At 34.9% G+C, this 118,108-nt stretch overlaps 1 protein-coding gene across 2 annotated transcripts; it reads right to left on the reverse strand.

Annotated features, from left to right (window-relative positions):
• Positions 1-1,873: 1,873 nt before the first annotated feature.
• Positions 1,874-87,156, reverse strand: LOC140138050 (LIM/homeobox protein LMX-1.2-like). Of its 2 annotated transcripts, none has more exons than XM_072159892.1 (8): positions 86,716-87,156; positions 86,178-86,283; positions 80,901-81,093; positions 8,762-8,982; positions 7,694-7,803; positions 6,091-6,168; positions 4,073-4,181; positions 1,874-3,731 (listed from the first exon to the last, which is right to left on the reverse strand). In XM_072159892.1, exons 1-8 carry the CDS (start codon positions 86,779-86,781, stop codon positions 3,310-3,312), a joined length of 1,305 nt encoding a protein of 434 aa, XP_072015993.1. In that variant the 5' UTR covers positions 86,782-87,156; the 3' UTR covers positions 1,874-3,309. The 2 variants fall into 2 exon arrangements, with proteins under 2 accessions (XP_072015993.1, XP_072015992.1); XM_072159891.1 differs by lacking the exon at positions 6,091-6,168 and adding an exon at positions 5,944-6,021 and having other exon boundaries at positions 1,878-3,731; positions 86,716-87,154.
• Between the last annotated feature and the right edge of the window lie 30,952 nt (positions 87,157-118,108).

Below are 118,108 nucleotides of genomic sequence, written 5' to 3' on the forward strand. Positions count from 1 at the left end.
TAAAATCCATACACCCCCTATGGAAGACATGATCTTAATCTCCCACACATGGAGTATGAATTATTCCATTTGAAATCCCCCTGTGTGGAAGATTAAGGTAATATCTTCTATAGGGGGTGTATAGATTTCAACTATAATAGCCCATTTAAAGAGTTGGTTAGGTTTTATAACAAGTTACCCTGCCCATGAGTTGCGCTTTATTCCCGCAGTATATACGATTCTCAAAATAATCAGAAAGTGTTTAGCATGAGTGACATACCAGATTCGAAAGTTGCATTGAAGAGCTTGGATGCAAAACACAATGAATGCCAATTGAGATATTGATGTTCATTGTGGTATGTATAGAAGCAGTCAAGTTAGCTCAATCGATAAGGCGTTCGACTATGGTACGAGAGGTTGCGGGTTCGAACCCTGGCGGTGCCTAGTACGCTCTCGCGGATATCAATGGGATACTTGTATACTTGGTCGATACTCTTAATTTCTTAGAGCAGGTACATGTAGCTAAATGCTAATCGGATAATGGTGTTTGTGGCTTTTTGCATCTGAACTCTTTGTTTTTGTTTTAAGGTTGGTCTTAACCCTGGAATTATGGAAACTTTCAGGCTTCATAACTGCTAAATTATTAGTCTAAAGAATATAAAAGTATACATTTTTAGACTGGAAATGACTTGCTGAATTCATCTGTGAGGTCCAATTTGGGCCAAAATGCTCATTTTTGGAGAAAATCCCAATTTTTTTTTTAAATTTTGACCAACTTTGAGAAATTGGCACCAAAAATGGTCAAAAAATGCAAAATTTTCAAAAAAATCATAAAAAAGCCTGATTTTCGCCCAAATTTCAAATATTTTTGGTGAAGTTGGTCAAAATTCAAAAAAATGACAAACGGCTCCTAGATATTTGTATCTAGTTTTTAAAAATTCATAAACAAAATTTTTTGGCCAAACAATTTTTTTCTTTACGTTGCACGAAAAAATTTGGGCCAAAAAAAAACGTTTATTGGGATTTTCTCCAAATATGTGTACATCCATATCAAAAGGATGCACTTGTCAGCTGCTACATGTGTCTCATTTCACATAATAACTAGGAACAAATACTAGACTAATCTCAATTGGAGGTCACTTCCAATAATTACCAAAGTCTCATGGTTAAAGAATGTTCTCTGTATTCCTAAATCATGTGACTTGGGGATGATTTGAAGTGACCTCCACTTGAGATGAGTCTGGTATTTATTCCTAGTTATTATGTGAAATGAGACACATGTAGCGGCCGACAAGTGCATCCTTTTCATATGGATGTACACATACGAGCATTTTGGCCCAAATTGGACTTCACAGATGAATTCATCAAGTCATTTCCATTCTAAAAATGTATACTTTTATATTCTTTAGACTAATAATTTAGCAGTTATGAGGCCCAAAAGTTTTCATAATTCCAGGGTTCAGACCAACCTTAAAGCAGAGCTTGGGAACTGAAAACCAATTTGGAATGAAGGAGGTTGGCGTACCTGACCATAAAGGAATGTATATTGTTCTGTTTTGGGAATAAAGTGTTTGAGAGAATGCAAGAATATTGTACAATAACAACAACAAATATGGTTTTCTTGCATTCTAAAAATGATATGCAAAGAAGGCAAACATAATTCATGTCCATACTAACATAAATGGAATGTCCACCATATTGAATTGTCACATGTTGGTGCTTTGGGCTATTCCAGTTGAAATTCATACACCCTCTATGGAAGACATGATCTCTCCCACACAGGTCATGTGAATTTCAAATGGGGTTACCTGAATGGGTGATGATCCCATTTGTAATCTACATGTACACCCCCTGTGTGTGAGATAATGTCACATCTTCCGTAGGGGATGTATATATTTGATAAAGTGAGATTAGTCTAGCAAAGATAACCATTTCACACAATTTAGTAAAACTGTAAATATTAGATGATCGTTTTTTTGCAGAAATGGCATGCATTGTTATTGCCACTTGTTGAGTGACAGTGTGTATGATAGCCCACGAAAGACATACATTGCATTTATAGAAATATGTAAGTCTTTTCCCACAGATCAGTTTCACATACGGTACATTATTTCCTTTTTGGTTGACATAATCCCACACCCGCAGAAAGTCTGATGACAATATTCATTATACAGCATCATTCCCTGTTTTAAGTTATTTTTGTAAATGTCAGAAATGTTTAATCATTATCCTTTACCGCAAATCACTGAACATGCCTTATGCCCATATCATACTAAACAATCACAAGGAGTATGACAATTTTTCATTTCATTGCTTGATTGGAAAAACAATTGCTGATATCGCTACCAGTTGACTTGAAGGCAACTTTCTAGCGACATCGTTAGCCACAACTGAACACTGATAGTGTTGTTGATCACTAGCGATTTTGCTGTCACTGGCTGTGACTACAAGTATGATATGGGCATTAGTTTTAGAATATCCTTAGACAAGTTAATATCCTCAGACAATTCATTACCAAAATGATACAAAAATAGGTGCACCCAAAGTAATGATAGGCTTAATCAGCCATTTCGTTTGAGCTATTATGAGGTCATGTGTCATAGGCTCCGTACACATATAGTTTAACATGATTTGAAGAAATTAGTTATTCAAACCCAATATCATTTACATCTGTAAGCTTAACATTAGGTCTCTAGTCCCAATCTCATTTGATCCAGTAGCATTCCACTTTTGAAACACAGAAGTTGCAAGGTCACATACCTCGCACGCTTTTCATTTCCGTAAAAAGTTTTTATATTGATGATGACAAAAATACATTGTCATCAAGATTGCACATAGTATAAAGTCTATAACGTAGCTCTCCTTGTCCTTCTCTTCTATCAAAATATGAAACACACCCAAGCTGTACATTCCAATTGAAATATGCAAGAGGATGACCTCTGACCTTGCAGTGTTCACGCATGAAGAGTACATGGTATTGTACATGTATGTTAGGCCATTACCATGATTATCAGGAACATGTACAGTGTAGTAATAATATCAGCTGTACATGAGGTCAGTGAAGGTCAAGAAACTGCAAAGCTGTCACTAATAGTTTTCTTAGTGTACAGTTTTATTTTGTGTTTTGCCAGTAAATCAGTGTGAAAAGAGCTTACAAAATTGACCAAAGTTTTATAAACAAGTCATTGTGGTTCTTTGAGAATTTCAATGCATGAAAACCTAGTCAGTATGTATGAAGGACAAGAGCGTTTCTGTGAGTGCCAGATTATACGTCATGTGAATTAATAGTGACAGCTTTAGCAGTTATATTCCTTCCTTGTTTGTTCATTATCACTCTACGGCATTGAAGTACGAGTCCTGCATCGAATACAATTTATCAATAGGATTGCTCACATGGTGACCATTATTGTTCAAATTTTCAATCTCGCTATTTGTTACCATAGAGGGCGCATGTGTTGTTGGCATTAAGTTCTCATCCATACTGTCGTCCATATGAGAAGGCGGTCCGTCAGCGAGGAACATTTGATCGGGATGATACATGGGCTGGTTTGGGGGCATACCTTGAATACCTTGTGGTGGAGGCAGTGGTAACATACTTTCTTGTGAATAAGGGGGATCAATTATAGGGGGCATTTGAGCATGCATACTGCTGTTGCTGTTAGGATGCGGGTAGTCCATCTGGTTGCCACCAAGATCTTCAAAGGAGAAGTCATCATCTTCATCATTTTTTGTGCTGTCGGATGTGTTTCCACCTGAAGTAAAAGAAAAATGAATCAACTTGATAAGTATTAAATAACACACTATAATTCAAGACCAAATTAAAAAGACTAGTTTGCATATGACGTCCTGCCAACTAGACCGAAAATGCCGTACTGCGCAGTTCAGCAACCAATCACATTGCACCTAAGAGGAAACTGAAGTACTCAGAGAAAACCAACAATGGACTGGATACAAAATGCTCATAAAGCTCCCTGGGAACAGCCAAGGTTTGAACTAGGGACCTCTGTGGTGTAAACTGAAGACAGAATTTCTGCTATAATCCTTACCCTCCCAGCCCCCCTCATCTGATGAAATAAGTGTCTAATATACTCACTGTCATCTCCTCCTTTCCCTCCTTTGTTTCTCCTTCCATTTCTCTGACCAGATCTTCTCTGTGCTGCTGCTTCTTGTTCAGTCATATTTTTACGAGCTAACTTCTTCATCTGTAAACATGAAGGGATATAACAAACTTGAATAATGACACAAAGATCATGACAAGGTGAGTGGCTTCTTCCTGTATTCTACACAGAGTTAGTCTAGTGTCAGGACTTCATTGAGGAACTATACAGCTTACTGAATAAAGCTGTATTGTCCACCAAGGAAGTCTGGATGATAGGCTAATTCTGTGTGAGAATTACACAACGGAAGAACCAATCGCTACCAGCGTTCAGTCGTGGCTAGTGACGTAGCGACAAATTTGCATTCAAGTCAAATGGTTGCAATTTGACTGACGCTAGGGAATGTAAGCAACTTATCGATCAGATATTGGCAATTGCTTTTCCAAAAATATCAATATGTTCCTTGCTATTGCTTGGTTTGATACCCGGGGTTTGATACAGGCATAACTTTGCTTTTGGTTTTTCTTTCAATATTTGAAAATAATGAAAATAACTTCATCAGGTTTGTCAATAAAACATATATTCCAAAATCTAAAAATTCTTTTGACCAATCTATGATGTTACATACCTCAATGACACTTTCATGCTAATCTTAGTACTTTCTCAAATTGAACAGAACAAAAAAAAGAGGAGACATCTTGATAAGAAAGTGGGGTCCAAAACACTCAACAGAGACAGAGGGAACTACTTTCTTCTGCATATTTATGACCAAGTCCTAAACAACAAGATGGCGCCATCAACAGGTACTCCAACAGAAAGCTAACGATCAGTGGCGGCGCCAGGATTTTTTGGGGGGTATTGGGGGAAAAGTGAATTTCAGGGGAAAAAATTGGCAAATTTTGTGCAAAAATGCCGCAAAAAGTGGAAATTTACATGATTTGGGGTTTTTGCCTCAAAAGTGTGGGGAAAAGGGGGGCAAGAAAAATATTGGGGGGGGCAAGGGGGCATTTGCATACCCCCCCTGTAGCACCGCCAATGCTGATGATGTGTAGGAATTGGTCATTAAAATTGGGAAAGTATTGGCACGAAACTGTCATTGAAGTACATAACATCAAATTTGGCTTTGTACTAAATAATATGGAAATGTATATATAAAATTAGAAGCAATGATCAGAAACAAGTATTTACATAAATTTCAACTTATATTTGATTGTTATTTAGAAATACTTAAAAGTGATGGTGATTATTATATACAATGCAGTGCACATTTTTGAGACTTATAAGGTGTGCTCTTATGTACTTGTGTTTAGTAGATCATTTTGCAGTTGTGCAACCATTTTTCATCAGAGGAATAAGTGTTACAGTGAAAATGTTTATTTATACAAGTAGAAAGAGTGATTAGATAAGAAAGCAGCATACTAATAAATATATTGTATTTGTAATGAGTAAAATAAGTTGATTGAATCAAGGTAAAATGTAAAATGACATTGAATTAAGATGCTTTTTCATTTGAGCTTTCAAACAAATCTGTCAGGCAAAGTAAAATGGATGTGATCATTTATACATAAATATAGTTTGATCATCAAATTGTGAATGAATTTGTCTAAATAGCTAATTAAATGTCTAAGACAATTGAATACTTGAGTATCTTGAGTTTCCATTGTTAATATCATTTTAAGTATTATATATATTTTCATACATTTCCATGCTTCTATAAAACCACAAGCTATAGTCCTGCAAAATCTGACCATATCCTTGAAGAGTGGTATATAAAGAGAGCAGTGCTTCATGCTGGAGTTGAATTCCGTGCTGCTTATGATTTGTGTTCATTTGAATTTATATTTTCTGCAACTATAGGCAGTCTTACCTTCGCTCTTTCGTTCTGGAACCATACTTGCACAACACGCACACTTAAGCCTGTCTCGGCTGCCAAAGTCTCACGGGCCTATAAAGATTCGAATAACAAAAATGCGCACTGTCAACAAAAAATGTTCCTTTGAATGAGGGCGCTTACCTTGGCTCTTTGATTCTGGAACCAGACTTGGACTACGCGCACACTTAAACCTGTCTCAGCTGCCAAAGTCTCACGCACCTACGAAAAAATATGGAACAAAATATGCAGGGGCACATCAGTAGCACATTTTGTCATCCCAATCATTGGAAAATGGTTTGGGGGATTTTTTTTCCTTTTTTTCGTTGGCAAGCATAAGACTGAAATACAGAAATAACCATGGCATTCCAGCAACAAACTGGATATAATTTCCAAGTTGCCATTTCTGGATTTTTCATGTCATTTGCTTTCAAGTTGCCATTTCTGGATTTTCCTTGAAATGTTTTTTTTTTTTCAGTGGCCAGCATAAGACAAGTAAAATTGTGACCAAATTTAGTGTAATTCTGAGAACAAGTAACACTGGGCTATTCCATAAATGATCTTAATCTCCCACACAAGGAGTGTAGATTTCAATGGAGTCACCCATTTGATTTCACACTCCCTGTGTAGAAGATTAAGGTCATATCTTCCATAAGAGTGTATGGACTGCAACTGGAATATCCCACTGTATTACTAGTTCTCACAGAATATTTTGTTTAAATTTGATCACTGGAGGACAAATGAATTAAAAATGCTTGACATCAACATTTCTGACCAATCTTTTTGTCATCTGAACATAAAGTTTGTGTGATATCAGAATTGTGTTTGTGAGTGCTATACCTTCTGCAAAGTGTGGATACTGTGCATAATTTGGTGTAACTTTCATAGTTTGTGTATACATGTACAAATTGTGCAACAGGTCAGTAATGTTGATATCAAGACTTAATACTAAATGCTACCTCATTTCTAACTACAGATCTAATAATGTGTATATAACATTATAAGAATACATGTATATGATTACCCAGCAAACACATTAACATCTTTTTTCTATATGTTTTAAACATGTTTTTGTTGTTGGTCAAAAATTTTTTATAACATTAAATGTTGGGTTATGAAAACATTTTCAAGAAAAAAAACAGCATTTTTAAAATGTTTGATATAAAACCAGAAGTTTAATGGATACAATATTTTGTTGTAGTTCAAATGACAAGTATATCAACGCATTTGCTGTTTTATATTTTACAGAACAAAGCTGTGGATTTGTGATGAAAAAATTAAGCTGCCAAGTGCACTGATATGTGTCATTTGACACCAACCAAACCATATCAGTCATTAACCTCAAAAGAAGAGCTAAAAATGTTTTAATAGTCCTTTAAAAAGTTTAAAATCTCAAAAATAATTGGCTAAACATTTGTAATAATGCTGATTTCCAAAAATGCACTCAAATTTGAACATGAAATTCAGTAAGAAGTTTTTTATAACAGTTTATTTGAAATTTTAATCATCAATACCTGTAGGACTATTATTCAGGTGTGATGCTGTAAAACTTTGCAAGTACAGAGGTTCTTGACATGTTTCCTGGAGCAATTTCACCTCACGAGGAAACACCTTAACAACCACTGACTCACAAAATACACATTCAGACAGTTTCTATATCTCATATCTGAATTCTACTTAGAGCAGCTAATTATGATACAACTTTATTGCAATACATAGTGAAATAGCTTCCGTATGCAATACCTACCTTCCTGCAAGGTTTTGATGACACATCAAATGATGCTTTGAATGCTCGTCTTTGTTGTGTTGTCAGGATTGTTCTCGGTCTTTTGGGGCCTTTCCTGCCATCTTTTGTACCTAAAAGCAGAAAGTAATATTAAGGTAATCATAATATACTTCATTTGGATTAATACAACTAATAGGAGTAAAACATCAGAGAGTTTAGCATAATAAATGGTTTTCTTTGTGATCGCATGGAAGTAAAATCTCTTACTTCCATGGTGATCCTAAACAGCTCTAACTCACAGAGCTTTCAACAGTTATAGTGCCCTCTATTGGAATGTGCTATAGCGCTGATGCAGTTTGTGTGTGGTGTGGTGGTGTCATTGTTTTGTGTGTGGTATTTAAACATTTTCTGTCAAAAATTACATGTGTGTGCAATGTTGAGACAGTTTGAAAAAACATCACATGTAGATAAAATAGTGAAATGATATTAGTATACCGAGTTAAAATTTCATGAAGACCTTATTGTAAGTTCAATCATCTGTTTAAAAATCTTAAGTGACTTGAATGTTTTAATTGAGTAAGACTCTTAACAGCGGGGAGGGCTGTTTATGGATCTTAGTTGAGAATGCAATCCTGTGGAATGTAATGTGGTGACAATAAGCCCTATGTAGGACCTTAAAGGAGCTGTCAGTGATTCCCTAAATCAGCATATCAACAAAATCACATTTACAGAATATTAAAACTTGTAGCTACATGCAATTGAATGGAGCTTCAGAATTAATCACACCGCTGTTTTCTTCCATATTTTTATATGAAAAAACTACCTTAGAATGATAATTTTACGGGTAATTTTATTGACTCTACGTTTAAGCTATTCCTTCAAATGTTAATTTTTTAAACAATTTTGCTAGGATCCACTGATTCAGCCTTTCAGATGACGAAAACAATTTTGTGAGCTTTCCTGTAAGATAAATCTTTGATACTCTTTCAGCAACATTCACTGATTACGATACAATTAAAAATAGATTTCTTTCAAATTTACTGCAAATTCTGCTCCATTTCTGGATTTTAGTGAATAAGTTTAACTTACTTGAATCACCGTCTTCACTTAATGCACTAGCTTCTTTAGTATAGTCTTCTTTGCAGTACAACTGGTTTTCTTTCAATACAAATTCATCTCCTTTCTTAAGTTCTTCATCGCAGACTACACATGTGAAACACTTAAGGTGATATACATTGTTTAGCGCCCTCATGACCAGTTCTGTTGATGGGATGGATTCTAAACAACCACTGCATTTTGTTCCAAATAATCTGCAGAAAATGATAAAAGAAATACATAAATTGTTAAAAATATGCTTACTTTAATCATAGTTTTGATTTTACTATACTTTGATATGGTAAAAATGTTAAAATGTAGCCAAAAAAGTCCAAATTACAGAGAAATATTTAAAAGGGGACTTCTTTTCCATGTCAGGCTTGCCAACATATGTTTGTAACTTGTAAGCAGTGACAGCCATGCACACAGCACTTTTAAGTTCATTCCCCCATCCATCACATCTGTATTCAACCAAAATGAGACACTTGTAGGCTGTAACCTATTTTGAGCTATAACTAAAAACAATGCAGTTTCCTTGTGTCCTTGTATCAAATTTAACACCAAAACTTCCCTGTATCTCTGTAATTGTAAGGCAGATTTGGATGCAATTTTCATCAAAGAATAGCTTGTGAAATGGATAAAGTGATACAAGGAAAACAGGAATTATTTTTTGCCTATCTTATGACTCATTTTTATTGATCATGCCTGGCATATTTATGTTTTACTGATGTGACTGATATAATCAGTGTCCAGTACATTAATATCATGAATTCATATTATATTCCCATGTGTCACATTCACACCTGGTGAAGATCATCTTCATCATCATATAGGTCGTCAATTATTATTTAGTCACAACAACAAAAAAGGTGAAACAACTTTAACTTATTCCCATATGAAGAACAGGTATGCATTAGACAGGTAAACGAGAAAGCGAGAGAAGAAAAAAGCGAGCAATTTTGGAAAAGTAATAAAGAAGCACAAAAAAGTAACACACACCTGAATGTAATATAGATTCTAGAATGAGTGAGGTATGTTATCGCACATAAAAGCCACTCAAGTGAAAAATATGAATTTATTGCGATGTGAACGAAATGCCAATATCGTACATTCTACAAGAGCCTTGGAAAAAAAGGCAAGCAGGTTTATGAATTCACGATGGCTGAGATATAAATTTGCCCTGGCTCATCACAATAGGCCTTATACTGTACTGTACTAAGTATGCAGCAAATGAGAGGTTTATTGTGTACCATTCTCATAATGTTTATTATTAAAATATTTCAATTATCCAAGAACCACTGACCTGATTCCTGGCATGTTTGTACTCAACATGATGCATGATGTATTCTGATTTTTGAATATTTATGAAAATAAACAAACATACAATATTATGAAATAAATTGAATTGTTGACGGTACAAAAAGAGTTAAGCAATAAAAATTGCCTGAACTTATTAAGTATTCCATGCCCGACTCCATAGGTTTACCCTGCCTGCGAGGCATTGGAGAAAAGAAGGATATTATGCGTGTGAGGAAGTTGACAATATATTGCGAGTGCCGTGTGTATGCCCAAAGCTTCGCCGCGCTTATTATGATTTGCGTTTATGAGGTACAGAGTCTCGCTGGAGGAGGCATGCAAGCGGGTATGTCTGTAACCACGCAGAAATTTACTTGTGATATGTTGGTAATATTAAAACTCGGCCTGTCATATAAAAGTATATTGGGTCCCTATGTCATTGCCCATTACAGTATATTAAGCTTAATGTTTAGATGGCGACGATTTTGTGAGCTCAAAATCCACATTACCCGCCTCTATAAATTTGTTTAGTTTTCCTAAGAGAGTTTTGATAATGCTGTTAGAAGTTTGAAAAGCCTGAAAATTTCCATCAAATATTAGCCAAGAATTGTATTTATTTACCCTGAGGAATTAACAATGATAGACCGCGAATATTAAAAACAAATGACAGTTAGCAAATTTTAGGGTCAGAATATGTGTTAACATAATAGCATAGCTGATCCATGATTTATTGTATCAATATTAGAAGAATTTTTCATAACTTTGTTTTTATAACATGTTGAATGTGTTCATAATGTTTATATAGTACCAGGTATTTGGTTGATGTAGTGGAATTTGACGGGTTTGCGGTGATATTTGCTTGGATGATAATTTCTATGATTGTTTGCATAAGTTGTTAAGGAGTTAGGAGCATGAATGAGCAGTTGGATTTGGGATGCATTTTGCTGTTTTACTAATCATGCTAGCATAAGACAATTGGTTTCATGGAGGTTGTCTTTTATTTTTTACATTGAAACCCTTGCCATGGAGGAATGGGCTACTCATGTTGAAATCCATACACCCTATGGAAGGCATGATCCTAATCTCTTGCATAGGGAGTGTAGATTGCAACTGGAGTCGCCCCATTTAGGTAACCCCACTTGAAATTCACCCTCTCTGTGTGGAAGATTAAGGTTAGGTCTTCCATAGAGGGTGTATGGATTTCAACTGGAATTGAAAATAAGTCAATTGTGAAAAAAAGGAAGAAATAAAACTGATTTGTATGTTTAAAAGTTTGTTATTTTCATAGTGACTAACAACTTAACAATGACATAGTACAGCCCTCCAAACCAAAATTGTAATATCTACTATCCTATCCAGCCAGGATTTATTTGGAGGGGATGATTTTGAAAAAGTTAACTTTTTTCCCAAAAGTGGACCTTTCCCCAAAATGTTGGACTTTTTTGACCAAGAAAGCATAAAGAACTTTTTTTTTTTTTTTTTTTGCTTGTTTGCTTGCTAGACTTGCAAATGGGCAAATTTGGACCTTTTTTTGACCGAAAAAGCATAAAATTAGTTTTTTTGATAATAAGTTTGTTGCATAAAAGTAAAGAGCCCCAACAAAATAATGTACACTATAATCATACCACTGTATTTTATTTCATTGCATTTTATTTCATTATGCACCATGTTGGTTATGCAACTCTAGAAAACTTATTCTTCAACTCAAAGGGCATAATAGGAAGTTCAAAACCAGGTTCAACATGCCATTTTTTTCAAAATTTTCATTATTAGCACTTATATATGAACAGGGTTTTGAGTTACAAAGGGTGAAATTGCAAACCTTTGTATACGCATATGTAAAAATAAGCTTTGTATTGTTATAAAACTTATCAATGAAATTCTACATCACAAATTTTATTATGCTTATTTCCAATATTGACTTATTGTAAATCATAATATTGTTGATAAAAAGCACCATATATATGAGAATTTTTCTCATAAAACAAGGTCTCACTCGTGAACTTTTCTGAAAAACACTAAATAAATAATGGAAATGGAATAAATACAAGTGGACAAGGTACCAACCTTGCTGTTATTTACATTTATATGTAGTTGATAATTAGGTCCCAGAGCAACAAGTTTTTATCTTTGGGAAAACAAGCAGCCCTATTTCAGCTTTCATACATATATACAGCTTACACACATGTGCCGTAAGGTGAAATCATCGTAGCATAAACTCCTGTTGTATAGACGAGGTCTCTCGCTTTCGGACGGATCACAACTCCTTTGTACTTATCTCACATTGGTGGTGCCTTTCATCTTATATCCCAGTCTCTTAAGGGCAAAGTTCAGTAATATGTGCATTCATTTGTAAGAATGATTTGACCTTTGTCCTTATCGGCATTTAAACTCATCCCATGACATGCAAAGTCCAGTGAAAAGGGCACTTAGGTGAATATATGTATTTGTGATTTGAACCTTATGAGTGAGGCTAGTTTAGCTTACAGTGTTTCTTTTCAGAAACCCCCCTATTGTATTAACGGCTGTGGCTGCCATGCATTAACTTCGGTCAGTTGAAGTTGAAAAGATCTCGCTTCAAGGGTGTTCAGCCCCGCGACCTTGGCAACCACGTGCGATAACGGATTCCATTGTGATATCTGAAAGAGCCACGCGAGTAGAAACACGTTTAAGTCACTTGGTTGGACATACTGAATAGGCTTTTTTAAGGCTCAGTGATGTTGCGTCAAGTCGTCAAGGAAAACAACTTTTTTTTTATAGTTTTGTATTTTTTTCAGTATTTGTAAAAAGGAAGTGGTCTAAAAGCATAAAAACGTGCAGTAAAGCGTAGATATGAAAATCATCCAGTGTATCAGGGGAGGCAATTAGTGGTACAAAAAGTCAGAGGAAGTTGAAGCAATTAATCCTATTATACAATGGAATATTAACCATGAATCCTAGAGATTTATTCATCTAGAACTGTTAGAGTTATTCTCTCTTTCATCCATTCATAAGACATTTTAAATCCCTAGAGAGGCTTGTTACAATTGTACTAAACTAAACAGAAAAATATTGAGTTGAGGAAAAACTTCTGGTCACTAACAACTCCATTCAAGCAGTTAGATTATTTACTTATGTATTTTGAAATATAAATAAAAGCTAGGAAAGGAGACCCCAAAAATGAATGTACAAATTTCATTTAAGTTTGTAAAGCTGGTGCTAATACCTCCATTTTTTTTATAATTGCTAAAACTTGCAAACTTAAAACTTGCAAACTTAAATGTGACAACCATAATACTGTTGACAAAATTCTCATTTATATAAATCTCTTCCAAAAATATTGGAAGAAACTGTAAAACTGTAATTGGAAGAAAAAGAAAACTTTCAATTTTAAAATCAACTTTTCATTTTGAAATCAAGGTTCAAATAATTGGACACAGTCAATAAACACAGTCTAAGTGTCACCATATTAGCAAGTTTTTGACAGTTGTAACAACATGTGAGAGGTCAAATAGCCTGACGCATGCAGTGGGATGGTCAGATGCATGGTCAAAGAAACTGTCATCTAGGGCACCGTATGTGCAGGGTCTGTATTGTTTGGTTATGTGGACATCAGTTCCATGCAAGGTCAAAAAGGCTGTAAGTGCATAGTAATAACAAAACACTTGCAACCAAAAGTATTGCCTGTCACCTGTCACTCTGCCTTAGAAGAAAGTAACCAATCTCATGCCTTTTGCTTATTGTTTTATACTTCTTGATTGTTGTGAAGAATTTTGTGCAATTTTAGTTATGATATTTAGGTCTGTTTTGGGTTTATTTATTTCAATAGCATTGTTCTAGTGGTGCATTGGTAGACTTTTATATCCCATCACACCCACCCCAACAAACAAACAGAAACACACACACATAAACGTTAAGACCTGGGTTAAACAGGGTTTGAACATGGCCCAGGTCTGCGATACATGTGGTGATATCTAAAGAACTTGACTTCTCAGTTCCTCAGGTTGGTGCGTTTTTTATAACCAATTATTGTAAAAGAAAATACTCTTGCAACATTTTTGCATCAACATCTAATTAAACATCGAGCTCTAAAATATTCCAATGTAAAGTCCCGTGTAGCAATAAAATCAATAAAGATTGTCAACCTGTACAGTGAAATGAATGCAAAATTGCATTGGACCTTCAGTGTAGTTAATTAATAGACAAGTCTTCATGTCTCCCCATTCCACCAGCTACTTACATGAAATTATCAGTACAAAGTCCACTCCCAAGAGGATTTTTTCATCAAAAACCTCATTCTTCAAGCTCCCATTAAGGAAACTTTACAATACAAATACTTGGTAGTAAAAATATATATTTCTCTTTTTGTCAATAATTACTCTATAAATAAAACATTTGCATTTATCTTTCATTGTAACTCCTAAACTGATGAAGCCCAAGTATTTAGTTTATGACCCATTCCCTCGCCGCTTGAATTGCCCACTATTTACCCGTATTCATCCATTCTACAAAGAAATATCCGTATTTGATTTATGCGTAATCACGTTTCCTCCTTTATACATGTGGTCCCGGCCACGCTTGCACTGATCATCCGTCTTAATTAATCGTCGACGGCACGGCAGGATCTGGCTCGCGATGTGCAACATGTGTCTATTGTTGGCAATTGAACACCATGAAATAGCGCACTTGACAGGATGCTGGCATCGGATGAGTTATAATCTAGGCCAGCTCTGGGTTAATTATTACTTCTACCTCTCCTCAGTTTGATTTTTATGATGATAGGGCTTATGATCGTAAAAAATGGGATAAAAATGCAGCCGATGAACAGTGATAATACTGGTAATTGTTTTCTGGGTGAATTGTAAAAGTGCAACTATGTCATAAAAGGGATGACATAGCTGATATCTTTGCATAATTGGTGTTGTGATTTGCATAAACTTTAAATAGTTTTAGATTATTTTTTAAGGTAATGTAATTCAATTATTATAAAGGAAATAAACTTGTTGGTAGTTTTAGGGAATATTTATATGATTTTTAATTAACATGTTGTATTCGAATTCGGGAAGAAGGATTTTCAGAGGCACTTTTCGACTCATAGCAAAACATATTCAATTGATATATTCAAGAATATTTTGATTATAATATTTTGCAGTTACATATAATATAATGAGCTGTCATAAATCAGAGCTTCAGTGAAGTTGAGCTAAAGTGACCGGTTTTGAATGGTTTGTTTTCAAACGTCTAATGGAGGTAATTACATGGCTGATTAACCATCATATTTTGCACCTTTTATGGCATAATATGACCAAATTTTGCCAAGCTTTAAGAAACTTACGCATATTTTGATTTATTGATACGACTAAACCACAAGCATTAGAGTGAATTGAATCAGCGATTGACTATTGTGTAAGATTTTAAAACTAAGATATTGTGGTCAGAGTTGGTTCAAAGGCTTAAATTTATGTAAAGTGTAAAATTCAAGCTATACAATGATACATACATATATATGAATACAATGATAATCATCTTAAGCTGAATGTTGGATTAGAATTATTACCACATAGCAGGTGAAAGTTAAATAACAATGGAAGTTTATACTATTTTATGTGACTATTTAATGCTGTTGAAGACTTGTACATCTAACCTGTGATTCTTCCATAAGATTTTCCATTTACTGTATAAAGTTTTTAGCAGACTACAGAAAGTGAGTTATTCTTCATTTGCTATCTACTGCTGATAGCATACTACTTCATCTGACATCTACTGCTGATAGCATACTACTTCATCTGCTATCTACTGCTGATAGCATACTACTTCATCTACTATCTACTGCTGATAGCATACTACTTCATCTACTATCTACTGCTGATAGCACACTACTTCATCTGCTATCTACTGCTGATAGCATACTACTTCATCTACTATCTACTGCTGATAGCATACTACTTCATCTGCTATCTACTGCTGATAGCATACTACTTCATCTACTATCTACTGCTGATAGCATACTACTTCATCTGCTATCTACTGCTGATAGCATACTACTTCATCTACTATCTACTGCTGATAGTATACTACTTCATCTACTATCTACTGCTGATAGCATACTACTTCATCTACTATCTACTGCTGATAGCATACTACTTCGTCTGCTATCTACTGCTGATAGCATACTACTTCATCTACTATCTACTGCTGATAGCATACTACTTCATCTACTATCTACTGCTGATAGCATACTACTTCATCTACTATCTACTGCTGAGAGCATACTACTTCATCTGCTATCTACTGCTGATAGCATACTACTTCCATCTACTATCTACTGCTGATAGCATACTACTTCGTCTGCTATCTACTGCTGATAGCATACTACTTCATCTGCTATATACCACTGATAGCATACTACTTCATCTACTATCTACTGCTGATGGCATACTACTTCATCTACTATCTACTGCTGATAGATGTACTACTTCATCTGCTATCTACTGCTGATAGCATACTACTTCATCTGCTATCTACTGCTGATAGCATACTACTTCATCTACTATCTACTGCTGATAGCATACTACTTAGTCTGCTATCTACTGCTGATAGCATACTACTTCATCTACTATCTACTGCTGATAGCATACTACTTAGTCTGCTATCTACTGCGGATAGCATACTACTTCATCTACTATCTACTGCTGATAGCATACTACTTCATCTACTATCTACTGCTGAGAGCATACTACTTCATCTGCTATCTACTGCTGATAGCATACTACTTCCATCTACTATCTACTGCTGATAGCATACTACTTCGTCTGCTATCTACTGCTGATAGCATACTACTTCATCTGCTATATACCACTGATAGCATACTACTTCATCTACTATCTACTGCTGATGGCATACTACTTCATCTACTATCTACTGCTGATAGCATACTACTTCATCAACTATCTACTGCTGATAGCATACTACTTCATCAACTATCTACTGCTGATAGCACACTACTTCATCTACTATCTACTGCTGATAGCATACTACTTCCATCTACTATCTACTGCTGATAGCATACTACTTCGTCTGCTATCTACTGCTGATAGCACACTACTTCATCTGCTATATACCACTGATAGCATACTACTTCATCTACTATCTACTGCTGATGGCATACTACTTCATCTACTATCTACTGCTGATAGATGTATTACTTCATCTGCTATCTACTGCTGATAACGGACCACTTCATCTGCTCTCTACCATAAATGAAAACCCCCAATCCTCCAATCTGATACTCCACCACTTCAATTCATAAATATACACCTCAACCCATAATATTTATAGAGAACATACACATGTCTGGTTTCATGATATCCAAGAAAATAATCGAGAAATGATGGATGATCAGATCTAGAGCATGGATTCACTGCTGATCTCAATATTGACATTGGTGCAGAAGGATAACTGTACATTACCTCATTCTTGATTGGTCTTTTATCAAGTCTCTATCACATTGACCTTATTACGTGTACAGGCTAGAAGGACGTACATGACATAGCTGCCTCTTATGAAATATAGACTTAACGCCAATTGTTATAGACAGTGCCATGTATAGACTTGGAAAGGAAGGTATTATATTCCTGAAAATATCATTAAAAACTGACAACGAAACATGGTCTATACCATTATGTACCTGCCCCTCAGCCAAGGTGTCACAAATCAGTGCTTAATGTGTGCAGTTTCCCCTCCCCATAAACCCACTCAGTGAATCATTGCATTATTACATAATGGTGATTGTATCATTTGTGTTTGTTTGTTTGCCTGTTTGTTTATTGGTTGGATCTTGAATTCCTTACTCATTTGCATCCATTTTGAACATATTTTAAATGTTCAAAATATTTTACTTAAGTGGCTGTACTATGGGTAGTTTAAAAACTACACATAGTAAAGCTACTTCACAATCCATAATGTACGATCTTTTATTTCATAATTTTTGGCAATGAAAATAAAAACTTTTAAGCAAAATCGTATATTATGGCTTTATGGATTTGAAATATAATAAAACATAAGACAAAATAAACTGAAGGCAGCCTTTTCTTAACCCACTATTATGTATTGACCTATTGCATGTAATTTGTCATCATAACACGCTAATGCATCTCAAGCTATCACAGAATTTGACTTGTCAAGTTCCTTGTACAAGACTGTTAATCAATAGAAAAGAAGAAATGGGTCTAGAAACATACAGTGTGCGATGGGCTATTCCTGTTGAAATACATACAACTCTTATGGAAGACATAACCTTAATCTTCCACACAGGGAGTGGGAATTTCAAATGGGATTGCCTGAATAGCTACGCATTAGAAATCTACACTCCCTGTGTGGGAGATTAAGGTCATGTCTTCCATAGGGGTGTATGGATTTCAACTGGAATAGCCCTATAGAGATGTGAGAATTAATACGGGAGGAGGTTATTCCTTAATCATGTCAGACATTACTGATAATTTTGGGAACAAAATACCTAGGGTTGGGAGGTAACAATACCGGTGTAATATTATAAGTAGGAGATCATGTTCATGTATAAATTCACAAAATACACCTTCAAATATTTTATTTACATGAAATACATCTTGAACGATTTGGTTTGCTGCATAATTGATTTAGCCACCAAGCTGCAGATAGGGAAACCCTTATCAAGTTATAATTATTATTAGTTTGCATTTAGCCTAAACATGTAACCTTATTGGAACTGATTAAAAAAATGCTGATTTTTAGCATTTTTGATACACACACCCTAAACAGGCACAAATGCACAAGCATGACACTAGAAAATATACCCTTTTGACTTGCCTTTGTAAGTTTGTATGTGTACATAAGTATAATAGCCATACTGAAATACAAGTATCATCTACCCGTTACCACACTCCCACTTCACCTCACCCCCGGACATTGGTCACCAAGACTACAGTATGTTACAATACAAAACATTGTTTAAATAAAAAACAAATAACCCCTGTAGCAGGTTGGTCAAGTGACTTCTGACTAAATGGTAATTAAAAAACTAAGGGTGATTTTGAACTTGTCCTTGGTTTCAAAAATCAATTGACAAGGTGGACCTCACTTTTGCTGTGATTAAAGCAAATGACAATAAACACATGATGGATATGTGGTTTATTGGTTATTGATTACAGATGTCCGTCAATCTCAATAGCAGGCCTATCTTGAAGTTAGAAAAAAGACATAACATAAAAATACTAAAAATAGCTGTGTGCAGTATTGAATTATGGACACAAAGACAATAAAAAAGTGATATTAACAAATCTCATGAATTGTAACAAACATGATTAACTTGGCGTATTAACAGCCATTGTGAAGTTAAGTTCAGATGTCTGCAATATGTTAAAGTTTGATCAACCTGGTATAATGGTGATATTCTCATGAGTTCACATGGGAGATTACACCGAGTTTGCACCACCTTACACAGGTCATGCACTGACTACTGACTGTTAAACATTGTAATTTCTAAATTTAATTAATAGCGTCTTTAGATTAAATTCAGAATTCTGTTCCTTTCAAGGTAGCTTATGTTATGTGAAGGAACCATGATGAGAGTACCACCATCTTTTGGAGAGGATGTAAACCACCAGACCTATATGCAGGGAGCAAACCTGTACAAACATCTTGCAGTCAGTTACTAAAAGAATAGGGATGTAATCCTAACAGTTAGCAAACATACACTCAAAATGCAGACATAACTTGCACCATGGAAGAAAGAGACACTTATCTCTTTCTTCCATGCTTGCACCAATAATTATTGGCTTGCAATCCGGGATGAAGTGAACTAGTCTTGTTCTTGACCTGTATATAATAATGTTCTTTTATATATCTATCTTTTAATCTTGTTTTTATGTTTAATGTTTTACACCACGGACGTGTGGAAGAACAAATATTTTTGAACATGTAACCGTGTATAAATAAAGTGAATGAATGAATGAATGAATGAATGTTCTTATGTTTACTTCAAACAGCAGTTCCTTGTAACTTCTGGAAGCACTGACAGCAGTGAATCAAAATCTTAAGATTTAATAGATCTTGAGGTGGCCACCCCTTTATGGACACTACTCATGAAGCGGAAAAGTTAATTCATGTTAAGTTGTCTTGAATTGAATTATAACACTTGCAATTTTGCTACAAAAATTCATCCACAACTGTAACCATATGAGGGTAAATCTAATTAAAGAAAAATTATCATGCAGTCCATATATGCACGCAAGCCAATAATGGATGATGGAATTAATGAAACAAAAAATATTATATTAATATGCAGGTGATGGTGTGAAATAATTTGATGCTAGATTGAGTGCAGAGATGTGCAGCGTTGTTGGTAGCTGGAATCTTTATTAAATCTGAGTTGGGAAAACAATTGAATTTCAACAAAATTTTTGTTTGTCTTTATGTGATTGCATTGAGGAGAATGGGGGTACACTGTAAAAACAGTGTTTAGATTTGAAACACTTTTCTAAACATTGAATTACACCCCATTTCTAAGCATGTTTAAATCCTAATCACCAATATCAAATTCCAATACTTGCTGCTTTTATTTCCTAAACAGAAGCCATCAAAGTCCTAAACATGTGTAGCAGTTCAACATGTTCAGAAACATGCTACTATAAGTGTTTAAACTTGGTCTAAATGTTGTTTTTACAGTGTAATCATAGAAAATATGATGCTATACATCAATGCTGTGATTACATGAAGGAAAGTTTTCCTGATTTGAACTAATTATGAAATAAATTAATTGTTTTGTAGAGCTGTCAAAGAGTGTAAAAGTGTAAGTTTTTAAAAGTCTTAAATTGCTGTGTTTTAAGGCAATTGGGACTGACCTTTCATGTTAAAATTGAATTTATATCTGTCCCCAGTCCAGACCAGCTCTTGTCAGCTCAGCCCTCTTACATGGCTCTCACAAATTGACATGATAGTTATGAACATATTGAAATTTGTTATTTTCTCCTATTTTTTTATATTCTCATGTACACATTTCACTGACAGCAACAATTAGATTAAATTGTAATTAAAATAGTACTACTGATGAAATTGTCCACTGAATACATTTTGGTCATCATCTGTACAATTCAAACATTTATATTAATTCTGACCATGTCCACATCATGAATCAATCTAAGACCAGAGAAGAAGGGACATTGTATTTTTGTCACAAACCAAATCTTATTAATTTTGTATGTAATAAATTCTCATATTCAAGGATTATTGTGACAAAAAATGTCCGAACATTTGTGAATAGTTGCTTTGTGTTTTTATTTACCAAACCAGACTGAATAAGTTTATTGCGATATGAAAAGATTGAATGTGTGCTTTATTGGTTTATCATGGCCATAATGCATAATATAATTATTACTTGAAAAGTGTAGTTTGATTGAGTAACTGCGGTTCATAAGGCAGTTAACTTCTAGATTTATTGTGATCAGAAATTAAGGAATTGATTTGGTGGATATTCTAAGATCTTCCCTATATATCATAAGTTTAATAAAATCAATTTTTGGCACAAAATTGTGATGTTGAAATTAATTAAATTTGATTTTCTAAAGAAACTCCACAAAATTAATGTTTCATTTAAATCATCAGATTTTATTATAATATTATGTCATATGATTATCTAGAGGAACCAAGTAACTGAAAAAATCGGTATGCTTGAAAAATACCTGTAAGTTCTCTTCGAAAATGTTACATCAACAGAGCAGGCAAAACATTGTTTCTTAAAAAACTAATTACAAATGATAGATAGGGATGGTGCCAAAATGTTATGTCATCAAAGGTTAAATCAATTAAAGTGTTATTTTTTACTGAAATATTATAAAATCAATGTGTGTGAAAAAGTAAAATTAACAATTATATTCTTTGTTTTGTTGTTTTACCCACATATTCATACTGTTATTTTAAACAGTCAACTTAATAAGACACATAACCACATAATTTGTGTGTACCCATTTATAAATTAACCAATTTAATTAACTGTAAAATGTTTTTTGTAACGATGAGAAAAAACATGGAAGTTAAAACATTGCCGTTTAATAAAGACCACCAAAAATTAATCAAACTAGACAGATGCAATCTTTCCCTCAGATACATTTAATAAAACTTCAAATTTTTCTTGTTGTGCCTATAGCTGGAAATATACCTAATTCAGTCCGAGTGTGTTTACTTTTAATAAATCATGACTATGACTTCACCAAGGGGAGTCTCATAGTTTCCAATTGAAGATATGTGTATGCTTGATTTCATGGAAGTCATTTTGATGTATAGAAATTCATAATGAACAGAAAAAATAACACCAAATTTACTGAGCCTTTTCTATCAGAATGTAACATTGACTGCATGGCAAATCAACTTGGGCTCATTATTACTATTTTTCTTCTTTGCAAGGCAGTGATGTCAGTGCAAATTTCATTGGGTGCAGCTTCAAATTGCAAGTGTTCGCTCAAAAGGTGTGTTTAAAGATGACAAATAGATGGTCATATGACACAGCTGATTCCATGCATTAACGTCACTGCCTTCCCAAGAAGAAAAATAGTACAAAGATTTTGATCATTTTGACTAATTTTGCAGTAAATGTGATTTAGTTTTCTTATTTTTTATAAAAAGTATGGCGACATTTCAGTTTAACTTATTAAATCTGGCATATGTATAAGTGTTGATATAATTTGATGAGGATTGGGTGTGAGTACAATATCATGTGGTATACTAACACTTATAACAGGAAGACAGTAGTGACTTGAATGACAAGAGACCTAGGGATTTCAACCACTTCAACAGAGAGCAAAGCAACTCTGTCCCCAACTGTTGCTCCATATATTTATTCCCGCACCAAACCCTCGAGAGTAAACCGCGTAAATCCGACGTCAATCTGTCAGGCATAGCGATCAATATTGTCCTGACATCCGATACTCTATGTACGGCTATAAAGTATGCCCTGCCCAGATGGGCCAGGGACTTTGGACTAGCAACGTCAGGAAAAGGATCATGTTTCGCTGGAATATTCACGATTGGCAGTGCTATGTGGGGGATCCAATGTTTCGCTAGGTCCTCACATGGCGGAGTCCGATTACGAAGGGAGTTGACACAAAAAAAGAGTACATAGGATTGGATTAATTATAGTATCTTCCTGTTCTACCTATGCTAGAATTGTACTACAGGATATTGCCCAGTTTGACTCAGGCTGGCGCTGGTTAGCGCGACAAGTTTTCATATGTGTGTCACGTTAGGGTTGTTCCGCGGGCTATGTAATGTTCAAGTGTTCCCGTCTGCCATAGTTCCCTATACTTTATTTGCATTGTATTGATAGCCTGGAGTTATTGCAGCGGTAGATTTGACCCTATAACTACCTGAAGGATTTTATAGCCATTTGTAATGTTGTCTTCATTGTGTTCATATGAACATGAATGGAATCTAATTGAGTCACAAATTAGTCAACAGATTTAGGTTTATTGTGTAAGAAAAGTTTTCAAATGTGCACACAAACAAAAAAAACACCTTTTTGCTGTAGATATTTTTGTTTTGTTGCAGAAGGAACATTATAGAATTACAGAAAGTTTTTAACTGTAGATGTTTTAGCAAATCCAGACATGGTATTTTTTAACTATTTTTTTTATATGAATAAAGAGAAATATTAGAAAATAAAAGATTGAGGAAGTTGCATTTTCTTGCCTCATTTTTGACAGCGTTAGCTAATTTATGTTTTTGTGAGTGACATTGAAACTTTTGGCTATTCCATCTGGCCATACCCCTGTGGAAGATTTAATAAGAGTCTGCAACTGAGGGAGTATGTATTCAAATGGAATAGCCCCTTTTACCATCTGTACAGTAGTAATTACTAATAAAATACCAAATGTGTAAGTGGGTATAGACCATAGGTCACACCTGCAATTTATATTGTATTTATTAAAATACTTTCTAAGGTTACTTAATTCTTAATTAAATGACTGATATTCACAAAATAATTTGACAATAAATATGAAATAAATCTGTGAAAATGTTCCAATTAAGCAATGAAAGTGTAGAAGTTCAAATCATCAATCATCATAAATAGTTTTTATGTTTCACAGATCCGTTTATGAAGCAGAACATTAATGTTCACAGACACGTACATTGTTATGTTGAAGTAAAAACTTTTCATAGGTTGCACCTGAAATCCAGTTTTTAATTAATTTCACACAATAAAGAAATTGTTAATTTTATGTCATGATTTGTATACCATAATCGTAAATACTAAAGTAGTTTTATGTTTTACAGGTCCATTTTGGCATTTATATTTCACAAGGATGGCAGTTACCTGACCCAGAAACTTTTCATTAGTTGCACCTGAAATCCTGTTTTTAATTAATTTCACATAATAAAGAAGTTATACATTTTATGTTATGTTTATAGGCCCCCATATCATTGGGAAAAAATTAAGAGATAGAAACAAACATGTTCTGTGAATTTCAGGGGGGGTGGGGCAAAATCAACAAATTGTACACAAGATTATCACCAAAATTGAAATTTTGGGGTTTTACAAGGTGGAGCAAGAGATCTGACTGCTAATATGCTAAGTCATAGGAAAAACTCAAATGAAGTGAAATAGAACAGACAAGATATCATTTGAAGGTATGAATTCTACCCAAGGTTTTGTAATGTATTTCATATGACTAATTCATAATATTTTGCTTTCAAAATTTATGCCAGTAAAGAAATAGACACATATTGTTATTAACATCTTAGTACAAAAGAGACAAAGACATGTGTTTTGGAAAAATCCCATGCTTAAGCATTTCTTAATAATATATTTTGGATGAAAAAATTAGAACTCTTCAAGTTAAAGTAATAATGAATTATTTATTGCCTAGTATGTATAGGCATTATGTCTAGAATCTTAATGTGCTTTGTTATAATGCAAACTGAGAAGAAGTCAGGAAAAATTCCATTTTAATAGCGTATGTCTTGGCAAAATACAGAATGCTCATGAATAAACAATCTTAAGCCACAGTATATGTTCTTCTTAACACACTCTAATTATAATGGCCTTGAATATCAATTAATTTAAATGCATTTAAAATTTAATTATTCATAGCAAAAATTGATTGGATGTGGTTACTCAAAGAAAGCACTTTATGAAATTAAAATGAACTTTGACCATTTTAATGCATTGTTTTAGGTTTTAGGATAATACATGTAGGAACAAGTTTCACTACTAAAGTAGCAGTCATAGTTTGAAATTAAAAAAATAATGAAAATGTAATAAATGTGTCTTGTCTTGCTTGCACATTTTCAGAAATTATTTAATATATTTTGTGATGTAGAGTGCATGAGAGATTCCAATATTTACTCCTCCTGTACCCAGTCAGTGTGGGGAAATGCACCCAGTCGAGTGAAAAAATTATGGGGCTACCAACACCCTGACCCCCATTTTTGAAAACCTGTGCACAGCACTGCCTCTACCCCCCCCCCATATGAAAACAACCTGGTCATTAGCGGTAGATGAAATCCCATAAAGGGAGAGATTTGTCTTGTTAGACATGTCAGGGAGTAAAAAATCCACAACAGACATATTCATATAAATTTGGTCCCGATTACATCTGAGAGGGCAGTCTTCTCCACCTCATCCCTCTTCTGATTATGCCCTTTCCTCCCCACCCTCTCCAAAATTGCAGTGCAACCACCAATATTGTGAACCATTTTGCAGCTTTGTATTTTATATATCTCCTACTTAAACAAGCAGGTGCCATTGGTTTGGATATAGAGTTTATCTGTTCACATCTCTAAATGATATCTGTCAGTCTCATCTCCATTCCTTCGTAATGATGTCTCCACAATTGGCAAATCCTCTGCCTGCCTGCCTGCCAGCCTGGTATGATGTGGATGTCAGGTGCCTACAAGTCTGATTTTTCAGAGATGTAATTTTTCTCATAATTTGTATCAACATGAACTTGGCAATGGGGCAGGCTGTTCCATCATAAAATATTTTCAGGTGAAATATGAACTTCAGTTCCTTTAAAATCTTTCTGCCTCTCCGGTCAGCATAAGATTCTCAATAACTACACTCTTGGCACCTCGAAACGACCAAAAAGACATTGTATCCTATCACTAAAGATGCTCCTAAGAAAGCTTCAAGAATCTAAGCCTTGTCTTCATGCATTTTACTTTGACATATGCATTGAGATAATGGATTCTCATGCTATTATGGGGTCTTCCATGTTGACTATGGTAATGAAGTAGCTATATACAAACAATAAAGCGATGATGATGATGCCAATGATGATGTCATATTTTATCAGTTTATGCCAATATGAATTGTTATGACACTGTCTATAAGATATGGTTATATTTTTCGCCCTTCTCAGAAAAATATGATACAATAAAATCCACATTATAGTACTCCAAAAGTGCCAGTTTCTCTTGTGTTTATTAAAATTTTGTCAGGATAAAATGATACAAAAATATGTTTCATTTATTTATATTTATTATTCATTGATGTCTTTGTTTATTCATTTATTTATTTGTCATTTATACTATCTAATTTACACCATTTACTTCCTCCAGTACCCTTTAGGTATACATTAATGGGGGCCTTATATGCAGTGTTCGAATTTGGGAAAAATAAATGGTTGTCCCACGGACAACCAGATTACAATTTCTGGTTGTCCGTCTAAGTTTTTGGTTGTCCGTAGGCCTACAAATGTGACATTTGGCTAGATTTATGGTTGTCCGGCGGACAACCGAATCAATATTTTTGGTTGTCCGGCGACTTTTTTAGTTGTCCCGGGCAACCGGACAACCAAAATTTCGAACGCTGCTTATATGCCTTGCCAATTACTAATGTTTCATTGGTCTGATTTTCATTTTTTATTGTTAAAACAAGTTGCTTAATTTGTTGTGTTAGATTTGAGAGAAAATGTTAGGGAATAAATGTCATGCTTATTAATTCCCACTGCATTGTCATTGAAAACATTACTTAAGAATGAAAAAAATGTTTTAAACAAACACCACTTTTAACCAATTTTAAAAGCATTTTTATATTTCCATGTTACGTTAAAAGCTCTAAAAATGCATTGATTTTGTAAGTGGCACTCTCTTCATCAAACTGAATTGAATGAATGCTCTTAATTTCTTAAAACCTACTGTTAAGGTGGCAATGATTACTTTCAACCTTCCATTTGAACATTTTGCTTGTTTTTAAAAAAATAATTTGATAGAAAACATTTTAACATTTTGCTTTTTTTTTCTTCAAAAAATTATTAATTTAATAAAAAACACAAATTTTTACATGTGTGGAAAATGTGTCATTGAAGATGTTTTAGTATGTCTGCTCATTGTTATCTTTGATTGCGACAACATTTAATGTTGTAATTTTTGTTTGTGGTAATATACTTTCACAAAAAATGTTAGCTTGGACCATACCATTTTTTGTAATAAAAATTGTTCTTTCCTATAAATTCAACTTCATGTGATGTTATAATTTGTAATGAACAAATACCTCATTTTTTCCCAACATCCATAACATTTACCATATCAGTTGTAAAACAATATTGTCATGTTTATGTGATATTAGTAAGATTTGTGTGTTACTTTCTACAAATCTTTATGAATTTTGAGGATAAAATGAAATAACTTTACCAACATGACCAGCCTCACCTTAAAATGTGTTCAATCTAGAACACTGAGTCAAAAAAGATTCTTTATCACCTCAAACATATCTGTGTGTGATTCAACCATACCACTTCCCCAATATGATATTTTATTGAAATGCATATAACCATACTGATGACTGGCTAAATTACATGTGGCATGAAAAGTGCCTTTGCCTCGCCTTGTTAATTAACAAATTCATAGCAATTGTTAAGTTGGCCAGACACGAGGAAGTTAACGATTAAAACCATGCATGCTTTTTTATTATTTTTATGTTGTTACTGTTTGCATCATTTTTCAGAGGATAAGGCTGTGCTTTACCTAATCTTAAGAAATATTGTGACAATTTGACAAATTTGTCCTCACAAGTCAAAATGCATGCAGTATCCGTATAATGAGTATCACAGCAGACACTGTATTGACTAGGCCCTATTCCATTTGAAATCCATGAACCCCCTGTGGAAGACATTTGTATTTAATGATATTCTTAATCTTATTGTTATTTTTTATGTCAAGCATATCTAGGCATTAACAGCAGAAATCTAAGAGATAATGCTGGCAAAATTTCGTCCAGGCACAAGTGACCTGGTAATGTGGGTCGCCGTAGATAGCTGGTCAGAGTATTTTTACAGGACGGCAAGTGTAGCCAACAATCGGGCTTATTACCCTGATCGGAGGCGACTATATAGGCTTACTTTTCCTTTTCAGAGTTTTGGAATTGGACTTTGAGTAAGATCAGAGGAAAGTATTCATGGACTCGTGCATATGTGGTTTATACTGTTCATTAGTTCAATTTCTTGCAGATTATTTCAGTTTTATATGGAATGTGTGATGTGCATATTTCTGGTAGCATTTTGACCTGTCTGTGAAAAGAATAAGACTTTTGGTCTATATTAATGCCAATTTATTTTGTAGGAAATCTTATGAAAATTTTCTTTATTTTCTGTTGGATGGAAACCCATTTTTTCAAACCTAAGTAATCTTATAATGACATGATACCCTAGAGTCAAAGTTCTCTATTTCACATAAGAGACATGTCATAGCAAAGCCATTAGTGTTGGGTAGAGATGCCAATTAAGTGATCTACCTGTCAAGTTGTCATGGTTTTGATCAAATTTGGACAATTATACTAAATCTGATAATGGTTATGAAAATTGTTTGATTGACAGATATATATTTAATGGTAGGCTCCCAGACACAATTGACGAGAGTATTTAGTTCATCATGTGTAACTCTATTTCTTATGTTAAAATGTTATGTGCCTTCCATTTGATAGTTATCAAGTTTGAACAAATACACACTCTATATACACTCCCACCCAGTATACACCACCATACCCACCCCGCCCCACCCATGCACACCTCTACCCGGTCACGCATACAAAGTGATGTTTTGCATATGGTACAAAGCGAGGATAAAAGAGACACATGCATAAAGACCGATATTATGTAAAAGAAATGAAACATCTGTAAAAACCGTATCAGCTCAATGAAAAACACATTGCCAAAATTTCAAATAATTATTTTTCTTCAGGAAAGGACACTTTGTATCTTATCAACCCAACTGTCTTCCCATACCCTACAGCAAATTGTATAAATGCCCTTGTCTGTGCAAAGAAAAAAAACTATCAACTAACACAAGATCTTACTAAAATATATCTACTCAAATTTGAAAAGAAAATTTGGACCATCTTGAAACTAGCACCTGCTCGGAATGAACTAATGACATATTTCACACCACAAGAATAGCCTCCAGAAAAAGATTTAGAAAAGTACGCACCAAATAGAAGAATTATTTATCCAGCTATATGCTGATATAAGAACATAGGATTGAGGTTGTTTATAAAATTCTATAACAAAAAAGTTTAAAATAGTTTTAAGCCAGTTTTGAATTCTACTACAAACGGCCCTATTAATATTTGCATGGTTCCTGGTCATAGATCTAACAATTGGTGGTTGAAAGAGTTGTACTTCGAGTTAATTTATAATGCAAAACATGTAATTATCAAATTTTTAAAATGTAACATTGTAAAGCTTCATGACAAAATCATTCCAATGAATGCAAATATGCCCATTATTTATCAGTGGTTCTTAATAGACCTTTCATATTTTACAGCCTAATAATTCAGTCATTTCTTACTTCAAAGCCTACCACAAAGCATGAATTAATTCTTTTTCAAACTGACAAATATCTTGCACATGGTGAATTTGACACAGCCATACAATCGTACCCTTGAACGCGAAAGAAAGTACACAGCGGGATGGATTTGATGCAGGACGGAGTTGAGTGAGAGAGAGAGGGTGACTAAGTCGTCGTCTCCAGCATATTGTCTCATGCCCTTAGCTACAGCTGTTTGCCTTCTAGCACTAGTTTAAACCTTCCCTATATTCTCAATTCTTACACCATAAAGACTCCATCTACAATATCAGCAAAACTTCCCTCTCTAACTCGCTCTACTATTTTTTTTTACTTCATCGTTTAAAGCCTTGAGGCTTTTGCTGAATTTCTTGTGCTTTTTATGTTGACCTTATAATGTGGTTTATTGTCACTTTATTGTTAGATTAGTGCAGTGGTTAGTTGTGTGGAGGTAACGCCTCCTGGACCAATCACTATATTGAGTTCTTTTTTCTCCTTGTTATTTGCTTTATTTGTGATTTGTCCAGTCTATGCTTCTGGCATACTGTGCCATTTGTTTTTTACTCAGAAGTCAAGTTGCTCAGTAAACAAAATAGAGACATTTTAAAAGTGTAGAACTTTTTAACTCAATGAGTACTGTATCCGCTGATTGGTTACATGAAGGCTATTATGATTTATTGAGCCAATCAGCAACATGGTAAGAATGATGGGATGAAAAGGTTTGAGCTTAAATATTTAGAAGCTGTATATATGACATCATTGACCAATCAGATAGCTCTCCGGGGGTTTTAAAATGTCAAAATGGGATGTCTTGTGATTCAAATATATGTGAACTTTCAAAGTTGTCTTACAAAGAAGCCATCATTTTACACCGGAGTCAAAAAGTAAAACTATTCAAAGGTTTCAAAGTATTTGTATTTTTGAATATATTGAATTTATCTGTGTCCTTGAAAAAAATGCTGAAAAATACAAAACATATTTGAAGAATTATAAGTGGTTTGCAGACGCATTGAAATAAAACCACTCTTCTAAGCTAAACTCGCTCAGTTATAGTTCTGGTCATAGCAATTTCATTTCTGCATCTCCAGTTTGCTGGTTTTCATTATTGCATACGCTTTATTATGAATCTTTCATATATATCGGAACCACTAACTTGCATTGGGACTTACATAAACATAGCATGAATATTGTTGTTTTTCTTTGCTTGGTTTTCGAAGTCAGCATGAAATTTCAGATGAATGAAAAATTGATTTTCATTTTACAAGGAGAGAAAGGTTAGGAATCATATTTTTAGAGGAAAAATGGGATTTGGTTTTCAATATTGGAGTTTTTATAGCAGGCTCATTTTCATCAAAATGTTAAATAAACTTGTGAATATATTAATTTAAAGGTACAGTATTAAGTAAAAATGTATTAATCTGTTTAAAATTTGTATAAATAGGGGATGGAGATTTAATGTAGAACTTTAAATTAAATACCACATTGATTTTTAAAATAATTAATTTTAATGGTTGAAAATACACTTATACATTTAATTGATCATATTTTGAAATATGGGCTAGTATCATAGGTACTTCAGTGTTGGGTATATTTTGTGAGCAATCCCATTTGCCAAATTTAAATTCCACATACCTAATTATTCACAGGCCTTAAATGGATCAACAAATGGGACACAAAGCATTTGCCAATTTTAGTGCAAAATAAATTGCTCACAGACTCAAGTTATAGGCAAAGAAAATTTGAACTATAAGTTTTATATGAATTATCATGTAGCAACAAGTCTGTGCTTTCTACTGAAGATAGCACAAACCAAACTTACAAGTAAGGAGCCAGTTTTTGGGTTGTTGAATCGTTGCTGAGCTGTATCGGCCTTCATTAATATCTACCCGCCCATCCCCGCTATACCACCATTGCACAAAATAAATACAGCAGGCCTAGGGCAAAAAGATTGTTTACACAGTACTATTGCCTCAAGACTATTTAATGTGGTGAATATGGTTAGGTAGGTTTCAATATACCAATCACTGGATTTTGATAAGCTTAGTGAAGTAGCTCTAGAGTTCCTGAATCGCTCATAAGGATGTTTGTACTCAAATCAATGTATTTTTCATGATGATTTCAAATATATCAATGATAGACTGTGATTTTGTTTTGTTTTAGGTTTTTTACAGATTTTATACAAATGAATCATCTTTTTTTTCAGTATCTATATGCACAAGGCTAAGTTGGGCTGGAGGCAATGTAGGCAAGGCCAATGAGTTAGATAGCAACCCTATATGAGGCTATTATATTCTAATCTATCCCATAATCCCCTGTGTCATGTGTCGTCGTAGTTCCCAATCGTATCTTGACCTTCAGCCAATCCGCTAGCGGCAAATATCAATACTGCTGAATACACAATGTTAAAAGCCTGCGCTACCCCTATCCTATAACTGCCTGCCAAACTATGCCGATATTTCAATGTATAATATTTGCTCAATGTTGTCAACTGATCCAGTAAATGGACATTTTCTATCTTTGTTTTCTCTTTTTTTTTTTTTTTTTTGTACTTTCACTTTGTCATCTTTACTCATCTTCTTTCATTGCCTTCAAGTATTGACCCTTTTATTTCTCCACTTTATACTAAATGTCCTCCTTCCTGATCACATTCATTTTCTGTCTATTTGTCTTCCATCCTCCTCCCTCCCTCCATCTTTTCTCCCCATTCTTTCCTCACCCTCTCTCTTGCTGTCCAGCCCCTCTCTCCCTCTCTTATCCCTTTCTATCCTTGTCTATTCCTTTTCTATCTCTCATTCCTTCTCTCTCTTGCTTCTTCCATCTTCTGACTACCCCTGGCCCCTCTTCCCTCTCTCTCTCTCTGTCTTTATCTGTCCATCATTTTCTGTCCTCCCTTTTGTATTTTTCTCATTCTTTGACTCTTTCCATTTTACTGCACATCCATTCATCTCTGCATTTCTTTCTCTCTCCTTCATAAGGCCTCATTATTTCCTCTGCAGCCAAACCCTCAGCAATGTTGTTTGTTCAGTGTTGTTTTTACGATGGCGTCTCAAGAATGACCAAATACAACTACGGTATACATCAGTCATGACTGCATATGATTTCTCTATTTGCTTTTAATATTGATATTTTACAATTGACACAGTTGTAAGCATATTTTGTGAGTGTTTTTACACACATAATGGTCATCAAAATGGCCAAGAACTGGTGCAATATTTTGGTTAGAAAACCATAAAACCAAACATTTTTATAAACCATGACACAATTATAATTTCATGGATAATTAAAGATTGGTGCCAGACTTGGCATCTAATTTGTGGCATATCCTCCTCAATCTGGTACTAGTTACCCCCATTTCATCCTTTATATAATACCCAACCTTCAACCATCACTTCTAGCAGTTAATACATGACATGTGACTTGTAATGTGTGATGTGAAAGCATTCTACGTATTCACCCAAGAACACACTATGTGTGAATTTCTTTCCTTAATACATAAGTCTATAATAGGCTGTAATATTAAGGTAGGGGGATGTTATCTATTTATCTACTAAAGATACCATATGTCATCAAAGTTGATGCTTTCAACTGAAGATAACATTACAGTAATCATCAACATGTAGAGATAGAGTAATTTTTTGATATCTCTGCTATCTACTGAAGATAGCACATGGTTCATTGTTATTGCTAGCTACTGAAGATAAGAGATTTAATTTTAATGTATGTTCTATACACTGATTAAAGATAGCATCACATTCCACAATCAGCATAGTATTAACTGATATTATTTTCTCTTATACAGTTTTCCTATCTATGGATTATAGTATTTCAATGGTAGGCCCTATCTTTATATTATGTGATATCTGCTGAAGATAACACATGTGTAGCAACATTTCACATTTCCTAAAGCCAAAATATCATGAATATCAACAAAATTTTCCTGCCATTTGATGCCTCATATCAAGTTTATTATTCCTTCGTTTGTTTGGGTTTTTGTGTGGGGGGGAGTGTATGTTTGGGTGGGTTTTTTTTTGGGGGTGCATTGTTTGTAATTTTGTTTGTCATCAGTCTCCATTACCAGCATCATCATCAGCATGTAAATGGTTAAGTAGCAATGTCATGGACCTTGATGTTAGTACCATTGTATCTCTCTCTCAATTCATCCAAGCTGGAGCCAGTTACCTCCAGTTCTCCCCCTCCTCAATACCCAGTGCTCCAATCATCACTTAACGCTACAGACTTTTTTCCACCTTCTCTTACCATTACACTACAGCACTAGGCCTGCAAGAAATTTAGCTAGCTGGTGAAGATGGTCTTGGGGATGGTTGGGAACACATAGGCAGATGAATCATCTGATATATGGACTATGAAGACATTGATGGGAATCAAGAATAGCTGTATTGAAAATAGCTGCTTTGTGCGATTTGTAGTTTTTATTACATTGTTCTGTAGCACTTTATGAATGTTATTGGCTATTTATGTGTTTTGTCATGTTATTTCTAAGAATTCATTTTTATCACTAGTTTCATTACTAATTCTCGCCATACTATTGTATATTATTAGCCATGGCTTACTCTCAAGAAATGCAAGCTTAAGATAGGCAGTAGTGACACCACTGTGGGCAAAGAAAAATTGATCCTACCCTTGTTCCTTGCCTCCTTCGTCAAAACAAACAAATCAGGAAAAAAATCCATATCTGGAGCAAACTTACCAAATGTGAGGCATATTTCCAGACCCCATCCCCCTGAAATGCATTTCTCCATCAAAACTGTTGGGCCACTATTGAAGTTCAGTTCAAATATTCTTTGACCCTCCTGTGTCAACTGAACTTTTATCATTTGATGAAATATCATCCTATTGTTTCAACTCAATAATTGTCCTCTTGGCAGCCATAATAAAACATCCTTTTCACACACATCCAAAGAAACTACAGTGCCAAATCTCAAAGGAGCAAGTTTACACTCCCTACAGGCGGACAAACCTACAAACAAACGCGCCAATTACCACAACGTTTTGATTGGCAGATTATGGGAAGCTACATATCCAATTGAACATCATCTGTTAGCAATTTGCTTCTAACTGATACTAAGCGTGGGGTATCAGGGAGCAATTAATGTTCAATTATGGCGATGAATGAGACATGTTATCCAAGGTGCGTTGCTAGTGATGTTTTTCGACACGGCTTTTAGATGCATGAGGCGTTTACGATACCGTGTAATTTGGCATCTTGGGGTCTATGGAATTAAATGATTTTATTCAAGTGTTTGCTATAATTGAATTCATTAGTATTTTGGACTGGTCCTGCATGCTACTAAGACAAAATTTTGACCAAATTTCCCAATAGTATATCTATCGCCTCACACCACATATTTTGTGTGAAGGGGTATAGATTGTAAAAGATTTTGATGTACGTATAGGGTTGTACCCCGGGAGCTGTATAAATGTCCATAAAGTAGCATAGAGCCACGGTTATAGCTTCTTCTACACACTTAAAACTACGGGGGTCAAAAAATGACCCAAGCAGGGTCATTTTGACCCCAGCATAGTTATCAACTAAACACCATACCACTAACGGGGTCATTTTGACCCCATTGGTCGAGGTCATTGCAATGACTACGTATTTGGGTCAAATAGTAACCCCATTGGGGTCAAAATATTACCACATTTCGGGTCAAATGAAATGACCCCTTCAAAAGGGTTGCCTTATTGGGTTACTTAATGACCTCATTTCGGGTCAAATGAAATGACCCATTTGAAAGGGTTGTTTTATAGGGTTACTCAATAACCACATTTAGGGGTTGTTTGGATTTTTTAGTAGGCCTATGGTCATGCTGGTCCCACCAGGACATAAGTGTGTTTCTGCACAGAGAAAGCATTACATAAACAGCAAACTGCAAAATGCATCTGTGTATCACACTCACACACAGTCAGTCATCGCCTATGACAGTTCACGTATTATAAGCTTACATGATATAAGCTTAACAACTGCAGCCAAGACACCAGCCACGACAGCATGAAATTGGAATGAATCTGCGTGCATAGACAAGGGTCTATGCATCCTTGCAGTCTCACTTTTCAACTAACTTTTCATATTCCATCATGCAGACAAGCACACACGACAATCCGCTGAGCTGCACAATCAGAACAAATATGGCGCTGATGTGACCACGTGAGCCGATGCACACCGTGTGTGCAAATAGTTCGAAATGCAAGTCATTATAAAGTTGACAAATTGGGTAACCGGTCAAAAAATGAGTTTTATTTATTAATCAACAAACATTAATTGCAGCTCATGTTTAAACTCATTTATGAATTGAGATTTTCAAAGCGGAAGATTGAAACTGATATCAATGCGCGACGGTATCGGCAAAATGACCACTAAGTTTTTGACCACGTTAAATGTCGTGGCTAAAATGACCTCGTGAATGTGGTCAAATTAAAACAGTACAACCCCTTGAAGGGTCAAAACAACCCCAAACGTGGTCAATTCAAAATGACCACGGAAAATATAACCCCGTAGTTTTTAGTGTGTAATAGCTTTCCAAATTATTTCTTTCCATTTTGGCACATGGAATGATCAAGTAAACTTGATACAAAATACTTAATGGGGAAGAAAATATTCAGATGATAGTCCAGATGATAGTGTGATTGTAAACAAGAGAAATATTCAATATTTACATTGACCCAATTGGCTTATTTTCTAATATATCTGTTATCTGCAAGTCAAAATCATGACATTTTTCTATCCAACAGGGCTATTGTTCATTTAGTGATAAAGCTCAATGGTGGATTCCATTTAATATTCCTTTTGGCTCTGCAGTGAGAAAACCTCTTGCTTGTAATAGGTGGGTACCCCATCTTTAAATTGCCGGTAATTTGAACTGTCAATAATTTAAAATGTGTTCCTCAAACAAAACCTGAGGCTAGCTTGTATTTCACTATTGTAAATATGATAAACTGTTGTACAGTTGATGGTAGACTTGGTCTATTTGGTTTTCTATGCTGAAAATAAATGCAATGAAAAGGCTTGGTGTATAATCTTTTAATGTCAATTTTTCAAAGGTACTTTTGATGCTCAATATATAGCATATATATCCAGACACATATATACAGACACAATTGTTACCAAAATTGAAAGAAGTATGAAATTATGGTATTTATACTATAGTTAAAATTCTGACATCAGAAATCTTCAGCAATGATTACATTTTTATCATGGTGATACTGACCAAAAAGAATTTTATCAATAGTAAAATGTGGCACTGAAATCCATGCATATGCAGTTATCATGAATTTGACTTGATCCATTTTACTGAAATCAATGTCCAACTCCCAATTTTGTTCATTTTTTTGCCCAGCACCTGTTAATTCATTTGCTTGCAGCCATAAATATATCACATTGAGTGAGTTAAACTGTTCTTTTCTCTTACAACTACTACCATACAGAAAAAAGTTACCACGTATCGTTTCCAGCACATATACGTGCCCAGTGTTTTAAGAAGCGTTCAATTCGCTTGTAAGTGTTACACACATAGGTACAAACATAACTCATCGATCACACAGGTTTGGTTTCATAATAGAGATACAAAGATCAATGCCAAAGTATTTGATGTCTTCATGCATTCGAATAAGGCCTGTACATGGTGTAGTAAGAAACCTGTTGAATTGTAGGGCTTATGGGTAGAGAATTGTAATGGAGGCATGCTTAATAGTTACATAATAGTTTTACAGATGTGTACTTGTTCAATAATAGATATATTCAAATTTTTCTAAATTGAAAGCGTGTGTTTGGGTTTTTTTCTAAAAAAGTAGAAACCTATAAACCTCAAATCAAATGTGACCTTTTTCTTCAAATTTGTAACAAAAGTAAGTTCACAAATTCATATTGCATTCAATTCAACTAAGTCACAAGCTTTACCATCTCAACTACATCAAAAAATCTGATTTACTCATCAAAAACTTTCAATATTATGTAATATTAAAACCACATTAAATTTGAACTTTAAAATCCCACCTATTTATCCACTGTATCCACGCTACGCTATTCTACACACATGCCTCAATAGAAAATTAATAACAATTCATAGTACACATTGAATTATACTTCACACAGTATATGAAAATAAAACCCTAGTCACCAAATGATAATAAAACAATTTTCTCCAATTTGCTATGCATTGACGAATCTCAAACCATTGTGAAATTGTTGTCAACCAAGAATTAATTTCACACACATTCTCTCTCCTTCTCCCTATCTCTATCTCTATCTCCCCTTTCTTATTGCGTTGTTAATATTCAATTTTCAATCCAATAACTTGTTGGCTACCAAATAATTTTTAAATTGAATTTCACAAGTCAATCATGGTCAGGAGTCATTGTCATCATCATGTCATAACTGTTGTGTCTGGTCGTTTATCAGTATAACTGAATGTATCTGTATATTATTCCCTATGATTATACTTCCTTTTGTCTTAGTGGGTGGAATCTCTTTTCTACAACTTTTATTGTTAAGTAAAAAGGTGTAACTTCTGGTGAAATTACATTTAGATACCACTTTCTGGTAACATTTTGGTATTTTGTCATGTACAGTTGAACACATACGGGATGAAAGTAATAAAATGCCATGTTGGAAAGTAATTTGTTTTTGACATTCATGTAATAGCAAATGAAAGTAACATTACTTCATGCAGAAGCAGATATGTCTGACATGGATAATTGATATTTTTGACATCACCTTCACTTTCAGTAATAAGTATGCACATTGTTTTTATAATGTAAATTTAACAGTAAAAATTATGAAAGGTGAAAATCTAAATTTTAACCAAAACTCTGCAAATATGGAACAAGTGGATATTGGTAGTTGGCAAACTCTACAATTTTTAGTCAAAAATTGCATGAATTAAGATGTAAACAAATTGTTTAAGTTATTATGGTTCTTTTTTTCTATTTCAGAAATTCAGAGAGTGAAATGTGACTTGAATTGGTCACCCTCAAGCACCATAAAGAGCTTGTCAGATACAACTATCTATCATGACTTAATATATTGTGGCCTGATATAACAACAGAGACATGCCTTCCCCCACGATATTAAGTTTAGTGTGATAATATTGGCAATGACAATACAGGACTAAAACAGTCACAATATTTGCCTGGTATTGTGAAGCAGACAATACATCACTACGCTGTGTTATTTTTTTCTCCCTCCACACGTCACATTCTTGCAATCGTTTCTGACAACTGTTATTGCCACTACTGCAAGTGTAATCCCCAATTGTGCCCTTTCCGTGTCTGTATTATCCCTATACTTGCAACAAACTTTAATATTTCAAACAGCTTTGAGATATGCTATCTACTGAAGACAGCATAGAACACTTTTTATGTGCTATCTACTAAAGATAGCATATAGTGTGTAGTAGTTTTGATTTGCTATCTACTGAAGATAGCATATTATAGTGTGTGTGCTATTTTGTATGTGCTATCTACTGAAGATAGCATATTATAGTGTGTGTGCTATTTTGTATGTGCTATCTACTGAAGATATCATATATTGTGTGCTATTTTGTATGTGCTATCTACTGAAGATAGCATACACTGTGTGCTAGTTTTTATGTGCTATCTACTGATGATAGCATATATTATGTGCTAGTTTTGATTTGCTATCTACTGAAGATAGCATATAGTGTGTGCTAGTTTGTATGTGCTATCTACTGAAGATAGCATAAAGTGTGTGCTAGTTTGGATGTGCTATCTACTGAAGATAGCATATAGTGTGTGCTATTTTGTATGTGCTATCTACTGAAGACAGCATATAGTGTGTGCTAGTTTTGATGTGCTATCTACTGATGATAGCATATAGTGTGTGCTAGTTTTGATGTGCTATCTACTGAAGATAACATAAAAGGTGTGCTAGTTTGGATGTGCTATCTACTGAAGATACGGTAGCACATATTTTGTGGACATTTTTGGACAAGCTTTATGTGCTGTTTTAGGTCTTTTTGGAAGCTTTAATAGTACTTAGAGTGCAAGTTTGATACATATCACTATCAGTGCTTTGGAGTTTCTTGAGTTTTACTAATGCAGTCAACCAGTTAATCACTAAAATATGTTTGTAAGAAATAGCTTACACCAAATTTATAAATGTTGTTGAAATTTGACAATTAATGAATAATATTTTTTCCCACCTTTCTTCCTCACATTTTATGCAACAGAGCAAGCATTATGCAGAAGCAGTTCATTTTCTATTGCTAGAAATATTGGTAGACTTATTCAAATGAATCATGCTTGGATATGGAGGAAAGAGAGAGAAAGGGAGAGAAAATGAGAGAGCAACTGCCATCCATCCATCCATCCATTTATCCAGTGCCTTTAGTATTTACCATTCTACAAACTCTGTGAACTGGAAAATGTGGACATGGACGCTGCCAGAACACAGGAAATGACATTTTGAGAACACACAATGGTTGGGAGTTTTGACGTAGCGCTGCTGAGTTTGGACAAAACTGGGCTGCAAAACATTGGCTATTATTCACCGCGGTATGCCTTGTGATGGAAGAAAAATGACAAGGAGAAAGCAGGAGAAAAAGAAATATTGCCGGTAGGGGGAATAATATATAGCTAGAATGGTGACGATGCGGTGTATGGATGTGTTTACTTTTCCCCGGAAGGGAAATAGCAAGGGGTCATATCGAGGAGCTCTTTCTTTGAAACATGGATACAAAAAAATTGTGAAGTGTAAGAAAGTCTATATAAAGTCTAACTTAGTGAGTATGTTTGAGTAACAATACTGAATGCAACAATGTGAAGAAGTAAAACTGACAGGATGGGTTCTTTATGGTGGGAGTAGGGAAAAAGGGAGACGGAGAAAAAACGGAGAAAGACATCAATGATGCAGGAAATGAAAGATAAAGAAGAAATTAAGAGACAGAGACAGAAAGAGATATTAAAAGATTCGTGAGGAACCAAATCAGAAACGAAAGGGAGAGAAAGAGAGGAGATAAGAGATAAAGATCGTAGGAACAAAAGAACAGAGTGAAGAAAAAGTTGCTTACAAGGGAATAGAAAAGCCCAAGGGAAAAGTACAAAACCAAGTTGAAGTAAATGTCATGGAAAGATGTTCACAACATGCTCTCTTTTTTCAACTCGCACTATAACTGCATGAAAAGTAATACATGACTCTTATTATAGGTGTTCTAGAATTCCAATAGTGCACTGCCAGTTCAACATGTTTATAAAGATTTGTCAAAAATATTGAACTTTTATTTTCACACATTTTGCTGTAAGCTGAGATCCACAAGCCCAGCAGAACCGGGGGAGCAGACTTGGGTAACGTTTAGCTCCATTGCAAATAGCAGCTTTTTTATAAATAGTTATCTAGATTTTTGGTAAATTAATTGACAACAGCGTATGGCAAGCTTGTGAGAGGATGAATATAATACAAAATAATGAGTTAAAGAAATAGTTAGAGCAAGAATAGAAAGAGAAACACAGAGAAATGTAAAGACCACAGAAATAAGAGATGCAGGAAAAAGACAGATACCATAGAATGAAACCTTTGTTTCACAAACTGTTGGAAAGCCTGTGTTTATGTAGGACCTCCTTGTTGACACATCAAATATACTCTCTCTCTCTGTACTAAATATGTACACATCCATCGCATGCCTGGCTTTTGTCTTCACTACGCCTGATCAAAATCAGGTGCAGTACGGTGCCAGGATCCACAACGACGACAACGGCAATGCAATATTAGCACTATTCCAGCACTAGTCTTGTTCTAATATTAGCTTTGTTGTGCTCTTTTTGAAGTTGGCATATACAGGGATGACTAAAATTTTAGAGAATAGAGATCGGTAGAAAGGGGCTATTCTTTTGACGATGTAGGTATTGTTTGGAGACAGGTTTTGTGTGGGAGAGGAACGGTAGATGGAGAGGATGATATTACATAAATTGATAAAGAAAAATACTGAATGGTATTGTGTTGAATTGATAAGTATATCCTTTTATGTACAATTGGTAAAATTTGAGCCTCATATGCACACAATATTATATTGAATAAAATGTACTGCATTATGAGGTATAAACATGCAAAGGCTGTTAACAAATATAACATTCCTTTATCATAAAAAAGTGCATGAGAACTTTCATCGCATTAAATCTAATTCTAAAACAAAATAAGGGCAATTTTTTATCCTGAGAAATATACAAAAAAAGACAATTAACCCTTACCTACCAGTCTTGGTAGGCAAACGCCCATGAGGAAATCCCTCATCATTTTTAAATAGCACTCAGGAACAATTGACATTATATTGATGCATACAATACCTAGTAATGGCCATTTTTTCTTGAAAGCTTTTTACATGCTGCTAGTCTTGACATAATACTAACGCTGCATAAAATTCAGATTCTTTATAAATATCAAAGACATATCTCAAGATCCACTAAACTAATTAGGCATGTTTGTACTCATTTGAATGCATTTTTCACATAGAGTCCATATATTATCATGACATTTTACAATTTAGCATTTTCTTCCAATTTTAGGTACATTTTTATGGACCTAAGTACTAGCGATATTAGGGTTAAGTGATTTCTTCTTAGTTCTTTGCTTAGGAAATACAGTTCAATGGGTTTATAAAAGCATTGTATTTAGGTGAGCTCTGATTGGTTGATGATGAGCTGAAGGTAAATGCGTGTAAAATGTTACAATGGAGCAAGTAAAAGCACTAATGGTATTTTATCGGCAATTTTGCAAACCTTTTTTTTAACAATCTCTGCAGTAAGTAATTTGATGGTATTATGATAGTGAAATGTAGCCAGGATGTGATGTTGTTTAATGTATAACAAGCTAATTGCCATACTGATGCATGAATGTTAGAATTTTTGCAACATTACCCAAAAATATTACATTTTGTTTCGTTCTGCAGAAATGTAGGACATTTGACCGTAGGTGATTCGACTGAGATTTGACATTTTAATATGAATGATAAATTTGATTTGAACTTTGAAGCAGAAAATAGTGTGCCAATATTGTTGATACACAATTTTTTTAAATGTAACCAAGATTTGTTATATTTCATATAATTTGTTATTATATCATGATGATTGCATCATTTTGTTTTATGTAGGTATGTGTTAATTTCAATTGCTACTGAAGAAATTGTTTTTAGGCTTACTCCCTTTTTGCACAAAATCAGCAGAATAACAAAGAAACAAAGAGGATGCTATTGTTGATTAATGCTTCTTTATCGTCTGTCTCATAACCAACAATACTAGACTCAACTAATTAGCATTGGAACAGCTTGTGAATGAATCACAGAACATACATCGATGTGACTTGTTGAAATTATTGATTTCTCTTGCTCTCATCAAATACTAATATTGTCTTATCAAAACTACCCCATTGCATCATGGGAATGATAGAGATAACATTATGTAATTAAAGAGAACTACCAATGTGCGAATGTAATATCGCTGTGTATAGATGATGATCACAAGCATTCAGTGATATAAGTTTGTCCAATTCTACATTATTTTCATCCATATTCAATTCAAATTTGATCCCTTTCAATAAATAATTTCAGAAAATAACTAACATGACAACGAAAAAGCATCGTTTTAATTAATTTTTATAAAATTATTTTCTTTTCAAAGGCACAAACAATGATAATTACATACCGTGGAACATCAGCTTTGAATAACAAAGCCACTTTATAAAATGTCAAAAGTTTCATATGGTATACTTCAGCAACATAAATATTTTTGTGAATACATTTTAGTAAAAAGTTCATAATTTTGTAGAAAATGTAATTAATGAATTCAAGCTGTTTACCAGAAGAAAAAAGCAAAATGAAACAAAACAAGAATTTTAAATGGCAATTAATTTTAAACAAAAAATGTCTGAAAATTTGCACAATTTAAATGATCTCAAAATTAAGTCATTTAGCGACATTATTTTAAAACCAGCTGGGTCTGTTTTGTCAAAATTGGTGCAGTGTTTACGTATCATCACACAGCCAGCAATATCATATCCCTTAATGAAGATTCTGTCACTTCGAATAATGTATTCGTGTAAGCTTAGTTAAATTTGAATCAACTCTATGCTATTGATCCCAAGCTAGATATGGTATGAAGTCAATGACAATAATATTCTATAGTGGTCTCGTTTTTAATATTACCCGAGCCCTATGCATATGTAGTTTCACTCTCTATTATATGTGCAGTAGTCCATGTATATGTCGAGATGTCATAAGCAGGGATGATCAACAAAATTGTGCCAGTGAGGCTCTTTTTATTAAAGATATATTGTAGTGACATACTTGTTTTCCAACATTATGTTTATTCCTATGCTATAACATTGGTCAAAGTACCATATTTGTTTTGCAAGCCACCATTTTCTCCTCTGTCTCGTGCCGTCCGTGTATGATGATAGAATAAGATTAATGTCCTTATATACTGAAGAACCACTGTCCCAAAAATTAGAATTATAGCAGAGGTGTGACACTAAGCAAAGTTGAATCATACTTTTGTTTAGACCAGAGTGTGAGGGATATACAACTGTATATTTGACAATGTCAGAGTTACAGATTTGAAAATTTCTTTGATATTTTGAGACACAGACAGACGAAATCTTCTTGATAACACTATGAGGGCATTTGAGTTAATTGCATCATTTTATGATGTTCATTTGAATTTTCAGTGGTAGGATTGTCATCAACTTGAGCCTGTCTGTTTCAATCTCAATATGGCACTCAATCTCTCAATATGCGATGCTTATTAGCTTCCACTAGGTATCCCAAGAGGTTAAGGGTCAAGAGACACCATTGTTTGCATGACTGACTTCACATCCCCAGGGTGCATGGGTCATACTAGGCAAGATGGACTTTTGTCTCCAAAACTTCATCTATAAGATCTATTCTGGGGAAGTCAAAGTGATGTTATTATCTTCCATGAAAGTTGTAGTTAATTAAAAGCGTTTGGTTGAGTTTTGCACAGTACCGGAAGAAGAAGAAGACTACTCTCAGGTAATATGTTGGCTAAAGTGCATTTAGTTACATTTCCATAGAATTTTTTTTAAATTAGTTTACATTTAACAATTTTTACAGAATTTTGTTCAGTGATATTTCATCAGTCAGGAAAGGAAGTGATTTGTTTAATTTTTTCCAATCAATCAAATTTATTTGATAGTTTTATCTTTTAAAGTTCACAATTTCCTGTATTTGAATTGTCATATCACAGGAACTTATCAATCACGCCAACAACGAACATAAAAACGTTTTTTTCACTCAAAACAGTCAAAATGAGCCCACTTTCCCACTTATCAGACAGTCACGGCCAACTGACTCCTCTAATGCACTCAACGCCCATATCTCCTGCAGTCATTTCGCACAACACCATGCATACTACAATAGCCTGACGTCCCCTGCATACATACACCATCACACACACACACGCTCCTGTCTCCTAGCACACTGATATCACATGGGGGTGAATACGGAATGAGATGCAATAGTCCAACAGTTTTAGTTAGGTTGTTGGGTATAGTGTCAGGTGTTAATTACAGAGCGTTTGTGTTCCGTGTGTCCCAGTGGTACACTTGGTACAAGCTATGCTTGTCAGGACCACTCAGCACCTGTGTATATTTGTATTGCGATGATCGTAGTAGTGATGACATGAATTTTATCACAACTTGGACGCTCTAAATGCTTGAATATGGAGCAATACTATAGAATAATGCACATCAACCCCGACATCAACCCTGAGTTTGAATTAGGGTTAGGCTTTAAGGTTAGGATTAGGTGTTTATGACATTTTGATTTTGAGATAAAGATTTTATGATTTTGATCAGGAATAGTAGTGTCATCTCTTAGTGAACTTAAAATTGACATCCTCTCATAATTGGATCTTGAGTATATTCTGGTATATGTACACTTTGGTGGTGACAAGAAATGTGGCAGGGCCGTAGCAAGCGGGGCGGCCGGGGATGCCATGGCCGCCCCACTTTTTGAGAAATGTGTTATGTTTTTCTTTATATCTTTATTTCAATTCGGGCATATGTTTGTAGTTTGGCCGCCCCACATTTGTGATGGCCGCCCCACATTTTTCAACCTTGCTACGGCACTGAAATGTGGCCCCTCTTTTCGCCATTCACAATGTAAAAGTTTGTAATGATATTGGATTTAAGGCGCTAGAATAATGATAAGATTATCATTGTTTTGCTTTTATAATTTCATTTCCTCATGGCCTTATCATATTATATCATGTTAAGGTTATCGCTAAGGGCAGTTACTTACAATAATGATGATAAAAATAAGACCCAGACACGATTTTTCCCAAGTTTGTACCTGTTTTATATTTAACTTTTTAATCTGATACATCTACGTCTTAATAACTTTTTATATATGTATTTAACACGTTAATGTGATAATGTCATTTTTATCTTGATAAATAGCCCTCTGATAACAAAGCATGAATTTCTCCAACTTCAATCATACTTTTTATTTGACTTCCGGGTATACATACAAATTATACACGTTTTTATGTTTGAGCTGATATAAATGATAACAGTATGTTTCATACATGATTTTAATCTGTTAGTACTTTCTACTTGAATATTTTTAATGTTATCTGAGACATATATTATCTACCATAACAATAATGAGATCAAGATATTGCTGTTATCTGTAGTGGGAAGGGGCCCACTAAATTTTGAGCAAGTGGGCTAACTTAGACCCCCAATAATTTTAGCCTCATTATATATAGATGCCCCTTCCCCACCCGATATTTAAAAAATTTCTAGAGTATATGATCTTATATAGCTTTGTATACATGTAAGTATTTTTGTTTAGGTAACTTCCTTGTATCCTTTTGATTTAGGCTTATTCAGTCCGTATTAGAACACAACAGCATGTGAAGTACTTCTTCCGGTATTCTAATGTTGCATTTGTGTGATGTTTGACCTTAATGTATTTGTTTATCAGGTCTGTGAATTGGCATTTAAAAGAAATTTGTATTTGATTTGTTTGTGATATGTCTGCATAGCAATTGAGTGTCAAAAATGTACTTTCTTTCTTTGGTTATGAGACACATCTTGGGGTTTTTTATGTTGAGACCTTAATAAGGGATTCCTTATGGTACTGGCTTTCTACCTGTCTGTGTGTCTTGCCATTTTGCAATAGGATGTCAGTCTAACTGTCCACGTTTTTAATTGTTCTGCATAATTATATTACCTGCTAAGTCATCTTTTTGTTTCTTTGTTTTTCCTTTAGTCCCACTGTTTATCTGTACTGTGAATTAGCGGCACTATTTAACTATATTAAAGTTTTGTTAGATTATTACCAATCAGTAAGTTTGCTTTAAGGAATGATACAAATTAATCTATGGATTCTATATGCTGACTGTAATAAGCAAATTACTAAAAGTGTTCAGTTGTTAACTCTATGAATACTACCTGCTGATTGGTTACAAGAAGACTATTATGATTTATTGAGCCAATCAGCAGAATTGTAAGAATGGTGATAGGGCTGAAAAAGATTTGGGCTTAAATATTTAGAAGCTGTACTTTAATTGGTCACTAACATGACTATATCACCTAATTACCCAATCAGAAATGCTGTAAGAATGACATTAGTTTTCAGGAGGTTAAAACATGATGACCATCAGCTGAATGAAGTACATTCTGTAGTATAAGCGTAAAACAAGAACATGACTTAGTGTACTATGGATGATAATGACTAGAAGCTGTCATCTGTTGAGAAACAATGAAAGCTTGTTACATGCTTTGGTTCATCTCAATTTGATGTTCTTATCAATCTATGTCATTCAAATATGTTATCAATTCCATTCCATATTTGGTCAATGTGACATTGAAATATAACAGAATAGTCAAAATGCTTTAATAACAGGTTGTTACACATGTTACATATTTATTTATTGAGTATTTTCTCTGCATATACTCTATAATTCAGAATGCCCTACATTTGTGCCACTGAATACTGCTTCCTTACAGAGTCCCTGATTAGTTCGTTATATGTGATATAATCATCAAAATAGAGCTTTTAGATTTTTTATCAATTTTACCCTTAATCCCTTCATTCCTATTGACTATTCTTACCATATCTCTGATTGGCTCAATAAATGACTTAAGCATCTTTATAACCAATCAACATAGTTCTTAGAGGCCGATAATTTGGCTAGTAGTGTGCATCTGGGGTTAATATGCAGTTGTGTTATTTATCAGTAGTCTGTCATTATTTGAAGATCTTTGTTTTGTGTCAATTCCAAATTTACTGATACCCTTAAAATTTCAATATCTAATCAATTGAGTTAACGTGTGTTAAACTTTACTTGAAGTAAAAAAATTTAAAAAACATCCAGGATATCAGAAAAGAACGGATGGTTAGTACACCATTGAATGAACTCGTCATGGCATATATAGAGGTATTGGTTTACATTAGTCATTCAAACACATGTATCATGTACTACAAACCACAACATTTTCCTTCAGAAAAAGAAACAAATTTTAACAAAACCATATGGCACTCCATTCAAAGTCACTGCCTAAAGAACATGTCTTATTCTTTACAAACTGAGAGCCATTCTTGTATTGTATGTTCATTTTATTCCTTGCAGATGTTTTTGATATGGACTTGTGATCACCGGACAAAGTTGATGGTTGAATGACCATCACACTACATATACAAGTGCTGATGGACATTCCATACATGCAAGAATAACAGGCATTGGCTTTTCACAGAAACCGTGTTTTCCATATCAAGTCATGCTTAGCAATTAAACTTGCTACTCTATTCGCTTTAACTAATAGATAAAAGTACTGTTTTAACCTATTTGGGATCTTTTAACATTTTTATTTGAAGAATTTTTAAGTAGTTTGATGTTTTGCAAAGTCACATTATTTGAGGGGTTAGGCAATAAATGGTTAATAGTGATATGTGTGAATATGATGATGCATGTTATTACAGCTATCTACTGTAGATAGCATAATTAGCTTTGAAAAACACAGGAGAAGATTACCACTTAAAGTGGTCATCTCACAATTAAGATGGTCAGATTACAAAATATTGATAAAACATCAGTAAAAGGTTTTTAAAATTAATGTTTTGGTTGCTATTTAGTATGTATAAATATGATTGGTGAATTGTAAATTTTTGCAGATTTTAAAGTTTATGATTTAGAAATGAGGTAAGTCTTGTGGAATAATTCGTTTAGGTTTTAGTGAAATTAAATTACCTTTTACTAAAAGATGTAAAATGTAGTTCTGATTTGACAAATTTGATATATTTTTCATTTATTGCAGTTGAAGAGAGACAGACATATGAAAAGCAGCACACAAAGAAATATTAAGAAACAATCAAAAAGCCAGCAAACAAACATAATGACAGACAGATAGATAAGGAAGAGTGTGTGGGTAAACAGCATTGCTGAGAGCAGGAATGGTTAGTTTCCTTTGTTAATTCCATGTTTGACAGGGATGTGCCACCCAAATGGGTCTGTTTTTTCACAACAAATCCCTGAACAAAGGGGTATGTGTTTCACAGAAAATTCCTAGACATGGGTCCATACTCCATGTTTTGAAAAAATCATTCAAACATGGCAAAAATGGGATAGATTTTTACCAAAAATCCTTATAAATGGGTTCATATTTCGAATAAATCACCTCAAAGAGCACAATTTTTTTTTTTTTTAATGAAAATTAGAGATAGGGTAGGGTTTTGAATCTGGCAGCACACCCCACCAAGGCAAAAAATTGGACAAAGAGGAGCAACTGGTTACCACTTACCTGATGTATGCAGATATCAGAGGCATCAGCAGCAAAGAATATGAAAGGAAATAAAAGGAAAACAATGTTAGCTTAATTAAAGTACAGATAGGGGCCCAGTAAATACAAAAAAATTTACAGAAAGCGTTTAACTGTCAGGTTATATATATAAAGGGTATAAAACATTTTGATAACATTCACAGATATTTTTGTCGTAACTTGCTGCAAAACGTTCTATTCAACGATTCTAGCATTATGTTATTTGAGTGTTGACAAAAGGTTCTGCAAAAATGTTGCCAACTAATATATTACAATAACAGTTTGAAAATGCTTTGTGTTTTGTTTATCATATAAGATGTTTTAAAAATGTTTTCATGACCTTTATATATAATCTGATATTTAAATGGATTTTCAGAGATTTCCATACAAAATATTTTGTCAAACTGCACCACCACAATCAAAATTATATATAGGCCTATATGATTGCAATTTATCATGTGTATTGCATACAACATGTCAATAACCCTCTCTGAAAGTATAAATTGCTGTCTTTGGTATCTACTGCCATTGCCGTACCATGCCAAATTTGACAGCCATGTCATGCGAAAAGAAAAACAGAAGTAATAAAATAACATACAAAATTAATTTTATCATCAGTTTGATGATCAGTAGATTGGTTTTTGCTTTTGCCACTTTCAGTATAGACATTTATGTTTGGTCCACAAAATGCCAAATTCTGAATTTTAATGACTTTTATGGTGTGCTGGTTCAGCAAATTGTTAATAGGCCTAAAATATTGACCAAAACCAACACACATTTATAACACTTATATTACTACTTTTGCCAGGATGTGCCTGGCAAATGTTCAGGCAGAATAAACAATAAGTGGAAATAAGGAAGCTTCAATCTTAATTTGTTTATCAAACTCTATATCATGAACAATTTGACATTGATATCTAAGTGGATACAAAGAAGCAGTCAATCAATTTCAATTGATATTGGTGAAATATGAGTTTTGAAGTAATTTATCTCTGTGTTCACAGAACAGAGTGCCCATCACTCTTTCAACCATTCTGGCATTAGATGAATCTGGTACCAGTTTGTACACCTGAGTGCAAGAGGGTCTAGGTGCACAACACATTGATACCACAAGGATTCGAACCCACAACCTTCAGCCACCTCATGATTATGAATCAAAGTCTGCTCCTCCGTACCCCCCAACTTGGACAAATTCACTCTATTTTTATGTTACAATTTTATAATTGACATAGCAAACTTTTGACATTGTTAGCCTTTGCCATAGCAAACCATCAACACTGGCCCTTATCTACATTTACAGTTTTTAGCAGGTTATATGTGCCCTAGTGCCTCCCATTTCATCTGCACCACATACACCTTTTGCAACTTCCTACATGAATTTCCCTCCAGGTTAGACCATCTTAATTTAATAGTTTTCTCAAAGGCAATGTGTGCATTAATAATTTTTCCCACTTTTTGCACTTTATTCCCACTGGTTTTTTTTTGGTTTTTTTCTTTTCAAAATAATCCACCACACAACAATCTCACTTCTGACGTCAGATATTACAATAGCCTCAATCGTAAATCTCAATAAAATTCTTCATCTTGACTACAGTGAAACCTCCTTGGGAGATAAAAGTTAATCTGTTCCTGGTAAAATAACTCATCCCACAGATAAAAAAAAAACTATAAAAAAAATGCCACATTGCGCATTAGGTTTTCAACTTGGGAAGGGCTTTGATAAATCTATTAAATTAAGATAGCTTTAATGTTTCTAACTTATCCTCTGCTACATATATTCTCAATTATAAGACTAAATACTGTTGCTCTAACAATGGAGATATATCAATTTGGTTTCTAATAAACAGAAAGCAAAATCAAGATTATTCCCAGGTTTTAAAATTGTGTACAACAAGGCAAGCACTTCCTCAAGAAACAACCAGGTCGTGTCAACGATAAGTTAATTACAATATCTTAACATTCAACTAAATGAACATTAGATTAACAAAGTTACTGAGTTTAATGCTAATAATTCAATTTTCTTTCTGTTGAAGTAGCCCTGAAAATTCAATGGGTAGAAAGCATGTTTTATCGCATTTGGCTAAAATTTGCCCTGATTCTACACATTTTAATTTTTTATGGGAATCACGCACATCTGAATATTGTAAAACTCTACATTTTTAACATCATTTAACACATGCATATAAAGGCATATTATATAACTCCCCAGTCCTGATAAATTTGTAAATTGAGCCAGGGATTTTTTGTTCTTTTCTTTGATAAGGGGGTTCTTTGATAAGGGGTGGTGTGGACAATGTGCATAGATGTCCGACAGCTAGAATCAAACCACAATATGTTATAGATCAAATGCTGAGGACACTTCATTATTTACATCTATCTTCCATATCACCTATTAACATTCATTCATAGTCAATTAATTTCATCATTTTAATGTGAACCTCCTCCTATTTCTTCCATTTCATTTCATCTTCCTTCCTATCCTTAACAAATTTTCCTTGTTTCTCTCTCTTTGTGGTCTACCTGTGCAGAGTTTATGAACAATAGTTTGAAATGGACATTTGTTGTTTCATTTAAGAGCTTGTATGTTAAGACTAATGGATGAATCCATTTTGTCTCAATTGTTCTTCAGTTCAGACTAAAAGACATAAAAGGTGATTTAACCCTTCCCACATGGGTGTCGAGTCGAGTATGTCGACTGCAGACGGCAAGCTGCAAATTTTGTTTAAAAATAAAAAAAATGTCAGAATTGTACATTTTTATGACCATATTTGGAATCACCATGAAAGATGCATTAAAAAAAGTATTAACAATCCTAGTTTTAGCTCAGTGGTTCTTGATATTTTGAGAAAATATCTCAAAACTTGGGCTTTTTTATGTTGAATCCTATGGCCAGCACATCAAGCATTAAAACACAGTGGGCAGACCATGTAAACAGTGACTGTACTTACTTTAATGGAGACAATTGTAATGCAATGTGTATGAGTTGATCACAAGCAGCAGAAACATGCTTTAGCCATTCTTCTTTGTCATTCGTTTTGCCATTTCTAATTGACAGATAAGATAAGTAATGGGGGTCCACAATCGTAAGACGGTCGTCAAGAATCTCGCACCTGGTTTTTGAATGGTGCTTGAGGGGTTGGAGAAGCTAGTAGCGGCTCCTTTTTTTGCCGTGTCTTCGTCATCACTTGGTGTGCATGCGTGTGTGAGTATGTGTGCGCGTATGATGGTGTGTATGCTTGCAATGTTTAAAAGCTCATATTTTCTGACTGGCTTGGCTGTGCCATGTTTTTGGCAACTGTACCATGGGGTGAGTGCATTGAACCAAACATCAGAATAACACCATGGTTTTAACCCCATACTCTTAGAAAAAAGGGTTTTAGGGACTCTAGTAAATTGCAAGAACCCCAAAATGGTTCTTTCTGGCCTCCACAGAACCTTATTAATGTATAAAATAGTTCTTTCTTGCCTTTGCAGGACCTTTTTAGTTTTTGTTGAACTATTTTAAGGTTCTACATACAGGACAGCTTAAGAACCTTATTAATTTCTACTTGGAACATTTTTTCTAAGAGTGCATAGTTTTAAGACTTTGTCAGATCATTTTGTAGCAGTGATCAAGGTCCAGTGGTTCTTATGATATTGTAATACTGAATACAACTCTTCATCATTTCACCATTAGTTGCACCATTTGCATTGACTAAGTCAAAATAATTTGTTTTTCAATTCAATTGTATATATAATTAATTATGATATCAACCCATTTTATTGACAGATAACTACAGATTTCCCTATATACCTTGGTGAGGGTCAGTATAAGGGCTCTTTAGTTATTCCACTATTATAAATCACAATTTTCTAAATATTTGTATTTGCTTAAGGGATCTAAAATGAGCGTTTATTGCGTTTTGACAGTATTTTTTGTGGGACATGAGAGCACCTCGGACCTATCGAATTGCATTCTGAATACGAAGCATGTCTTTCTGATATCAAATAATTTTCATTTTTTGAAAATCACAATATAATACAAATTTTATGACAAATTATAAAAATTTGATATTTTTCAAATTTTGATATATAACAGTCCTCGGTAAATTATATAAATCTAATGATATATTCTTAAAGTGTATGTTGCAGGAGGAAAAGCCGACGGTCAATTGAAAATTTTGACCTTTCATATTGAAGATATGGATTTTTTTCCCAAAAAGACCTAATTTTTTTTGGTGTTTTGGGAAAAAATCCATATCTTCAATAATGAAAGGTCAAAATTTTCAATTGATCGTCGGCTTTTCATCCCACCTACATACACTTTAAGTATAAATCATCAGATTTATAAAGTTTACTTCAAGTACTGTTAAATATCAAAATATCAATTTTAATGATTTGCCATAAAATGTGTATTAAATTGCAAATTTCAAAAATCAAAATTATTTGATATCAGAATGACATTCTTCAGATTCAGAATGCAATTCGATATGTCTGATGTGCTCTGATGTCCCAAAATAAATACTGTCCAAACGTTCATACCCCAGCCCTTAACGAAACAAAATTCACATGAATTTATAATTTTGCCCATACAAATATAAACTATTGACAAAAATATAGTAATAACTTGAGCAATTGACATGCGGTAGTAGAAGGAAAAGGCCCACACGCCCATCTTCTGGTCTAGTGAATACTGTACCTTAACATTGATCAGCAGAGAGTGAACGAAGGGAGGCCCTGGTTGCAACTTCGTGTTATGCCTCAAGCTTGGTATTGATTGTGTTAAATGTACCAATAACAATAATACTGCTACGTACATTAAAATCGTCCAATTGATCAAATAAAACTGTAGGCTATATGAGCTGTATTTGCTACATTGGTATAACTAGTATGGGGATTCCCTGCTTATAAGTAAAATTTTTATTTTTGTTACGTTAAAACTGCATATTTGAAGTTTTATTTGTAAGTAAATAAAGCAAGAATTAAATTAAGCACCGTGAAATAATTCCATGTTGATTACAATGTACATTTAAAAGTATGTAAATATTTCTTGTTATTATTTTTTGTACATTTAAAAGTATGTGACCATTTCTTGCTGTTTGAGTCAAAAATTAATGTTGCAAATTATGTTAAATTGATTGAAATAATAAAATATGTGCATATTTTTCTCATTAAAATTAATATTAGCTCAACATATGTTATTAAGCTGTATTCTACACAAGCAAAAGCCAAACTTATGTGTAAAAACAAACTTGCGATAGTATTTATATGTTTTATTTTGAGATGTCAAGATGTGAACAATATCTAGAATGAAGAAATTGACAAATGTCTGTATGGCAGATAGGGTATTGCACTAACTACTAAATATTCGATTTGCATAGGAAAAATCTCTTAACACCTGTAAATTTTTACTTTTACTTAAATCTAGTAAATAGCTACTTCTTCATAAAGATCTTATATAAAATGTACTGTGCTATTACTTCAAGGGGTAACAATACTACTTTACGTTTTAGAAAAAACAAAAGCTTTGTGTTTTCTTTGAAATCTAGAGATAATTATCTTACCATTAACTTTTGAAAAGGTTTGATACTAAAAAATATGTGCACTTTAAAAGTCCATTTTACAAAGTGATAAAGACACTTCACTGAATACAGACAAAAGCAAGCATTTTAAGTTTCTTTTAATGTGAACACAGGATACCACATGTCCGGTTTCCTTCTCTCTTAATCTCTCAGTGCTTGTAAACATGTGTTATTTCAACCATCAGCAATCAAAGAAACCAAACATTGGTTAAATGGACTGTTATGTGTGTATTGTGGTGTTTTCCACACTATTTAAGTGCTTGAGTGTACAGAGCTTTTGATTGGTTAATGAAGTAAGCTTAACTGCTGTCTTCTGTAAAGTAATCAACTGTGTGGTAAAACAATTAAAAGTGTACAAAAACTGGAAGCTTTGTAAGTTTGTATAAGTTTTTGCTGATGTATGTAACTTGAAAGTAACCCATGGTTTGTTTTGTGTTGTGTATAATTTTCCAACACCATCACCTAAAAGATCAGACCGTAATATTTTTCTAAAAATTCTCTTACCACCGTTCTCTTTGCTATAGCTTTATTTTAGCATTCCATATTTGATACTTGCAGCATTTTTGTCTATATAGTTAAGGGATCTTCTTTAAAATTTTACACAGGTGAAGATGTATGGAAAACTTGTTTTCTTCTCAACTGTCACCTCCATGCTCTACTATACTCTAATTAGAACATTAAATTGAGCTACAAAATAATGTTGAGTCAGGTGTCAAGCTCTGGTAATAAAGCTCTTATCACATGTTAGACTCATCAAATATGATATGCCTTATGAGTACACCTCCATCAGCTACAGGCTAGGCTTGGCTTCCAGTATGGCATCACATGATGGTTAAACTGGTGCTAAGAAAAGCTAGTTATGAATGCTTTCAATTGGAAAAAGGTTTTCCGGTTGCAATAAATATTATATAATAGGTTACATTTGAAATGTTTATCCGTGTTGGTTTCATCATTATTATAGCTATCATAACGCCAATGGTGGCAATATCATTGTCATCACCACTACCACCAGCATCATCTTTGCCATCATCATCATCTTCATCATCATCATCATTATCATCATCTTCAATGTTTTCATCATAGTATATAATGATAACATTGCTGATGATGATATTTATAGTCGTCAGTACCACCTCCATCATTGTTGTCATCATCATTATCATCTTCATCATCGCCATCATTATAGTATATATTGATAACATTGATGATGATATTTATAGTCATCAGCACCATCTCCATAATCATCATCATTGTCATCACCATCATCATGATATGAAATTGTTGAAAACTAGGTTTGAATTAGACAAAGTTGAAACATTCCAGTAAAACAAAAACATTTCTTAACTATTAGACAATACTTTAATAGCTAGTCTAATTATTACTGCATTGTCTAGACCGCTTGTTATAAAGGCAACCTCCAACCTATCTGATGTCATCTTCATATACAGTTCAATAATTTGCTATATATAGCTTGATTCCTGTATCTTTTCTATTGATTTATTATGCTATGTTACAATGGTCGTCTTCGCTTGAATATGCATGTACATCGACCCATTATGGTATAGAAACTAAATAAAAATGCTTCTTTTGTTGTATTTTTCCTAATTTTACATCTGGTTGGTAACAGTTTCGTTTTAGTTTCAAGTCTCACTTGTTTTATGGATTTATTGATACCTCTCGAGTTCGTGTATTTGCAGGTATAGGGTGTTAACTTGGTCTCTTGCATGGCACTATAATGATCAGGTTTGTAGCAAATGCTATCTTCAGTAGACAGCATCATGTATTGTTTGTGAACTTTGTGTGCATTGGTATACTAGGGAAAAGCTATCAATAGCGAGTCTTGTAGAGAGTGCTATCTTCAGTAGACAGCATATCATACATGTATTGTTTGTGTATATAGGTACTGGATAAAAGCTTTCGACAGTGAGTCTTGTAGAGAATGCTATCTTCAGTAGACACAGGCATGAGAATTTTCAGTTTAAAAACTGAATTCAGTTTTTTTTATAGTCAAAATTTCCGCAACTTTATTTAATTTCAGCCTGTTTTTGGTACTTTTTGCCCAATTTCACGCGCATTTTCAGTTTTTTCAGTTTTTTTTAGGAAAGTGCAGTCTCATGCCTGTAGACAGCATCATACATTAGCAAGTCTTGTAGCAAATGCTATCTTCAGTAGACAGCATTGTATCATTTGTGCATAGGCAAATGGGTGTAAGCTAGTTATGCTTGTAGCGAGTGCTATCTTCAGTAGACAGCATCGCATAATTTGATAGGTTAGGCACTGGATGAAAGACAAAGTTGCATACAACATAAGCTTTTCAGATTTGTAATCATGATTATGTATATTTTGACATTGTCAAATAAACTGAAGACATAGTCGCCAATGGTGTTTTTTCTTTATTATGTTTGTATGGTAATGGACAGATTCACCATTCAAATTATTGTAGCATGGTGCTTAACTGTTAGATTCACATGATTGGGTCATATTTACTTGATTTATATGATTTGGTCATATTACAAGCCAAATGACCTTAGATTACCAATTTCCACCAGAAATCATCACCCACATTCATTTCTGTACAACGCTGTCACTGACATTTATGGTTATAGATGGATTGTCTGAATAAACCGTAATTCTGAACCAAAGCCCTAATCCTAACCGTAACCTGCAAGCCCTATAACCGTAAACCTCAACATAACCCTAACCCCAATCCAAAACCTAACCCTAACTCTAATCCTCACCCTAACCTAACCTATCCCTAAGACTAACCTTAATCCTAACCTAAAATCCTCCACCACCTTAACTTTAACCATTTCGGACCACCCTTAGGACAAATGGGCCGGCTGTTCTCAGAAGTTCAATGATAACACTTCGCGACTATCTTCAGTAGATAGCACATAATGTATTATGTGCATGGGTAATAGGCCTATATACGCAGAAACCGAGACACCCCGAGTAACCTAATCACAATGTGTGGCTATTTGTAACTGCATGATGACTTTCTCAGATGTGAATGGTATTTATTAATAGTAAAAAATGATGTGGTTTGAATCGGTTAGGCTTTTGAGCTTGTCTCGTGACTGTTCGTTTTGGCTGTATTTGTAATCACAAGCTTGACTCCCCATTTCCATTTTTATTTTTGAAAACCGGACGTATATCGATCATATAGCTTTCAAGCTGTCCATTCACAAATTTTCCATATCTTTAAGTTATTTCTATTATCTCTATACTACTTGAATTGCATCACTGCATTGACCAGTCATCTTGATTTAGGTGACTTCCTCACTTCTATATATTTCATTCATTTTCCAGTGAATAGTTCGCAAAAATGACCATCATACATATCATAACGCGGTGATGATAACACGCGTATGATTTTAAAGAAGAGAGAAAAAGCCAAGCCAAGCTTAACCAAGGTCGGTTTATGGGACGATAAGCGATCACATATGTTCTCATCACACGTTCGAACCTATAGCGTTGATGTTACTGACCCCTAACCACTTTAACTTATCAAAAACTGAAGCATTTCGCTTTTTTGAAAAGTGCCCGTACATGACGTGAACTGGCAAGTAAGTATTATATACTAGAAGGCTTGAGAAGCATTGCATGTTTTTGCCCCAAGGACATTTGTGTACCAGGTTCCAGGCTATCGCCAATTCAATGCTATACAGCCAGTATAATTATTATAAGATAATTGCTTTGTAGTCATAATTATTATGATGTTTCTGACAAAGTTAAGGATATATGTATAAAAACGCAAAATATTACAGTTATATATATAGCCCACTATACAAAATTCAAAATATAAATTTTAATAGGCGCTAATCCTGCAATGATTTTTTTGCTTATTTGAGTATAACTGACGTTGAAATATGTTTATAAGCATAGTTTACCGACGTTATTGATTACTGAAGAATTTTTAAGCTTGATTTTGTTTTAAAAATATGTTTCCCTTTCTTAAAAAAATGAATGAAGAATCGATTGACAGCAAGCAGGAATTTAAAGTTCACCCAAAACTGGTTGATCCCATGCATGTGAGCATCTGTCGCCATTGACAAGTGTTTGCAAAGAACAAGCATGTTTATAACTACCATGAGTGTTGTGTGTAATGAATATTCAAAGCAAAGGGTGATCTCAAACCTTAAAAGGTTTCAATGGGTTGTCTTGTGCGCATTTGTGTCTGTCTGCGCCGGGTGGCAAATTACTACAGAGTGGCTACATGATGTGTATTTTAAATAGCAGGACTATTATCATAGCTACTCGGCACCTGTTGGAATGATACGATAAAACCGGAAGTGATAAAAGTGCATGGGGAAGAATTAGCAACCTTTAAAATGTTTTATACACCTTTCATATTTGTAACCTAGAAAGTGATCTACTAAATTTTCAAGCACATCACAGCTTTGTTAAATGTTATTATGTTTTGTTATATTAAGAAAATAAAGTTGCCATCTACTGAAAATAATAATCAGCTTTACATATTTCGCTATCAAAGAAGTACGAGATGCTATCTTCTGAAGATAGCATTTTTGGAATTATATTAAAGAATACCTGCTGAAAATAGCTAGCTCAAGTTTGTAATCTATCTTGGTAAAGAAAATATGGATGCTATCTACTGAAGATAGCTGCTTGCTACATGCCATTATTAATATATTTCCAGTGGTTGTTGGTGTCTAACTACTAAATAATGATTATATAATATACATGAGTTAATCTTCTTTCATCATGTTCATTCATGTATCATGTGTATTAGGAATTCAGTATAGTGAAAAGAAGAAAAGAATGTGCGGTTTTAGAAACCTGATTTACTGAAACATTTTACGTAAAGCGGGCAACTGTGCTAAACATTTCATATTCGGTACAAATATAAATGTCAATTTAAATTTAACATTTGCGTAAACGTTTTTGCAAGTGTTGTGCTGTGTACAGAAGACAGTTATTATCATAACAAAGATGCCAGTGTAAAGACAAAACGACTGCGTGTTTTGTACGCGTGGGTTTGATTACAAGCACCAAATGTCCTGACAAACTGCCGTGCTATCTACTGAAGATAGCACATTATATTATACCAAAGGGAGTTATATACCACAACTCTGTAGAGATCAGTACGGCTGTTAATTCATTCAAGCATATCGCAACAAAGGTTTAATAAGGTATTTTAATATCCATATAACACGTCATATCATGGCTTGTTTGTTGTCATTTTCTGACACACTATTGATCATTGTTCTAATTATGGTATTTAAAGTACAATGAACTGGAAAAATCGTTAAAATTTTATGACTCTATTTTTTATGCTCCGAATGAGTCGTTTGGTGTATACATATACATTGTGTCAAAGCTGGACATTTAAACTTTTATTTTAGTCAAATGACACGTGCGCTATGATTCAATAATATCCACAGTATTTTGTAATAAACAATAGGCGTTATTAATGAAAAGGTTGATAAAAATGTGTAAATTTTTATTAAAAACCTAAACTGGCGGTGTTATGATATCACTCTCAAAACACCAGACGTGAAAGGTGATGTTAAAAATAATTACATTTGATTTTTAATTTAAACTCCTCTTTGGAAAAATATAGGCCTATTATGTAACGATTGCTAGGAACACAATTAAAGATTTATAAAAACATAATAGCACTAAGGCGTCTTGTTAAATTGCATATTGATGAGGCTATTTGTGAATAATTCTCTCCGTATAGTATAACAAGTCAAGCTTAATAGGGAATTGAAGTTTAATTAAATTACTAGTATAGTTCGGCAACAAATGCTGGAAATTAGCAAGGATATGGTGGTGGACCCCAACCCAGTGTTATAAGCGGGTAGCTAGCCTGCGGACATCCTGTAGTCCCGTGAGGCTGGTCCGTGCCTAGCTTAATTTGCCATTTATCAAACTGTTTAGACGGAAGTCACCGACTTAGTGGCAGATTTCTGCTGTTGGTTTCTTGATTTAGGTTGGGATACATTGAACTTTTTTAGTTTACTTAAAAATATTCATTGTGTTTGCTTGAAAATTAATTTTAAAAAATAAACAAAGTTGCTAAATTTGTGCTTCTCTAGCATACTTTGGGATTTAGGAATTATAAAACAGAAAAAAAAATACAAGCAAGAATGTACGCAAACGTTATCTTTTTGTGAAATAGTTTCTTTTTTATCCGAAAGTTGTTTAACTTGTGCTTACATGCAGAACATAATGTATTGTATTGGCTTCTTCGAGTGTGAAATGATATCATTCATTTGAAAATAACCCTTAAATAAGTACTAGTAAGTTAGATTGCCGTTTTAAAATAGCTTTGCCGGTTTTCCAATTGAACAGGTTAACGATTTCAATTTTGCTCGGCATACCGATATTGGCATAGGCCAATACTATGTTTCAATAAGTGAATTTAAGGGCATAATTTCAAAAGTACCCTTTCCTTTTGCGTGTGCGTTTGTGCGTATTATCAGAATTGATTCTAAAATTGTGTATGTGCAATGTTGCTTGATATTAATTCCAGCATTGTTTCATAATGTTCATATCGATTTAGTCCTCCACAAGACATAAGGGACAAAAAGACTTTTTTATCGTTTTTGAATATGCCTTTTGTTTTATTAGATTTATTTCATGTCGACTTTCCAGAGGATTTGACAAAATTAACATGTAAACAACATCTTGCAAAAAGATATATGCTGGTCAAGATGCGACACCATTTTCTTGGTACAGATAAATAAAACGTTCTACAACACACTAGAACAATTATAATAAAAGTGAACTATATCCGCAATAGATAAAAGCGTATGAAGTAGTGTGGTGTTAACAATAGATATAGCAACTGCAAAACTAATCCATGTTTAGCTGACATTGAAATAGTGTGCTATCAGCAGTAGATAGCAAATTACAAAACTTAACAATATTTAGTTGACACTGACATAATGTGCTATCAGCAGTAGACAGCAAACTACAAAACTAAACAATATTTAGATGACATTGACATAGTGTGCTATCAGCAGTAGATAGTAGCTGACATCGAAATAGTGTGCTATCAGTAGATAGCAAACTACAAAACTAAACAATATTTAGCTGGCACTGACATGCTATCAGCAGTAGATAGTATAGCTGACATCGAAATAGTGTGCTATCAGCAGTAGATAGCAAACTACAAAGCTAAACAATAAAATTAGCGAGAAGGCTATAGTTTGTTGGGCCTTTTTCTCTTGTTCTGATGTTCCCAGCGGGTGTAAAACAATGAGATGGTTAAGTTATATACCGAGTCTTCAACCACACTAGTGCGGGATAAGATCATAACCATGAATGAACCCATTAACAGTGGAAGTTAATTATGTGGTATATACCTAATGTAATCGCTTGATTTGTATTGTTAGCGACAATTAAATGCTTGAAATAAACTTAACAAACACAAAAGCAAGATGTGTATTTAATGCAACATTTATTACTTTTGTCCAACAGAAATAACGTGTGTATTTTCATTTCTAAAACAATGGATGAAGTGACTGAAGTACATGGCTATTGGTATATGAAGTTAAGCGCTAACATTAACCTTCGCCCTGCTAAGGGTGGTTGCATAGAATCCCTTCAGAATTTTTTCACTTGGTTCTCAAAACGCTTTTAAGTAGAAACCCAACAAATGAGTTAATCGTACCATTTTGCGCTCGTTTTAGTGATGTTTCACCCATAACATGCACCTTACATATTATGGATATATGTATAAGCAAAAGGAACAGATATTGAAGATTTCAATTATTATTACAAAATGTTTCAAGAATAAAAACGCAATTTCGGGTCACAAAAGTTCGATAACTGCATGATCACTAGACCGTATACCTATTCGCCTCACATTGCATGTACCCACAGCATTCATAATACTCAATAACAACCCCGAGTATACGCTTGCAACCTGCTAAAAATATTTGCTAATAAAGCTTTTCCTTGTACACGGTGAAGATTGAAACAGTAACATGGAGGGATTTAATAACAGAGTCTTGCAAGACAATATTGGCAAAACTAGCCGAGCAAGTTATACATAGGCTTGAAAGAACAGAGAGTATGCAATATCAAATGCAAGTCGCTATGGTGTTCCGATGACTCAGGGCAATGCTATCTCCATGAGCTAAGTTTGGCAAGCCCACCGTGCATGTTGGCATTCCGTGCTTTCACCCAAGCAAAAAAAGGAAAAAATGGTATGTCTTGGTAGAAACTTAATTAAAAAACAGAGTTGGCTTTCCAGCAAAATTTGAAGTAGTGTCTATTAGAAGGGCTATTTATGTTTATTGCCTTAAGATGGGTAAACAAGCAAACAGTCAATATAAACCGATGCGGGAAGATTTGGAAAGTACAAGCACAGTGTGGCGATTGGAGGTATATATCGAAACAAACACTTAGTAACCAGAGCCTATACCTATGCCCAAATTCGAGTTCGAATGTTCTTTATATACGTCTTCCTTAAACAAATTCACTAACTATATATGATGTGAATAAATGATGTTAAACTGGGCACAAATATATGCTTTTTTCGCGTGGCAGTGACGTCATTGTTTTGACGAACCTTTGACGCACACGTACCAATTTGTCGCCTTTGTTTCCTGCAATGAGAAACTTATGTGAGCCCCATTATATATAGATTTTAACCAAAATTATATACCTGAAACCCACTGTGTATATGGTCAAGTATGAAGATTATATGATGTGTTTTCGTTTGTGTTGTCAAGATACTAAATAACATTTTATAACCGTTTAGAGGCGATACATTTCCTAGCATTGATGACCCAGACCTACCTAATACACTCATGAAGCAAGTATAAAATCAATGTTTTCGGCCACCCGACCACTCCATCAAGTCAGCAATGGACAGTGTCTTTATATTAAATTTCAGTGCTAGCGATTCATCTTGCAATCTTCACTGGCTGGCTACAGTCTGGTTCAATGCACTACGCTAACCTGCCTGAAGCTGGGATTTTTATTAAAAACAGGGAAAACACTGGGCATAAGGAGCTGAATGGCCAGTGCTGTCCCAAGATCTGAACAAACATTGTCTTATGCTGACTACTGAATGGCGAAGATGTTTCAAAGTAAATACCGGTATACAAAGAGAGGTCATTTTTGTCGTTTTTTTGTCATGTTCATAGCACAGTTCCGTACTGTTACATAATTCTTAATTATGTCTGAAATTGTATGAATCATTTCACTTTGAAAAACACGTGTATTTGGTTAGAAATTGGTGAGAGTGAAATATCACGCATCATATTTACTATTTGAAGTTTGAAAATCAATGTAATGCATAACTTATAAATGTTTTATATGTCGTTATTGTAATATAGACACAAGTCACGTATTACTCTAAACTGTACGAGTATCTGAGATATATCTGGACCACATAATTATGGAGGTCCATATTTCAATTTTGCATGATATATGAATGTAAAGTCGTGCACTCTCTTGATCTCACATGTTCTATTTTTATGATGGTCTTTGATCTCAAATTTTTATTATCACTTTAGTTTGTAAGGACGTGAGAAAGCCAGTACAGATTGTACATGCGTTGTATTTTTATATGTCTGTGATTACCTGCTATCTACGGTAGATAGTAATTCTGGTCTACTAATTGGAATTTTTAACTTTATATTGCTATTATATAATGAAATTTCGTTTTCAATAAAGGAGAATAATAAAATGTGCAAGAACAATTTTTAAAATCAGTTTTAAATTGTTAAGTAGTTTGTCGACATTGTTAAGTTATTCCAGCAGTAGACCCGTCGTATTGTGGTAAATGAAATCAGCATTGCTATCTACGGTAGATAGCAATAAAATACATCACTGACACCGACGTTTTAAATAAAATATAATGTTCACTGAACCATGTTATTTGTTTATCTAACTCCCCGTAAACTTAACAAAGTGTTAGATGATTAATTTCAGTTAAATTGGACACAAAAATCAAAACTCATATGCATATACATTTCAGCGTGTAAAGAAAATGTTACGTGTGATAACGGACAGCGAGTATATAGCGGAGTGTTTTTGCATCTTCACGGACCAGGTGAAAAGACGAGAGCGAGGAGCGCCCGGCTGCCTGAGTCAACAACATCCGCTGTAGATGCACCTCAGTATTTTACGCTTAATTTCATCTTCCATTTACTACTACATAATTTTGACATTGACCTTGTTCGAATATTATCTTCTTAAATGGTCATAAAAACCGCAAAAATCTATATGCAAAAATGATCGGCAGTTAAACAAATATTCGAGAGTGAATGCTTGATGGGCTGCGATTTTCCACACAAAAATGGTACTGCTTTCGCTGAACGAACTCAATTTTCATCCTTGAATTATTTCTGCCATTATATTTTTTAAAGAAGTGAAAAAAGACAGCTTGTGGTAATTTTCAAGAAGCATGGTCTCTACTTTCTCTAAGACACCATGCTTTTAAATTTATTTTATTTTCATTTTAGGTCGCCTCCTTTCTTCGTTATTTTAATAGTAACAAGAAATAGGCTCTATGAGTTGTAATAGGGAGAGAAACTTTGTTCATCAGCTTTGAATAATCTACTGATCAAGTGCATTCTGGGAAATATAACCCATCAGGTGCATGATGGGAAGGAAAACGAAGGTCACAGTCACTGCCATATGTTGAGCTGAGGGAGAGGGCTTTTACATTTTGACAGGTTTCAATGCGAGTAAAAACATATTGTAGGGTACATTTATAATACCAGCAGCAACATGAAATAAGAAAAATAGACGCAACATGGGCCATATCTTGACGTGTTGGAAATATCTAAACGCTTTAGGGGTTTATATATAGCATGGGTGTGTGAGCTAAAACCCAACTATTATCACCTAAAAATGCGTGGACGGTTGGTAACCGAATCTCATGGCGTACATCTTTTCCTCTTGTTATCCCGTGATTGGCAGAGGTGTGCCCAAGGCCATCACGGACTAGATTTCCATGACCAAACTTTAAACTTTTTTTGGATAAAACAAAAAAGTAAGTAAATATATGCTACCGTATTGAAGGGATGAGTATAATATAGCATGTGTGTGTAGAGTAGTGTTTTAACAGATGTAAGCAAGTGCAACAACGTGTGTTTGGGAAAGTTGCCCGATGTAAACCATACACAAGCTATTGTTTTCACTTTTTCAGATATAATTTCAACAAGAACCATTTTGTGTCTATCTATTTTGCTTCTGGGGTATGAATATTTTATGTGATTGTATATTCTGGAAATACAAAACGGTTTTTTTGCATACATTATGTAGGCCTAGCTCTACAAGTCTTAAGTTTGCTTGACAAAACAAAATTGACTAGATCGGTTTGCTATATAACATTATCTCAAAAAGTTTTGGGGAAAAAACATGGTCATTATTATATAAGATGCTCCCTGAAAAGTTTCTATTATCCTTTGTTCTTATGTTCATGTACAAAATTTAATTGCAATTTTATATATAGTCTAGATTCCATCCGGGTATACACGTGACATACAGAAACATACAACTAGTAGAGCATGAAATGAGAACTGTTTGGCAAAATCCCGCACTTTTGGTTAAAGTCATAAAAATGGACAAAGATGTATCTTTCAGCTGAATAAAATTAGGATGTGAAACACCGGATTTTGCCATTTTTGTCATCTCAAATGGTGCAAGTTCGTTAAGGAAACTTTGAAAGTATTTCCAACTTTCAAATTCGGGAATCTGTCATTTTACTGACCACTCCAATAAACAGATGCCCTTTGCTAATCTATAAGACATATCGAGCACGGACATCTTATAAAACTAAAAACATCTCCAACTCTTAACCGGGCTATCTCAAGCTGCAGGGCAGGTGTGCATCCGGATCACTCCTTGGCTAAATATAGGTTGCAGGATAGTGGCCATCTAAGACTGGGAAAAAAGGTCAAATAAGTGAAAAAGCTGTAAAAATTCCTGCAATGCCTCGGGCTTGTTTGACCGATATCACTTTCTCTAAAGAGGTCGCGTGTGGAAGCAAAATAAAAACGCGATATCATCTCAGAGTCCTTACAGTTCATTTCTCCCATAACGTCACGCTAACACTTTGTTGATGGTGAAATTGAAGCTTGCGGTTTTAAGATGCCTTCTTGCTAATTTAGGTCAGGTTTATTTAAGTTTTGACTTTGAATGTTATAGAGTTGCAAAATTTGCATAAATTTGACTATTTAGAAAGGTACATTTCTGACGACGCACGCGTTTATTGTTCAAAATAATGACTAACTGAGCTGATATTGAGTGAACCTCTTTTGAAATGATATCTTAAAATGGGCGAGATTCCACAAGATTAACCAATAAACCAGAGAAGAGAAGAATGACTCAAATACAATTGTGCAACCCATTGTTGGTGTGATGTCCAACCACAATCCATAAGCAGTACCCTGGAGCAGGAAAGTTAAGTTCAACTTTCCTGCCTGGAGGAACTTGACCATGTTGACTGACCATTTAACAGCCCCCTTGACATACAAAGTAACAGTTAGATGTGGAACATTTATTTATTACATAAATGTATTAGCCTAATCTGTGAATCTGACATAAGGCTCAATATCAATTAGTGAATAATTTGTGGTTTCTATTTCATGTATTTAGTTAGAGGCTGGGGGTATAATAATATAGTATGATATAGACGTATGGAAATAATAGGCGTGCTATAGGTTCGACTCCCGTATTATGATCAGTTGACGTATGCCTTGATTACGCATCAAATATGCATATTTCAGATTCACCACTTAAAAGTCTGATTGTTGAATCAATTAAAGTTTTGAATTGTTAGATGCCTTTATTACAAGAACAGTCTTGAAGTAATCATTGCCCACGCCACGCGTACGCACGCGTCATCCAATTACCACTAATGATTTACTTCCTCCATGATCTGGTGAAACTCTGTCCACACTCGATGTCTGTATCATCTCTGTTAAATTTAGTAGGTTTTCTCGTTCCGGTTGTTCAATCTTCATTATATGAGTTTATTACCCGTATCGAATCAAAGACCTGCTAGGGATAGATGAGAATGCCACAGCCATGCGACGCGGAACAACTCCGCGCGTCAAATCCTATCGCATCTAACCCTAATGACGAAGATATCAGTACCCGTAAATATCAGGTACCTATACTTGTACACATTCATGCGTGGCATGTCTGTCATTTGACAGAGTTTAATTAGCAGTATAAGGACCTCAAAGATCGGGCACTTATACCAGATGGAATGGATAGGCTTCGGCGAATCTTTAGACATCAACTCAACTCGGGGTTACAGACTCAGTTTACTGTAAAATGAGATAAAATCATGGTCAGCTCAAATTGTCTTAGGCTGTGTCGCGTGACGGGTACATTAATAGTCTAACGCTAGCAGGGGCGGGTAGCTTTTCATTTAGGCTTTGTCTTACACGTGTATAATTAGCATAGCATGGATAAACTTTCGAGTGAAATTGTTTTATGAGGCGAATCAATGTTGAAATTTTAAGTGTCTAAAGTTTATGGTGCATTTTGTACTTCTTATTGCAGAATCAAATTAAAAAGCCACCTGTGCTGCGTGCGATGTGTTCTTCATGTACTTTAGAGGTTTTAAAAGACACGAATGTGTGTCAAAATTAGCCATTTCCAAACGATCAACCTAAAGCATGGTATTCTAATAATATTTGAACCAACATAATTTTCACAGTGTTTATGTGTAATGAACGGAACATCTTTGGATCTTTAAAAAGGCAAAATATGGAAAAAGATAAACAATAGCTGATTTTCTTTTGACGATCAAGTTCAAATCAGTTTTCATTCTACATTTCATTTTATATGCTAATATGTGTCGTGTATAGGTTTCCATATTAATTTGCATAACAAGTTGTGATAGAAAGATAAGCTTATTACAAATCATGAAATTTCATTATTAAGAGATTTGAACACTAATAAACGCGCGATAACAAAATCCAAATCTAGACGCACACGTGTGAGTCAGAGATGTCAATGATTATGATATTACCACTTGGATTCTATATCTTCCGTCACCATTCAAATTGTCTTAAGGTGAGACGGAGGGGAGCATGATCTAGAGGTGTTTGCACTCAAATATTGCGACAGATAAAGCAGACACACAAGAAGAATGGTATGGGTTTAATAATGAAATTTCACAAGGGGTGTCATTTGCGCTTCAGGATTTTTCGCGGGATTAGAAAATGCACAAAACTTTCGTTTTGATATTATTATTGACCTTAACTCAAGAACTACAAGACCTATGGATATTTAAATGCAATTATAGGCTTCTTTGACTCGTTTTCTATAAGATCAAGAAATATGATCAAGAAGTACACTGCCGTTTTGTAGTTAAATTGCTAAAACTTGAAAAATATGGCTCCTGACATCCACCCTTCCTTAAATCTACCAATAACTTGCCATATGAGCTCACTGACTTGCTTGCTTTGTGATGTTATCAAAATACAATACTTTCCAATCCATTAAATGTGATTTCCTTTTAAATGTATTTAACCTGCTTTTTATGAAAAAATAATGTGAACTGTTTATTTGGGAAAAGTGTGTTGTTGATGCATGGATGTAGGAATGGAAAATGACTTCTTGGCGGTCTTTATTCTTGTGACGTGTGCCTTTTGTGAGTGTGTAAAAAAGTCGTATGTGTTTTTGCATTTATTTTTTCATTTATACCTCCAACAAGCTATAAGCTTTGCATAAAAGTTTTTGTCTGGTGAATCTTTGTTTCTTTAAATCTAAATCACGTGATTAAATACCAGGCATATACGAATGACATATGTAACAAAAGGAGGGACTATAACCCACTTAAATATTAAAAAAATTATCAATGCTCATATATGTTTCCTTCCAGCATGTAGGCTAAGGCCCCTAGAGAAGTAATTCATTGGTAGAGTACCAATGGAGCACTCCATGGGTCTTGGGTCGGCATCAAACAATTCTCTGAGGTCTTTGGACTTAGGACCAGACTCTGGTGGGTTAAACCGGTTGTTAAGGAGCTTTAAGGGATCCCAACCGTCCCGCTTACCTCAGAGGTAGATGTAATTAAACCATCATCAGAGATTGGGCACATAAACTAGATGTAATAACTGAGACGAACAACTAAACTCAACTACATGTAAAAAGTGGTTTTCCCAATGTTTGCTAAAATATGGAGGAAGTCAACGCATTTGTGCATCCGAGGTGCGCAGTGATGAGATCGAGAAGAAATATATTTTCAATATTTTAATTGGACCAGTGTATTGTCGCCGACGTTTAATTGAACCAATATTATACTTTTTTATAGTTATCGACGTTGTTGTGAAAATAATTTCGTAAAGATCTCACTCTAGTTCTGAAAGATATCTGAAAGCATGTAGACTTTTGTAACAAGCAATAAACTCAATTGGCGTTTGCATGCCAGGAGTTGTCTTGATTAATCGCCAAACTTACACGACCCGCTACGACATGTCACCCTCAATATACATCACATTATAACTCTATTTATCTTCCGTTTATTCATTCCCTTTAATCTTTACTCCTCTTTGGTAAATATAAATATTGAGCTTGTCGCAACCAAGTAACAACGCAATTCGTTCATCATGGCATCATCCGCTTTACCCAGAGTCTACGTCCTCGACTCCATAGTTAGCAGAGAGAGTCAGAATTTCCTGATTTATCTCATTGCGTCGTATACAAACTGTCCTTGTTAATCACCGTTCATAACATTCACTTCGAGTCCTTGCTAAACACTAATAATCACGGCTTATTAAAACCGCTCTACTGTCGCTGTGGAAATGCAAGAGCTGAGACACTTGACAAAAATCTGCCAAATTTTATTGGGAACAAAAAGACAGGTTTTGGTGCTGAGTGTGATTCTGGTGTCGATTTTCCTGCAGCACGAAAGATGGATGGGTATCTAGGAAAATGAAGGTCTTTTTTATTTAGGATGACGAACAGTTATGAGTTATATTTTTTGAACATTTGGAGCCCTTTTCCTTCTTTTTCTTTCTTCTTTGACATGAATGGGGTTTAGGGATGCGGCTGACAGGTTGAGTAGAAGATCTGATCTGATGAACTGTGGTAAATTCGTTCACTATGACGTATAAGGCTCTATTGATTGACAGTTTTAGTGGATTTCGATCAAAAACTTTTACAAATTTATTTTATTGAAATATTTTAATTTGAAGATAGGAATACCCTTTCAAATAGCTTGGTTAATTTGGTGTAAATAGCATCTAAATGTGCTAAATATATAGCAGTAAACTAAGGTTAAAGCGGACTTTCCTGATTTCCGACACAGTTTTTTAGCAACATAAAATGATTTTCAAAATCGTCATAAAATAACCATTATATTTAATTATCTTTAATCACGTGAATTTACAATTCGCTATAAATCATTTGAAAGTGTGTCGCATTATAATAAAAATGCTTATGGACCAATTATTTTACAGATTTGATATGAAATATTGTCGTTCAAGTGTGACATTATCCCAGCTGTGAGGCCTCACCTGCATGGATCTCATATTGATGAGCTTATCAATCATATAAAGCCTATAGGTTTAAACAGGTGTGTCGAACACGTGCTTTATTATATCCTGTAATATACCGTAAAGATTCGCCCAATGGCGCACACGGGCTCCTTTGCTGAAGGGGAGCTTCCTCCTCTGAAAATTACACCACAGTGGTTTTTACAACAGCATTTTGATCAAAACAACTTCTATATTATTTCTGATTTGTTATACTAGTATATAAAAAAATGATCGTGTTGATATGCTGATGTTGGAGTATAAAATATATCAAGAAACAAACTCTTTAAAGTTGTAACATGTCATGAAATTGTTCTTAAAGTATTAATGTTAAAATATTTATATTTGTTATTTCCTTCTGTTTAGGTAAAATTTACCATTGATTTTATATTCCCCAAATGTTGATTGAAGTTAAGATATTACATTATTCGAAGAATAAAAAGATATCAAAGTTAATAACTACATCTTATTATATAAAATGCCCACAAGTTAACTGAATTTTTATGCCTATACGTTAAGTATTCTTGTATAAAACAAAACCAGTCATTGTTGTATATATCCGCGTTTCAAATTAGAAGCAATACTGGATTGAGAAATATTGCAGACAATTTTCCCACGAAGAATACATTATTATCAATGAATAAATGTAATTGTAGCACAATGGATATATTGTGATCATGTACACGACGAGTCTGTACGCACGTGGTTTATAATTTCATATAATCTTCATGACGGATTAAATTTGGGTAATCATGCATGGAATTATAAAAGTCATTTATACCTTAAATATGAATGATAAAATTTGGGCATTATGTTTCGTTTGATTCATGTCTAAAAGTTAGTTGCATGATCAGTAAGAATTCCCACACAATTTAAACTATCTCTTAGCTTGTCCAACGTTGCACTCTGTGCACTAAAATGTGGGGACAATTAATGCTGTGTACTTCCTTGTCCCTTTCTCTGCTGAACGAGAATCCGTGCATACGCGAGCTGTGCATTCTAGCGATAATGGATGTTAACTCTTTACCTGCAAAAATAGTCTAGTCTACCATAGTAGGTTAGACATAACATGTAGTGTCATTAATTGTCCTTTAAACGATTTTGATTGAATTAGTAGCGATTAATTTGGTATGTATAACAATATTGTATGAAATTACGTTTATTGTCGTTAAATAAATCGTAGAACAACAATGACCATCTCCCGGTTAAAATGATAAACAACGTAAACTTGTTTTTGAATAAGATGGCAATAAGTTACTAGTATATTATTTGCACCAATCTAGGCGTAGAAGAAGTTCATGATTCGGTAAAAAGAAGGGGGAGCGAAAGAGAGAGAGAGAGAGAGAGAGAGTACAATTGATCCTTTGTGTTATAATCCTAACCGTAAGATATGAGCAGATTTTGTTCTAAACTTGGGTGTTTCATTGTATGCATGTCTTAGATGCTTGCAGCACTTTATTCAGCAGTTAAACAGGCTGTTTATGTCCTTAATTTATCAATCAATTCTTAATCAGTACATTTGGTTTGAAAGAAATGTGAAATTTTTGGTGTTGAAATTATTTTAATTATGCAATTTGTGTCCCAAGTCTATACCAATTTCATATTATTTCTTTGCATCTTTTATATTGCAAAGTTTTAATTAAGTTTCTAAAAACTTTTTAGCTCTATAATAAATCATTTTTAAACAAAATTGCTTAAACTATAGTAAAAACGCATATGCATTTTTCTTTCCACAAAATATTCAGTATTTTCATCCATACAATCCGTATACTATGCAAAACATGGTAAATGCTACGGGGAAGAGCCATGAAGAAATTCTATTGATAAAAGCACTACATCGTAGACACGTCTATAGCATCATGTAATGCATCATGTTAAAAGGGCATTTAGGTGCATTCAATTCATTTCAATGGCCTCTAAAATAGGAAATCTAGGCCTTATGATGTCACTTTTTTCACCGACTCTGATAAAAAAAACTGTAAAGGAGATATGTAGGGCTGTGACTACGTGTCTTTTGTCTTGGTCTTGGTTTAAGTACCGCTTTGCAGTCCTTAGTTGTCTCAGGGGCGTATCTCTGTCTCTGTTTTGCGTATTCAGCGTGCGCTTGTCAAAACATTGCGCATCATACGTTATCACATATGTTTTAAATATGAACTTTTCCCCTTTTTTTGCTTAGAGTATTTTACCCTTAGCTAAATCGGGTTGCGTAGAAACGATCGATTGTATAGAAGGCAAAAAAAGAGACCGCGATTTGCCGGGAGTAGTCCCAATGTGTATGTATAGGATTCGCTGTATAGCTAGCTAGGCTAACTGAGACTGCATCTAACCGATGTCCTATCCCAGGCATTCCCGGGAGCCATTTGCCGGAGATTCTCGGCTCTGACACCTGCATCCTATTCTTCAATACCCTCCTCCCTCCAGTTAACCTCCACAGAATTTGCTCTTGGCCATACCAGGCTATCAATGAAAAAAATCTACACAAAAAACGCTCAATGCTCGTCGTTTTTTGAACAAATAAAATTGGGAGGATTGTGTATTGTTAGAAAGAGAACAAAATCAGCGCACGCGACAACAGACCCCGCGAGTTCCCCCCGAAGGCGTTGGTATTGGGCAAAGGCAAAAAAACTTACTACTATTCTTAGCCTATCACGTTTAAGCCTATGTTTGCATTTTAATGTGGCCACCGCCCTGATTATTGATAAACACAACCCAAAAGTACTTTTACCTTTCGAGAGTGACAACATAAGCATTTGGAAATGGTTATGGAAACTAAGTCATCAGTCTTTTTTGACTAATGTAGTAACTTTTTACTTTTGATATGCTTGAAAAATTATTGTAAAGTTAAACATGCTGAACTTATAAAGTGGAAACTTGTGTGATTGTGTCAAATGTGATGGAACTCTCGGTGGATCCAAAAGAACAGACGCGACATTACATAATTACCTGAACATTGAAAAGTACCGTTTTTTAAAGGGGGACGTCGTGGAGAAAAGTTGTTATTTTGTCCGATGATTATAGAATTGGTAACGAGTAGTCACAGCTTCAAGTTAATATATTTAGTACCTACAAAATGTTTGCTTTTGAGTTATACATAAAATGGAAGTTATATCCTGGCTTCATAATCAATATGAGCACATGTGATACCCATTTCTATTACCGGTATCAATTGTTTCAGTATATAGTGTAAATTAAGAGCCTTATAACTTTCTCTTTGGCATGTATTTGACCTGTCAATTTCACGTCTAACTGCACAAAGAACGTGCACTCCATACACCCAGCCCCTAATTTGTCTACATTAACAAATTCTAACAAAGCAATTAACAAAGTTACAAAGAAAAGAAAGGTGTTCCCAAAAAATGTCAAGTTTCAAGTTGTCGAATTGTCTTTGATCATTATAGGGCATGGGTATTTATACCAAAGTCTGTGGTTGAGGAAAAAGGAGCAAGGACACTTTGAACAATGAATGACCCAACAAAGAAAAAGTTGTGGACAAATTTGTGTTGTTTTTGGGATTTGCCCGTTAAATGGTTAGCACAAAAGGCGTAGCCAGTCCAGGCAACGCAGCTGCGTTTGCTTGCTTGCATGCCAGCTTTGCTGGTCAGAACAAGCCGTGCAGACTCCAAACTATCTCTTTTACGCCATGTGCCCGTTGTAGTTAATGCAAAGATATCTTTAAAAAATCACTCCGGCCACAATGATATAGTTAATGATATTGAACAAGCAGTGACCAATATTGATAGCATTGTTCCGCTTATGCTATATTTGTAACAATATTTGAACAGTATTTTTCCTGGATTCAAATTTTGACCACTACTGGACACAGAGCTGTAAAAGGTTATTTGTCCATGTCATTGTAAAGTAACACTTCTAGTCCGAGTGTGAATAACATTATTGCCCTATCGAGGATTATAAAATTCTATTTAATTCTGGTATATCTTACGCATCTTGCATAATTATATAGAATGACATGATACCAGCACTGCAAACCGAAAACCTGTTTTATTTTGTACACATGGGGGGCGTGCATTTTAGCACATTTTAGTTGCTAAATAAAATAAAATTACTCATTGATACACGATGTCAAGAAGTTAATATCATAATTTTAATTTGATCATAATGTGTCTTAAACTGATTTCGACCTTATATTGTATTCTATAATTGTATTTATCTGCATGAACAGAACCTATGCCATCAAAAAAAAACCCGTTAATACAACTAACGTAGACTTACTGCATCCGGGACTGCATCAACACCCCAAGCCAAATTACCCCTTGCATTATTTTGATTAATATGAAGAGCCTCCATATCATCCCATATTAGAAACTAATCCAAAGCCACTCGAAGGCTTTCCGTTTATCGTGTTAGCGATTTTACACCAAATCTTTCTTGTTTTCAGATACATTTTAGCACCGATCATTTACCCTCAGGAGCTGGTCCTCTAGGCCTTGTGCTGACTGGACACTAACAACGCCGCGCCACCACCTTATCCGTTATCCTTTAGAACCCTCTTAACAATATACTTTCAACGCAATATATAAGATAATTCGAGAAAATACCCTTTAAACGCCCAGCGAAATGTAATTATTCAAGAACCACGTCACCATTATACTATTTTTGAAAAATAGACCTAAAGCTGAATGACAGTGTGGTCATCACAAATAAAATTTTCTACAAATATGTACACTTTTTTAAAATAAATGTTAGCCGTTATTTGCTTTTATAAACGTAAAGACAACATTGGGTTAAAATAAAAAAAGACCATCAATTATTACCCCCCACGCTACGTACGTATTACCAATTTACGCCATATTGGTATAGGAATAACCATATTGTTTAAGGGTTTTATTAAGGGTGACGTGTAAAGACAGTTTAAGTTGGTTATTTAATGATTGGGTGGTACAAAGGGATAAGGCGGCACGTGCCGAAGATGAGATTGACACTTTAATGATGGACATTTTGGGTGTCAAATTAGTGGTATTATTTGACTTTTAATCCTTTAAGATGTATAATTTGACAGTGCACGCGTAAGCTTATTGGGCCATTCTGATGAGGAGTATTTTTGTAGTGACAGAAATACAATCTGCATGCCCAAATTTGATTGTGTGGTTGATTACCTAGATCTGAGTTTTGGCAAATATTGGCAAAAGTGTGTAGCATTATGAGCTAAAAACTTGGAAATATATATGCAAAGTTTGAGACTTTTAAATCAATTTGATGATGCCGTGTGGTAGTTGAAAATACCAGAACGGAACTTGTAAACATACATTGTTTTCCTTATAAAGGGTTGTCGTCCGTATTCGCGCAAAGTTTGCATATTCATGGGGTGTAAAAATCGATCTAAAATACCGGTAAAATTGTAACGGCTAAGTGCTATGTGCCTATTTTTGTCGTGATTTTTAAGTGTAAAGAGGAAACTCCCTACCATTTAACAACTTTTCCTGTTCAAAATCCCTAAAGACCAGTCGTAATGCTCACAAATATGATCAAAAGGTTTGGCCCAGGGCCTCATAATAGAAGGCAATATCCTACACAGCAATGCCGACTGCATTTGACGTTGTACGACAAAATGGTGCAGTTGGTTTATCCACGGATTTACAACGATTTTTCTTCCGCGTCCTTACCCCTACTAATAGTGCACATCTCTCCGGGGACATGAAGCCGATAAATCCAGCAGCTCTGTAGAGGAGGACACTGTTCTACTTAAAAGACTAGAAGTGTTGGGTGATATTTTATAATATTGTTTGATAATACCGATTTTCTCTAATGAAACGTGAATAGAATTCGTTAGGGACATGTATGGGTGTAATTTTAAAGTGCTTGGAAGATTGTTAGGGCGTGATTAACCAAAAAGACAACCGACGAGTTAATTGGTATTGTCCCATGTAATGATAGTTTGCTTTTTGTTGTACGTATAATTTTGTTAAACAATGCTTAGTTGCCTTTTGATGTCATTGATAAATTGACAGAAAAATACTCTTGGGACACCGCGAACGTTCAAAAGCTTTTTTCTTCCATTTGTAAATTTAACAGACCCGCTTGCATAACTAATTTGGGGAAATCGACAATCATGCCTGCAATTTCACATTCTCTATTTTATCGCAAACCCTAACCATGTTCTTGCATATGTGAGTTTTATTGAAGACCGTCGTATCAAACAACGTACAGAAGTAAACAAGGTTTGAAAGAGTTTGCTTTCGATCAGTTTTGTATCGATTATGACAGGGAATTCCCCATACGAGGCCACCTGTTTTTGCTACAAGATAACTCATTTTAATTAATACGCACATACAGTGTTTGGTTTTTGCTCAGAATGGGAAGTCTTTCAACAACAACGAAAGTTAACTAAAATTTACACATCATCACCGATCAAAATGGAATTCATTACAAAATTGGTAAATAAATATGTAAGTTCATATTAGTTAGTACAACTGCGCGTTTTCCATTTTCGTGATGTATTCATAAAATAACATTAACAGGTTAAATTTCACAAGCACGTGCATGACACACACGTATTTTAATACGTTTAAAAATATGTTTTAAAACATTTTACAGCTATTTTGCTACTTCCTGTGTGCTCCCATACACAAACATTTTAACCTTTAATTTCAGTGAATTTAACGCCCACACCTTCACACTTACACCTACGTACATGGCGAAACCACCCCACCAACGCCCACCTTCACACATACATATTCACCCTACACCCCACACCCCACATCCCCACCACACACCCACACGGCTGTAAAAGTTTTAAAACTCATTGGGCCTCAATCATGTCAATTGATTTTGCGCATCAGAACGTCGTCTTTCCACTTCCTGGGTGTACTCGCAAAAAGATATGAACTTTTTAGAGAGCTTTATTCATACTCTCGCGTCAGCTCTCGCGTATACCGTCCCGGCATACCCCACCCCAGTACCCCCATCTACATCATGACATGACCCACATTGACCCACTGGCTATGCAAATTTTGAAATTAATCATATACTTATAATAACGCAAGCAACGTAATCTTTCCATCTCCTGGATATACTCATAAAAGAATCATTCGAACCGTTTTAATATATGAATGGTCTAAACACACATGCATGCGCACGTGCATACAGGCAACATTCCCCCACTCCACACCCCCATTTATCACAACTATATGTACATTGTATAAACATAAAGATAGAGGAAATGAACGAGAGAAAAATTAGAGAGAAGAAAAAGAAGATTGAGAGAAAGAGTAGAGAGGGAGGGAAGAAATAAAAGAGGATGAGAAACGAAAGACGGGAGGGGGAATAGAGATATGATCCCAAAGTTGCTTGGAACCCCCATATCCAATATAATATGGACACGCATGGGTTCCCATAGTAGAACCTCGCATCGCAACTGTCAAAATGCGTCAGCATCGACCATCAAGCTCAGTCAATGCAGCTATAGCTAGCAAATTTTAATTACTTTTTTCATTACGACTCGGTAGGACGATGACCGCTATGATCTTTATTGAATCATTCATTAATATTTATTAAGCAATAATGGGTCAATTTTGTTTCCAAGCTGGTATTAGCACATTGCGATAGTATTGTGCGAAATGTATAGCGTTTATCAAAGGTGTGATTTTATGTGATCTTTGCTACTTCATGTAAACATGGTAAAATGTTTCTTTTTTCTTTTTTGTGGTAACTACATACATTATTGTACATTCTGAATTACGCTTGATGGTGATACGTCGATGGTTATGCGTGTTTATGTTTTATGTGTGTTATTTGTTTGGTTTTTGGTAATAGTTTTCATATTTTGTTGACATATTATATCATTTAATTGTTTCAGCGCATGGTTAACGAGTAGGAGTATATTGACTCTAGTATCACATGATTATGATAATCCACACTGATAAATGATAATCACTGCACTTCTCTGCTAAAATTTTGGGCATAATCTATTCATTTATTAGTCTTTAAATGTATATTTAAATCAAAAACGTTACTAAATGCAAAGTAAACTAACAAGAAAAAAACATTCAAAATACGTTTTATCTCTTTTTAAAATTATTGTATAGGCAGTAAATGAATAAGAGCAGTCGCATTTTGCTGAGGCATCCCATTCCTTAAATGCCGAATTATAAATTATCTTTGTCCTTCCTTGTTCCCAACTGGATGTTTCATCGCACAATTTTATTCTTTTAAATCTTCTAAACAACCTTTTGTTATTACAATTTTGAAGTGACATTTTACCATAGCTGAAATGAAATTTCTGCCTATAAATCCATGCGCTATACCATAAAGTAAGCCGAATCTTGACGTACGTATACACGCGTAGATATTTGGTAATAATATTGACCTATTGGGGTCTATCTCAATAACGCTGGAATCATATCGATTTCATATACGTTGCCTAGGCAACTCAAGTATAAGCAGTAGTATAGGCAGTATCGAAGATGAGTAATATTTAGCGTGCAAAAATATTGGGCATTTATCTGGTAGACTAGTAAAATATGCATTTTTTAATTAAGCAAGCTCATCATTGTTATGTTAAGTTCGTTGCATTTGTATAACACTTCAGAAAAAAGTCAACAGTGGTTCTTAATGAAATCACATTCAAGCCTTGATCTGAACAAAGACATGACTGCTAAGTCTTGAATAAGATCAACCTAAATTACGTTAAAATTCCACATTGCAAGAACGACGTACTTGACAATGAATATACAAAGTTACTTACGTCGTTCTGGCATTCCGTTAACGATATTATTTTCTCTTCTGAATAATGAATATATCATTTGAAGAAAGTACGCTTTCTGCCAGTGATCTTAGAATGTAGTATTACATATTTGCTTGAGAAGTAGGTTTTTCTTATTAATTAGAGTTTCGAAGTCACAAAACTGTCCTTCATAGAAAGGGGAAACTGGCTTAAAAGACCTGCCCTACTTATACACGACAAAAAGGTACAACTGATATATATATATATAAGGACCAGGGTATGGACAAAACCTGGAGAAGTTTGCATTGACCATATTGATATGCACATCAATATAGGGGTCAGATTTAGAGTTAGTTTCATGAAATTGTGATATTTCAGATATTTTTGGTATACCATTCTGCTTGAAGCCATTAAGGTGGATATTCTTTTGGCAAAAATACCAGACGTGGCAAAATATGCAGGTGTCAGGAAAATGGTGAAAACGAGTTCGATCAAAGACGTTATAGTTATTAGTACTTACTTTTCATAGTCAATCTTGCAGTAAAGTTTCCTCTCCCTTGCGAAACATGAGTGTGCTAAAGGCGAAAGACATACGCTGCATTTTAGGCATTGTTCGTGCCAGCAATTATCCATGACTTTCATTAGATATCTGTCTTCTATTGGCCGCTGACACCCCGCACAAAGCTCCTTACTCGTCCGCGATGATCCATTACCTGGTAGCAACAAAACACAAGGAAAATCACATTCAGTTGAAATGATGATATCAAAGAAATCTTTAAAATGGAGAGTTTGACACCAGGAAGGTGACATTACCATGGTAACCAATGTGTTGTCATAGGTAGATTGGGTGGATTTTGATTAAAAATTATATAAGGTGGTTCAAGATCGGCATTTGGAAGGGTACCATTTTTCATTTAAGAATGCATAAGAAAACCTGAGAGTTTGGGTGGAGAGGGGTCGGAGATGTTTCATCCTCTTTTAGGGGTTAACCCCATGTACCTCATGCACTCACTTCCTTTATAGAAACCTAAATACTGTGTACCGGTATATCGTTTATCATAATGTCTTGTAGTTACAAGTTGTTATAATGTGTGGAATTATAAAGACCTATATTAAACTTTCTCTGGTGCTAATTACCTTTAAAAGTTTTCCGAATGACGTGTTATTGTTACTATCGCGCCATTTGTACAAAATTGTGGAGCGAATGGTGCAATAACATGACGTCAAAGTTGTGCGTTAATGCTTGAGAAAAAAATCATAGATAAAAACAAATACGGTACGATGCGTATTCACCAGTGCCTTAACAATACGTAGAAAATCTTATTGAAAAAACAATAACATCGTAAGTTAGGTCGAGGACATTAATTAACCTATTTCTATATGTCATGCTTTTACACTTAAGAATGTATGTACAACATTCCAATTGCACAATATTTCCTTTAGTTTCTTGTCCAGCCAGCAAACCTTACTGTGCTATTGTAGCTTCTCTAGGGCAATTGTCTCACTAAATCTGCGATTAAGAGACATGATATGCAAACTGATCTGGTTGAAGAGCCCTTAGCCCGTATGGTTCAGCTGGCTCGGGTAAAACTCCCAAGTGCACTATGTTTGCTAAAAGACGCACTGAGGAGCTGTGCCAAGAGGCAAGATAGATAGCTACTGAGTGTGCAACGTATGGACCACTTTAGAAGTCTATATCGCATGCACAAACCATGATCTATTTATATTAAGAGTGAAAAAACATGTAAGGAATGAACCTTTTCTGTAATGGTATATTTTGTGTTCATAGAAAAAACAGGATGGTGATTTGTGATCTCGAGGATTGTTTGAAGTACAGTTTGTGTTAAGAACAACAATTTCTATTAATGGTCGTCATCATAATGGTCGTCGTCGTCGTCATCATCATCATAATCATCATCACCGTAGTCGTCGTCGTCATTATCATTATCATCATCTTCATCGCCATCTTCATCTTCGTCTTCATCTTCTGCATCATCATCATCTTAATCTTCATCTTTGTCATCTTTTAAGAAGATGAAGATGAAGATTAAAATCTTCATCTTCATCTTCATCTTCATCATCATCATCATCATCATCATCATCATCATCATCATCATCATCATTATCATCTATCATTATCATTATCATTATCATTATCATCATCATCATCATCATCATCATCATCATCATCATCATCATCATCCCTATATCAACAACAATATAACAACAACTTATTCTTGATTTTGTCATCATAGTTGTTCCTTGTTTCGTTTTTTCTTCAACAATCAGAAGTTAAGGGTTATCATACTCATAGTTACTACTTTGTTTGCACTTTTTAAAAATGGGGCGTTGTCCTGTAGCTGAAAGTAGCCGGATTTGCCTGTTTCTTTAACACAATACAAGTAACAGAAACAAAACGGTTCGTGATTTAACAGTTAAAATAGTTTTATGCTTGAAAAATCAAGATTTTTACACTTCAAAAATATCATAAGTAGCGACATTTTGAAGGTCAACGTCAATGCATAACCCTTCTTGGACCTTAAATGAACTTTGCTCACAAACAGTGCCTCAAAATTATTATTATTATCATTATTCTTTATGGTACGGACGAATGAAGCACGGTTCGAGACCTCGGCAAAACGCATTGTGTAAGCTTCAGTGGATATTTAGCGACGGAGAAATGATCCAAGCGAAGCGAAAAAGAGGACTGCAAAATAAGCTTGGCTTGAAGGCAATGTATGTCGTCGACACTGCTGTGTTTTTGTTCAGTTTTAAATGGTCTGTTAAGCCGCAAAATCGGCACGTGCCAGAGTTTGTAATGCCCAGATCCCCCTCCCTCTTGTACCTTCCGGGGGCGCGACTCTGATTCCATCTTAACGCCCATTAAAGCTTGCCTCGCCTTTTTATATACATTTTACGGGCCTTAAGCTTGAGAGTTTTGCTATGAAAAGGACACATACGTATTACAAAAGAAAGACGGGCAAGAAGAACACGTTTAGTCCCTACAGCTGCACAAATTGTGATTCGTGAACAACGCGTCGTTGTTTGACCTGTTCGCGTCCGGCCTCTAGTTATATGCAGCATTTAATGTTTTAAAGTCTTACATTTTGGTCAACAATTCCAACAAGATAAACATGAAATTCAAGACAAAGTTCTTTAAACCTACACGTGCAAAAGTAAATCTCTTGTACAACGTTTTGACTATAATATGTAAGCATTCAAGTCAGACACATGTATACTTGATGATAACATTGCATGCCATCAAAAACAAGAACTAGAAATCCATTTTTAAATAAATTCACTGTACTGGGACCCATCCCCCATTGCAATAAATATTGCAACACCAAAACTACTCGTCAAATGTATACAAATGCCATATGTTAGTAAGTGTTAACCACTGAATGATGTCAAAAAGTATCAAAGATTTATCAAAATACATCTTCGTGGTCACCAAATTTGTCCGAATGGACCCATTTTTCTGTCGTTTTGACCACGTTTTGGTCTCATGTGACATGCACCATGCTATTAACCCGTGAATATTTGGCGTTGATCGGCGCAGACGATAGTAAATAAATACGCACATCATCACTTTAAAAAGTGGGTCGAATCGTTGCCTATGCTCAATATCGTAAACGTCAAGGCAATTCCATAATGTGCAAAATGGTCATTTGGAGGCTTTTACGTGCAACACTTTATATACTGCGTTTATTATGAACTAAAACAGAAAATATCTCAAATTTAGGCAAGATGCAGAAAATATAGGATCTCGACATGTTCATCTGTCAGTACGCAGTTCTTTAACTCCAATATGTGTGTACATGCATATAATGACCTTTGCATGTGTTGGGTACAAAAACTCATACTCCACATCACTTGAGGTAATGAACTATGGCATTGACATGAGAGTATTTTTGACTCATTATAGTGAGAGTATTGGCTATATCTGTAGTATAACCATGCACTTAGTGATTATACAATTATAGATATTATAATTAGGATAATCTACTAAGTGTCATATTTTTGTCCAGCCTTGAACCTTGATTTGATCATGTAACCAGATGCATGAACCATTGAGCAATTAATACTACAATTTGTTCCGAACAAAAATGGCATTTCATATAGTTTCATGTGGTGATGTGTATCTCTGTTATGGTAAAAAACTGTAGGCTTAGGTCAAATTGAAATATCGAAAAAGTAGTAGTATATTAACATATTTCTTTAAAAAACTAATAAATAGCAATTTCAGCATAAATTTTACTCGTTACTATATATTCTATCAAATATAGCAAACGTAATTGGTGCATATCGTTCATGATAATATACTCGAAAGTACCCCATTAGATGTTAATATTTTAATGCTTGGATGAGCTAACACCCGAATAGGCCTTAATTTTAGTACCATTTTAGTCCTGAAGATAGTATATGATAGTAACAATTAAGGTAATGAGGTAGAGAGTATGCAGGTAATGGACCTGCCGTGGTCCTTAAGAATCGCTAAATGGTTCTGCGTGACATGATAGGGAACTCATGCTCGCCGTAATTCCCGACTAACCAAATTTCAAGGCGAGACGTTGCTATGGTTACGGCATCATCTTTAATTGCTTAATCACTTAATGGGTCTCGGGCATATAACGCACACAATGGGTATCAATACTGCTTTTGGGAGATAGCCATTCCTATACTTAACAATCTATGCTGACTTACAATATATATTATTTATAAAAGTCACTTTGCGTTGTTATATACATACAATAATGACAATACCATTGTCTGCAATACCTTGTAAGACCAAAGATAATTTTTCCTAAAAAGATTAAGTATTGGAAATTTGTAAGTTTACTATCCATTTGGTTTCTTATTAATCATGTCATGAAATAAGACAGGTTACTTTTAATAAAACAAAATTATTTAAGGTACAATTATTTTAAAATGAGTAATTAATATATACATGACTCCAATCCATCCATGCAGGGAAGCATATCTGTGCATTTGTTAAATCAAATATAAAGTACAATAAATAGGCTTGTAGCAAAATTCCTGAAAACATTAATTTGTTTTGTAACCTTTTGTGTAATTTTGATGCGTTCGCGTTTAATTGAAATATGCATTTTTTTCTTTTTGCGGGATTGACATCATCAATGTAATGATGATCCGTGAGGTGTAATATTTGCACATACACAAAATGACATGATTATATGTTGAGCTGGTCATTATTAATATTAACAGCTCGTCACCCACTTGTATCTACATGTTTTATCAAGTTCTCCTTTTTCAGACAAATTATTAAGCTCTAGTCTAAATCATCAAAATTGTAAGCTATAGGTCTAAGAATAATGTATAGCCGGACAGACTCTTAGACACAGCGACAGAATGCTCCAAATTAGTAATAATTATAGAAGTAAGCTTAAATTTACAAATATGTTGAACTTTTACCCACTAATGCAATAGGCCTTACTAATTGGCCAGGATATTGTAATAATGTAGCAAGTATACAATGATGACAATGCTAGGTCTCATTCATGCTCTCCACGTGAAAAACTAGTTCTAATGAAAAATCGCTTTTGAATATCTAGGCCTATCACCTATATGAGAACGTCGATAAACGCTTAAATTTTAAAATTTAGAGAAAATAACACAATAATTATAGGTTCTACCAGCAGTTCTTGAAATTATTTCTACAGTTATTTTGAGTAACCCAATATAATATAATAATTGCTTGAAATTGTACACTGACGTTTATTCACGTACGGCAAAATGCCACCTGCTTAAACTTAAATTAACATTAAACATAACTTACTTAAAGGCGACGATTTGCATTCTGTTATAGGACTCTCCTCCATGTCAACCTTCATTGTAGGAAATGATTCCACAACCACTTGTCCGCTAGGAAATATTTCACTACCCTGATGATAAAATATAAAACATAACGAGAGAAAAAATACATTAAACACTGTACAGTCATGTCGTTATTGTCCATGATAAAATATGCATACTTTTATTCCAATATAAAACCCATTTTGACTAATAAGCCTACATTTAAAATGAATAATTTAGGAAGATGATATGAATTATTAAATGATTGTGTGAAGCATGATTGATCAAAAAATGAACAAAAGTATAGGGAAAAAACTACCAAGTTTATATGAAATAATATATTACCATAGTAACATACGACGCTTAGATACGAGTGGTGCATTTCACCGCCAGATACCGGCTATAATCAAAATTAAAGTTTAGTACTACCAACAGCAATGTTGATTAAAGAGAATAACATGCACCTTCAAATTAAACCATTTCATTTGTTTTTGTTATAATTATTTTTAAATAATACACACCTTTTGACAATTAATATATGGCTCGAATCTCCTGGAAGACACGATATCTCCGCTGAGCTTAACCATTTAAAGCTGATCCAATGCAAATTATTCCCGAATCCTCGAGGCCTCACTTGCCACACAAAAAAGTTGGTAAAATTCACAAAATTCTGTTCAAAATCACAGCTTTTACACAATTGTCAACAAAAATACAGAGCAGACGACACAGCTGAAAGATAAGTACCGATGAAATATTCCACTCCAGTAAAAAGCATAGGCGATATAGATGTTTCCGTGATAATGCAATAAGATTGAATGATTGGGTTTAGCAGTCGACAAACACTCTCCTCCGTACACACGACCAACGTGTGAGCACTAATCCCTCCGCTGAATTTGTGTCGCCACCATCGCAAACCTGCAACGATAAAAACCAACACCGTCACTGCTCTGTCGACGGAAAGTAGTTCGCTCGCTTCAAAAGTTCAATAGCTGATGAAAATTCATCCGCCTGCTTGTAAAGTGGTTGTCCATCAATGGAGAATTGTAATGATTGTGTGATATTGCTTGCAAATTTCATTTCGTGTAATGTTAAAAATCTATTAAAAAAATGCTTTGGATAACATTTTTGTCACCTTTTTTTTAATCGAATATGAATTGCTACATAATTCAAATGTCTTTTTTCAATAAATAAGATATAATTTCCATTAAGACTTGAACTGAAATGAACATTTGAAACATTTTTGCCTATTTTTGTTGTTTGAGTAAACGTCGCTGATGGACATGACGGTACCATGGGCCTATATGGTCACCTTTGTTCACGTAATCTAGTTTGCGTGAACGTGACAATCATAAATTTATATGATGTTGTATTTTATGAATATATTAATAATATGATGCTCTCTCTACAGGTCCCTTATGTGTTAAAAGTGGCCACATCTTCAAATTATCTGGGACTAAAAGCTGGAAATTGCATGACATAACATACATCGCATGGCAAATTATTTCTCTTAAATTATCATTGGGATCACAATTTTCCAATTTTCATACATTTTTGTACTGTTGAAATTTCTCTTTTGATTACATATTATATTTTTGTTATCGTGACAATTATTGATAATTATTGATAAAGTATAGTATTCCATAAAGGTGATTTATAATTCTGAACAATTTATTATATTTCGACAACATTTGTTTTAAGCAAATTATATCAACACTGCTCTACTAGTAAAAATGGATACGATTGAACCTTTCCTAACTCGCAACAAGTTGCAAGAACGGTCAGTTACAACAATAGGTTTAGCAACATGATATTAAACCTTGAATCTTATTATTACTTGACTCAAAGTATACATGCATCATTGGTCCAAAACCCGTGAGGATCACAAAATCACCTTATTTTGATACAAACTGTTGAAATTTTCTGGTCACGCTGTAGTAACTCGCTATTTCTTGTGTTTTGTGTGTCGCGTGGCCAGCACGCCCCATATTTCAATAACGCTCTTTGTTTTACGATCTTTTAGCCCTACGGACAATAGGAGACAAACTGAGGCTATTGTTACACGCGAACAGCTGGTTCAGAACGGTTTCAGTGTTTCCTTCCGACTTGGCTTAAAAGGTCGCAATCCGTAACGGGTGATCTGCCGTAGTCATGGTATCACCTAAAAATCAATTTCGTTCTAAAATACTAATTTATATATACCTCAAGAATAGGCTCAACACTCGCATATCTTATTGAAAATATAGATCAGTGTTGATATAATTATAAATAAGGGCAAAGTTGGAAACCTCAATGTGATCCGATCTGAGCCCGTCATAGATTCGGCATAGAGAAGGCTAAAAGAACTGACACACCGATCATGTTAAAGGGCCACTTCATTACATGATATGCGCATCATTACACCCCCCCCCCCCTATACTCCAAAAAAGTTGCGATTTTTATATCTCAGAAATCTAGGACTGCATAACGTCGCGTATTATGACGTATATACCATTCTTGCTTGCAGATTCGGTGGTTTGACAAAGACATCATCCAATTCGTATGTTATGCCTGTCGACAGAATGTCCGAATCAACTGAAACGTTTGAAATCAGTTTTTTCGTAGACAGGCTATCTATTGAACCATGTTGCCCTGTAAAGAGCATGCTATCACGAAATAACCCTTTTTATTAAAGAAACCATTAAAGATACTTTGAGTCTAAATTGTATTTATTTATTTGTTTATTTACACGAAAATGTTATCACAGGCTGCTGTTTATTTATTTATTTATTTATTTATTTATTTATTTATTTATTTATTTTTTTTTTTTTTTTTTTTTTTTTTATTTTTTTTTTATTATTTATTTATTTTATCTGTGAGACAACAAATGTATATATAACATATTGCATGGTCTAGTGACTCGTTAGAGATATTGAGGTGTAGTCATGAGTTAAAGACCCTGGATTTGGATTATGACCCATTTTACATTATACTTTTGCAGGCTGGAAAATGAGATATGGAGGTGTAGTCATGAGTTAAAGACCCTGGATTATGACCCATTTTACATTATACATTTGCAGGCTGGGAAATAAACTATTAACCTTTATGAGTATGTGGTCTAGTAGATACGGGGACAAATGACTAGGTGTAGAGACAGTGGAGTTAATAAACCATGGAACTCGTTTAATTCCGCTTTTGATACAGATGATACCGGTGCTTTTGCGTATGTATTGTGATTTGAAAAATAAGTGTATCTCTCAGTGTAAGTCTTGTTTGCATAAATAATTATGGTATAATGACTGTTTGGTGGTGTGGAATCATCTTTCTTGCAGATTTGGTCGTTTGCTAAAGACATCATCCAATTCGTATGTTCTGTCTGTCGACAGAATGTCCGAATCAACTGAAATGTTTGAAATCTATTGAACCACGTAACCCTTATAGGTGTTGTATTCATTAAAGAAAACCGTTAAAGATTCTCTGAGTCTAAATTGTATTTATTTATTTATTATTTATTTATTTATTTATTATATGTAGGCCTATATATGTGAGACAATAAATTAATGTATAAAATTGCATGGTCTAGTGACTCTTGAGATATATGGAGGTGTAGTCATGAGTTAAAGACCCTGGATTATGACCCATTTTACATTATACATTTGCAGGCTGGAAAATGAGATATGGAGGTGTAGTCATGAGTTAAAGACCCTGGATTATGACCCATTTTACATTATACTTTTACAGGCTGGGAAATAAACTATTAACCTTTATGAGTATGTGGTCTAGTAGATACTTTTACAGGCTGGAAAACGAGATATGGAGGTGTAGTCATGAGTTAAAGACCCTGGATTTGGATTATGACCCATTTTACATTATACTTTTGCGGGCTGGAAAATGAGATATGGAGGTGTAGTCATGAGTTAAAGACCCTGGATTATGACCCATTTTACATTATACATTTGCAGGCTGGGAAATAAACTATTAACCTTTATGAGTATGTGGTCTAGTAGATACGGGGACAAATGACTAGGTGTAGAGACAGTGGAGTTAATAAACCATGGAACTCGTTTAATTCCGCTTTTGATACAGATGATACTGGTGCTTTTACGTATTCATTTGTGATTTGAAAAATAAGTAAATCTCTGTAAGTCTTGTTTGCACAATATGGTCTAATGACTGTTTGGTGGTATGGAACAGTGACTAATAAATGAAGATGCTAGCTTCAGTTGATAATTTTCGTTGGAACTAATTAAGTTACTCGTTTAACTCGTTTAAATATTCTCTAAATTCCAAATACAATTGTTTAACTTTTGTAATACCCCCCCAATGAAAAAACATCTACCGTAAAATAACTGTAAATATTGTGAGAGAAGGGGAAACATCAGTGCATATAAATTTTATTTTTTATTCTTGTTGAAAATCATTAATTAAAGGCTTGTACGCTATAATTGTGATAGTCGTGATTTTGGAACATGTTAAGTTCTTTCATAACCTTCTCAAATATTCAAGATATGTATTGACTTACGTACATAATTATACGAGGTATTGACGTGTTGACTGCTGCAGGGAAAAGGTAATGGGTTAAACAAGGGCTCTTTCACTCATAGAAAAGAGGGTTTCAAGTAGAAAAAAGGTTCTTCAGCTCTCCTGGATGTAAAACCTTTACAGAACTACAAAGAGTTCTATGGGGTTCTACAAAGGCCTGAAAGAACCATGCCATGTAAAGGCAAACCATTTTGTGCGGTACTTGCAATTCCCTAGAACCTCCTATAGAACCCCTAGAACTCCTTTTACTTTTAGTCTCCAGTAACGTGAACCCAAAAGCACTTATAGTGATGATAAAAAGGAATGTCTCGAATCTCTGCATTTTTCTTTTGATTTGGCAAATATGTCTGACAATTCGGTATATTATGTCAGAGTGCATCATCTTCAACTTGACATCTTATAAGAAAGCAGCTCAACATCGGTTTTCCAATGCCTCAACATCTTACAATTTAAAAATCGACATACCCTCTCACAAATGGTCACACAGCTTTCTGAAAATTGTGGTAAGAGGCATAATAGAAACAGTGGCGTAACTTTGGGTCAGGGTGCCCGGGGGCGAAAGTAGTTCGGGTGCCCCTGACCAACATGGTGCAGAGCTAATCAATTTTAGTATTGAAAGCCATAGACCTACCGAATAACTTACGAAGTGTTTCAGATTAAATTTATATCATGTTTCAATGCAGTTCATGTTAATAAAACAAAATGCTTTCATATTCTCTAATGTTCTCTTACTTTGGAGACTCGTCACTAGCTGCAGTGACGTAGCATATGGCGCCCAGGGGCAAGAATACAAAATACCCCCTCTTCCTAAAACAATTGCGTGCGGGCGCGCGAAAATGTGCATAAAAACCACTAATTTGGTATTTAATCAAGTTGAATTTAGGTTTTTTAAATGACAATTTATATGTTGCAATGCGCGCGAAGCGCGCGAAAAATTTTGTGTTGAAGGGGCACCCAAATGAAGAGTAATTCAATGCATGGTGGGTAAAGGTTTTCACTTCTTTCCTATAACAAAGTACTATCGTGTCAAAGGCTATCCAGGCTTGGGTGCCCCTTAGCCCGGGTGCCCGGGGGCACGCCCCCCCAGAGCCCATAGGAGTTACGCCACTGAATAGAAATGGCCGCTCATTTAAGACCCTGCTTCCATCAGCACCATGCAGGCATGCTTCACAAGTAAGCTTCCTGACAGGTCCATGGTCCATCAAGCCACTCCAGCCACGTGTTATCACCCAGGCTCAAACCATGGTTTGAAGTTTTTGACCCCCGGCAGGTCTGTTTTAAGTGCAAATGCGAGGAGCAAGCATGCAAGGCAAGCTATCCAGAGATGCAGGTGCCTGCCACGGGCCCACAACCGACAAAAAGTCTGAGCAAGCAGTAAGAGAGCGAGGGAGCAAGTAAACGCCTGTGAACCCGAATTTTGACATCTCGTTTGCCATAGCATACAGCAAGCCATTCGATCCACGCCATGTACAACTCGCCCGCAATGTTTCGCCAGGGAGCATAGAATAAATTCGACCGCCCCTCAAGCGATTGATAAGATTTTCTTTCATTCACTCGGCGCTCAATGTGTTATTCGTGTAACCTTTTACTTACACTACTGTATGCCTAGCTTTCTCCTCTTTCTATATATACTATGGAGACGATATAAAATCTTTAGGTAAATAAAATATACGGAGTTTGTTTTCCCCGACAGTTGAAAAATTAAACCTCGTCCAAACAAAAGTGGACACGGGGCGTTTTAATGCTTTGGCGTATACATGAGCGGTCCGTCTGAAAGTTTCAAGTTATATACTAAAACCCAGAGACTAAAACCAGAACAAAAACTAAGCATGTTTGTCGCATGTGAAGAGGCTATGTTTCGCCGTGCGTTCATTAAACTTGGCTAATGAATGTATAACGAATTTAGAACGATAACATATTCTATATCTCCTATGATTCAAAGGCTTGTAATGTGGACTGCGTCATGGTTAGCACTTAACGCAGAGACGGGGTTAAAATAAAACAAGTCCATGAGTGTTCTCTTGTTGTTGCAGTTCATTTATAAATCAGGGTGAGGAATTCAAAGTGTGTGTCATTTTGTACTTAAATACTGGGGAATTGAAATAAATAATCTCACTTTTGATTTTTGTTTCATTCATCAATAATCGATTCTTGTTTTTATCTAGTGTGTTATATCAGTTCATATGTAACTGCCATTTTGCGTGTAATAGTAGCGCACTCTCTGCTCACCTCTGATTTGTGATATTTAAACAGATATCTCAGCCTACACAGCCAGGTTTTTAATGCTTCAAGCAAACTTACAGTATATATAGACAAGATGAGATAGTACCCGGTAGAAAACCCGCCAGCCAAATATGTAAACTAGACAGAATAATTTAGTTAACAACACTGGAATTACTTCGATTTGGTAAACAGTGATAAAATTGCTATATCTACACGTCTGAAGACGGCACTTGATGGCTTATCTAATTACGATGTTTTACAAGCACCAACATGGTTTATCCCCTGTGGTAGTACTGGAGGGGGAAGGCCCGATAGATCTAGCTTCCCCCACTTTGCCCAAAATAAACCCAATTGCACGAAGTTACCTTTTGGGGATCTAAGATTGCCTGATTTTACGCGAATATTAAAATGTCCCCTATAAAAATTAACTCTTCCCTATATAAATATATAAAAAGCATGGATGACTGTTTTATATCTATCTCGAGAACTTTTTAAGCCGCTTTAAGGCATGTTTGACTCGTTTTAATCAAATGTAGGAATTCATTCGTTCATTCGTATATTTGTAAGCAATTTTGAACATACTTGCTATCTACTGAAGACAGCAGGTGTATTGCACTGCTTATAGCAATATACCGTGGGTATTTGGATACTTTTAATGCTAATGCTTTTCATGCCAGCCATAGGCTTCAACATAAAAAAGAACAAGTTTTGAGATATTTTCTCAAATTATCATGAGCTATCTTAAGAACCACTGAACCAACACTAGGCTTTAAGTACTCATTATACTGCATTTTTCATATGGCATCTGTCTCGTTTTAATCCAATGTTGGTATTCATTCGTTCATTCGTATAATTATTGTATAATAATAAACAGGGAAAATCTGATCCAACTGACCAGCGAGGAACCAAAGGATGGATCCAAAAGGATACAACAGTGTCACACTAGCAATGGATAAAATTAAAAACGGGAAAAATATGACAGGGAGTAACACAATACATATAAACAAAGTTAAATTTATATGGTAAGCAATTTTGAACAAACTTGCTATCTACTGAAGACAGCATGTATATTGCACTGCTATATATAGTTACATACCGTATTTGAATACTTTTAACGCTTTTCATGCCAGCCATAGGCTTCAACATAAACAGAACAAGTTTTGATATATTTTCTCAAAATATCACGAGCTATCTTAAGAACCACTGGACTGGACCAATACTAGGCTTGTTAGTACTCATTTTAATGCATTTTTCATGCTGATTCCAAATATGGGCATGAAAATTTACAATTTTGACATTTTTGAATTCTTAAAAAGTTTTACATGAAGAATAATATCACCACTTACATCAAAAATTAAATGGTTAAGTTATGTTTCTGCTTAAGATATTCTCTGTATTTAAAACGATGTCTCGCCGATAGTTGGGCATTTTTACGTGTCTTTCATTTTTAGCTTTTATTAGACATGTCTTAGAAAATTAACAATAGAAAAGACACAATCTTCACATGGTGAATCGAGACATGTCCTTCAGCAAGTCACGTCCAGTGTGAAGAGTTGTGAAGGAGCAAAATAAAGAAGTGTCTCGAAAGTGTCTTACATGACTCATTCCTGGATGTCAATACATGGACCCACTTGACCTGATGACCATGTCTTCCGCATGATTAACTGAAGACGTGTCTCCAAACTGGCTTCACAGCCAGGACGTGTCACAGTGTCTTAAGTCAAAACCCGTGATACACGTTTATTGTTCATGTGCTTTCTGTTGCTGAAGACATGACTAAAATTAAATTGAAGACGCTATAGATACTAATTTTACAGTATAGTTGCATATACGTATAATTTCATAAGGAGATCGTGGAGATGGGACGAAATACACTATTTTGATAACCCAGAATAATAAAAAAAAAAACACCACTTTCTTATAATTACAAGCAACCTGTATTTGCTGTATACTGAAGTTCCAATACACTTTTTTAGTCGTGCGCTCAAATTCTATACCGTTATTATTTATTATAGACTTTGACTTATATACAAAGCATGTAAATGCGACATCAGTGACAGTTTAAATTCAGTTATGTTCCAATTTGATGTTAACAAGGTTATGAAACATGCATACAAATGTGTCTATCACTTAAAATGACACAAAGCAATTATATTTTGCAGTGAAAAATACAGTGAACACGTACTTAAAAGTGGAACTATATGAAGATGATCATCATGAGTTTATTAGTTCATCTACTGTGAAGATGGCAAACATATTAATTCATGTGATCGTGAGGGCATGAAAGAGTCCACGTCTGTGGTGATTATTAATTTCGTCGGTTAATAACTTCCAACAACGTGTATAGACGTAGACATGGAAGTGTGCTGTGAATGTGGGCAAATTATACCTTTGCAACAGGAATATACAGATAATCTACGTCCAACAAGTCTCCGTGTATTTGTATTGATAAAGCAGGGCAGCAATGTGTTGTGCATTCTCAAATTGAAATGAAAATATTTTCACATTTTCAAATGATTGTGTTGTCAAAATTCACTGAATGAACCTATGACGTTAAATGCCATCATATTTATTAACCTTTTACCAATAATTGTGTTTTTAAATAGTTTCTGTTTAATGCTAACCCTTTTAAACACCACTTTTGTTTTTAAATTTTCAGATGAAACTCAAAAGCAAGAACCAGTGCACCGTCATTATGGGAACTATTCTCCACGGAGTACCAGCGCATGGAAAGTGTGCGTGTGTAATGCTGTGCGCATGCAAGGCGAAACATCATACAATGTAATGATTGGTTTAACGTTGAGCTAAATGACAATATTTAGGATAACCATATCATAATAATAAGTAAATCCAAATATGAGTAAAAAAGACCATTTAGCTTTCAAGAAAGGTTTATCCTTATTGGTAATGTAATTTACACTATGTACAAACGCAAAGACAATACGGAATGATTGGTGTTATTATGTTTAGACTAATTTGCAATTTGGAGGAAAATAAAATCAACTATGGGCGAAGAATGAAAGTTTATCTGTTTTGAAAGAGCGTGGCTTACTTGGTGGAGTTTGTGTGTTTGCTTGTTTGTTTGTGGGACCAGTCTCGAGAAATATGTTACTTCAAGCCAGCCTAAAAATATTATATGAATGCTGGTCGATATGGAAAGAAAGGAAAGAAGCAGAATTGAAAATAAGGAACAAGGAAAATGAGGCTACTCCCAACAAACCAAGTCAACAATTTTTCTGGTCAACATGGTTAAGAGAGTGGAGAGGTTAGTGATGGTATTTTTAGGGATTTGAATGCCACCCAATACCCAATATCATCTACTTTCATGACTTTGGAGAAAGCGTTGTTGGAAGCAACAGTTTGACCTGCACTATTGCAGTTTCATTTATCATGTTTTAATGAACCAACCCCTCATTATCCATGTAAATCATAGACAATGCATTTGCTTAGCCATTCTATACCCCGGTTCTATATGTCTCTGACTATACATATCACTCGGTTAAGCGTCTTCTTTCGAGATATAGGTTTCATTTCGCCTGAGGCCAATCTGCATACAAAAATGATCAATACTAATCGATATTATCGATTAACTCCATCGTGTGTTAAAACAAAACAGTGGTCGGGTAAGTTAGGATTAACATTGATGTGACCATTTTGAGGTTATAGCACGCTGGAGAACGAGTCAGCTGCACGTGGCAGGGTGGCTTGCAAGTATATTGCTTTAAAGTTTATTTTTTAACATGTTTAAAACATGTGTTACTACGATCATGTACAATATTATAAATTTAATATACACAATTAAAATGCTGAGCCGATAGCCTATATAATAGTGGTTTAGATATCTGAAGGTCACGGGTACGGGTTTGATTCCCATGTTGACACAGAGAATGCACCGACACCGACAACAGGGCTTCGATTCCCTGATTTTTGTCCGCAGTTTGCGACGGCATTGTACTTAACTCATTAATTTCGTTTGTCTTAAGTTTAAATTGTAACCCACTTGGATGAGTCCTTGCCTTTTCCTCTTGTTAGTTGTAAACACTTTTTCAATAACATCAATTTCGAAGAAGCATTCATTTTTGTTTTATTTTCAATTTGTGTGTAACCATGGTTACTGCAATTTCCTTTTCCTGTCCCATCTTGTTATTTTACAACACATTTTCAATGAAATCAAAACCCAGTAAATGGTGATTGATTCTTTTCTTTTTTTACTTTTTAAGTTTCTTTTGTTTGACAAAAATGAATATCACAATTAAATGAAATTCAGTGAAATCCAACATTCCCTACCGGTACCAACTTTAATTAAACTGTCCATTCAAATTCCATTTATTATTGAAGCACACTGATATGTTGAACTATTTTTGTTAGTACACCCAGGAAGTGGAAAGATAACGTCTCTCCAACACACCTTACTTTTCTCTTTTCTTTTCTTTTTACTCTCTCCCTCTCTCTCTCCCTCCCCTCCTTCTCCCTTCCTCAGGGCCGGATTTACCATTGGGTCAGATGGGCCCGGGTCCAAAGCCCAAAAATTTTTTGGGCCCCAAACTTGCATTGCGCATCTGTAAAACAACCATGTTTTGGGCCAAAATATGGTAAAATTGCACAATTTTTCTAAATTCAATTTGATGCTTCCGACGCCGCCACTGTCGATAGTGTACATAACCCAAAACTTGGCCACTTGACATGCTTGGGTGAATAATCTGCACAAGCCTTCCTCGTGGTGACTTTGGGGCCTCCAAATTTTGGCCTGGCACAGGGCCCCCAAAACGGTAAATTCGGCTCTGTCCTCCCTCGTTCTCCTCGGCCACCTCCCCATCTCCCTCCCCTCTCTCACCGCCTCTACCCTTTGCCCCCTGCCTCCCTCCCCTACCTCTGCCTTGTTTTCATCCCTCTCTTTCTCTTTCTCTCTGCCTGTCTCCTTAAATCATTCGATTTACTTGATGAACCTCATCAAAATGTGATGATGATGATTAGCTCTTTTAATCGTATTCATTCTAACGGCAAAACAGTGCTCGTAGGCAAGACGCCGGGCCGACCGCGTAGCAAAGTTCTTCATCGATTTTTGCCATGGCTTAGTTCGCATTATGCACACACAACACAGCTGCTGTATCTCAGGCGATAGCTGCAAAACGCCCTGCCCGCCCGGGATGATGCCTAGCCCGTCGTGCGCAATAGTGGGCTCAACTTACTAGCAAAAACGCGATGGATTTGGTCAACGAACCGCCTTGTGTCCGTTGAGACTCGGCCATTTCCTGACCAACTGCAACTGGACAGCCGATGATAGCTGAAATCCCCCAAAGGGGCCACTGTGTTGTTGCGCGATAGACATGTCTTCTGCCCGATGCATTTTATGCTTTTAGCGTTAAAAGGTTTTCTTGTTTTTAGCAGTCAACATTTTCGTCTTCAGAAGATAGCAATTTTTCATCGATGACTGCGCACCAAATTGATCCTGCTGATTCTGTGCCAATTTTCTGGTGCAATTTTCTAAACAATTAGCCTATTGCTGCCTTTAAAAGAATAGAACATCATTAACTGTCAACGATTTCATGCGTCAAAATGGCTCGTCTCATTAGTGAGTAGTGAGATATGGTGTGCAGACTATTGCATGATTACTACTGCCACAGACTTGGAGGTTCGTCATCATTACAACAGGTTGATGACGTCACTATGTATGTTATCCTATGTTATCTGAGAAAATGTGCTGACGTTTTTGCATTGGTTTATTTTAAAATGGTGCCTAACATTTTATTTGGGCCCCGCAGTTTAAAAATTACATTAATATCCTAAGTTGGGCTGCAACTTGCAATATATTGCATGCAAACTCAAATCATGCAGGCTATTGAAAATCGCCTTGACACAGAAAAAAAAGGCATTCATTTAATACCTGATTTTAAAAAGACAACCCAGTCCTTATATAATTTTAACAAATATGAAATGTTTCATTGTATTTTTGAAAAGTGCACATAATTTCAAATTGTATGAGATAGGAAAGAGCACTGTTTTTTGCATTAAAGACGCGTGACTAAAGCTCAAGGCTAACACCCCTAGTATGTCCAGTGCCTTATCTTAACTTATAAACCAGCACGAAAAAGCTTAAAAAGAAGATGCATTGGGCAAAATGGTAAGACAATAGGTTGCTTGTATACATAAGAAGATAACTTTAGCAAACCCATTGTTTTGATTACTGAGCCGGTCTTACTTTGTTAATGTGTAAAGATTAAGATCATGTGAACACGTGCACCTTTTCTACGTCTCATAGACTACGGAACTTGTCTGTGTAGCACAATTGACCCCACCCCAGATATAATCTCCATGGATAAAATTAGATGTCACATAAAGGGTTAAAATAAAATCAGTCATTTTTTGATCTACCGTGTCATAAAAGAGAGGCTGGGATATCCTTGGACAGGTCAGAAGTAGATATCGGCCTCCTACATGCCATAGGACCGACCATACAACTCGGCCTCCTACATGCCATAGGACCGACCATACAACCTGACCCTCTTTTAACCATTGATTGTGTCTGTGCGTATGACGTTTACTCAAGTGTATAACCTTTCCACAAGAGGTCTTTATTGGATTTTAAGGTGATGCTCCAGAAAACGTCATCTTTTATCTTAAAGATTTTGGGAAGTAGTTTGATTTAAATGTCAGCATTAGTATTTAGCTTAAACCTTTATTAGCTGTAATATTATGTAATAATGAAAATAGTTCAAGTCACTTTGAAAATCCCTGTACCTCTCCTTTTTCGTCTTCTACTTCTTCTGCTGTTTCCTCTTCTTCATCATGTTTTCTTTTCCTTTTTTCCTTTTATATCTTCCTTTTCTTCTTAATTCTTCTTCTTTTTCTTATTGCTCTCTCCATCTTTGTTCCTTTTCCACTCCACTTTCTCTGTATTTCTCCCAATTTTAAAACATGACGAGATAAAAGTAGATGTTTCATTCATTATCTATTCAAGTGGTTTTCCAGTTACATATTTCAGAAAAAAAGTTTCTCAAAACATGTATATCAAACCCACCCAAGACATGATCTCCGTAGATAAAATTAGATGTCACATAAAGGGTTAAAATAAAATCAGTCATTTTTTCGATCTACCGTGGCATAAAGAGAGGGTGGGATATCCTTGGACAGGTCAGAAGGAGATCTCGGCCTCCTACATGCCATAGGACCGACCATACAACTCGGCCTCCTACATGCCATAGAACCGACCATACAACTCGGCCTCCTACATGCCATAGAACCGACCATACAACTCGGCCTCCTACATGCCATAGAACCGACCATACAACTCGGCCTCCTACATGCCATAGGACCGACCATACAACTCGGCCTCCTACATGCCATAGAACCGACCATACAACTCGGCCTCCTACATGCCATAGAACCGACCATACAACTCGGCCTCCTACATGCCATAGAACCGACCATACAACTCGGCCTCCTACATGCCATAGGACCGACCATACAACCTGACCCTCTTTTAACCATTGACTGTGTCTGTGCGTATGACGTTTACTCAAGTGTATAACCTTTCCACAAGAGGTCTTTATTGGATTTTAAGGTGATGCTCCAAAAAACGTCATCTTTTATCTTAAAGATTTCGTGAAGCAGTTTGATTTAAATGTCAGCATTAGTATTTAGCTTAAACCTTTATACACTGTAATATTATGTGATAATGAGAATACTTCAAGCCTCTTTGAAAATCCTTGTACTTCCTCTCCTTCTTCGTCATCTTCTACTTCTTCCTCTTCTTTGTCATCATTTCTTCTCCTTTTTTCTTTTTTCTATCTTCATTTTCTTCTTAATTCTTCCTTTTCTTATTTCCATCTTTGTTCTTTTCCCTCCACTCTCTCTAATTCTCATTTTTATTTATCTATATGTATCATTTATATTCATGTACTACTCCAGTTACACATGTCAGAAAAAAAGTTTCTCAAAATGTATTCAAACAAAAAGCGTCAGGAGATGGATTTGTGAATGCATACTATCATGACAATGGACGCAGTAGGTATAAAGACATAAAACAAGTAAAGACGTAAAGTTAAGTCAAATAATGCCTACGTTACACACTTATGACCTATTCACAAAACTTAAAATCTTCATTATCCTTCCTTCCTTCCTTCCTTTTTCTTGTCACCTTTCAGCATCTTCCTCTTTCTTGCCTCCTCCATAATCCACATCACCTGCTCATTATGTACATTGCATCATTTGCATAGGCCTAATTACATATGGTCACCGTTGCCATATTGATTTAGTCATTCTTAGTTAGAGGGATAATATAACCAGGCAACTTTCATGTATCGATGCGTTAAGAGAGCACAAAGGCCATATCAACATAATTACCGCTAATTATATTGACTATTTATTTAAGAGTAAGTTTAAGAATATTTAGTCAAGCTATTTGTCATATTTGATTGCTTGGTCATTTTTACTATTCATCAGACAATGGGTGTTTGTCAGTGGTTTAGCAGCACGTGCCTCATATAATCACCATCTTTAATCTCACATTAAATCCCAAACAAAAATACAGAGATTGTTGCTTTCACTCTGTGATTCCAGCCTGTGCAATAGAGAGCATTTTTATTTGTTGTTAACACTAAAAAAGAAAAAAAAGAAGAAGAACAACCAAGGCATAGAGCTGATTTGAACCCTACATTTAACTGCTTTGTTTCCAGTTACTATTTAATTGTTTGAGAAAATATTTCAATAAAGAAGAAAAAGAGTGTATACCATTTGGTGTTATTTTTTAAAATATCGAGTTGTGGTGCCAATAAGACACCTAGGGCCGGGTTTTTTAAGCATGGCTAGTGGTCAGGCTCCCTAAGGCATAGCCAAGCTTCGAGAAATCAGACCCTAGACACCTAATCATCAGAAGAAGAGGGGCACAAAGCAGGAGATGGAGGGATGGGTTAAAGCAAGAATAAGTGATTGCATAAAGATTACTATTTTTTTAATGTCGGGCATATCTAGGCATTAACAGTTGAAATCTAGGAGATAACGCTGACGAAACTTCGAATGTTAGTTTTCACTGATCATATTGTCCCCTTTTAATTTTCGAGCCAAACAAATGAGGTAAAACAAAGAAAATCGCTATTTCATTCCAGTGCCTATAGGGTGCGTGTATTAGCTCGCCGATTGTGTGTGTTACGTGTATTAGCGGAGCTTCACGCAGCTGGGACGTATAAATAAGACTAGGATTTGGAAATGGAATGAAGTCCTTGTCATTTGAAAAACCCATCATTTTCTGAAACCCTTTGGTACCAAAATCTCATTTTCGCCAAATATGAAGATAATGCAGTTATACGATGAACCCTTGTTATGTGGCTTTCAAAAACTTGTGGAAAATAAAGAGAAAATAATACAACTTGATCAGATTTATTTTTCCACATATTTATTTTATAAAATTGAAATAAGTTACCCAGCCTGCCTTTTTTTATGTAAAAACATAAAACTGTGTGGGTAAATTGCCATGCATTATTGGTGTATGGTGTACCATGATATATAGGATAATGATTTTGTGCCGGCAATTTAGCTCAATTTAAAGCTATTCGATTTCTGACTTTTCCCCAGATTAGAATGATGCAAGGATTGAATGTGCATCTTTCATAACATTTAAAAGAATTATCATCAATTTTACTGATTATACCTCATTATTGCTCCAAGCGTGCCACCCCTTGACAATGTACTGCTTTGATATAAGAACATACATCCCATAGCAGCGTTGGGTGATGCACACGCTGCGCTCGTTGCACCTGGGGAGGGGGTGTTATAATCCGCAGCTGTGGAGGAGTGCGTAGTGAAAATTCGCACAAATTGATTTCAGATGGTGCATGTTCTTCTCTTGAAATTTTGTAGAATTAATAAATCTGCAAGGTGAATTTATATTAATTTTGTATATCAATTTTGAAATGCCGGGGAAATATAATAATTTATCCAGACGCGACTTTGCGTGTTAGATATTCCGCTTAAAAAAAGACTGCAACATCAAAGCTATTGAAGCTATTGACGCTATATGTAATAAATTGTATTTTAATTACAAAATTTCTCTTGAACTTAAGATTTGTTTTGTTTTGCTTAATTTCTTAGATAATTTGTGTTTTATGGTCGATGGAATCTGTATTTCTATGACCGAATATTACAGAGACTATTCTCCAATATAAAACAAAGACACAAAGCATCAAGTGTCAGGGGACGGAAGAGAGAATGTGAGGACGGTGTAACACAGAACATTTTCCTAAATGTATTTTTTTCCCAAAAATGTTCTCGATTTTTTTACTTAACATAGTCATAGGCTTATGTTGTCAAATGAAACATAGCTCTCTCATAATCCTATAGGTCAACCTGATTGCAAAGAAAAGTTAAATTTTAGTATTTGGCCACAATATTTTCAATATTTCTGATGATTGATCGCTACTATACAAAAACACGATGGTTAGAAAATCAAAAGGCGTCCTTCACACAATGCTGTTTTACTTGGAATACATATTATACTAAATGAGAGAAATTGCTACCGATATTCAGAATATCTTAACATAGCTTTTCTTTTGATCAAAATTAATCGTTTGTAGAGAAAGGTCTCAACAAGAAAGGTCTCAAAAACATGATGCACGGTTAGAAAATCAAAAGGCGTCCTTCACACAATGCTGTTTTACTTGGAATACATATTATACTAAATGAGATAAATTGTTACCGATATTCAGAATATCTTAACATAGCTTTTCTTGTGATCAAAATTAATAGTTTGTAGAGAAAGGTCTCTAAAACAAAGGTCTCAAAAACATGATGCACGGTTAGAAAATCAAAAGGTTTCCTTCAGGAAAAGGTCTTTACATGTACTTTTATTCATCAAGTTATTACAACAAGAGGGTTTAAGTGCATTTTACATTTAAGACTGTGGCTACATAAAACACAGGTCATACCAAAAAAGTATCATAAAATTCCTCAGAGGTTACAAATTATGCAACAAATTGGGCAAATTTTGAGTCGTGCAAAAATAATATAACATTTGGTAATGACCTACACAATACCATATGTATAAGTATTCTTTAACTGCTTATTCTCAAACTGCTTATTTGAATAATAGGTTGGTTGGACTCGCCGTCTTTTGTCGTCTACTAACCTGCTGTCATGTCAAATAAATGCCATATATCTGTTACAGAGCTACAGGCCTCTGGGCCCCAACTGTAATTCCTTCACTCATCGTTGTATTATGCATTTACATAGTTTATTATGACTCGTGTTTATTGCAATTTGTTGCTCACATTTCTTGCACCATTTTGTTTAAACATTGTCATTCTTACATTGAAAAAGCATCTTGGATAAATGAATTAATTTAAACTCTATTTGGAAGTAATCGATCAACAAAGTTAAATATGGTTTTAAGGTAAAAATTAGTTCTTGACATAATTTTGGTGTCCCGCTTGGCAAGTTATGTTGGTCAATTTTGATTGCTCCTAATTTGCCTAAAGTTGCTCATTTTTTAATGAATGAAGTTTCCTGAGATGAATTACTATAAGGTTAATCCAAAGGCATAATATCATGTTTTCTGAACTTAGAAACTTTTGCTGATGGGCATTTGCAATGTTGGTGTCCCGCCATGCTGATATAGTTATGTCGGTAATTTTCAGTGTATAAACAATAAAATTTTGTTGAAACTGGGACTTCTGACATTGATTTAAACTGCAAACAGTGTTTAATATTATGTTTTAATATTTCCTGGTCAATTCAACATTTTAAAGTTAAAGCCATATTATAACATTTGCTAAGGAGAACGCCCTCAAAAACATTTAAAATTCGGGTTTTTACACGATTGTAACGTACTTTAGTCAATAAAGATACTCTGCAAAAACCAAGACTTTATGTGCTGTAGTTTTGTCAAAATCCGAGATTTCGAATAAAACGATGGAACCGGCGTTTTATTACTACGATGGAAATATTAGTCGAACACGTATGCACAGTACGTACACGGCGTGCGGGATACACATACACACACACCCCGAGGATCGTACCGTAATTTACAACCGCGGGAGTAACATGCATGCACAAATATCACCTGCATAAATTGATTGAGAAATGTTGCCAAAATCCAAGTCTGATATAGGCATATATCTATAGTATATCACACAAGGACTTTCTGAATCTGCAGATTCTGAATCAGCACCCCATAATTGACTAAGAATACCTCAAACCTGTAGACCTCAATGTTTTCTAGAGGCCTTTTGCAGACTACGGTAATAGTATTAGTAATAAATCAATTGAGGGATTAGGAGTGAGTTATGTTAATGTAGCAAACATATTAGACAACTGTACTAAAAGCGGATGTACTATAAATGATTCTGGTTTTATTTGTAATTTTTGTTTTGTTTTAGTCTGCAAAGCATCAAATGTTTAATCTGGTTCAGACTGAAGAAAAAGCCCACGTTTGTGGGGAGGAGAATTCTAAAATGCCCATTGGTGCCGTCACTACCAATGTCATCCAAATGATTTACAAACGAATTAGTTTTCATATTGTGATTGATATAATTATAAAGACGTTATTCATTACACGGAGGTAAGTCTGGTCTGCAGTGCTAGCAATGAAATAAAAAAAGGCGACTTATTTTATTTCCTACTTATTTTATTTCCCCCTTTTTGCGTCAATTAGTTTCCATGTTGTGCATGAACTATTGCAATCAATAACTATTACAGGTCTGTATCGTGCTCTATATGCCGAGTTTCCGTCCCTCAAGCAGTTTACAAGACCTCTCTAGTCCTTGGCCTGATTCAGATTATTTGAAAGAAAATGGACTATGTCGAAATCGACGATAGGCTAAATCAGACTTGATACTAAAGCATACGCCGGTTTGACATCATTTGGCTTAAAGCCATAATGAGCGATTTCCATACAATTTTAATTTTGTTATTCTTTACTCAAAATGCTGAAATAATATTAGTAATAACTGTCAGGAAATGTTGCTGTCCATTTTAAGCCGAAATAACAAGATAACGTGAAAGAAATCACCATTGGCTAATTTGGCCGTTTCACATGAAGTTCTAAGGGGACTTATAAGTAAATTATGACCGAATTTCAAAATTGTTCTGTCTATAACCTAACAAACATAACGAATTTGGCTTATTCTATTCAGGTGTAAGTTAGGAAATGTGTAAAAATCACAAATATGCCCAAAAAACAGGTATAAAAACACCAATTAACACTGTTTTGTGTTATAATATAGCATTATATTATATGACATGTATAGGAAAATTCATAAGGTTTAATCATGGTTATAATATTCCTGCATTCGCCTGCACTGAATGGGCCATATTTTAAGGCAAGCAACTTTATGTGTTGTGAACAAAAGTTCAATTCTTCATTTATTTATATTTTAACATGTTCAACGGGTCTTTGCAAACAATTGTAATGTTAAAGGCTGTTTTGTCTACTGATAAATATTTGCATCATTATGTGTTCTGAAAACATGTTATTTGAAAACCTTGCTTTTAGTGGCTTTTTTGTCATTTTTTTGTGATCATTGCCTGAGATATCAAAGCATTTACAGTAAACTTATGCTTTGTCCTCTAAGCTGATGACTTAACAATTATGATAATGTAATCATGTGGTATATCAACTGCCTGTTTGTCTTTAAAAAATCATCCCGTATTAAATTTTAAGAAGTATTATACAGTCGGCAAAAGCATCAACAAGCTTTTCTATACTACGCATGCATGCAGTATTCGGCATTTTCAAAGTTTGTCTTTGGTCTACACATTCATTGCGTGATTTTGTATTGAATGATGAATGAACTTCCGCTGATGCTCATGGCAAAATTAGAAATCGGGCGTTATGTCATGGCAAGTTCGGGGAGCCCTTTCATGCCGCTTTTTTGCTCGTGATCTGACTGAGCATATAGAAAGAACAGAGTGGGTTGTATAGCACAGCCTAAAGGAACGTGTAGAAGTGACGGGGAGATAGAATCATGATAACTGAATCTGCCGACTAGACTTGCCTTTACATAGGGCGATCATCAGGGCCCCAAACTATATTGTCTATTCCTGAAAATATTATTCAATATATTTTATGCTACATTGAAATCCCGATCATTTGAAACTACTTGTCTGGAATTAGTTTACAACATTAATAATTCATCTTGCGTGTCGTGCTAGTACAATAGAATCGACCAAGTTATTTATTTCATATTGGCACTGAATGTGTGCAACATTTGAAATTTAAGTTACATCAAAATATGACATGAATGACAAGTCGCGAGTGTTTATAAGAAACAAATGGTTAGAACGAAGTGGTTAGACAATTTGATATCATATTGAATAATTATTCATACTATCTGTAGTCAATAGTTAACCTTCCGACAAAGCTCCTCTTTGCAAGGGGCCGAAGGGTCGGGATATGTGCCCTATTTCTTCTCTTTTTTTAGCAGGATAACTTCGCCCAAGGCTCACAAATCACCTGCTATTTTGAGGTAAGGTATTAGTCTGTTATCAAGTCTTAAAAATATCATTATGTTTTGCGTGCTTTATAACTCTTTTTTATGACTGTAGACTGTAACAAGGATGGTGTGGTTATTATATGGTGCAAAAATGTAAATAGTGAAAACACTATAGTGTAAAACTGTTTTAGCTTAAAAGCTACGTGAAAGATCTATATCGCAAGACAGACATGTCAAGTTGATCCCCACTTTCAGAGGTAAACTATATCATGTTTAATACAGCTACAATTGTTTTATTTCATCGATACACATGCAGCAGACAACAACAAAAATGCTTAAATTTACCTCATCATTTATTCCTGTTATCTTCATAAGATAGCACAGTTAATCAGAGCTAATTCTTCAATAGACCAAGTTGGATGCCAAATGTAAACCCAACATTATCAAAATCGTGTTTTGACAACCTTTTCAACCTGTCTTGCAAATATATAATTTAGATATGTCTTCAACAATCGAAAATGTAAAGAACAGATTTTGTGTCCTGACTGAAGGCACAGCCCAAAACACACATGTTATAAGAATTGAGAAATGTCTTTCAGCAAATCATGTATAAACAGAAGATACAAAATCAAGATTTCCTGGAAGCATCTTCAATAGACAGCACACACATAACTGACGATAGAGCATGTTTTATCAACTGCTATCTTCAGTAGATAGCACATACATAACTGATGATAGAGAATGCTTTGTCAACTGATAGCACATACATAACTTATAATAGTGCATGCTTTATCAACTGCTATCTTCAGTAGATAGCACTTACATAACTTATGATAGAGTATACTTTATCAACTGCTATCTTCAGTAGATAGCACATACATAACTGATGATAGAGCATGCTTTATCAACTGCTATCTTCAGTAGATAGTACATACATAACTGGCTATAGAGCATGCTTTATCAACTGCTATCTTCAGTAGATAGCACATACAAACTGACGATAGAGTTGCTTTATCAACTGCAATCTTCAGTAGATAGCACATACATAACTGATGATAGAGCATGCTTTATTAGCTACTATCTTCAGTAGATAGCACATACATAACTGGCTATAGAGCATGCTTTATCAACTGCTATATTCAGTGGATAGTACATACATAACTTATGATAGAGCATGTTTTATCAACTGCTATCTTCAGTAGATAGCACATACATAACTGATGATAGAGAATGCTTTGTCAACTGATAGCACATACATAACTTATAATAGTGCATGCTTTGTCAACTGCTATCTTCAGCAGTAGATAGCACATACATAACTTATGATAGAGAATGTTTTGTCAACTGATAGCACATACATAAATTTTAATAGTGTATGCTTTGTCAACTGCTATCTTTAGTAGAAAGCACATACATAACTTATGGTAGTGCATGCTTTATCAACTGCTATCTTCAGTAGATAGCACATACATAACTGGCTATAGAGCATGCTTTATCAACTGCTATCTTCAGTATATAGATAGCACACACATAACTGATGATAGAGAATGCTTTGTCAACTGATAGCACATACATAACTTATAATAGTGCATGCTTTGTCAACTGCTATCTTCAGTAGATAGCACATACATAACTTATGATAGAGTATGCTTTATCAACTGCTATCTTCTGTATATTATCTTCAGTAGATAGCACATACATAACTTATGATAGCACATACATAACTTATGATAGAGTATACTTTATCAACTGCTATCTTCAGTAGATAGCACACACATAACTGACGATAGAGCATGTTTTATCAACTTCAGTAGATAGCACATACATAACTGATGATAGAGAATGCTTTGTCAACTGATAGCACATACATAACTTATAATAGTGCATGCTTTATCAACTGCTATCTTCAGTAAATAGCTAGCACATATACATAACTTATGATAGAGTATACTTTATCAACTGCTATCTTCAGTAGATAGCACATACATAACTGATGATAGAGCATGCTTTATCAACTGCTATCTTCAGTAGATAGTACATACATAACTTATGATAGAGCATGCTTTTTAGCTGCTATCTTCAGTAGATAGCACATACAAACTGACGATAGAGTATGCTTTATCAACTGCTATCTTCAGTAGATAGCACATACATAACTGATGATAGAGCATGCTTTATTAGCTATCTTCAGTAGAAAGCACATACATAACTTATGATAGAGCATGATTTATCAACTGCTATCTTCAGTAGATAGCACATTCACAACTGACAATAGAGCATGCTTTATCAACTGCTATCTTCAGTAGATAGCACACACATAACTGACGATAGAGCATGCTTTTTCGGCTGCTATTTTCAGTAGATAGCACATTCATCACAAATTGAGATATCATTTTTCTTAATGACAAGTAACAGTGAGCCTTTTGACTGAAATACAGAACCATCATGATCATCATAATAATACAAACGAGCTATCTACTGAAGATAGCAGTTGATACAGCATGCTTTATCGTCAGTTATGAATGTGCTATATACTGAAGATGGCAGTTGATAAAGCATGCTTTATCGTCTTTTATTAATGTGCTATCTACTGACGATAGCAGTTGATACAGCATGCTCTATCGGCAGTTATGAATGTGCTATCTTCAGTAGATAGCACATTCATAACTGCCGATAAAGCATGCTGTATCAACTGCTATCTTCAGTATATAGATAGCTCGTTTGTATTATTATGATGATCATGATGGTTCTGTATTTCAGTCAAAGGGCTCACTGTTACTTGTCATTAAGAAAAATGATATCTCAATTTGTGAATCTAACAATAAACTTTATTGTTGTTCTCTTTGCAACAATAGACCACATAGCTAGTATTATGTTGTGCATTTGGTTTTACAGTTCGAGTCGACACAATGTGAACCTGATTGGTCGCATTTCAATGTCACAGTTCATATACATCCTTTCAACACTGATAGCGCAAAATGTGACCTCGAGTTGCAGAGTATGAGTTTTTGTACCCAACACATTCTAAGGTCATTATATAACTATACGAATGCATCGGAGTTAAAGAACTGTGCCTTGACAGATGAGCTTGTACAATATAATTCTTTGTGGTAACGACAAGGAAGGGGTTGAAACGATATTGATAATGTTGATTTAATGACAAGACCCTTGTTGACGATACACCGGGAGTGACAATTTGACGGTCATTGTACATTGATTTATTGTCTCAATGTTACAGTCATACGTCACTTTCAATGTCAGGTCACTCTCGCTCCATAAGAGGAAACGATTTCATTGTTTTGGTTTTGGTTTTCTCTTCGTTTGTTTACTGACTGTTTTTGTGTTTATTTTTGTTTTGTTTTATTTTGGGTTTTTTTGTCATATATTCTGATTGCTTTTATAGAACAAAAAATTGCTCAAACAGCAATCATATACAATAATGCTGAACATGAAGTATATTACATATTGTCCATTGTTTTGTCCCAAACAATAATAGTTTTTGTTATCTTACAAATTAGATTGCAAACACTGGTACCTCTTGAAGACGTCAAAGTTTTGAATTAAAAGTGCAACGTAATGCAGAACCCCGTAACGTGTTGTCTACCGTAGATCGTTGCGCATTTACGTATATCTTACCCCACCGAAATGTCATATACACGTGACTCATGTGATTGCCTCTGATGTCCTGTCAAAACCCTACATTTCTCTGCATTTTACCACAAAATGGACAAAAAAGTGTACTTTTGATTACTGGGTTCATCTATATATCAGAGACAGCAGTGTCTCTTCAAATGAGCCCATTTTATTCAAATAAACGAACCCTGCTTCCGTTTTTCGCGCCTCAATTATTATTCATTGGAACCTCCTCTAATTGTAACTGTCCGTTTGTATCGGAAATCTCCCATCACGTTATATTGGGTGATATGACCACAGTGTGGGTGACATCTCCCATCACGATATATTGGGTGATATGACCACAGTGTGGGTGACATCTCCCATCACGATATCGGGTGATGATCACTGGGTGCGATGATAGTCTCTGCTCTATATTATATGCATCCTTGTGGTGTTCAGAAGTACAACAAATAAATGCTTATACGCGTTTGGCAGGTAAAGTATAGAAGTCGAGAACCACCCTGTTATTTAGTTTAGTTTCCGGATGCTAATACGAATATTTTGTCTGTCAAGCTGTATTTGAACCCCGTCATCCCAAACATGTCAAAATTCTCAAACTTCTTCGTCTGGTTCTAAGAATCACAAAAAATGTAACATTAATGCGCGTAGGCCCTGTAATATGGGGGCTCAACATATCCGAAGTCACTTTGCAATTAAAGATGCTCCGAATTTCGTATAAAGAAAATGTTCAGAAAATAATTATCAGTTTTGGATACATATTTTAGCAACCCGTGCAGGACGCTACACCAATCGACGGGTGCAATGAAATGAACTAACTTTACCCAAGAACTTACAAGAAAGCATATTACGCAATAAAGTGACTCCAAAAGGACTCGAACTCATATACAAGCTGCCTCTAAAGGGATTCGAACAACCCGTATTTACACTGTACAGCACATACACTATCGAGCCCTAACGTTTGATATTACCTAATAAGTGATATTGATTAAGTTTCCATTTGGTTCCCATTTGGAACTTGTGTTTTTATTTGCCTTTTCATGCCGGTTTTCATGACCTAATAAACCGCACGAAGAAAACCGTCCTTGTAATTATAGAGTTTAAAAATAGACCTACCCTAACAAAATATCACAGCAACAAAAATCTACAAAATCAATCTTTTCTGATGACTTTTATGACATCTAAGCGGTAGTTCATTTAAGCATTAAATCTGAAATAGCTAATTTGTGTCAAGAGCAGTGGCGAGCCACGATACCGGTAATTGCTTGCTAAAATTGTGCGCAATTGTAAGTTCGATATTATTATGTTCAAAAATCTGTTTGGAAAATGAAATGAAATTTGAAATGTTCACGCAAATAGTTTATTGCCATGGTAACAGAGCTTAAGATCAGCTGCAGTATAAACATGAAACAATGTCTCTCATGATATTCAGGCCTACCATCTTATGAAAGAGGTGTATATTTTTATCCATTCGCAAAGCGTTATCTCGACTTCGTGATTCCTTATTTCCGTCGGTCATTTCTGAAACGGAGCGACACAAATTTCTTTCACTTGACCGTTTTCTGCGTCCTGACTGCACGTGCGAGAAAGGGAGCTTGTACAAATGAACGGATATGGAGCTTGATGCACGCATATATTAACAATGTAACTGTAGAAATTGCAACTTTTGACCCAAATTTTATGATTCCAGAATAAAAGGGAACCGGATAAGTTTAATTTGTGAGTAAAGATTGCTAAAAACCAGTGTCAATAGCTCTGTGTATATATTAATACTAGGGTTAGTTAACCCTATATATAACCCTCGTATAACAATTACAATGATTAACTTTCACTTTATCAATTCTTTACAACATATAAAATCATAATTTTGATACGTTGCAGAAAAAAGTATTTTCGATCAGTGTCGTCGCAACGAAACATAAGAAATGGCTTGACGTATATGAAGTTTAATCTCTATCATTCACTAAACCAAAGCAACAAAACTTATTGTGTCAAATAGATGAGTTTTTTGATAAACCCACATATCAGAGTTACAATGTTTTAGCGCTTTTTCATTAGAAGGCGATTCGTCTTTTCCTTCTTGTTTGTTCAAGGCCAAAACCAAGATTTGTCTTAAAAGAAAATTACCAGATATGCGTTTTGTTGTTTTTAGTTTATGCGAAACGCGCCATTTCAAAAAGAATTGCATTTTTGGACTACTTTGTTTTAGGCGTTTCGGGCCGATTTTCTTATTTTTTAGTAACTAAAACAATTGCTTTGACGAATGACAGAGGCAAACATTTCGACTGCTCAGTGCCAGAACTGAGAACTGAGAACTAGCTGCCATGTGTAGCTACCATGTGTAGCTGCCATGTGTAGTTTAGTACGGTACCGGGGTACGGTACAATATAATTGTGTGTATTATGCTCCAAATGTTCACAGGGCAACCATTGCACTTACCCACTTCTGGCACTAAGCAGTGGATTTGTTTGTCGTAATTTTTTCTCTGACAACAAAATATTTTTGCTAAGTTAAAAAAGTATACCGGCGATTTAGTACAAATGTTTCCAAATGTCTTATGTCCAAATTAATAAGGTCTCACCAAGTTTCAGTCTTGTTTCTAATAAGAAAATGTTAAACATTTTACTTTTTCTTTATGTATTTTTAAGATAGCCTGTTGCTCTTCCATCTATGTTTTTAAATAGACAAATCAACCCTGCTTTAAATACATGCTAGCCCCCGGTGATATAACACATCGATGCAATATTAACGTGACTTCAACTAGAAAGCGTATAGTCTCCTTCATATAAATTGAATTCTAAGCTTCAATTTGAATCAAATTATATTGACTCGCTTTGCACTAATATAGCCAATTATAGAAATAATAAAACCAGCCTTGTTTCGGAACATTTCAAAATAAAGACTACCATGCAGTGAACATTTCAAAATGAAGACCATTGTTGTAAAATCATCTGTGTGTAGCTGCATTTACACAGCAAACACAACATGTTTTTACAGAAATCGTTTAAATGCATGTCGGGTGATATCAAGGGTATAAAAGGTTTTAATAAAAAATATCCTAATTCAAACTTAATGTTACTAAGTGTTGTCAAAAGATTTTGCCAAAATGTTTGCCAAATAACATTTTTTGCAATAACATTTTGACAACATGTTATTGTATTATTTTTTCATATAAAACGTGTTTTAAATGTTTTCATAACCTTCATAATTATAACCCCACACAAATCTTTCTAATAACTGGAAACCTAATTTTATTCTCTGAAAAATGTGGTACAAAATTTCATTTTCGCCAAAAATGGAGATGTAGCCGTGTTGCGCTGTGTCCTCTAGTATATAGTGATTATATGCATAAATTCAAGTTTATTTCACCAGAACATAATGCATAAAAGCATACATGCTTTAAACATCTATCTCCTCATTCATGGGTTTTCCTTAAGCCATGCATTACACATGTACACATCAGTCTCATCAGTCTTGTTATCTCAAGATGAGATAATGAATCATGCAAATGCTAATGAGTGTAAGGAAAACAATCTTATCTATTAAAGACAAAACTTCCGCGTTTGGAATAAATACAAACAAATTACTTGGTCTCCAAGTACGAGCAATGTTCAACGAGAAAAGACAAGTTTGATTCTAAATGATGATTCAACAGACATAACAACAAAATGGGATATCAAAAGTTGATATGAAAATGAATATCAGTGCTCCGAAACTATCAATTGAACAAGCGTTTTTGATCTGATGCCATTTTGGCCCTTCGGAATAAACCTTTCGGACTAATAACCCTTGTAACATTTTGGACAAATACCCGTTAGGAATATAAAAAAAACTTTCGAAATAACAAACTTTCGGAACAATAACAATTTGGAGTTTTGGCCAACATTTTGCACACGACCTGTCGGACCTCAAATGAGTCAAACCTTTCGGATAAATGGCCCCTCGGCATGCTCGGAGGAAAAACCTTTTGGGTTTACAACCTTTCAGAGCAAAAGACCCATCTAAATAAAATCCGTCCGGAACACATGGAAATGTCTTTCGACAGATCGACTTTCGGAGTAAAGTAGCTGAATTTATCTCAAAATCATTTGATGTCAAATTATAGGCATATGTTCTCCAGATGATTAAAGGCATATTCAGTGATCCCAACTAAAGTGTTAAAGATCGAAATCGTCGTTTATAAATTGTCTAAAAGTGAATGATGTGTATAATTGTCGTTAGGTACTTTTAGAATAAATAAATTGCCCCAAAAATGAGGACAAAACCAGCATTGACAAGGTTGAAGCCCATTCAAAATACATGTATATAGTTACTTTCTCTACTTACCGGTAAGTAAATGATTACAGATTCATGTAAAATGTCGCATTTTTCTCTAATACTCGGCTAGTGACTTAACCACTAGCAGGCTATGTTAGTACATCTATGACATAGGCCTAACAACTAAGATGCCAAAATCTGAATTTTGATGATTTTTACGATCCTCCCAACACAGCCGGATGAGCAAATCACTGAATAGGCCTTTGACGTTGAAGAGCTCTTGTTCCTATGAAATGTTACATTTTATATCAATTTACTCTTGTATATAAAGAATTCAAACTGAGCTCCGTTGTCACAAGTTTGTTTAGTATTTTGAAATAACAACTCGTGTAACTATCTTACCTTTAAATACATATAGTTAGGTAACAAAAAACAAGGATCCACCTCACAATATACCCCGACCTCTCCGGTTTCCTATTTCCTGAGTAGACTTGTTTGTAGCACCAAATATCTTTATTAGAAATCCTTTTTAAGCGAAATGCGAGACAAATGATCGCTCTAATTTCACGTAAGACGGTCTCGTACTGTCAAAGTTCATCGTGATGTATAAGAACTAAAGAAAAATACAAAACAATAGCGCTACATTGATGACAAGTAAGAGAACTATTTCATTGAGGTGTTCTCACGGTGCTCTTTGGTACAGGTCAGATCCCGGGTCAGATGGACTAGAGCTGCATGTCGAAAACTAAATTAATAGGCCTAATAAGTATAACTTGGATACAAAATACTGGTAGAATGCATTGTCCTACATCTTCGGCATAGTAGTATAATTATGGAACTTCAACGAATGATAAGTTATGGGCCATAGAAAGAACTTATTCATTTGTTTACAAAAGAGACTGATTGGTTCTGGTTCTATACTGAACCATTATCATTATAATTATTATGGTGTTATGCCGTTTCAAAATTAAGACAATTTCTAAAGATTCTCTAGCAGTCAACTGGTTTCTTTTGTATGCAGCTCTTGAAGCCCCTAAACTGATGCATCCTGAGCCTTTCCGCCTGAGATCTACACAAAAGGTAAGAAGAAATGACAAAAGTCTAGGTCAGTCTATTCGCGTGAGAGTGCACCAGTGGCGTAAGCCAGAATTTTGGTGGTGGGGGGGGGGGACAAATTTTTATCCCAATTTGTTGTCCCATTTTAAGTCATTTCAATGATTCTTTACTCTGTAATTTACCGTCTTCATTGTATCCTTAAACAAATTTTGTGGGGAAATTTGCCCTCCTCAGCTCCCCCCTGGCTACGCCCCTGTGTACGCGTCCTCTGCACCTGTAGGTTTGCAATGAGGAATTTGAAAGAAGAGGCATATGCGCACAATTGAAATTTAGTCAACACATAATGCTTCTGGAACACCAGGGTTGGCCCATGATTTATAGTCATGCAGGGTTCGGGTTCTTCTCAGATCCGGATCTCCATCTCGTACCTCTTAAAATCCACATCAATTCAAAACAATTTGGATTTGTAAGAATCGTGTGGAGATAAGCTCCATCTCAATACAAAACTAAAGGAAAACAAACGAATGTCGGTGTGATAAAGGAGTAACAAACCTGTCAAAAGGCGTGTTACTAAATTGATAACTATGACTAATTGGGTGTTCAAACAGATTAATACTCAACTAAACGTGTTGGAAATCCACGGGCTTTACCTTGATTTATACCAGCCTTGATGTATCATCCATCTAACTTTAGAGAGAGGGTGAATTGTGCGGGGCAACGGGCCGTATGTTTGGTGTTGGTATAAAGTATTATTTTAATGTATTTAGAGGATTAGCATATTTAACCTGATTGTTTAATATGTGTTTCGATACTTTGATTTTAGTCACGATAACATTGTTGACAGGTCAAATCTGATGCTACGAATGTTTTGACAATGAGGTTATAACATCCATCAGATCCAAGTCAACGTCACAAACAGGTTCCTTACATGTATACAGGCGCAATTTGCAACATGTGAAACTTTTTCGCCCAAAAATCGCGTACATCCAAAAAGTAGACTGAACCCCTACATTCTTCGATTTTGTATGGTGTTGGTTATAATCTTCACAGTCATGTAGAGGCTTTTTTCCAGTATGATAGTCGGAGCATTTATAAATCGCAGTCGCATGCTCGTGCAATGATTCGCGTAAATAAAAATTCCTTTAAAAAAGGAATGGGCACCCAATGGGAGCTTTGATGTGATGTGCTGAAAATGTAACCGGTTGGATAAAACTTTCTTCTTTACAATACAACAATGTAACATTAGTATAGCCGAGATTATGAAGTGCAAGGCATTGGTTTCGAAGAAAAAAAAAGCTCAGGTTACCATTTCGGTTTATACCGTGCGTGCGTTACATTTGCGTGACGTGACGTGATATTTGGCTCATCTTCAGCTTCTTCGTGGTGCCACGCATATACCTCAAAGTTGACAGCTAAAATGTAAAAATCTCACTTTTTTGGCACATAAAAAAACTTCATCTGACAACATGCCTCCCAAGTACTAGCAACTATTCCCGAATCCCGATAAAACTAGAGACAAAGTCGAAATAATTCCCAAAAAGCAAAATGAGCTTTTCTTTCAAACACTTCAAACTTAGTACTCAGTGGAAAACTCTGCTTGCAAGTCTATGCAAGAAATCAGGGCGAAATGACACTTGAGGGTGACGTGAAGCAGATAAATTACCTATCGAATTGCCACGTATAATAACTTCACTTAAACGGACTCTTCCTTTTCTCTTTCCACCACTTACTTTGTGGTAAGAAGTGAAATGAATTCGCAATGCTGAATTTTTGTTTTGAAACAAGTACAGGCAAGTTTCAGACA

Source organism: Amphiura filiformis, chromosome 17 (genome assembly GCF_039555335.1).
Source record: "Amphiura filiformis chromosome 17, Afil_fr2py, whole genome shotgun sequence".
Lineage (NCBI taxonomy): Eukaryota > Metazoa > Echinodermata > Ophiuroidea > Amphilepidida > Amphiuridae > Amphiura > Amphiura filiformis.

Excerpts from the sequence above, each read along its gene's own strand:
- LOC140138050 (XM_072159892.1), bottom strand. The coding sequence starts at position 86,781 with ATGGTTAAGCTCAGCGGAGATATCGTGTCTTCCAGGAGATTCGAGCCA. Across the intron at positions 86,284-86,715 it reads CATATATTAATTGTCAAAAG|GGTAGTGAAATATTTCCTAG; the intron begins GTGTGTATTATT and ends TTTTATCATCAG. Across the intron at positions 8,983-80,900 it reads TGCAAGATTGACTATGAAAA|ATTATTTGGAACAAAATGCA; the intron begins GTAAGTACTAAT and ends CATTTTCTGCAG.